Source organism: Sciurus vulgaris, assembly GCF_902686455.1.
Source record: "Sciurus vulgaris genome assembly, chromosome: 5".
In the NCBI taxonomy this organism is placed as follows: Eukaryota; Metazoa; Chordata; class Mammalia; order Rodentia; family Sciuridae; genus Sciurus; species Sciurus vulgaris.
In genome coordinates this window covers 44471104-44615282 of record NC_136465.1, presented here as the reverse complement: position 1 = coordinate 44615282, position 144179 = coordinate 44471104, and the positions used below count along the sequence as shown (strand labels likewise).

Sequence of the window (144179 nt, the reverse complement as noted above, 5' to 3'; positions counted from 1 at the left end):
TAAAATTACTTTTCTCCCATTGTTCTTTTCTGCAGATTATAATCAATGTACATCCTACCTACAATAAGAGGATTACTTTTTATTTAAGGAGCAAATTGACTTTGGAAAATGCTATATTTAGACTACTGCAGAGCCTGGATGTCATGTAAAGAACAAAACTATTCTGCTTGAGAAGATGAGAGCTATTTATTTGCTCATAGGAGTGAGGAGGGAGTATGAATGGAGTGAAGTTGGGCGAGGGAAGAGAGGGAGGGAGTCCAGAAATCTCTCAAGATTGCTCATGCTGCAGAACGAACCTCCTTAAACAAGTAAGAAGTTAGTAAAATCCTTGGTGAGTTTGTACTTATGTTGGAACAGGCAGTTTAGAGTCTTGCATCTAGACTGCCATGGGATGAAAGTGAAGCTGCATCTCAGGGCTCAGGAGCTCAGAATAGAGATGCCCATGAGAACAGAAGTATTAAGGGCCATCTCCAGGTAGATTAGAATCGCCCACATTCTGTTATTGTTGAAGTCACTCTCTTCTGATCTCAAAGTTGGAAGGGCCTCATCCATCACCTAGCCACGTAGAATTGGAAGAATCATTGCATCTTGGGTGGAGAAGATTAGCATGTGGTTTAGCAAACTAAGAAAGAACCACCCTGAACATGGGCAGCATCATTCAATTGGCTGGAAACACAGATGGAATAGAAGGAAGAATGCAGAAAATTCTATCCACCTCCCCTCTCTCATCTATCTATCTATGGCTCTTCTTTCTGGGGCAGGGATTTTTGCTGCTGTTGCTACCCTTGGTCATCACACTCCAGGTTCTTCAGTCTTTGGACTCAGGTACTTACACCAATCATCGGCCAAGGGTCTCTCCAGCCATGAGCCTCTCATAGGGCTTCCAACTGCCTGAATTGAGCCACCATGTCTTCCCTTGCTCTTCACCTTGCAGATGGCCATTGTGGAAATTTACAGCCTCTGTGACGGTGTGAGCTACTGCAATAAATCCCCTCCTGTGTAAATATATAGTCTCTTGGTTAAGTTACTCTGAAGAACCCGGACTAATACAGAGCTCTTCTAAGAAATGTGAACAAAAAGTACACATGCCTGGTTTGTATCAGATGAAATCTGCACACCAAGCTGCACAGGGTCCAACATTACTATCAAAAGGTTGAGAACATGGATTTAAGGGAATGGGAATAGTCCCATATGGGTCATTATGGTTTGGGCAATACTGTCTAAAGATGGGGGGATTTGTGGTAGTGGGCATGGCTTTAGGGACAGTTTGTCATAGATTACAAGAGTGACAAAAATCCATAAAATTTGTCCATGAAGAAGGAGGCAAAAAAGTATCACACATCAAAAGATGCATAATTATTTCTTTTAAAAAATGAGATTTCATTGGCAGAAGAAAGATCTAAGACTGATGTATAAGGCTCCCAAATGGTCCCTGGTCTGATTCAATGAATTAATCCCAGAAAATGGAGAGTTGTCATTGAGGTTTGGTTTATTCAGCATTCATTAAGGATTTTCTGTGTGAGAAACTAGAGACATTCACAGTAATGTTCCATGGAAGCTGGGAGAGAAAGATTTTGAGTAGAAAAGAATATATGACTGACCCTTCATATTCCTGAGTTCTGCAACTTCAGACTGAAAATTATTAAAAAAATCAAATTGTTTCTGTACCCAATATGCATACACATTTTTCCTTATTATTATTCCCTACATAATAATATCACTATTTTCATAACATTTACCTTGTATTAGGATTTTTGAGTAATATAGAGATGATATGAAGTATATGGGAATATGCATGTAGGTTGCACACAAATATGCCATTTTATATAAAAGACTTGAGCATCTATGGATTTTGATATCTGTAGAGTGGGGGGGCATCCTAGAAACAATCCCAAATGTATACTGAGGGACAACTAGACCACTAAAATGTCACAAGATGGTCAGGAATCAAAGGTGGAGAAGAAAAGATGGCTGATAGAAAACTTTTAGGAACTGTTTCTGAGGATTACAAGTGACCACAAATGAGTAACACTTGGCTCTTTCTGAGCAGAATATCTAACCCATGCTCTCACTGATATTAATAGTACAGAGAATCTAGGGAACTTTGAAATCTAAATTTTAACCACATTGTTTTTTACAGGTGGAGGAAAAGATCTGTACACATTAAACTTTTGCAATAAGAGGCATGTATATTCAATGTCAACATTCATAAAGCTACCTCGGGAGGCATAAGGAAGAGAAGCAGCATTAACTTCCATCTTGAAAAGACTTGGTGCAGAGTTGGGACTACAGGCTCCATTCAGCCTTAGGAGCTGGATGTGATGAGCACTTTCAGCCTCCTGAAGTTAAATGCACAAGAAACAAGAGCCCCAGGTAGCAGAAGCAAGGAGGATTCCACTTCCAGTCAGACAAATTCCTACAATATGCCCACAACTGGACTGAGACGATGCGCATGAATTTGCTTGTCACTTGGAGCACGTTTTAGGAAACAGGGATCGTAGGAAAAATGTGCACTCACACTCTAGCATCCAGCAGACTGCTGTCTTCAGGGGACAGGTGCAGAGAGAGCACACTACTACTGCAGGCTCTGGCCAGAGAGGAGGAGGTCCCTGTGGAGGCTGAAGGTGGTTTGGCGGGAAAGAGGCAGGAGCTCATGTTCCTGATACTCTGTTCACACATGGGGCTGGGCAATGGGGTCTTGAACCTTGTTTTGTGAATGAAGTTAAGTGTGTCAAAAGATTCTGAATAGGAATTTGTTGATTTTTAAAACTCTTTTTAATCTTAAAGCTTAATCTAAAGACTCTTCTGCTTGAACCAAATACATCTATACATTTCTCAGTCATTATCCTGTGTTGTGGAACAGGGAGCAGGGCTGCTTACTGATCTCCAGGAGGACCACTGTGGGCAAGTAGCAAATATTCTCATAAGAGGAAGAGAGTAAAACCACAGGGAAAATTCTGTAAACAATATTCTTCTGGAGCCTGAAAGGAGACTCCTGTCCAACTCTAGATCAGAAAGGAAAGAGGAAATCTGAGCTAAGTAAGTGACCCTGTGTCACTGGGCTTATTTCCTTTACTCACCTATGGTTCAGGTAGAGAATTAATAAAATAAATTTGCAGGGACCTATAACTGGTTTGCTCACGGGAGAATGTAATGAGGGAGAAAATTGAGTTCTCATGGCTGAACGGAAAAAGCGACTTAGAGAACAAGCTGCCTTTGTTTGGAAAATGCTTTGATTAGATCACTTGGGAAAATGAGTCTCCATGGGGCATAGATATAGCCTGGTTCAAGGGTATCAAAGATGGCAAGGTGCAGAGGAGGACTTTCACTATGTCATGTGATTTGATTCCTGGTCTCTCCCCAAATCTGTTGTAAAGTTACTAAGTTTGAAAAAATGCTTGGTAGAGGGTGTGTGTGTGCCTCTGTGTGTGTGTGTGTGTGTGTGTGTGTGTGTATGATCTGATCAACAGGAATAATCTCTATATAGAATCAATATGAGATAAAATAGAAAGTATATATATATATATATATATAAAATAAGATAGTAATTGAGAGAAATCACAGAAAAACAGTATTATAAATTATTGTATGTTTTTTGTGGGAATAGCATTTTAAGACTTTGCCATACTGTGTATAAAATTGAGGGACTGAAACAATCCTACCCAGATTTAACAAACTAAGAAAACCTCATATTATATCTAGTTTAAGCCTAAGTGCAAGTGAATATTTTTGAAAACTTTCTAGGAAAAAAAACTTTAAAAACCAGGGCTTAAAATAAGTTCCAGTTCTATTGGAAATTTTTTTTTAAACCCTGTTGTTTCATTCATTTATTCAACAAGTATTTATTGAGCATCTACTATGTGCTAGCACTATTCTAGGGATATAGCTGAGAATACAAGTGAATTAAAAACAGTTTGCAGGTTACAGATGTTTATTACACTTTAGTAGATAAGAAACTCAAAGACCAAATGTCATTGGTCACCCTGTTCTCTACTTCAGGAATAGTGAATAAAGGAGACTTAAGATTGTTGCACATTTGATACTGACTTCTGACATCAATTCTTTGATGTCAACTCAATGTCCTACAGTTCAGATCCATTCTGATACTACCTGAAACTAGGGTAGACAACACAAGCTTAAAGCACAGTCTTTGGAGAGACTGTCCCTACTGCTACTAAAATTCAAGATCAAATGGCCAGCCTCGTTAGTTGCTGAAAGCAGCCTCTTTGTAACCTATAGAGGTTACCTTCTTGCTGTGTGCTTACCTGTCAGAGAGGGAGAGAGGGAAATGGTGGGGGGGGAGGAGAGAGGGAGAGAGAGAAAGAGAGGGAGGGAGGGAGGGAGGGAGAGAGAGAGAGAGAGAGAGAGAGAGAGAGAGAGAGAGAGAGAGAGAGAGAACACACATGCACACAAGTTCTCTGGTGTCTCTCTTCTTATAAGAGCTCTAATTTCACCATGAGGGTCCAATCCTTATCACCTTATATGCATCTAATTATCTCCAAGGGCCTCACCTCAAAATACTGCCACATTTGGGGTTAGCACTTTGACCCATGAATTTTGGGGTGACATGATTTAGTCCACAGTACCAAGTTACCTATACTTCTGTCTGACTTGGCTAAAAAGTTTGGGGATTCTTCTGATACTTCCCTCTTTGGTTTCCATATTGGTTAGAAACACTCATACAACTCACTGAAAGAGCCATATTTAGGATTGTAGTTTTGTGAAATAATACAACTCAGGAACAGACAAATGGAAGAAACAGAGGGCGAGGTCTGGGGTGGTGGTAGACAGAGCGTCCATGCCCTCTCCTCATGGGATGCAACCATGGCACACTCCCTGAACATCAGCCTGAAACTCCACTGAGCCTCCATGTCTATGGATTTGTTCTAGGGCTTCATTATATACCATTAATTGATTAATTGATTGTTGGTGATTGAACTCAATGTCCATCCTTTTCCTCTTCTCTGGAGATTGGTCATTGGAGCTAAAAATTTCAACTCTGTAACAACATGGTTAGTTTTTCTGGGGACCATTTCCATCCTAAAGATATCCAGGGATCGACCATGAGTTCTATGGCATGTATGTGTGGTCCTCACTTGATCTCCTTGGAGCTATCTAGCTTTCCTTAGATTTGTTCTGCTATCTAAGTCCTCTTATGGCTTTAATAAAAGTTATGCATTTATAGGTTATCCTATGTGACTAATCTTTTAATTTGTAATTTACAGAAATTATTCGCACTCTTTTTTTTTTTCCAAATTTGATTACAACATTGATCCTGTAAGACCAGCAGAGTAGCCTTATCAGTAGACTTGTCCCCACTAATCTAAAGAGAATGCTCTTTCCAGTATTATATATTTCCAGTATTATATATTTCTCAAACATCCCGAAGGAGTTGTGTATGTTGCTGTTCTTCCTTTCCAGGTTTCTGATGGCCCAATGTTCATTAGTAAAAGATAAAAAAAGCTACTTGATAGAAACCCCAAGAAGGGATTTATAAGATGTTTTAATGCTCTGCAAATAAGGTATAAGGTATCTGACTTTTTTCCACCCCCAATACTAGAAATCATCTATTTTTATTTTAATTTTTTTGCAGTGCTGGGGATTGAACTCAGGACCTTGTACTTACAAGACAAGCACTCTACCAACTGAGCTATCTCCCCAGCCCCCAACCATTTTAATTTAAATAAGCCTTTACTCTATTAAAGTATTTAAAGTTCTTTAAATTTTAAGCTCCATAAGAAATACCCAAGGACCTAATAAACATGCAAATCTTAGAAACCATCTCCAGATTTTCAGATTCACTGGGGAGAGAGGAAACTATATGAGTATTAAGAAATATTTATGGAGGGAGTGATATTGGAGAGGAGGCCTGAAAAATGACTATGCTGACTATGCAAAAGGAGTGACATAAGAAAGAAGCATCTGGCAGAGAAAAACTGTGAGCCAAGGCATTTTAATGACATGATGATTAGGAAACTGACAGGTTCCTTTTAACTAGAATGCAGTGAGCAGAGGGGAAAGAATTGGGTGATATTAGGCATAGGGTTCAATGAAAACCTTAATCAACTGGAAAAGGTTGGAAAATTTCCACTGAGATCAGAAGTGAGACAAAAATACCTACTATTTTTACTTCTATTTAACATTGTATTAGAAATGTTAGTACAAAAAGCAACAAACACTTGAATTGGAAGGAAAGGAATAATATGGTAACTTCACAGAAAGAATGACAGAGTACATGAAATATTCGAATGGACATACAGAGACCATAAGAATACCTGAGTTTAACAAGGTAATAGAGTATAAGTCAATATAAAAAAGCAATTGTATTTCTGTATGCTGGAAAAAAAGAGATAAGGAAACTACAAAATAAAATAATTAGTGCTAACAAAAAATCAAATGCTTAGGAGTAACTCTAACAATTGGTGTACCAGAAATTTTTACTTAGCACTGCCAAACACTATTGAAAGCAAAGAATATATACTTAAGGGACTGTGATTGTGGCTCAGTGGGAAAGTGCTTGCCTAGCATGTGTGAGGCACTGGGTTTGATTTTCAGCACCACATATAAATAAATAAAATAAAGGTACTGTGTCCATCTACAACTAAAAATTTTAAAAAAGAATGTAGACATAAATAAATGAAGGAATATACTTTGTTCATGTGATATAATACTCAATATTACTTCTTCAAAAACTGCTTGATTCAATGCAGTCTCAATCAAAATTCCAGGGGTTTTTTCCCTAAGAAAATTGATGAAATGATTTTAAAATTTATATAGAAACGAAAAGCAGCAAAAAGCAGTTCAAGTAATCTTGAAGGAGAATTAATAGCTGTAGGACTTGTACCAAATATTAAGAATCTGACAAACTAGAAAGCATGACAATTGAGACAATGTAACATGAATCAAAGACAGGTAAGCCGGATATTGGAAAAGAAACAGATCCACATATGACTGGTGTTCTAATTTATAACAAGGGTAACATTTCAGCCTGCCAATGGAAAGGCTGTTTTTTTTTTTTTTTTAATGAATGTTAAATAATTTGATATCATTTAGAAAATAAATAACAAAATAAATAATGACAAACATAAAAATAAATCTTAGATAATTTGTAGATCTAGCTATAATAGGTAAAGTATCAAAGATATAGATGCAATAAGTAAAGTAAATAGAGGGGAAAAATGTGATTTGGGAGTAAGCCTATATTCTTTTAAATGACACGTAAAATACCATCAAAGGAAAAAAAGATAGATTAAACTATTAAAATTAAGAAATTGTGTTCCTAAAGAGTCACCATTAAGAAAGTGAAAGGCAACTCTTGGAATGGGAGCAGGTGTTTGCAATACTATGTCTGAGAACTCAGTCATATCTAAAGAACTCCTCCACCTCAGTAAGGAAAGCCAGTGGATGTAATTGAAAAACAGGAACTTCACGAAAGAAGATATTCAAATATCCTGCAGACATATTTAGCTTCATCGACTATCAGGGGAATCTGAACTGAAACCACCACAGACAGCTACAGATCCTTGTGAGCAATTAAAAGATTAAAAGAAGGCTGAGTATCAAGGAATGGAAAAAAGCTTAAAGCAACTGTAAGTTTCATTTACATGCTGTTGCTAGTGTAAATTAAACCTTGCTAGACTGTGAGTATATAGTAAAAGGAAGATATGCATTATCTAGCACACTTTTAGTTCTTATGTATTATGTAATAGCAAGGCACACATAACTCTCATCAAAAGATATTGACAGACATGCTTGTGGCACAATATTGCATAATAAACTTGACTTGAAAACTAACCAATGCCTGCTTTAAAAATGGGCATCAGTAAGTAGATATTCATACCTTAGTATATTCAACAATAAATATATATGTGTGTGTTTAAACACAATACTATACAACTGCATGTAACAACTTGGATTAGTTTTATAATCATAATGTCCAGCCAAATCAAGTCAGTTGACAAAGAATACATATTATATTGATACACTTATATAAACACAAAAACAGGCAAAATCAAGTCTGCCATGTGCCATCAATGTTCAGTTTCTTGACTGGAAGTAGTTACATAGATGTTTGCAGTTCGTAAATACTTATAAAGTGTTATGGTATTTGGAGTTTTGTACAATCATGATATACTTTAATAAAAAAGTTATAGTAAAAGTAAAATTCGCTTTAGCTGTCCATAAAGAATTTATTTGAGAGGAACAAAAGTAGCATTGGGGAAACCAGTTAGGAGGCTATCATGCTGATAAGAGTTAGTGATGGCCTAGGCAAGGAGGTATGAAGAAATTATAGAAAGTTTTTAATGGTCATAGCACGGAGCATGAAAATGAATTTATTAAAGAAATACAGTCAACTGTTTTAAAGAGAGAATTATTATACATTTATGGTTGTATCCATGCATGTTGTATAATTTTCTCTAGCTGTATTTAGTTATTCAGGTACCAACAGCCAAAAAGCATACAGCTAATGGTGTAAATAAAGAACGGACGGTCAGGCAACTTTAGAGTAGTGGAAACGAAGTACTTATATTTGTAAGTAATCATTTGATTTCTTGGTAGTGACAGTTGTATGGCACCATGAGAAACTCTGTGTTGCTATTCACCTTCCCAGGTTTCTGCCCTGATGTTTCAATCCAACCTTGAAGTTAGTCTAGACTATTCTTTTTCGCTTGCTTTTCACCTTTAATTCAGTATCTTGTGTTAATTTCTTGAAAGTCTCTCTACTTGTTCTTTTTACAGGAAAAGTATGATTGCACAAATAACTGGGTTTTAAAACCTAGGATTTTAACACTAGACTACACTACCTCTTCTTCCAAAACTGAGTTTATGGTTGCATTTTCTGAACTCAACATGTGGTGTAGCTATGTTATAGAACATAAAGAAACAGAATATAGCTCCTCAACGTTACAGTGAAGAATTTTTACACTGGATTTCAGCTTTGGGTTCTTAAAACTAATGAGATGGAGATATTTCAAGCTATAATATTCATAGAAACACTTCATTCAGAAGTCGTATGATAGAGGATATTTTTATATACATATTAATCTGGATGGTATATCTGAAATGGCATGAATTTGCATACTCCATGTCTGTGTAAAAGTTTTATCCTTCTGAAGTTCAGTTATGCTGAAAATGAAAATCAAATAACTTTTATTATGAACCTACTATGTTCAAAGCATTTTGGTAGGTATTTAGGAAAATTCAACAATTAATTATAGATGGTCTCAATTTTTAAGAGTTTTATGTATTTGAATTATGTATAAAATAGATGCACAATAAAGGTTTGGCTCTTTTTTTTCCCAATATACATCTACCAGGACCCTAGGATAGATACTATGAAGTTCATTGTAAACTGTGCATATGTATTTATAAGAAAGGGGTGGGATTTTAAAGCCTTTGTTCGGGATAAGATAGTGGGCTAATAGTGGCTAACTCCCACCCACAATCACAACCTCAGCCGGTAGTCCAGAAACAAGAGAATGGTTAATTTATCATAGAACCTCATATGTAAACCACAAGAAACTGCACTGTGATTTGCTAATGGTGATTGGGTCCTAATGTACATCCCCAAAATGACAATCTGAATAGAAAGGAATAGGTGTCAAATAGAGTCCTTTGGCGACATTTCTGATTGGGCCCTGGTCATTTACCCTGCCACCTCTATTTGGGGGTGATCAAGCAAAAGAGCAGTTCAGTACTCTGGACTGGCTGAGGTGGCATCAAGGAGGTGCTGCTGGTGAATGGATTATGGTGTTAAAAAAGTTTGACCACTGAATGTTCCTTCCCTATTTATCATCTGGATGAGTGTACCCACACTGTTCTTTGAAAAAAGTCTCTAGAACTGAGGTATTAAGATTTTCTGAAAGAGAACATCGGTTGATAGGAAGGAAGATGCCTTAATGAGGAGTTAGGACTATACAAATATCAGAAGTCCTCTGTTCTAAAACAAAATTCTTTATAGACTCTAAATAGGCAATCATGGACGAAGATAGGGCCTGGGCTTCCACCTCATCCCCCCAGCTCCACAAAATAGATTCTTCCAAGGGAATATGAGTTCAAGGGATTAACCATCTAAATATAAGGGAGGCATAACTACTGTGAAAGAAAGAAACAAACCAAATAATACATAAATAGTTTCAAAGCAAGAATAAATAGTGGAAAGACATAGTAACAACAAATTAAAGTTAAAATTCTGAACAATTTTGATATGGTTGAGGAGCATGTCAGTGAAGAGAACAGAAGTGTAAAAGGGTACATAAAAATATTACATTGAGAGAGGGGTTTGGGGAAATAGAGATTTTTTAAATCCTTAAAAAGCTGACAGAAGTAAATAAATGCAAATATGAATCTTACCAACTACAAAAAAGGGTAGAATTTTCAGACCATAATAAAGAAAGAAAAAAGTTGAACAAATAAAAATTCATCATAAGTATCCAAAAATATTCAGAACTACAATAAATGAAGATGTATTATTAATCTCACTAGCTAAAAGAGAGATGTCAAGGTTTTCTTGATAAAAGAAAATAGAGTGATAGCTATAAGATGAGGAATAACTTTTTATCGTCCTCTCCACAGAGTTTACCAATTATGACAGCCACCCATGGATAAGAATAAGGCTGGGGGGAGTACAGGCCTCCATTGGAGAAGTTTCAGCCCACATTGGGAGCAAGAAAATACAACATAGGTGCACTGAGAAGGTAGAGAACCACAGTTTCCCATGGCTAACCTGGTCCTCCTCCAAGGCACACAGCTCAGGGTCAAGAGAGACATATTGGCAGAGATTCTGCCCATTGGCCCATCAGGAAGTGAGAGCTGGTGAGCTGGTGGCTGGCTTCCCTTGCTGTGGGAGATGCTGCCCCCATGAGGTCCACCTTTTTCTTTAATAAAAGAAGATCCTGCCATCTGCCATAACACAGACCAACATTTTGCTAAGTGAAACATACCAGACACAAGAAGATAAAGATGCCATGATCTCATTTATATGTGAAATATAAGAACGTTGAAATCAGAAGTAGAGCAGAGTGCTGGATCCTAGGGGCTGGGAATGGAGGAAATGGGGAGATTTTGATCAAAGGGTACAAATGTCTAGTTATAAGTAGATAAAGTGCTGGAAATCTAATATACATCCCAGTGAATATAGTTAATAATATGGTTTTGTGTACCTGAAATTTGCTAAGACCATAGAGCTTTATTGTTCTCACTTAAAAAAAAAAAGTAACTATGTGAGGTGATAGGTTAATTACCATGATGGTGGTGAAAGAATGGACATTTTTTTAAGCTGTCTATTTTATCTCAACTCCCTAAGGTCTCCCTCCCAGTGCTGGGAACAAAGCCCTTAATGCTGTTCCAGGAAACAGCCCCAAACAGAGAGTAAAAGAGTAATTGGAGCAAGATAGTATTCAGGCAGTTAAGACACCAGAATCTACACCCTGTTGTAAAACATTGTGAAACATGTTGTATGTTATCAACAAACCCAGACCCCCTTTGAAATTTCCCGGCAGCTTTGTTCCCATTTTCTCTTTCATGTGCGACCCCTCCCGATGTGTGGTCTCTGCCTTTATAAACCTACAAGATTTTTTGCTTGGGACTCGACTCCTGAACTCCTGCGTGAGTCACGAGTTGGGTCCCAGCGCGCTGGAATAAACACCTCTTGCGGTTTGCATCAAGTGACGCCTCCTGCGGTTGATTGGGGTTGCTGTCGATCCATGGGACAGAGTTGGGATTTCCTTTTTGGGGGCCTTACATTTGGGGGCTCGTCCAGGATAAGATGGCCCCCCCTCATCCACAGAGTCAACCTTGGAGGTAAGAAGGGGTACCCCGAAGTTGTCTGCCTTTGTTTTGGGTTTTGTTAGTTGGTCTGGTTCTGTGAGCGCGCTTTTGGTTTCGGTTTGGCAACCGTTCAGTGACTCGTGAGAGTGGCCGAACAGTGGTGGGTAAATGTGCCTGGAGGGCCACAGGTTGCAGCCCTGGGGGACGCCCCAAGGGTGGAGGAGAGCCAGGGACGCCTGGTAGTCTCCATCGGTAAGGGAGCTGATCAGGTTAAGATAGCGCCCGTCTGATTATGTTGTGTGTTTGTGGCGGACAAGGTGGAGGAAGGGTTGGAACAACTGCGGGGTTCTCGGCCCGGGCTACTCTCAGGTAGACCCCAAAGTTTCCTTCTCCGGACTCCCCCTCCCGACAGCCCTGAAGGGTAACTTAGCAAAGTAGCTTCAGTCTCAAAAGTAATGAAAAATAAGGTCTCATAATTTTCTTTAACATCCAACCTGTCCTGATGAGATGGCTAAAATGCCTTAGACACAAAGTTTCTGTTAAAACCTGTTAGATCCTTCCAGATCTCAGTCAAGGCTTGCATTGAAATATAAATAAAAGAAGCCTAAAGGCCCAGTAGGAGACCGGTCTCAAACCCAGGGAAAGAAAAGGTAAAAAGAGTCTTTAAAACTCCAGCAAAGTAAATGCTATGGTACTTTACTAAAGTAATTAACGGCCGTATCATTTTTCCAGGACTCTTGTTTTTTTTAATTATATGTTTTTTTGAGCTCATGATTTTTTTGATCAGTTCTATTTTTTATTCAACTAGAGTTTTTGAACATCTGTTACATTGCAATGGAGATTCACCTATAAAGTTACAAGGCCTTTGATTTTGTGTTATTTGTATGCTGTGCTGTCTGATGTCATGTTTTGTCTGTATCAAAACTGAGCGCTCCTAAAATTAAGATTTAAAAATGGATTCAGATACTTTCAATTCATGTGATTTAAAAAGGTTCAAATTGGGTAAACTAATTTGGGTAAAATGTCTTTGAAAATAACTCAAAAGTCTCTAGCTGGTCAAGCTAATAAAATATTGATGTTAATAAAGTGTCTAATATCAATTGTTTCTAGGACTTTTCTTCAACAGGAAAGAGACAGCAAATACTGTTCAGGACACTTGTCTGATATCTTGGTTTTTACAGAATAAGTGAATTAGAGTTAACGTGTATGGGATTACTCAAATGTGTTTGTAGAGACATCTGATTAATTTACAAAGTTAAAATGCTAATTGTTAAGTAACATCGAGTACTTTTAACTCCTTAAATTCCATGGGGTATCATACTTAAACATTATTGGTGTTTTCATAGGTTGGTAAATAAAAGTGTCTAAAATTGCTTTGTGTCATTACTAAAAACTAGGTTATTAAGAGTTATGTCCTAACAGGTAAAACCCCAACCTGGAGGGTGAGCGTTCCATCTGCTAAGCTCCAAGGAGCTCTTAGAATTGGTTTTAATGTTACCATCTCCCCTCTCACAGTGTTTCAGTTAGAGTACTATAACAACAAAGTATTTTATCTTGCTAAAATGGAGTAATTTATCTAAATTCAAAATTTTCATGAGAGTTGTTTCAGCATGTAAACAAAAAGGTGTCAACAGAAAGGAAAAAAGAAAATAAAAGGTTCTGGGTATGGAAATATATTTAGTAAAAGGAAAAAGGAAATGTTTCTGGGTAAGAAAGTGCTTGTGTGATGAAATACATAAGGGTCTAAGTAAGTGCTAAGAAAGTCTGTGTAAGTAAAGGGCAAGTTTCAACAAGTTTGTGTGTAACTAAGTTGGTTATATGTATGTGAGACAGCTAAAACTATTGAAGGTTTTTCCTAAGGTGAAATACTAATGTTCTGATATAAACCAAAGTTTAATCTATATGGTAGAATGACATGGTAAAATGACAAGGATTTGAAACACTAATTTACTCTTAACTTTGTGTCTATTAAGTTTTATTCTTTAGAACAATTAGTCTTAAAAATTGGGGTGTATACAATTATGGTTAAACAACTGTTATAGAGTATTGTACTATGTTACAGAGTCTACATTTTTCTTTAAAAACTAAATTTGGTAAGATAAAAGTGTCAAGGTAATTATGAAATGGTCACTAGTTGTATATTAAATGTGTTCATATTTTTCAGGACCACAAGTTTTTAAAGCAAGGAATTTATTAAACTCTGCTATTCTCCAGATTAAACTTGTCTGTAATGGTAATCTTAAACTTATAAAGAGTAAATTTTAATTGGGGATTTATTTCTATCATTTAATGTTCTATTATAGGACCTGCTACCAATAGAATATGTGTAAAATTTGTCACTTTTTACACTGAGATAAAGAATTTCAAATGTAAATGTATTTCTAAACATTAGAGTCTGATTTGTTTAAAGGTTAATATTGTGAAACATGAAAGAAACATGAAAACATTTTGCCACTTAATCACACAAAAGGAAAGTTAAAAGCTCTCTCAGCCTTTGATTCATGTTTTAGATACTATATTAAATTGTGTTAATTATAAAGTTTATATAGACTCAGGAAACAGTATATGTAAACTACTTAATGATATTTAAGGAAGAAGCAAAGATCAACATCAGAATTAGAACACTTAAGATCTGTAAAGAGCCCTGCCTTACCTGAGATAAGGCTCTGCCTCCCACCTTACTGCATGTTAGAGTGACTCCAAAATAAGTCAGACTTAAGCTTATTTAAAGTTATAGTCAAAAAAATTGGTTCTTGTTGTAAAAGTACTGTGATCTCAAATAGGGGATAGAATGTAGTTCTCAATCAAAATTCAAGATAGCTATTTTACAAGCTGAATATATTTTTACTCTTGCTAATTTCATTTTGTAAAACTATTACCTGTTAATGTTTTGCAGAAGTAGCTGCTCCAAGAACACACAACCTAGCTAACTTGGGATAATAAGCCATCACCTATGGAACAGATAGTGGTAACTTCCAGTACTAATACAGACTCCAATTAGATAAAAGGGTAAATAACTGTAAAGTTATAGACATTGAAGTTAAAGCCCAGTACTCTTACTTTATGACTGGTGAGACTGGCTTGCTAGATGATTAAGATCAAACTTAGAGATTGGAGTTAAATACAGAGGTCAAGAAAAGTCCATATTTGGGTCTTGCCCTCAAAGTCAGCCTGAACCCAGGGAATAAGAGAACTTCTCTAAGGAGCTTTGCAACTCTGGGTCACACAACCTCCTGAACAAGGAGATTGTTGAGACTAGAGGATGAAAAATCACTCAGTGCATCTGCTGCAGAGGAGGGTCATGGAAAAAGGGAAACACCCCTTGATGCTTCCAAAGGAAGTCATCTCATCAAGAGACTCTGCCTAATCAAAGTCACTGGTGGAACTAGGAAGCCGCTCTTAAGTTCCCTATGAGTGAACCCTGTGGGAACTCAGCTGACTCTTTAACAAGACAGGAACCAGGTCAATTTGACCAGCTTGATCTTAGATACCCAGCAAAACAGTTAAAACCAAAATATAGCCATTCTTGGGCATTTAAAGGAAATAATAGTTAAATGTAACTTAAGATGTACACTTGTATTAGCCCACTAGAATAAAGACTGGAAGCTACAAATGAGAGAAAGATTCTTCGGCAAATGTGCCTGATAACTATCAAGAGAAACTGCCAGAGTCAGAAGTTTTTAGTCAGTTTAAGGCCTGCAGACCTTCCTAAGCTACACAAGTAGACTTAATCTATGTTTGCTAGTATGATTATCTATTCCTAAGTAACAGAAGTATAGAGATCTCTACTAAACACAGGTTATACCAATAAAGGGATATTTTACAAAATCCAATGACATTAAATAGCTTAACTATATTTTCTGGGGACATCTATGACATTAAGAGTTAAATGTTGTGTTTACATTCCTGATAACCTGGACAATGTTAAAGTCCCCAAATAAAGGCCTTGTCCTCTCCAGCCTTTGCTAGGCCTAGTTATGGGAACAATTTCTCAGTTCTTCCACCTCCTGGTGAGAGATTAACTTCTGTCACTTTCATGATACTCAGTGGCATGTTTCAGATGCTGCAACATTTACTTTGTACTAATCTCATTTCAGTACTCATGTCTTTTTGTTCTTCTATCATAGAAGCACCCACCCCCAGATGACTTTACAATCTGCTCTTCCCCAACCAGGCTTCTTCCTGGGACCCCTCGATTGACCCAATTTTTTTAAAAACAGGAACTCCAAACTGCTTGCCCCTCACTGCCCCCATTCAGCTTTGAAGCAGCCAGAACGACCGACGCCCCTTTTCATTTCCTTAACAAGCAGTTAGGGGTTCCTAAAGCTAAAGGGGGGAATGAAGCCAGAATTGGGAACAGGTAGTAGGTGTAGAAATAGGGGATCGGGTCAAATCGAGGAAGTAGAGGCCATAAAGTCATCTGCCTCTGCAAGTTGGAGACTGCCCCTGGAAGAATGGAATGTCAAGGATCTCCAGAGGCTATTGATTACCAAATTTACCTGCCTTTATCAAGGATTGTTTATCAAGGGCTGCAAACAAGGGGCTGCTAATTGGTGCCCCCTGGGCCCTTGCCTGCCTGAAAAGTCAATGGCATCACCGCCTGGATTCACACTTTGCATGTCAAGCCTGCACCACCACCAGACCCAACGTGGAAAGTGGAAAAATTGGACAACCCCCTCAAGTTCCACATCCACCGTGTTCCTGCTCCTGTTGATGCACCTCCCGCTGATAAGTAGTCCCAACCCTCATGCCCCCCAACAACTAACATGGCAGGTCCTCTCCCAGACTGGAGATATAATATGGAGCACCACCAGGGAGAAACCCCTTTGGGCTTGGTGGCCGTCCCTAACCCCAGACATCTGCACCTTAGTAGCTGGGTTAAATAATTGGGACATCCCTACCCTGACTTCTGAGGAGGCCCATAGACGTTGGCCAACATCACCCAGGCCTTTCGGGGGAACAGAATACCGCCTAGTTGAAGGGTACAACCCAGGATGTACCCATGCTCCCGTGACAATCTAAAACAGACCCCTTTCTATGTCTGCCCCTGGGATGGGAGGTCACGGAATATGGCAAGGACATGCGGAGGTATAGACCATTATTATTGCTCCACATGGGGGTATGAGAGTACTGGCAATCTCCTTCACGGAGTCACCTTCATCAGGGAGAGAGTAAGTGCTGTACAGGTACTAATGCTCAGGCAACAATACCAGTTCCTCCGCCAAGGAAATAGCTCTGGAGAAAAGTATATAGAGACAGAAGTTCCATGATTAGAACTTACCAAAAAAGAAAATGGGGAAATGAAAGAATGGACATTTTTTTAAGCTGTCTATTTTATCTCAACTCCCTAAGGTCTCCCTCCCAGTGACGAGAACAATGCCCTTAATGTTGTTCCAGGAAACAGCCCCAAACAGAGAGTAAAAGAGTAATTGGAGCAAGATAGTATTCAGGCAGTTAAGACACCAGAATCTACACCCTGTTGTAAAACATTGTGAAACATGTTGTATGTTATCAGCAAACCCAGACCCCCTTTGAAATTTCCCGGCAGCTTTGTTCCCCTTTTCTCTTTCATGTGCGACCCCTCCTGATGTGTGGTCTCTGCCTTTATAAACCTACAAGATTTTTTGCTTGGGACTCGACTCCTGAACTCCTGCGTGAGTCACGAGTTGGGTCCCAGCGCGCTGGAATAAACACCTCTTGCGGTTTGCATCAAGTGACGCCTCCTGCGGTTGATTGGGGTTGATGTCGATACATGGGACAGAGTTGGGGTTTCCTTTTTGGGGGCCTTACAGTGGTAATTATTTCACAGTGCACACACATATTAAATCATGTCATATATAGTATAAACAATTTTTATGATTTTTCTTTGTCACACATACATTTTGACTAATCAATTATGCTGCAGTGAGATTGGGGTGAAATGAGAATAATAGCCTCGCTGACCTTAGAGAAAATAATAACAAAACAAATAAATAAATTCAAAACCATTTATAGAAAAGAGAAAAGGTTACGGTAATGTGTTTTCTAAAAGAGACATGTTTGGAAACAAAATAAATGATACAATGGAATTAAGACTAAAAGGTGGAGAGGGGTGCTGATATTTTGGTGCACCATTATCACAATAAAGTTATTAACTTAATATGCTTCCATACCCCTTAGTAAATGTTGACTGTTCAGGGTATTAGAGTGCTCCATCTCCACCACCTGGCCACCCTGTTCTCACACTGGGTAGCTCCTGGACTCTGGCAGAGAGACAATGTCCAGGAATCTGTCCTGCTACCATGGTTGAGGTCTGTCTTGGTTTCTTAGGTTCCATACAAACATAAGTGAAAATTTATATGAAAAACAAATATAAACAAAAAATCTATAGTAGCTATTTTAATAGTCAATATTAATAACTAAGAGAATTAAGATGAAAATGGAAGGTTATATAGAGATAAAAATAATATTCAATCAAGGAAAAAAAAGTTGATTATTATTAACACTTGTGCCAGACATATATGGTCTTATAATGGGCAACACTTGACAAAATTTGAGAATCAAACAAATGAATCAAAACCATTTGAAGATTTTAACTTATAGTTTTCAGAAACTGGAAGAAAAAAAGTTACAGAAGAATTGAAAACAATGATTCATATGTTTAAATTATTATAGATATCTAACATTTTGTATTCGAGAATACACATTATTGTAGAAAACAAATGAAACATTCCTAAAAATTTAATGTTTTGGTCCAAACCATCACATTTAATAAAGGTCAATTAAAAAAAAATAAAGGCCCAAGAGTGGCTCAATATTCAGAAACTCTAAAAGAAAAATCTTGCTCAAGTGTAGAAATTTCTGCATAGCAAATGAATAAATGTAAAGTAAAAAAAGAGAAAATATTTTTAAACATTGCTCGTAAAATTGCAAAGTGATACAAATTTTGTGAGCAAAGACTAATACTGTCTATGAACCATGAAGATTACAGATGGAGTCATACGTTGACAAGGTAATCCCACTTTCTTGTGACTGTATATATGTAAAGATGAGGTTATTTTTTGTAAAATTACTAGTAATAGTAAAAGTAGGGAGGCAAAAAGGACTCCTTTCATAGGGACTGGTGGAAGGGATACATGTTTTTCAATGGAACATTATAAAATTGAAAAAATTTTGAAATGTTTATATATTGATAGTCACATCCTGATCAATACATATTGTTGAGTAAAAATGCAGAGGGACAGAAAGTGTATAGTATATGACTTGTATTGAAGAATATGGGAGAAATAAGATCAGATATACATATCTTTGTACTTGCTTGCACTGGAAGGGTAAATGAACAAAAGCAAAGATCTAACGGAACAGGGGGAGATGCTGAGAACAAAGCATAGAAATTAGAATTTTTTTGTCTATACTTTTTTATAGCTTGGACTTTGTTAATAGTCTAAACTAGGTATTAAAAAAAAAGAGAGAGAGAGAAAGAAAGTACAGAGCTTTCCAAGCTAACCAGCTATGATCCAATGGAAATAGATTCTGTGATTTGATGTTCTTGCCAGCACTAAGATCAATGCAGGAAGGCTCTGAGTCTGTGTCTATTTATGATCACCAATGCAGTAGGTGGAGACCTGTCAGAGACTATAGACAAGAAAAGAGATAGAGACCTCATTCAGGCTTAAGAGCAAGGCAGGAGTTACACCCAATAAGATCAGCATCAAGGCAGGGCACAGAAGTCACATATCCAAGAATCACCAAGGACTGGGAGCCCATTGCAGGGTGTGACTTCAGAGATCAGAGCACAGAGAAATAAAATATCTTCCTCAAAATTCTAAGAAATGGGTTCATCAGGCAATTTCTAACAGACCTATATACAAAGTAGAAGCTAAGGAGAATGCACCAAAGCTACTTTGCCAGAGTTTTAATATGGTTCCAATGAGGGGGGAATCAATCTGTCTTGACTGGCTGGCTTTATCAAGTAAAATGAGAGGACTTTGAAGAGAAGAACATATATAAATCATGATCCTGAATGAAAAGATGTCCAATTTTTTTTTCATTCTAATATTAATAGGTTTTAAAGAGCTTTCACATCTTTTATTTTATGGGAAGCTCAGACTAATGCTATTGAATAGCAGAACTCCAATATCTGTGATAACTTCTTAGATGAGAAACTGATATTCAAGTGGGTGAAATAGCATATTCACAAGACTAGTAAGAGGTTGTGCAAGCATAGACTATAATTCTCATTCCTACTCTCTGCTTCAGTCATTGGCCTATTCATTTATCACTCATAATCAAGTGCCTAATAAGTCAGGCACTAGGTATGTAAGTATTGTAAAAGACATTTCTCTCCTTGAGCAAGTCACTATACCAGGAAAGCCTCTTTCTGTCTAATGCTATATCCAGGAGGAATTCTCTTCTCAAACCTACAACTGTGCCCCTGGAGAAATGACACAAGCAATAAAAGTATTAATATCAACTCTAGGGGTTTGCAAGACCTCTGTGAGACATCAGAAAGCCCATTTATTTAGTCTAATTTGCTACAATTCTGAACTCGCCCACATCATGTTTATCCATCATTGAACAGTTGAAGTGCCATCAGGAGAGGAGAGGGAAATAGAAAAAGCTAGAATCCCAGTCCATCTCTTGGTAGGCCATGCATGAGAATGGTGAGGAGGCAGAGGAAATTATTGACAAAATGAAGATTGGAGACCATGAGGTTTGATAACCTCAAATTATTTTATTTGGCCTAGTGCCCCACCCTTTCTATCCTGTCACAGAAAAATAAGAGTTTTCACACAAGCACATGACAATTTGCCTTGGATCTATAGATTTTTCTATTATTTTATGTTAAAACTTATAAAGGTTTTCTTTAAATATATAAAGCAAATCTGTATTTGCTTGCTCATTTGTTTGCTTTGTTAACAGGCACAATGAATGGTACAAAGCAGAGATTTTGGAAATGATAGAACTATAATCAGTCTGAGGACTAAGATCTATTGACTCATATGTTGCTTTAAAATGGGAAAAGAACAAAGAAAATATTACCAGAATTGAATGAGTAAGGTTTTTTTTTTTTTTTAAATAGCATAAAGAACAAAAAGAATTGAATTAAAACTATTTCAAGTACACACTGTTTACAGCTGGATTCCAGTTGAAAGTCTGCAATATTGTTATGGGTTTGTTGCTAAAATAATTGATTCCAGGGAGAACTTGGAAGCATAGAACAAGATTTCATAATATAATTTTCATGGAACTATTAAGGAATTTCTGTCACAAAGAGTAGAAAATTGAATTTAGAGACATCCACAGAAGCTATATAAAAATATTTAAGGTAATTCATTGTTTGATCTTTGGAAATTCATCTGGAACCTGCCATTAATACACCACTAACAGTGATTCCAATGATAGTGATAAAGGATTACAATTTCCAGAACCAGTGGTTACCTATTGGCTTCTTTAAAAGAAGGTGGCTGTTTGAACATGTTAAAAAAAATATGATTCCCTCAAAATGCTTCTAAAAGGAAGTTTGCAATGACCAGGCAGAAAATGGCAGCAAGATATTTTATCAGTAATTTTCTCATATAATTGAGATTGCCCATCAAGCATTTATCTTTTTGTCCCAGCTGGCTTATTCTTTCCTGCTTTTAACTCCATCTGTGGAAAGACTGAAGAAAGAAAAGAACAATGGAAAAGAAATAGGAACATCACTTCTTTTTTATCTTTTTACCCTTCTTAAGTACAACTGCAGTGGAGCATAACGTCACTACACTTGGTGTAGGAGGTTGAGCATGACCAGACCCACTACAATGGACTGAACTAAGATGATCCATTATCACGAAAAGTTATAGATCTGCACATACTGGATGAACAAGCTCTATGAAGTATGTTGTCTTGATTGTGCAAATGCTGAGAAGGAAGCTTCAGTTTAGAGGGAAATTTCTAAATATAAATTCTGTTTAACAAAATTAATCTAAAGTTACCATGTGGTACTGATAGAGATATATTTCTTCTATTAATCTGACACAATATAACACTGAACCCAAATGCAGCTAAAATAAAAATTACCAGAATACAACATAAATTAAGGACCTATCACAGAAACTCAGATTGTTTCCATTTCATGAAAGGCAATCTTGTGGACATTTTTCTCGTACCTGATCTGGGCCAATACAGGTTTGATATATAAAGCATTTTAAATGGACTTGAAGATGTGGGCAAACTAGGGTAAAGTAACTTTGCCATTGCTTTCTCTCTTTCTCTTTCATACTGTATTGTTTCCATCATCAGTCATCTACTTTTGCCAGTAAATTCTAAAAGACACCTAGTTTAGAATAAATGTTATTATCTTTATTTGATGGTCAGAGATATAAGTCATTTCTCAAAAATGTTTATTGTAGGATCAGAAGTAGGTGTTTTCATCCTCGCCTCTAGGTGACCACAGCTGCCTGATTTCATTTTTGATTCTAATAAAAGGAGATCCATGTTGACAAAAGCTTAACTAAGTAATTCCTTTGACTTCAGGATTCAGGAGTGAAGTTCTAGAGTCACTCTCATATTTATTGACTAGGAGTTAACCTATTCTGATATTTTATAGGTATTTACTACTTTCTGTACTTCATAATTTAAAACATTTTTATTTTATGCACATGCTTGGAGACGTAATTTCTAATTATGCAATTTCTGCCTTTTTTCCTTCTCTCCCTCTCTCCTCCCTTTCTTTCTTCTTGCCCCTCCTCCCTTTTTTCTTTCCTCTCTTTATTCCATTTTCTATTTCTTCTCTCTTTTCCACCCCTCCTTCCTCTTTGTTTTTCTTGTTTCTTTCTAGGAGTATTTGACAAGTTTCTACCATGTGCCAGTCATTGATACTGTTTGTGGTGATAAAAGCATATTTCCTGCCATGACATCAAATTTAAAGTTTTACTGTGATGAGATGACAAAAGAATCCTATAAGTTGAAGGTACTGTTCAAAAAACCAGAGGAAGAAGCAGGCAGTTCTTGAAGAAGTCAAGGGTAGAATGGAATAATTGGGGAAGTTTTTAATTCTTACATTTTGCAGAGTAAATCAGAGAAGTGAGGAGAGGAGCTTTCCATTCCATGGAACTCCATTTTACCTTACGTATCTTACCTTGTAGGCAATGATCTCCTTCAAGAATTTTCAAAATAGTATAAGGAGTGTCTTATTCTTCCTTAAAAATATTTAAAAATAAGTTGATAATATGCGGTATGCGAAACTATACCTTATCAAGTAAACCATACCAAGGACAGTTGGACAGTTGCCATAGGGGCACTTGACAAAAAAACCTAATTTAGTGAGCACAACTATGCATTAGGTGCTTTACAAATATAGTATCTAATCATCATATCAATATCCAAAAGATGCATTTGTATCTCCATTTTACAGATGAGCAAACTGAACCTCGGGAGAATTAAACAACCTGATCAAGAACTTGCATTTCATTTTTTCTTTTCTTTTTTTTCCTTTTTTTTTAATTAAAAATCATAAATTTACATAGGGCAATGTTGTTTGATTCATTCTGTTATTTTTTTCCCTTCCCCCCGACCCTTCCCATCCCTCTTTTCCTCTATACAATCCTTCCTTCCTCCATTCTTACCACCCTCCTTATCCCTAACCCTAACGTTAAACCCTCCCAAACCCATTACATGTTCTCATCTGCTTATCAGCGAGATTATTCGTCCTTTAGTTTTTTGAGATTGGCTTATCTCACTTAGCATGATATTCGCCAATTAAATCCATTTGCCTTCAAATGCCATAATTTTATCATTCTTCATGGCGGAGTAATATTCCATTATAGATATATGCCACAGTTTCTTTATCCATTCATCAATTGATGGGCATCTAGGTTGGTCCCACAGTCTGGCTATTGTGAATTGAGCAGCTATGAACATTGATGTGGCTGTATCTCTGTAGTATGCTGATTTTAAGTCCTTTGGGTATAGACCAAGGAGTGGGACACCTGGGTCAAATGGTGGTTCCATTCCAAGTTTTCTGAGGAATCTCCATACTGCTTTCCAGAGTGGCTGCACTAATTTGCAAACCCACCAGCAGTGTATGAGTATACCTTTTTGCCCACATCCTCGCCAACACCTATTGTTGCTTGTGTTCTTTTTTTTTTTTTTATTGTAAACAAATGGGATACATGTTGTTTCTCTGTTTGTACATGGCACAAAGGCATACCATTTGTGTAATCATAAATTTACATAGAGTAATGTTGTTTGATTCATTCTGTTATTTTTTCCCTTCCCCCCACCCCTCCCACCCCTCTTTACCCTCTATACAGTACTTCCTTCCTCCATACTTGCCCCCCTCCCTAACCCTAACTCTAACCCTAACACTAACCCTTCCCTCCCCCCCATTATGTGTCATCCTCCACTTATTAGCGATATCATTCGTCCCTTGGCTTTTTGAGATTGGCTTATCTCACTTAGCATGATATTCTCCAATTTCATCCATTTGCCTGCAAATGCCATAATTTTATCATTCTTTATGGCTGAGTAATATTCCATTGTATATATATACCACAGTTTCTTTATCCACTCATCAATTGAAGGGCATCTAGGTTGGTTCCACAGTCTGGCTATTGTGAATTGAGCAGCTATGAACATTGATGTGGCTGTGTCTCTGTAGTATGCTGATTTTAAGTCCTTTGGGTATAGGCCAAGGAGTGGGATAGCTGGGTCAAATGGAGGGTCCATTCCGAGTTTTCTAAGGAATCTGCACACTGCTTTCCAGAGTGGCTGCACTAATTTGCAGCCCCATCAGCAATGTAAGAGTGTACCTTTCTCCCCACATCCTCGCCAACACCTGTTGTTGCTCGTATTCTTGATAATCACCATTCTAATTGGGGTGAGATGGAATCTTAGGGTAGTTTTGATTTGCATTTCTCTTATTACTAGAGATGTTGAACATTTTTCCATATGTTTGTTGATTGCCTGTAGATCTTCTTCTGTGAAGTGTCTATTCATTTCCTTAGCCCATTTGTTGATTGGGTTATTTGTATTCTTCGTGTAGAGTTTTTTGAGTTCTTTATAGATTCTGGAGATTAGTGCTCTATCTGAAGTATGATTGGCAAAGATATTCTCCCACTCTGTAGGCTCTTTCTTCGCATTGCTGATAGTTTCCTTTGCTGAGAGAAAGCTTTTTAGTTTGAATCTATCCCAGTGGTTGATTCTAGCTTTTATTTCTTGTGCTATGGGAGTCCTGTTAAGGAAGTCTGATCCTAGACCAACAAGGTGAAGATTTGGACCTACTTTTTCTTCTATAAGATGCAGGGTCTCTGGTCTGATTCCGAGGTCCTTAATCCATTTTGAGTTTAGTTTCGTGCATGGTGAGAGATATGGGTTTAGTTTCATTCTGTTGCATATGGATTTCCAATTCTCCCAGCACCATTTGTTGAAGAGGCTATCTTTTCTCCATTGCATATTTTTGGCACCTTTGTCTAGTATGAGAAAATTGTATTTATTTGGGTTTGTGTCCGTGTCCTCTATTCTGTACCATTGATCTACCTTTCTATTTTGGTACCAATACCATGCTGTTTTTGTTACTATTGCTTTGTAGTAGAGTTGAAGATCTGGTATTGCAATACCCCCTGTTTCACTCTTCCTGCTAAGGATTGCTTTAGCTATTCTGGGTTTCTTATTCTTCCAGATGAATTTCATGATTGCTTGCTCTATTTCTGTAAGGTACGTTATTGGGATTTTAATTGGAATTGCATTGAATTTGTATAGCACTTTAGGTAGTATGGCCATTTTGACAATATTAATTCTTCCTATCCAAGAACATGGAAGATCTTTCCATCTTCTAAGGTGTTCTTTAATTTCTTTCTTTAGTGTTGTATAGTTCTCATTGTAGAGGTCTTTCACCTCTTTTGTGAGATTGATTCCCAAGTATTTTATTTTTTTCGAGGCTATAGTGAATGGGGTAGTTTTCCTAATTTCTCTTTCTGAAGATTCATCACTTATGTATAAAAATGCGTTGGATTTATGGGCATTGATCTTGTAACCTGCTACTTTACTGAATTCACTTATGAGTTCTAAGAGTTTTCTGGTGGAATTTCCAGGTTCCTCTAAATATATAATCATGTCATCAGCGAACAGGGATAGTTTGAGTTCTTCTTTTCCAATTCGTATCCCTTTAATTTCTTTGGTTTGTCTAATTGCTCTGGCCAGAGTCTCAAGAACGATGTTGAATAGAAGTGGTGAAAGAGGGCATCCCTGCCTTGTTCCAGTTTTTAGGGGGAATGCTTTCAGTTTTTCACCATATAGAATTATATTAGCCATGGGCTTAGCATAAATGGCCTTTACAATGTTAAGGAATGTTCCCACTATCCCTATTTTTTCTAGTGTTTTGAGCATGAAGGGGTGCTGTATTTTATCAAATGCTTTTTTCTGCATCTATTGAAATAATCCTGTGATTCTTGACTTTAAGTCTATTAATATGGTGAATTATGTTTATTGATTTCCTGATGTTGAACCAACCTTGCATCCCTGGGATGAAACCCACTTGATCATGGTGCACTATCTTTTTAATATGTTTTTGTATGCGATTTGCTAAAATTTTGTTGAGAATTTTTGCGTCGATATTCATTAAGGATATTGGTCTGAAATTTTCTTTCCTTGATGAATCTCTGTCTGGTTTAGGTATCAGTGTGATATTGGATTCATAGAATGAGTTTGGGAGGGTTCCCTCCTCTTCTATTTTATGGAATACTTTGAGAAGTATTGGAATGAGCTCTTCTTTAAAGGTTTTGTAGAACTCGGCTGAGAACCCATCTGGTCCCGGACGTTTCTTTGTTGGAAGGCTTTTGATGACTTCTTCTATTTCAGTACTTGAAATTGGTCTATTTAAATTGTTTATGTCCTCCTCGTTCAGTTTAGGCAATTCATATGTCTCCAGAAACCTGTTGATGTCTTCGAAATTTTCTATTTTGTTGGAGTATAGATTTTCAAAATAGCTTCTAATTATGTTTTGTATTTCAATCCTGTCTGTTGTGATATTTCCTTGTTCATTCCGAATTTTAGTGATTTGGGTTTTCTCTCGTCTTCTCTTTGTTAGTGTGGCTAAAGGTTTATCAATTTTGTTTATTTTTTCGAAGAACCAACTATTTATTTTGTCAATTTTTTGTATTGTTTCTTTTGTTTCAATTTCATTGATTTCAGCTCTGAGTTTAACTATTTCCTGTCTTCTACTACTTTTGGTGTTGGTCTGTTCTTCTTTTTCTAGGGCTTTGAGCTGTAGCGTTAGGTCGTTTATTTGTTGAGTTTTACTTCTTTTATTGAATGCGCTCCATGAAATAAATTTCCCTCTAAGTACTACTTTCATAGTGTCCCAGAGATTTTGATATGATGTTTCTTTGTTCTCATTTACCTCTAAGAATTTTTTAATTTCCTTCCTAATATCTTCTGTTATCCATTCATCATATAATAGCATATTGTTTAATCTCCAGATGTTGGAATAGTTTCTGTGTTTTACTCTTTCATTTATTTCTAACTTCAATCCATTATGATCTGATAGAATACATGCTAGTGTCTCTATCTTCTTGTATTTGCTAACATTAGCTTTGTGGCATAATATATGGTCTATTTTAGAGAAGGATCCATGTGCTGCTGAGAAGAAAGTGTATTCGCTCTTGGTTGGATGGTATATTCTATAAATGTCCGTTAAGTCTAAATTATTGATTGTGTTATTGAGATCTATGGTTTCTTTGTTCAATTTTTGTCTGGAAGATCTGTCGAGTGGTGAGAGAGGCGTGTTAAAATCACCTAGTATTATTGTGTTATGGTCTATTTGGTTTCTGAAATTGAGAAGGATTTGTTTGACATACATGGATGAGCCACTGTTTGGGGCATAGATGTTTATGATTGTTATATCTTGCTGATTTATGCTTCCCTTAAGCAGTATGAAATGACCTTCTTTATCCCTTCTGACTAACTTTGGCTTGAAGTCCACACTATCGGAAATGAGGATGGATACTCCAGCTTTTTTGCTGAGTCCATGTGCATGGTATGTTTTTCCCTATCCTTTCACCTTTAGTCTATGGGTATCTTTTTCTATGAGGTGAGTCTCTTGCAGGCAACATATTGTTGGATCTTTCTTTTTAATCCAATCTGCCAGTCTATGTCTTTTGATTGATGAATTCAGGCCATTAACATTCAGGGTTATTATAGAGAAATGATTTGGTTTCCCGGTCATTTGGTTCATTTTTTAAATTTTATTTATTTATTTTTTGACACAACTTGTTTCCTCCTTTATTTGACAATTCCTTTAGGATAATTCCTCCCTTTGCTGATTTGCTGCTTTGTTTTTCATCTCTTCCTCATGGAATATTTTGCTGAGAATGTTTTGTAATGCTGGCTTTCTTTTTGTAAATTCTTTTAGCTTTTGTTTATCATGGAAGGATTTTATTTCATCGCCAAATTTGAAGGTAAGTTTTGCTGGGTATAAGATTCTTGGTTGGCATCCATTTTCTTTCAGGGCTTGAAAAATGTTGTTCCAGGCCCTTCTAGCTTTTAGGGTCTGGATTGAAAAGTCTGCTGATATGCATATTGGTTTCCCCCTGAATGTAATTTGGTTCTTTTCTCTCACAGCTTTTAAAATTCTGTCTTTATTTTGTATGTTAGGTATTTTCATTATAATGTGCCTTGGTGTGGGTCTGTTGTAATTTTGTGTATTTGGAGTCCTATAAGCCTCTTGAACTTGATTTTCCATTTCATTCTTCAGATTTGGGAAATTTTCTGATATTATTTCATTGAATAAATTGTTCATTCCTTTGGCTTGTTTCTCTAGGCCTTCCTCAATCCCAATAATTCTTAAATTTGGCCTTTTCATGATATCCCATAGTTCTTGTAGATTCTGTTCATGATTTCTTACCATCTTCTCTGTTTGTTCAACTTTGTTTTCAAGGTTAAATATTTTGTCTTCAATGTCTGAGGTTCTGTCTTCCAGGTGTTCTATCCTATTGGATATGCTTTCTATGGAGTTCTTAATTTGGTTTATTGTTTCTTTCATGTCAAGGATTTCTGTTTGGTTTTTTTTCAATATCTCTAACTCTTTATTGAAATGATCTTTTGCTTCCTGTATTTGCTCTTTTAACTGTCGATTGGTGCGATCATTCAATGCTTGCATTTGCTCTTTCATCTCATCGTTTGCTTCTCTGATCATTTTAATTATGTACATTCTGAACTCCTTTTCTGTCATTTCTTCTGCCATGCTGTCATTGGGTTTTATTGATGTAACATCTAGATTTGTTTGCAGCATTTTCTTTCCTTGTTTTCTCATATTGTTCAGGTATCAGTTGACCGCTGAGATATTGCAGATTTCCTCTATTGACTTACAATGTCCCTGAAGATTTCTATATATATCCCCCCTTAGCCTTCAGTAGGCTGAAGTCTTGGAGGAAGTTGATAATGCGGAGCTCCACAAGGAAGCTGCCTCTCTAGGAGTGGTGGCCTTCAGGAGGGGTATAATCCCTGCTAGTGGGCAGAGGTGCCTCCACTTGTTGACCAATGGTCATCCAAAGGGGACCTAGGCTGCGGGCTGAGGCAAGGCCTGTTTGGGCCTGAGTCTCTAGTTTTACTGTCCTTGTGGGGAAATCTCACCCGGCAGGGAAGACTCACCCGGTGGGGAGGTCTCGCTGGTCAGCACCCTCCTAGAGGTGCCCCTCAATTACAGCTACCGCCTGGGCTGGGCTGCCTTCCTCTGCAAAGTTCTCAGGGGCCCGGCCCTACCTCCTGGGCCTGGGAGCCTCACCCTTCGCAGATGAATCTCCTTAGGCTGCCCCTCCTCAGAGAATCTGCCAGCAGGCCTGGAACCTTCGCTCCGCCCTAAGCCTGTCTCTGTGCGGCTCTTCCACCCAGAAGCCTCCTAGATCCTGGGACCCTGCTCTGCCCCTAATTGCCTGGCTATGCGGCCCCTCCTCTGAGCAGCCACCTGGGGCCCCCGTACAATCTCTCTGAGTCCCAGAGACCCGCCACACGCCTCTTCCTCCAGACAGCTGCCCAGTATTCCAGTGCAGTCACTAGGAGTCCAAGAAACTCACTGCATGCCTCCGCCTCCCACCAACCACCCGTAGCCCGGGGCAATCAATCACTCCGAGTTGAAGTGACCCCTCCCCGTTCCTCCTCCTCCTCCAGATAACCCCCCGAGTGTTCAGGAGTGGTCGCTCTGAGTGGCTCTGAATCCACGTGACCTGCTGCCCGGGTCCTATGGGCAACCGCCCGGAGCTCTTGGTGCGGCCACTCAAGACCAAGCGACCCACCACGCTTCCTCTCCAGGCAGCCCCCCTGTGTTCAGGCGCTGTCCCTTTAAGTCCAAACAACTCACCACTCGCCTTCTCCTCTGAGCAGCCTCCTGGAGCGCTAATGCAGTCACTGCGAGTCCAAACGACCCGCCGCGCTTCTCCTCCTCTTCCGGGCAGGCCCCGGGGTTCAGAAGTGGTCTGAGTCCAAACAGCTCGCCACGCAGCCTCTCCTCTGGCAACCACCTGAAGCTCTGGTGTAGTCACCCCGAATCCAAGCGGCCGTGTTCCTCTTCCTCCTCCTCGTCCTCAGGGCAGGCCCCGGGGTTCAGAAGCGTCGTTCGGAGTCCAAACAGCTCGCCATGGAGCTTCTCTTCTGGCAACCGCCTGTAGCTCTGGTGCAGTCACTCCGAATCCAAGTGGCCACGCTCCTCCTCCTCCTCCTCAGGGCAGGCCCCGGTGTCCTGAGTCCACACAGCTCTCCTCGCCACTCCTCCCCTGGGCAGCCGCCGGAGCCCCAGTGTTTGCTCCGAGTCCCAGCGCTGTGCCGAGCAGCCTCCTTTTCGGCGCTCCTAGTTGTCCGAGTTCACTGCTCCAGCGGGGGGAGGGGCGTCTCGCCGGCAGCTCTACTTCACAAAGTTTCCTGCGTTCCGGGACCACTGTCCCATCCGGGACGCCTCCCCAATGGGAGAGACTCACCCGGCTGCTTTGAGTTGGTCCCAAGCATCTCAATATCTCCTCTTTTGAATCCTGAGTCCTGGAGCAACATGAAATGCAGCCACCCTCTAGGCCGCCATCTTGAAAACCGCTTGTGTTCTTGATAATCGCCATTCTAATTGGGGTGAGAGGAAATCTTAGGGTAGTTTTGATTTGCATTTCTCTTATTACTAAAGATGTTGAACATTTTTTCATATATCTGTTGATTGCTTGTACATCTTCTTCTGTGAAGTGTCTGTTCATTTCCTTAGCCCATTAGTTGATTGGATTATTTGTATTCTTGGTGGAGAGTTTTTTGAGTTTTTTATAGATTCTGGAAATTAGCGCTCTACCTGAAGTATGAGTGGCAAAGATATTCTCCCACTCTGTAGGCTCTCTCTTCACATTGCTGATAGTTTCCTTTGCTGAGAGAAAGCTATTTAGTTTGAATCTATCCCAGTGGTTGATTCTTGCTTTTATTTCCTGTGCTATGGGAGTCCTGTTAAGGAAGTCTGATCCTAAGCCAACAAGTTGAAGGTTTGGACCTACTTTTTCTTCTGTAAGATGCAGGGTCTGTGGTCTGATTCCGAGGTCCTTGATCCATTTTGAGTTGAGTTTTGTGCAGGGTGAGAGATAGGGGTTTAATTTCATTCTGTTTCATATGGTTTTCCAGTTTTCACAGCACCATTTGTTGCAGAGGCTATCTTTTCTCCATTGCATATTTTTGGCCCCTTTGTCTAGTATGAGAAAATTGTATTTATTTGGGTTTGTGTCGATGTCCTCTATTCTGTACCATTGATCTACCTGTCTATTTTGGTACCAATACCATGCCGTTCTTGTTACTATTGCTTTGTAATAGAGTTGAAGATCTGGTATTGCAATACCCCCTGCTTCGCTCTTTCTACTGAGGATTGCTTTAGCTATTCTGGGTTTCTTATTCTTCCAGATGAATTTCATAATTGCTTGCTCTATTTCTGTAAGGTACATCATTGAGATTTTAATTGGAATTGCATTGAATCTGTATAGCACTTTTGGTAGTATGGCCATTTTCACAATATTAATTCTTCCTATCCAAGAACATGGGAGATCTTTCCATCTTCTAAGGATTTCTTTAATTTCTTTCTTTAGTGTTCTGTAGTTCTCATTGTAGAGGTCTTTCACCTCTTTTGTGAGATTGATTCCCAAGTATTTTATTTTTTTCGAGGCTATTGTGAATGGGGTAGTTTTCCTAATTTCTCTTTCCAAAGATTCATCACTTATGTATAAAAATGCATTGGATTTATGAGCATTAATCTTGTATCCTGCTACTTTACTGAATTCACTTATGAGTTCTAAGAGTTGTCTGGTGGAATTTCCAGGTTCCTCTAAATATATAATCATGTCATCAGGGAACAGGGATAGTTTGAGTTCTTCCTTTCCAATTCTTAGTCCTTTAATTTCTTTGGTTTGTCTAATTGCTCTGACTAGAATCTCAAGAAGGATGTTGAATAGAAGTGGTGAAAGAGGGCATCCCTGCCTTGTTCCAGTTTTTAGGGGGAATGCTTTCAGTTTTTCACCATTTAGAATGATATTGGCCATGGGCTTAAAATAAATGGCCTTTACAATGTTAAGGAATGTTTCCACTACCCCAATTTTTTCTAGTGTTTTGAGCATGAAGGGATGCTGTATTTTATTGAATGCTTTTTCTGCATCTATTGAAATAATCATCTGATTATTAACTTTTAGTCTGTTGATATGGTGAATGACATTTATTGATTTCCAGATGTTGAACCAACCTTCCATCCCTGGGATAAAACCCACTTATCGTGGTGCACTATCTTTTTAATATAGTTTTGGATGCAATTTGCTAAAATTTTGTTGAGAATTTTTGCGTCGATGTTCATTAAGGATATTGGTCTGAAATTTTCTTTCCTCGATGTGTCTCCTTCTGGTTTAGGTATCAGGGTGATATTGGCTTCCTAGAATGAGTTTGGAAGGGTTCCCTCCTCTTCTATTTCATGAATACTTTGAGAAGTATTGGAATGAGTTCTTCTTTAAAGGTTTTGTAGAACTCGGCTGAGAACCCAACTGGTCCCGGACTTTTCTTTGTTGGTAGGCTTTGGATGACCTCTTCTATTTCATTGCTTGAAATTGATTTATTTAAGTTGTGTATGTCCTCCTCCTTCAGTTTAGGTAATTCATATGTCTCTAGAAACTTGTTGATGTCTTCCAGGTTTTCTGTTTTGTTGGAGTACAGATTTTCAAAATAGCTTCTAATTATGTTTTGTATTTTACTTGTGTCTGTTGTGATATTTCCTTGTTCATTCTGAATTTTAGTAATTTGAGTTTTCTCCCTCTTTCTATTTGTTAGTGTGGCTAAGGGTTTATCAATTTTGTTTATTTTTTCAAAGAACCAACTCTTTATTTTGTTAATTTTTCCGATTGTTTCTTCTGTTTCAATTTCGTTGATTTCGGCTCTGATTTTAACTATTTCCTGTCTTCTAAAACTTTTGGTGTTGGTCTGCTCTTCTTTTTCTAGGGCTTTGAGCTGTAGTGTTAAGTTGTTTATTTGTTGATTTCTACTTCTTTTGTTGAATGCGCCCCATGAAATAAATCTTCCTCTAAGTACTGCTTTCATAGTGTCCCAGAGATTTTGATTTGATGTGTCTTTGTTCTCGTTTACCTCTAAGAATTTTTTAATTTCCTTCCTGATGTCTTCTGTTTTCCATTCATCATATAATAGTGTATTATTTAATCTCCAGGTATTGGAGAAGTTTGTGTTTTTTATTCTGTCATTTATTTCTAATTTCAATCCATTATGATCTGGTAGAGTACAAGGTAGTATCTCTATCTTCTTCTATTTGCTAACAGTAGCTTTGTGGCATAAAACATGGTCTATTTTGGAGAAGGATTCATGTGCTGCTGAGAAGAAGGTGTATTTGTTCTTTGTTGGATGGTATATTCTACATAAGTCGGTTAAGTCTAAATAGTTGATTGTGTTTTTGAGATCTATGTTTTCTTTATTCAATTTTTGTTTGGAGGATCTATCCAGTGGTGAGAGAGGTGTGTTAAAATTGCCTAGTATTATTGTGTTGTAGTCTATTTGATTTTTGGAATTGAGAAGGATTTGTTTGACATACATGGATGAGCCAATGTTCAGGGCATAGATATTTATGATTGTTATGTCTTGCTGATTTATGCTTCCCTTAAGCAGTATGTAATGTCCTTCTTTATCCCTTCTGACTAGTTTTGGCTTGACATCCACATTATCTGAAATGAGGATCGATACTCCAGCTTTTCTTTTTTGTCCATGTGCATGGTATGTTTTTTCCCATCCTTTCACCTTTAGTCTATGGGTATCTCTTTCTATGAGATGAGTCTCTTGCAGGCAGCATATTGTTGGATTTTTCTTTTTAATCCAATCTGCCAGTCCATGTCTTTTGATTGATGAGTTCAGGCCATTAACATTCAGGGTTATTATTGTGATATGATTTGTATTCCCAGTCATTTGACTCATTTTTGGTTTTTGACATGATTTGGTTTCTCCTTTATTTGGCTATTCCTTTAGGCTAGTTCCTCCCGTTGCTGATTTGCATCGTTGTTTTTCATCTCTTCCTCATGAAATATTTTGCTGAGAATGTTCTGTAATGTCGACTTTCTTTTTGTAAATTCATTGAGCTTTTGTTTATCATGGAAGGATCTTATTTCGCCGTCAAATCTGAAAGTAAGTTTTGCTGTATAAGATTCTTGGTTGGCATCCATTTTCTTTCAGGGCTTGGTAAATGTTGTTCCAGGCCCTTCTAGCTTTTAAGGTCTGGATTGAAAAATCTGCTGATATTCTTATTCGTTTCCCCCTGAATGTAATTTGATTCTTTTCTCTCATGGCCTTTAAAATTCTGTCTTTATTTTGTATGTTAAGTATTTTCATAATAATGTGCCTTGGTGTGGGTGTGTTGTAATTTTGTATATTTGGAGTTCTATAAGCCTTTTGTACTTGGTTTTCCATTTCATTCTTCATATTTGGAAAATTTTCTGATATTATTTCATTGAATGGATTGTTCATTCCTTTGGTTTGTTTCTCTATGCCTTCCTCAATCCCAATAATTCTTAAATTTGGCCTTTTCATGATATCCCATAATTCTTGTAGATTCTGTTCATGATTTCTTACCATCTTCTCTGTTTGGTCAACTTTGTTTACAAGATTAAATATTTTATCTTCAATATCTGAGGTTCTGTCTTCCAGGTGTTCTATCCTATTGGATATGCTTTCTATGGAGTTTTTAACTTGGTTTATTGTTTCCTTCATTTCAAGGATTTCTGTTTGTTTGTTTTTTCAGTATCTCTAACTCTTTATTGAAATGATCTCTTGCTTCCCGTATTTGCTCTTTTAACTGTTGATTGGTGTGATCATTTAATGCCTGCATTTGCTCTTTCATCTCCTTCTTCAATGCCTGCATTTGCTCTTTCATCTCCTCGTTTGTTTCCCTGATTGTTTTAATTATGTACATTCTGAACTCCCTTTCTGACATTTCTTCTGCTGTGCTGTCATTGGGTTTTATTGATATAGTATCTAGGTTTGTTTGGAACATTTTCTTCCCTTGTTTTCTCATATTGGTCAGATGTCAGTGGGACTCTGTGATATTGCAGATTTCCTCTATTTGCTTATAGTGTCTCTGTAGATTTCCAGTTTATCACTTCCCAACCTTCAGTAGCCTGAAGTCTTGGAGGAAGTTGATAATGCAGTGCTTCCCAAGAAAGCTGCCCCTAGCCCGCTACTGGTTCCAGGGCTTGGAGCAGTCTCTGTGCAGAAAGGCTCTCATTGGGGGGCCTGCTCTGAGAAGCTTGCCGTGTGGGAGGAACCCACCGACATATTGCCCAGGGCTGCCTGGGGAAGACTCTAGCTGCCCTGCCCTACTCTAATAAGCTGCAGGAATCTGGGCCTGCCGCCGGGCCCACCTTCACCGGGTGGGGGAGTCTCACCCCGTGGCTCTATTTTAGTCTGAGTCTCTCAATGTCTCCCCTTCTTGAATCCTGGGTTCTGGAGCGACTAGAGGTGCAGTCACCCTCTAGTCCGCCACCATCTTGGATCGCCCCATGGAGAAAGCCTGCGGCCGGAGGGGGCAGGGCCACCTGGAGAGGTCTCAGGCTTCCCTGCCCTGGTCCCAGAGGCTGCCTGTGGGTCAGAGGTCTCCGGTGGTTTGGGGACTTGGGGCTGACTCTGTGTAGAAAGGCTCTCACTGGTCAGTCTACTTCGAGAAGCTAGCCTACAATGCCGCTTCCCGCCGGAGGGTGCCGGGCTGCTTGGGGAAGTCCCTGGCTGCCCTGTCCTAGTCTCTGAAGCAACCTGTGGGTGGGCCAGAGCTCGCTGTGTGCTGGCTCAGGGACTTGGAGCTGGTTCTGTGCAGAAAGGCTCTCACTGGGGGGCCTGCTCTGAGAAGCTGTAGAATCTGGCCCTTTGGGAGGAGTCCACCGCCGAGTGCTCAGGGCTGCCTGGGGGAGACTCTAGCTGCCCTGCCCTACTCTAATAAGCCACCCGAATCCAGGCCTGCTGCCCAGGTCCAGCTTCACCAGATGGGGGAGACTCACCCCTTGGCTCTATTTTAGTCCGAGTCTCTCAATGCCTCCCCTTCTTGAATCCCAGGTTCTGAAGTGACTGGAGATGCAGTCACCCTCTAGTCCTCCATCTTGGATCGCCTTGCATTTCATTTTGAGTTACTAAAAAATACATATATATATAAATAAATAAAAGAAGTTGATAAAAGACTTTCCAAGGAAACTTACAAACGTGCGCACGCACACACACACACACACACACATGCACTTCTATAATTTGATAAACAAATAGCTTGACAGTGTTCTAGGAGCATCTTCATCTGGAGAGCACTGAACATATTAATTATCAGGCTATGTGTGAAGCACTGCTTAAAGAGGACAGTCAATGCAGATTCAGCCACAGATGTTCCTGAGCCTCTAGGAGTTTCCCAAGGCTCATCTCTTCTCTTTGGTGTATATTCTGAGTGCATCCAATTTATGTTAACAGAATCTATAAAGGCAGAGGAGAGGGAATCCAAAATAATATCAGAAAAAAGGTACTCATTCAGTGCCTTCTTCTTTTCACTCAAAATGCCTAATGGCAGCTCATAGCTTCTTGAGAAAGATTTCAGTTATTTGTTGTGATTATGATCTATTTTTCCCTAGTGTGGGGGCAGCTCAAAATATTTGCTACCGAGTTTTAATCAACGCCATTGGAAAATTGTGGAACATCTCTCAAACAAAATTGCAGTGATCATCTCTGATAGCTTTAGCAGAAAAAGTGGAAGATTGTGGAAAATTGTTTAAAAAAATACAGTTAAAGTGGTGTCCAGTTACTGACAACCTCTCTCTCAAACCCTGCTATTTTTTCATTTATTTAATGTAATCTATGATTTTAGCTATTACCTTAGATTCCTCTTTCAATTTTCTTCCATATGTTAAGATTGTCTTGCCTCCTACATCTGGTATCCCAGCACAAGTATTTACTCATTCCTGATTACCAAGCACCTGGATATTTACATATTCAGGTCTCCAGCACCAAATGGTGATGAGCATTTATTAAAGGTGGCCACATATTTTGTAATTATTCTGTCTTCAATTAAGTTTCAAACATTTCAAACTTTTTGTAATGAATACATTAAACTTGCTTTTTAATTAACCGTGGATGTTTGGTTTCTCTCAATAAGTTAGTAGCTTCAAAACTTATATATAAAATGTACTGAACAATGAGAATTATTATTTAGCATAGAGGTTCAAACTCTTTGCTGCAAACATTTTGAACTCCCTTTAAAACAACCAAGGATGCTTGGTTTCTAATAATCAATAGCTGTAAGTTTAAAATTATATACAAAATGGGTTGAACAGTGAGCTTTATTATTTAGTAGAAAGGAATTTTAACTAATAATGCAGTAGGATTGAGGCACTGATCTTAGTAATAACACTCATTTTTCTTTTTGAGTTTAGAATCTTGAAGGTTTATTCCACTTGTCTCTTAATTAATTACAGCCTTTTATTACCTCTTATTTTCCTGAGCACTCGTTTGTTTTGTAGGTTTTCCCACCACAAGAAGATAGAAAACTCCAGAAATCTTGATATGCATGTCATCCTTTTCTATCTGCTGAACCCCCTGTTAGAACCCACATATACTATATGGCACATTCTATGTTTAAATATTCCATCATTGAATGTTTTGAAGAGGAACTAATGTCCACTTCTTCAATATGATTATAGATCAGGAAAGTGGATTTGCCTGATATTGCTTACAATCTTATCTATTTGCCTAAATTCCTTACTTTCTCCTGTAGTTCATGTTCTCATTTTGCTACGAGCTTTTATTCTTTATTTCAAATTGTTGCTTATCTCTACTCATATTTGTGGATCCCCAGAATCCTTAAATTCAGATCACTGTTATTTTGTAGAACTTCCCACTATGTGATAAAGGAACCAAATTATTCCTACCAACAATGGCCAAGTTGATTGGGAGGTAAATCATGTTTTCCAGTACAAGAAGGGTGATATTTAGCGCAAAAAAGTGACTACAACATGTATTTTAAAATAATTATAAATTATTTTAAAATAATTTAATTATTTTAAATTGTAATTGTATTACAGTACAATGCAATGTAGGAAATCAGGCAGAAACACAAGTACAGGAGCAAAGATATAGATACTAGAATCAAAAACTCAGCCAAAAAGGCTGAGAGAGAGAGAGAGAGACTAGGGGCAGAAATGTAAACAATTCATTTTGGCAAGAAATTTGAAAGAATTTAAGTTGGCTTTTATAGAAAAAAGTAAGTAGAGAAAAAATTTAAGTTGGTTTTATAGAAAAAAATTTAAGTTGGCTTTTATAGAAAAAAGTAAGTAGAGAAAAAAATATAAAAGTGAACTGTGATGGATAGAGAATAGAAGACAGTAAAAATGTCCTTTGTAGAGGAACTCATCATAGTAAGAAAAAAATCACCTCTTTAACCTTAGAACGAAAAACTACAACTTATAGGCTATAAATAAAATCTTACGAATCAGTCAAGGATACCAGAAAAACAAGGAAACCATACTTAGGCTTTAGAAAACAGGAAGATAAAAATTATTATATATCAAAAAGGGGCTGATATAACTTCTCTGAGAAAAATATATTTTTTTCTTTTTTAAACCCAGGGGCACTGAGTCCAAGTTTACTTTCTTTCTTTCTTTTTTTTTTTTTAACGTTTTATTTTGAGACAGTCTTATTTAGGTGCTTAAGACCTTGCTAAATTACTGAAACTGGCCTTGAACTTTCAATCTTTCTGCTTCAGCCTCCCAAGCAGTGTGTGCTACCATGCCTGACTTGTAAGAAAAATCTTAAAAAATCAAAATAAAACGAACAAAAGAAAACCAAGATTATTCTAAATAATGACATTATTTTTCAATTATAAAAGTAAAAGAAACACATTTTTCAACATATAGAAGAAGGAGGAAGGTGATTTAATATCACCTAAGCCAGATAGGTAAACATCAGTTATTTCAATAGCTACTTTGGAGAAAAGGGCGTTGTTCTCGAACTTCATAAAATTTGCAGAATATTACCCATTTTTATGGAGCTTATCCACTGCTAAAATACACAGTTGAAAGAAAATAAAGTTGTTCAAGATTAAAGTAGAGCTAGGGAAGCATAGGCTTTCAAAGTTTAAGAAACTGTTACCCAATTCTAACTCACAATTATATACTCACATAAAATGATATTAGGTGAAAAATTGAATTCCAGACGTAAGCCACACTCATACCTTTCAATTAATTGTAGAGCATTTAGTCATTCCCAAGTATATACCAATGTGCTAGTAAACAAAGATTTATAGGTTAGCAAGACTGCTTAGAAATCAAATATTGAACTCTGCCATCAATTTTTGCATGTGGGATAGCAGCCAATATTGTTACTAATTGACATATATCAGGGGACTTAGGCAGTGTGATACCTTAAAAAGATTTCATTGAAACTGTTTAGTTTAATACTCTTCATATGTAATGAGGAAACATTGTTTACATTGTCCTTAGAGTTGTCCACATAGAACCTGTTCAGCCTGGAGCTGTCAGGAGCTGGGGTAGGGGCTAGAGAGCTTCATAGCTTGATTCACTTAGATTTTGATCCTCCAACAGTACAGACACAAACATGAGAGAATCTTTGATATGGTAGAGCTCCCATGGAACTATTTGGCCAAAAGTGATCTCCCTTGTCATTGTGGGATGGAGCATATGATGGGGATGTCTATGTCATACCTACTTAGTATTGTTTCTTCCATCAAACTTATAAAGAGTATTTGTGGAACAGATTCATGCAGAATACCCAATCCTTTTTCCTAATTTATACCTACTTATATTCTCTTTTACTAATCTATGTTTATACTATGCTGAATGTAAGATAATATTCTCTTTAATAGTTAATTTGCATAAGTTCCAAAGAATGAAAGATTCCCCACCCAGTGTCACTAAGGGATATATATCTATACATTTTCCCCATCAAAAATACATGCTCATATTTATCTCTCTACCTGGGGCCAAAGCTTGATATATGAGATTAAATATCCTGATAGGTCTGTTATGAACATTCTTATCTAAGGTAGGGGTTGGAAGTCACAATAGCCGGGTGATATGTGGAAGATGGTTTAAATATTAATGAGTAAGTCAATAAATTTGCCCTGTACCATTCTAAATTAATATGGAGAATAGAAGGCAGAAAATGGTCTTTCCCTTTATGATCCCAGAGATAGCTTGCATATTCCTTGTTTCTTCATAATTTTGAATGGTTTTGCATTCTCAAGATCTTTTTTCTATGTTCACGTATGACAATAACTCAGAACATTCTGTGTCAAAGATTTAACATTGTTGTGAATACTGATAAACATATAAAAAATGTCAATACCTTTTTGAAAATGGTGGTTGCATACAGGAAGATGTTGAAAATTATCCCAAAGAAAGCAAAAGTGAAAGTGAGCAAATTAATTGCTGAGAGTTCAGTGTATAAGATGTAATTTCAAAATTATATGTATGCTTTGGAATATTTCAACATGTAGAAAGAATCTTTCACCTGTGCTCCTTTTTATAATTGGATACATTTACATTCAGTTCTGCACTGGAATAAAATGAAAAAACCCATGATTTTACAGCATATGAGTTTCACAAAATATTTTAAAAATACGCTTAATAGATAATTAATAATAATTTGAACAAATTATTTTTGTTTCTAGAAGAAAGGTATGCTGAAAGGAGGGTAAAAAACAGTACTTTTGAAAATATTTCAGCTGCATACTTCAACATTTTAATACCAAAAATAGAATTGAAATATATACATATTCCACCTAGCAGATTTTGCACCTGCAGATAGAATAATTTCTCAACTAAAAATATGATCTGTGGAGAAGAGCCCATTAAAAGCATCAATAATTTCAGTTTTTAACTACAAATTACATCTTGGAAGAAAGCTGCAAACATGGCACTTTTAAATAGTGTATATGTCTTTTCTGGCCCTAGAGCAGGGACTCTTAGCCATTTAACAAGAATTCTCTGTCCCACTCTTAGTAGAGTCAGCAAAGTTTACAATTCTCAAGTAGCCACTTTTGAGAAAGCTGCTTCACTTAGCTTTTTTCTGAGACGCATGAGCATATGGGAGGCCATGTTAGGGGGAACTACCCACCCATTCCTCAGATAGACTTCTGAAGAAGTAAGGGCTTTTCCTTACTATGCTTCACATGATAATTCTTCACATTTCAACATTTTTGGTAGTACATTCCGTAGGCTTTGTATACATTTATTTTTAAAAAACAAATTTAATTCTAGAACTCAGAAACCTTGACCTTTCTTTGGTTGACATTTGTAGCAACTTTGAGTGTTTGATGTATTAAATTTTCAGTCAAAAATAGATCATTTTGTATTCACGTTTTCCTAGCAATGATGCTAAAATACAGAGTCATTCTATATATCTATCATTCTTCTTCCTTTTCTTCCCACTAATTTTGACCTGGAGGGAAAAACAAAAGAAAAAGCTAAAGGTTAAGGGTGGAGGAAGAGAGGAAATGACTTTAGACTGCTGTTGGTTGACAAGAGATGTGCTCTAACATGGACTGTAAACTGGGCGTAAGCATTTTACTGAATTGTTGGTAGATGAAAGATGGTGTGAGGTCTCCTAAGGCAATATTGAGGAAGAAGTTGTCTGAGAGGCTGCTTTATCTTTGGGTGATCTGATTAAACTTCTGTTCATTCATTTAAAGGCAGCTATAACAAATGAAGTGATTGCTAGACACCTGGCCTGTCAGTCCCAGCTGCCTGACCATACTTGCCCCCAAATCTCTTGAAGGAGTATTTCTACTCATCTTCTCAGTAGTGTGAGCCCCATGTAATGACAAATAAAACTAACATAGTATTAAATACAATTTTGTCTCTAGTAAGTGTTTCATCCCTGTTGTTATCTGTAGTTATTTTATTACATCCCTTTCTTTACCATCATGTTAGACATTTTGCAGAGATGAACTGATATTATCTACGTATATAATTGTATCTGTTTAAACTTTTAAAATTTCCATTTTCAAAAATATATGCAACACTTATAAGGTTTGCAGAACCTCTTAACTGGAGGTAGAGACATTAGGAATGTTCTGTGTAGAAGGGAGGTAGCGGGTAGGAGTGGGAGCAAAGTTCCATAGAGCCTAAGGGTCACTCTCTGTTTTAGACAAATGGGAGAGATCTCTGGAAGAAGATAGATAAAAAGAACAGAATGTCTGAGCTGAGGTGAAAGGATAAGGGCATTTCAACCATTGTTTGACATAGTGGAATAGTGATTGAGAACTTGATTCTTCTCAGAGAAGGTGTGAAGACATTTGTGGACATCAGAATAATGTCAACAGAAGTAGGACAGGAAGCATTGATAGGTGTATACAATGGAACTTTCGCTTCTCTAATTTGGGCCTAGATAGGGCAAAATTGAATTTAACAGATTAGTAATGTGGGAAAGTCATAATAAAACAAGCGATAGAAAAATTAAGCTATTTTCTAAAAATCTGTAAAATATCTTCACCCTAACCTAGTTGTGATGAGATACCACTGTCATTAGAAATTGATGTCACCATAAATGGAAAAATACAGTGGGATCAAAGACAGTTAAGTAGTAAGAGAATGAATAGAAAGGTACAGATGGTTCCAAAAACCCAGACAAAAATTTCAGACAAAAGACATGAGTTAAACACAACAGATGGGACTAGTCAGCCTTCTACCATGACCAGTCACCTGAGGTAGGCAGTGAGAAATCCTGGGCTTTGTGAGTTGGCTCTGCAGCAATCCATACACCTACTTCCTAGACCTCAGTATAACCTATGTCATGAACTGACTCAATGATGCAATTATGCTTGCTCGATGCCAATGCTCTCCTTGTACCTTTAGCTCCAGGAAAATTCTACTGCAGATAAGGTAACTTGAAGTGCTTGGATTTAGAGAGATAAGAATCCCATGATCTATTATAGTTGCCTTCAACATAATCTCTGCATAATATTCTACTTATGCTTAATTTTGAGGATATAAGGAAACTCCATTTTGTAATAATAGTGCTAAATGGCTATAAAATTTTTAAAACACTGTGTGGTACAATACAGAAGGTTTTTAACTGATTCAGTCACCTAGGTTCACATTTTAGTTCTACCTTCAGTGTGACCTAAACACTTAGCCTTAATGTTTTTCTCTATAAAATAGGGATAATAGCATGGGTTCTTAACAAACTGTAGGATTGAAAAGTCTCAGGTGAGGTTGCAGATGGAGTTCAGTAGTAGAGCCCCCAACTAGCATGTGCAAGGCCTGAGTTGATTCCAGCACAGAAAAAAATTTAGTGTCAGACGAAATGTCTTACAGTGTTTATTAATTTGTTATTTGTCATGTAAATTTAAAATAACAAAATAAACAATTTATCTTGAAGATGAGGGGAAAAAATTCTGGAAACAAGCAAAAGAACCCTTTGTATTAACAAGAAATGATTTTATAGGTTTGTATCTCTCCCTCTCTCTCCACCACCATTGCTATAATATTTTTATTATCATCTAATATGTTCAACAAATTTATAATATACATGATGTTCAAAACATTTGTCATTTTTTTATAGTTCATTTATTATTTTTTAGTAATTATATCTCATACCTAATGGCCTGGCATTTTGACTTTAACTTCTAGATAATATGCAATGAATTTTCAGAATTTAGGAATCAGAAGTCCAGGAAAACTTTTCCTTATTTTTCTTGTACTTTTGCATGTGAGGGGATCTTCCTGGACTTTACTGCCTGGGGCCTAAATTCATTGACAAGTTTCAGAATGAGAACAGACAGGGAGACCTGCCTTGGAGTGAAATAGGAAGAGGCTGTGTGATCTTGGAGGCACAGTTTGGAGAAAGATGCAACCACCACTTTAAGTAGGCTGACAGTTCCCTATAACTGGAAGAATAACCAATTAGCACACATTTAGTCATTCAAATCAATACATATACAGACGGAAGTCTAACATGGGTCTCAGTAGGCCCGAATCAAGGTGTCAGTAGGGCTTCTTTCCTTTTAGGAAGCTCTAGAGGAAAATCTATGTCTTGCCTTTTCTGGACTCTACAGTTGCCTACATTCCCTGAATGGCGTGGCTTCCTCCACCCTCATGTCAACAATCACAGGTTGAGTCCTCTCTTGCCTTCCTCTTCTTCTCAGGCCCCTGTGATTGCATTGGCCCCTCAAGGATAATCCAGGAAGATCTTCCTATTTCAAGATCAGCTGATTAGCACTTTAATTCCAACTGCAACCTTAATTGCCCTTTGTCACATAACATACAGTTTCTGGGAATGAGGATTTGGACTTTTCACCATCTTTACTTCTGTCTGAACAATGCAAAATTCTTCTGCATTATTTTTCGGTTTTGTGTTTCATTTATGTTGCATTTTGGTGCCAGAGATCGAACCCAGGGTCACATGCATGCTTAGCACTCACTCTACCAATGAGCTATACAATCCCTGCCCCTTATTTTTAGATTCTGAGTCATCTGAGTAGGCATGAACACTTCCTTCTGGAATCCCTTTACACCCCATGGTTTCAGTAGGTATTTTATCATAAGCCTTGGTGTTCCTAATCACTGCACTTACCATACTGGATTTCGGCCAATGGATTTATGTTCCTAATCACTGCACTTACCATATTGTATTTCAGCTAACCTCGTGGATTTTCTAACAGGAAAATTTTGCTTTCTAAAATTCTTGAATATTAAACTCTTTCAGAAAGCTATTTTAGTGTAATTACATTTGACTCTTTTCATTTCTCTAACTCCAGTAGCTCAAACACTTATTTTTCTCTTTTATTTCTAATTTTCTGTTACTTAGTTCTTACATAACTATAAATGTAGATATATGAATTGAATTTCCTTATATTGGAGTTTATTCACAGGTGTTTCTATTCACCTTGGCTTACATATAGTTTTTAAGATTCTTTAGGACACAAGCAATTCTAAGGAGTTACCTCATGTCACTGTGTCACACATACTCACTACTTGTTAGGCACCAAGTACAAAGTAGTCATGGTCATGATGAGGTTACTATGATGGGGTTTTTAAGTAGAGGATATATGGGGTTCAACTCTGAATAGGACAAGGAAAAGTAAGCAGTTATTATCAAGGAGCAGGTTTGGATTGGGAGTGGAGTGTCAGTGGATACAAATTTATTAAGAGGAAACATCAGGGTTAAGGGAGGATTCTGCCAACCAGATTTGACAGGGTTCTTACTGAAGGCAAGCCAGGATGATCAAACTTCATCTGATGGGTTGGTGGAGGAAAATGAATGCAATTAGATATGGAAGGGCAGGATTCTAGCTAACTTGGTTTACTAGAATCGTTGCTAAAACTGGACAAGGCACACATAAACACAGAAGTTAAAATATCAGGAATTAGTTGAGAACAGTGTTCATAGGAGCCTGACTAAAATTCAGTCAAGGAGAGAATCTTCGTCACTACCCGTAATGGTTAATTTGAATTGTCAACTTGATTGGTTGAAGAGATGCCAAAGATTAAGAGGCTTCTGGGTGTGTCGATGAGGGTGCGTCTAGGCATGATTGGAATATGGAGAGAGCAAACTGAAATGGGACCCTCTGTAATTGGGTAGCACCGTCCAATAGATTGAAGGCTTGAATGGAATAAAAATCGAAAAAACAAGGAAGCAGCAGCTGATGCAAGCTTGATTCTTCTTGAACTCTCTCTTAATTGCTGCTGCAATATCCTACACTGGCTCTCCCTCCTTCATTTTTCCCAAGTGGACTCTGCCATGATTATCCAGGGAGTTTCCAGTATCAAACTTTGATAGTATTCCTCTTGTTCTGAGGCTTCGGCATCTTGGAATGCACAGCAACTGGTTCCTCCAGCTCTCTGACCTGCAGTCACTCTGGACTATTTAGCTTCTGCTTGTGTAAGCCAATCTAACAAATTCCTTTTTTATAATCATACCTCCTTTTGGTTCTATTCTTCTAGAGAACCCTAATACATTATCAATATAGTAAGAATTCTTGCTTCTTCAACAAAAAGAAGTGATATAACTATGGTGTTTTTCAACTGAATTTATTGAAAAACCAAAACTCAGACATCGAAGTAGGACCAGGTCTTCAGAAAAGAATTTGTTCTTAGAAGAGGATACTATTGAACCTTATTAGCAGAAAGACATCAATCGAAGCATGGTTAGAAAATTCAGAGAGGGTTGTAAAAAAGAAAGTGTGAACTGATGTTCTCTGAAGAAGCCACATCTATATTAAAGATCCTGCAGACTCTTTGATTAGAACATCATTATTATGGAGAGATGAAATTTTGGACATCTGTGGCGGGCGGAATGCGGGGCCCAGGGTCACGCCCGTGCATCTGAAGATGGCGACTGGCAGAGACCAAACGGCATTCTGAATATGCATGGAAAAAGGCAGAAAGCATTTACAATTGGCTGTATTATCAGTTCAGCTGCCTAGCACTTGGACAGATACACTTTACACATATGCTCCAGCGAATGACTGCTTGACCTTTAACCGGATTGGATGGACATATCTGGTTACAATTGCTTATGCATGAGACTGCTTATATATTGAGGGTATTATTGGAATAAAGGGGAAGCTGCTTCATGAACTTCTAAAGAGTACGTGTCTTCTGTCCTGCTGGTCGGGCTGTAAGTGCCAGGAGCAGCGGTTTTCTGCAAGCGGTTTTCGGTAAGCGAAAAGACAAAGAAGACAGCGGTTTCCCTAAGAGAAGCCGCGGGGCTAGCTGCTTGAAGCAGCCCTGTCGGCAAGCAGCCATGGTTTTCTGCAGACATCAAGACCCTAAATTATCTTTAGTTCCCTTAATAACAATTTTCTTTCAACCTCTATATCTGGTCTAACTTTCTAGTGACTATTAGGTAAAATCCTCGAAATGTATCACTAAGCTTAGCAGATGTTTAGCTTCTACCAAACACCAAAGATAAGAATACTACATAGGAACATCTGAAACCCATAGAAAAGATCTTCCCAATACGCTTTGGGGCCCCCATCAATGCATTTGGCAAATGCATTGATTTATGACTACCTTTTGTTCTATGATTATAACAACTCATATAAAACCTCTTCTGTGATGGAGCATTTTATTCACCTGACCTGAATCTGTGTTCCCAGGCCTTAGTAACACATATTTGGCTCAGAATAAACTATTTCTTATTTCCTTTGGAGCAAGAGCTGTTTTGCATTGACAAAAGCAATTAGCCTAAAACATAAGATCTTCTCAGAGAAATGAAATTCCATTCAGTTTGTTACTCTGCTGAAGGATATTTAATGTAGAGAACAATGCAATAGAAAAATTGAAAATGAAATTGAATGAGAAACAGAAAGAATAAAATGTGTAACTCAGGTTGACAGGTCCATGAGAGAACCTAAAATAAGGATTGCCAGGTAAAAAAACAGAAAACTCATTTAAAATTGGAGTTTATCATAAACAAGAAATTAAAATTTTAATATAAATATGTCCTAAATATTGGATGAACATATATATACTATAAAAATTATTTGTTGTTTAAGTTCAAAGTTAACTGGTCATCTTATGTTATTATTTGCTGAATCTGGCAACTCTATTAAGACTAGATCATTGACTTTATCTCATTTTAATGACTACTATTAAATTCTTTCCTCTCTTCTTTACATTTTAGTATGATGTTCTGAGTTAACCTCCATTCATGATAGTTTATTTCTGACTTCACTTGGTATACAGAATTTTCCGGACATTGTTGCCACAGGATTAACATTTTTGTAAGCATTTAGTTAAATACTTGAGCTTGGCTGCTTCCAGAAGTGAGCACATAGTTTTACAATGTGTTATACACAGATAATGAGTTTTTAATTGTGAGTGTATTTATTGAAGGCAAAGAAAGTATTAAATGTGTTCTCATGGGTCAGTAATTGCAAATTGAGGAATGTTTTTCCTAATCCTCACTTCTCATACTATTTTATTTCTCCTGTTTTTCTATTGTCTCTTCCTGATTTTTGAATCCATTCCCCTCGCCTTTCTTTTTACACCAATCACCTTGAACTGAGATGATAGCTGCAAACTCTCTCCCTTCTTCAATCATAGGTAAATTTGCCCCAAGGTACTTACCCTGTTGACCTTTGGTTTGCTTCTTCTCCTTCGTGTAAAGTCACCTAAGATCAAAGCAATCAAAGACTCTAAAAATGTGAAATGCCTAACTACAAGTACTTGCTGTGCTGTGGCTCCCTCTCAGTAGAGGAACTGATTACAATATTTTTGGTTTCAAGTGCTGCAAGAGTAAACACGGAGAAAAGTATCAATGATAAATCTTTGTGCTTGGTTTGCTTTTTGAACTGTGCCCCGGCGATCTTACAACAGAGTTTTCTTGGAGTAAATACACCTTTCTGAAATGTCTTCTATGCTATTGCTTCTTCCTCATAATTTTCAATCTCTTCTCAATGTCCATTCCTACTCAAACTACTGCCACCAAGAGAATGACAAGAATAGGACTGGGGTGTGGCTCATTATTGGAGTACTTGCCTATTGTATTAAGAGTCCCTGAGTTGGGTTCCTTAGTACAGTCCTGCCCTCCCAATACCACCAAAAAAAAAAGAAAAAAAGAAAAAAGAAAATGGCTATTGATATTGAGACTATGCTAGGTCCTGACATCCAGAAAACACACTTTCCTTCTTATGTTTGGCACTTCTGCAGAATTTGAAATCATTATCATTTCCTCTTTTTGCAAAAAAAAAAAAAAAAAAAAAAAAAAAAAAAAAAAAATCCCTTCAAATACCAAAGCCCTCATATAATTTTTCCTTTAAAAATTCTAAGGAAATCTTGCCTATAATCCCAGCAACTCAGGAGGCTTGACAGGAGGATTGTGAGTTTCAAGCCAACCTCAGCAAGGGTGAGGCACTAAGCAACTCAGTGAGACTGTGTCTCTAAATAAAATACAAAATAGGGCTGGGGAAGTGGCTCAGTGGTTGAGTGCTCCTGGGTTCAATCCCCAGTATCCACCCCCCAAAAATTCTAATGAAATAATTGAAACTACAGAAAAAATTGAATAATAATATAATAAACACCTGTGGGGTTACAACTTATCTGGAGAATTAAAACATACAAATACAGTTGAAACTTCATGTACATCTTCTTACTTTAATTCTCTCTCTCTTTAAATGCCTAGATTCTCAATTTGTTGTTGACAAGATCCATTGACAACAATGTATATTGTTTCTCTTTATTTTCTCAATTTTGATTGTGATTGTATGTATCCTAAAACAATCTGTACTATTTATTTGTATTTATTTAAGTTGTACATAAAGGGAGCTAAACTATGTGTCTATATCAGTTTTTGTTTTATTGTTATTATTTCCAAATCAGTATTGTATGAACTTCATTCAAACTGCTTGCTATATGCTATGATTTGAATGTTTTCTTCTCCAAAATTCAAGCTAAAATCAATTCCCCATTATGAGATATTAAGAAATGGGACCTTATGGGACCTCTAAGAAGGACTAGGGCTCTCCACTCATTAATGAGTTGATACATTCATGTGATTAATGGATCAATGGGTCATCTCCTGAGTGAGTCTGCTATAAAATCCAGTTTGTAAGGACTCACACAATTCCTGTCTCTTACAATGTGATACCCACAATGCATTGGGACCCTGCCAACAAGAAAGCCATCAACAGATCTGGGTCCTCAACCTGCGACCAGAATCATAAACCAAAATAAACTTCTTTTATTTTTATAATTTAGTCTGTGGTATTTGATTATTCAAACAACAACAATAACAACACAAATTAACTTAGTATCAATAGCTCTAGAACATTTCTTATTATAGTATATTTATTGTTTAAATAAATTTTCCACAAATTAAATACTGTTCTATCCTGGTGTAGTCTGCTTTACCTAGTTATCACATGCATTGCTGTCAGCTGCCTGTTCATATTTTTTGTTCACTTTTCTACTGAGTCATCTGTTTCTTTTCTGTATTGATTGTAGATGTTCTACACTCTTATGGAAGTAATCAGTTTGCTCCTTGTATATGTAGATTCCACAGCTCAGATTCACCCAACTGTGGGAAAAAAAATATTTTTTTAAAAAAATTCGTTTGGTCTATATTGAATCAGTGCTGACTTTTTCCTTCTTATCTAAGCAATACTGTCACATAATTATTTACGTAACATTTACATCATATTGGGTATTATAAGTAATTTAGAGATGAATTAAAGCATATAGAAAGGTGCACATAGGTTATATACAGATACGACAGTACTTTATCCAAAGGACTTTAACATTGGTAGATTTGTTGTCTGAAGGGCATCTTGGAAGTGATCTCTTAGAAGCATCAATGGATGACTACATTTTCTGGTTATACACACTACAAATATCCCAATTTGGGGCTTGTCTAGTCTTTCTCTGGTTTTTTTTTTTTTGTTGTTGTTGTTGTTTGTTTTTTTTGTTTGTTTGTTTATTTGTTTGTTTTTTGTTTTCTTTGATTCATTGTACACAGATGGGACACAACTATACTTTGGTTGCACATGAAGTAGAGTCACACCATTGGCATAATCATACGTGTACATAGGGTAATGATGTTAGTCTCATTCTATTATTTTTCCTCTCCTCCACCCCCTCCCCACCCCTCTTTTTCCTCTATATAATCCATCCTTCCTCCATTCTTGCCTCCCTCTGACCCCCTGTTATGTATCATCATCCACTTATCAGAGAAATCATTCACCTTTGGTTTTTTGGAATTGGTTTATTTCACTTAGCCTGATATTCTCCAACTCCATCCATTTACCTGCAAATGCCATAATTTTATTTTTCTTTATGGCTAAATAATATTCCATTTTTTATATATACCACAGTTTCTTTATCTATTCATCTATTGAAGGGCACCTAGGTTGGTTCAAATTTCTACAACTTTTTTAAATATAGTAAAATTTATTAATCTTTCCATTAAAGTTTATATATTTTTCTCATTCAAGAAATTTCCCACAAAGAAGTTATACAGATATCCTTCCACAATTTGATTTTCCTCCTATTTTTCTTGATTGAATTTAAACATTTAGGTCTTCAATTGACCAGGAATTGATTTGTCTGCATGCTTTAAGTCAGGAACTGAATCCATTTCTTTCCATATATGAATGACGAGTTATCACAGCATGATCATTGAGAATATTTTATCCAAATTTCTATCACACATCAAGTTTCGAATGTGTGCTCCATGCTCTATGTTCTATTGCATTGTTTTATTTTCTATTCCAAAACTGTTGCCATCCTCTTTAATTAGTATAATCTGTAATATTTTGACACTTTTTCCATGCAGTTCTTTCTTCATCAAGGGTATCTTGGATTTTTGTTTTTCCTCTTCCATGTAATTTTGGAGACAGCCTGGCAACATCTACTAAGAGAAATAAATGCATTTTAAAAATCCTTTTGGCATATTAATTGAAATTACACTGATTCTAGACTAATCTGGAAAAATCGAGACTTCATTATTGCTTTGTTTTGTTTGGTTGTAGTGAAATCCCATCTTTTTCATTTGCAAATGTGAGATACCTTGGTACTTGGTTATACCTTTCTTAAGGTTGTGATGATCATCAAAATGCACTTCCCTGATCTCCCATGGAGAGGACAGTTGATTGCTGAAGGCTCCAGTGCTTCATATCTGAATCTATCACCCTGTTGAACAGCTGACCTTGTATTTCCCCCAAGATACTCCCAGGCAGTGACTGAGCACAGTGGGGGCACTTATGTAGGCCCATTTCTGATTAGTTGAGGTCTCCTCTAATGAGCAACTTTGCCCCAAGGATTCCACATTGACCTGGCAGAAACTTTCTTAGACCTGCACTACACACTGACACTATTTCTACTCAACCCTCCCTTCTTTCCCTTTTCCTTCCATAGGTATTACACCTGCATCACAATCCCTCTCTCACTCTTCTCTCTTTTAAATTCAGACTATTCTCCTAATAAATCTATAGCACTTCTAGTTATATTTTCATGTCTACCTTTTGGAGCACACAAGCACACAATGTCTTTTAGAAGTTGTTTTCAGATTGTTATGAGATTTTTACATAAATACTTAAGGTTAAAATCATACTTCTTGATTACTATTGTGCTAGAGAGATTGAATATAGGAACCCATGAATAGCTTTAAGTGCTTCCTAACTTCTGCTATTACCTAATTAAAAGATGTGGAAAAGCTGTTGAAAAAGGGAGGATCATAACCATGTAGGTTAGACTCCCTGTGGATATATAAAACCACTATGGTTGTCTTCCACCATCCTTACATGACTAAGACTTGAATGCAGGGATAACAAAGGGAAAACAGTAGGATGCCTGACTCTAGCCTGCCGAGACACCAAGGAACAAATTCAGGAGAATCTTGCAGCAGGTCAACTCAAGGATGGCCTACCAACTTGACTGGAATCTGGAGCTAAACATATGGACCTCCAGTGTCAGTGTCTTGACTTCTCCACATATTGGCCTCCGTTTTTGAACTTTATTACAGTAAGGCAGATCGTGTGGATTACAATCTCTGTGATTTTGGAGGTAATGCTTCAGCAATACCCAGACACCTGAGAAACCACTGCAGGATTAAAAAAAAAAAAAAAAAAGAAAAACAGGAGAAATTGCCTAAAACATAACCCCTAAGTTACAAAGACAATTTTTAAGGGCTTGGCAGATTATTCAATGAGTTTATTCATAAATCTATAAGAGAAATTGGGAATGAATAATTCCCTTTTTTGGTTGAAAAACAGTGTTTAGTTTGAATAACAATCTAACTCTGAGGCAAGATATGCTGGAACCTTCAGGCAGCAGCAAAGAACACTCTCTAGATTCAGGGGTTGCCTCTGTTGGGTGAACTGGGACTCAGCAGCAGTGCCATCTCTTTGGCTTCTTTATGGTACTGTGTTCAACAACCTCCTTACTACAGAGTCCAGCAGCTCATCATGTCCCAGGGCTGAATGCTAGGACCCCAAATGTTCATCCCACTTGAAGTCTGCCCCAAATTTACAGCCTCCTAGATCCTCATCTCCTCCCTACTTCCCCTTTGATCCAGAAGTCTGATCCCATTATTTATAAGCAAATATCCCTGATGCTAATCCCTGATCTGTCCTTCCAAGGTCTGTATCAAAGTATAGTACATAACATTTAGTAAGGTTTCCAATGAGCAAGGGTATGCAATTACCATGATTCTCTACTATAACAATTATTACACTAATGCTACAGATGTGACCTGTGAGTCTAAGGAAGATTAAATAATTTGCCTAAGGTTATACAACTTGTAAACTGACAAAACACAGAGTCATGATTTGAACCCAGGTCTCCTGGCTTCAGATTCTGTATCCCTTCCACTGTGCTTTGCACAACCATGGTAAGTGCTTAGATCCCACATTTCTCTGTTTAACCCACAGCCTGGATGATCTTATTGCATCATGATAGATGTCTTAATGCAAAGTGTGTGACTACCCTTTAACAGATCTCTACCAACCACTCCCTTCACCATATGCTACTCTGCTCAATTTAGTGGTGAGGGATGGTATTCTCTATCCTCTATTACCACTCTGTCCTATTGATGAATCCTTGCATGAAACAAATGCTGGTAAAATTAATGGTTTCTCCCATTCTACCTTTCTTCTAATGGAGAGGTACTTTCTTCTACCTCTCATTGTATAAGAGCTACTGATTCTGAGATTCCACCATATTTATTTGAGAGAACATTTAGCTAAAAAAAAGTTTAATAACAAATTTAATATATTTTCAACCTGTCTGATATTTAAGTTTTAAATGTTTTACATTAACTTTTAATTTATTAAATTATGCTATGAAAAGTCAGAAAATGTTCAGGGAGCCCAGTTGATATTCCATGACACCAATAATCAGGGAAGGTTATGCCTCCTTGGCTAAGCAGATCCTTAAGCCATTTCAAGGCTTATTTTAAAGTTCAAAAATAAAATTATTGCTGCACAGAGACATCAACACAGTACTTAGATAAAGGGTATGGTAAGAAAGCAATGAGTGATACTTTATATGAACAAATACCTTTTTATGGTCTACTAACAATTCCATGCTTGAACTAGTAGTTATTCATATTATCTTTCAAATGGGGCATTGTTTAAAAGCACTGGACTATAAAATTATGTTTTACATTACCAATAGAATAAAGTGATAAAAGAGTTGAACTGCTTTCAAATGACAGCTGGAGAGATACTACAGGATGAATGAGATTGTGATTAGATGGCTTAGGGATTGGGTAAAGGGAGTTCTGTCTCTTCTAAATGGGCTACATAAAAAAGAATGAAATTTCAGTTGGGTCCATATAATAAGTGACAATGCCAAAAATCAGGATACAGAGTGCTGTCGATTTCCTGATCTCCATTGATATGAGCAGAGGCATAGTTAGGGTTTATTGGACCAAAAAGGAGAGGGTGTTGGCATGGATTAACTATAACCATAAGACCCCAGCAGGCTAGGGGGAGTCTCAAATCTTCTCCAGGCTAGTGAGGAACCTCTGGGCTAACTAGAAGTTATTGAAGATAAGACTGAAGCTCACATCCAGTAAGGTAGCCAGCTAATGCAATAGAGTAATGAGAAGTCAGCTTTAAAAGGCACAAAACATCCTGTGGCTCTCAGGAAATAGGATAGATACCAGAATGAGAGTCACATGAGTGATTTCAGATCACACCTGTTTGGTGGAGATTGTACTTCTAACACGTTTTCAGTCCTATTTTAAGAACTGGAAGACTGAGCCATTAATTATAAGTGCCTATTTCTTTGCTAGATCTTTCTGCAAAATCTGAATAATAAACTCAGGAGATCTAAAACCTTGCTGATGCTTCCTGTTCATCTCTTATTTACTGGTATATCATTCATTTTTGCACCATGCAGTACTTAGAAAAATGACTGCCTGTTTTTAGTTTTAGTAAATGTGTGGTGGCATTCTGTCTTTGAACATGATCTGTAGGATAGAGGAGAATATTGCTTTAGGAGCTCAAAACTGATCCTCTTAGACAGAATGATAACTGTAGTAAATACACTTCTGTTGGTAGATTTAGAGGAAGAAACTAAGACTATTCAGTCAGGAACATAGCTATAACATAAAACAAAATGAAGGTTTGTGATTATCTTAATCTACTTTGTGTTGCTACAACACAATACCTGAGATTGGGTAATATTGAAAGAATGGTAATATATTTCTCACAGCTCTGAGGACTTGGAAGTCTAAAATCAAGGAGTTTCATTTGGTAATTGCTCTCTTGCTGTGTTATAACATGGCACAAAGCAAGAGCATAGGAACTCAGGTCTTTTTGCTCTTCTTATAAAGTCACTAATGCTATCACAGAGGTACCATACTCCTGACCTCTTGTAACCTTAATTATCTCCAAGAGTCCCACATCCAAATATCATCAACATATTAATTTGAGGATTATGTTTTCAACACATGAACTTTTGGGGGACACATGCAAACCATAATAGTGGTAAATAAGCAATTAACTGGCATTTGGGTGCTAGGTGAGAGCCCAAGAAGAAAGAGGAGTAGAAGAAGTGGTAGCTGAGAAGAGAAAGTAAAATAGATGAATGAGATGTTCCCTATGGTAGGAAAGGAGATTCATCAGTTTAATATCAAAGGATATAACTTTGCAAGACATCATAGTTCCAAACCATAAGTAAAAGAGAAATTCTCTATACATATTACCTTCCCACTTTATAATTTATCATGAATTTATTAAAAATCTGGATCTGGACTGTAGGAATAGTTCATTGGGAGAGTGCTTGCCTAGCACACCCAGCAGGCTGAAGACTGGGTTCCAACCCCATCATTGGAAAGGTGAAATCTAGATCTTTAAGAATTTCTGATCACCATAAAAACACACTTATAATCATTCAAAATGATAAATTTCTTAAATAAGCATTCTACTTGAATACGTTTTTAAAGACTCGAGGAGTGGGAAATTAGTTTCAACATAGAAGACTAGAAATCAATATATAGAATTCCATTCATTCTTCCTATTACTAAAGCTTTTAATAAAATCTCAATCAGAATAGCCTTCTGCTGTCGAAAAATTCTTCTTTCTAAATGACTTCTTGCAGAACATGAAAAACTAGAAATTACACAAAATTGCTCTTACATTATTTTATTGATTTTAACAACAAGCTTGTAAGTACTTCTATTTCCCACACTGTGGGAAAGTTGATATTCATGGACTGAGTCTTTCGGAGTTTAAACTTGAATGTGGTGGCCCAGCATGAACCTTACATTTTCTGGTCATGAGCAAAGAACAAGAGGCATTATTTAACCAGCCATTAGCAATGTCATAACGTGAATTATACAATCTAGCAAGATAATCATGCTAAACTGATTCATCAGAACTACTAAGAAACTTATAATATTTTCATACATTAAAAATTCACCCCAAACAAATGTTAAACACACAGAATTATACCAAGTCAGATTCACTTCTTAACTGCAAAGTAGAAGCAAGTTTTCTCTGCCTCTCTCACCCTCTCTTCCTAGACAGCAGTCATAATAAAAGTAGTTCTCATTTAAACATTATTAGAATGCATGGTTTACACATTTTTAAATTTTCCTATCAGAATCTAATTTTTATCACCACAGTGGCACTGTGATGTTGAGCGTCAGGGTGTAAATAACTAGTTTTAAAGATGAAAACATCGTTAAAGCACAGAAAGTGGCCTCGGCTTGTATAACTTCACACTACTCATCAGGGTCACTGCGGAGGGTTCATCTGCATTTTGAGGCCAGCTTTCAGTGGCTCTGGGGCAACAGTGAGAAGTATCACTTTAGCTTAAACAAGATTTCAGCTTCGTCGAGCTGGTCTTACACCCACCCAGTATCCTGAGCCTGCAGATAATCGGTGTTTCTTCTAGTCAGGATCATCCTTAGATAGTAGTTCCCTTTCCAGGGACTTTTCAGTGGTTTCCAGATGCCACTTCCATCCAAGGAAAAATTCCTGAGTTGTAGTTTTTGCTCTGCTAGCAATTGGTTTGTTTTCTGCTCTTAGTGTTGCACGTGGCCCTTAAAGTTTTATCCTGTCCTGGCACTGCTTATAAAGACCTTTGTGCTAGGCCACATTATTCTTCTTTAGATCATCATAAGAACTCCAGAGTGAGGCCCAGATTTCCTCCTTTGCTCTTTCCTGTTGCCTACTTCTCTGTAAGTGCCCATAGCCTGGCTTAGATCAGGGTGTGCCAACTGACTTGCGGGGAAGGTGCTTCTGGTGATGCTCTTGTCAAGCATTCTCTAGGACCTGCCAGTTTTAGTTTAACAGTCTTTAAATTGAACCCCAGTCATGTTGTGGGCTGAGAAGGGAAAGAAAAGAAACAGTGCAGCATGAAGAAAACTGACATAAAGAGGAAGAACTAAAGGAACAGAAACTGTGGAAGGCAGGAGGAAGGGGATTCATCTGGGGAGTATTTCTGCCAATGCTTCTTGATCAGAGATTTCTGAGGGCTCCATTTAGGATCAGTCTTTGTGAAAATTCCTCTTTCTTTCTCTGAACCCTGTGGAGACTGAAAGTTGGTTGTCTACACTGTGCAAGTCAAGGAGGTTCAGGCAGCCTTACAAATGTCCCTCTGCTATATTTATGCTTTCGGTTGGCAAGACTCTTCCTTTACTAAATTAGACTACCCTGATTCACAGAGCATTTTTCCTTCCCTAAAGATCTGGGTAAATTAAAAGTTCTTGCTTTCTGTGCCTGCATCAACACCATCAAATGTGGGAGGGCTGGTAAATATTAGGGGCACATGAAAGTTATTAGCTTTTGTTCTGCTGGTAATTCATGTTCATCTCAGATTCTTACAATGACAGCTTGAATGAGTTAGGTCACATATAATCACTCCATTTTCCACACAAGGAGGCTGAGGCTTCCAGCCTAAATGACTTCCTAGAAAAGTACATCCAGTAAGAGGCAGAGTCAGAGCAAAAATACATATTGAGCTTCCCTAATCTGAAAACTGGAAGTCTAAATTGCTTCAAAATTTGAAACATTTTGAGCACCAACATGACATCACAAGAAAATTCCATGTCTGATCTCAGATGATGGGTCATAGTCAAAATGCAGGAGCACTGAATGTATAGATTACAATTATCTGCAGGCTATGTGTGTAGATACATATGACATGTAAATGAATTTTGTATTTAGACTTGGCTCCCATCCCTAAGCTATCTCATTATGTATATGCAAGTATTTCAAAATGCAAAGCAAATCAGGAATCATTTCTGGTCCCACACATTTCAGATAAGGGATACTCAAGCAACACAGCCCCCTGTCCTCCTTCCTGCTACACTTACCATATCACATGGATTTCTGACAAATATGCCAATCTTTTCTTGACACTATTTTCTTTGATCATGGACAAGTCAGTTAGCAAATAGTAATGGACTCTTTATTATTTTTTTCTCTGTTAAATAACATAATCCACATATTTAAAATGTTGTGCATTTGTGCTTTATCTTAATGTGATATAATTTTTCTCCATCTTGATGATTTATAGAAGAATTAATATCATTTTACTTTAAAAATCAGAAAATATAACACATAGAGTACTAGAATAGGAAATGCTTGTTTCTTTTGTCCATGCATGCAGGTCAAATTCTGGGGTGGCGATTTCCCCCAAATGTAATCTGAGAACTCAGACACTGAAAGAAAGTTGTTATGTAATAAATTTCTGACCTTCTTACGTTTCTTGACTTTTTTACTACCTTCAATGTGAAATAAGACTTTTTATTAAGTAGGAAATAAACTTTAGGATTTGAATATCATGATAAAAATAATTATCTAAAATTACTACAGTTTCAAAGGCCTTTACTTTCAAATAATTTTACCTTATTTATTCATCATAGGATTTTGAGAAATACCACAAACTTACTTATCCTTTATTCAAAAGCTTTAGCAAATAATGAAGAGATGATTAGCAAATTTGTCATTCTTTAGGGTTATCCTCTTTCTTTATTCCTTTCTCCCTTGCTCCCTCCTTTCTTTGATTCTTAACTTTACCAGTTTATGCTTTCTGCCCATCTAATCATTCTGGTAGCTAACTTGGATATATGATGTCGGTTGAGCGAGAACAGCAGGCCTTGACTTCCTTAATGAGCCTTTATTTAAAATAATATCTGTGTTCTCACTTTAACCTGCCACTGAAACTTTACAGTGGAATAAGTTTTTTTTTTTTTTTTTTGAAATTTTAAGAAAAAGAAGAAATGAACACTTTGTATCATTAGTTTTAGCAGTCTTTTAAAGGATATAATGTAAGCATGAAGCATCAAAGACATTTTTGTGAGAAAAATGAAAAGCTTTTTGGAGGGCTTGATTGAATTTATTTGGCCATAGGGAAGTCCTTAATGAATGATTAACAAGTAAATGTATTTTAGTCTTTTGTTTTTTTCCCCAAAAGTTGTTCTAGGCATGTAATTCTATTTTTTTTTTTTTTAATTCAGAGAACCCCAAAAGGGCTTTAAGGGTCATATTTAATTCCCTTTTATGTTTTTGTATTTAACTTTTTTGTAGAAAATTTTAAAAAAAGGTAGAGCAAAAAGTTTCATACTCTGCATAACTCTTTTTATAGCCAGATTTCTGTGTTTCAATCTGAGCATAGTGTTGCCTTCAGAAAGCAGTTTGGCTGTCAAAGTAATTAAAATATTGCATTTTAAACTCATATTCTTTATAAATGTGAAGAGACTAAATATTCACCCCAGAGCTGCAATTATTAAATGTCCTATATTCTATTGTCCATTTCTCTGTCTAAGGCTTAAAATCCAGAATAAGTCTTTCCATATTCCTAGCTCACATGGGGTTCTTTCCTCTTCTTTGGTCTCTTTCCATTCCTTTCTTAAGTCACTCAATTTTCCATCTGTCTTCTTCATGGAAAAACAAAATAGCAGTAGTCTTTCTCTTTTGTGGAATTGTAGTGGTTAGGGTTTGAGTAGAGAAGCAAATATATATGATACAGTGTATTGGTTAAGGAGATTCAATCTTACACAATTGTGGGGTTTAGTTGCTGATTGAGCAGTTTCTGTAACTCTGTGGTTTTAGGGCTGTGTTCTGGTTTGAAGTCAGCATGGTCAGCAATAAGAAAGATGAACATGATCTAGGGAAGAGCATGACAAAATGGAATCCACGAGAAAGACCTGGAACCTGCACTAGTTTCTCACTGCCTCCAACTTCCATGATCCAAGTGGGTTGCAGGGAAAAGTGATGAGTTCATCATAGGATTAAACACACACCTGGTCCAGAAGTGAGAGAAACTGAGAGGGGCTCCTGAGTAGCTTCAGGAGCTATATCAGGAAGGATAAGAGCTGCTGTCCCCCACAAGCCAGGTCAGCCAGCAGTTGCAATCTGTAGATGTTGTGTGAGTACCCTGTTGGTCCTGTGGTGACTTTCTAAGCTCAAAAAGAACATGGCCCAGATAAAGTAGAGTGAGTTACAAAGTGATATGCTGGAAATTGAAGTTCTGACTTAACTGCAATCATGAAATGTAAATCCACCAGTGTAGTGAAGGAGCCAGAGAAGATTTGGCCTAGCTATTAAAGAATTTTTTGTGTGTTTAACTTTTTTCCCCTTGTTTTTGGTAAGTTAGAGAAGAGGGAAGTTGAGTAAGAACACTGCAATATTTAATTTCTATGCCACTGGTTTGAATCTGCTTTATACTTTCTGTATGAACATTTTTAAAAAACTATACCATTCTTGTAAAGTAGCACAGAGTTGATTAATTTGTTTACACCTCCCTCCTATATGTAAAGCTGCTAATAACTGATCTGTGGAAGTGTGCTTAAGAAACAAAATATATAGAGAAAATTATTTGCCTATAAAAATCACTCTCGGTCCATTTTTGGCTGCTCTAAGGAATGACATAGACGAGGTAATTTATAAAGAACAAATACATTTCTTATAGTTCTGGAGGCTGGGAAGTCCAAGATGCCCTCTGCTGTAGGCTTCTGATAAGGATCTCCTTGCTCAATCATCCTGCATCAGAAGGTGGAAGGGCAAGAGAGCACAGGAGCACAAGGGAGGGCAAATTCCCACTTACACCAAACCCACTGCCCCAATGACAAATTCAATTCTGTTATACTGACGTTAATCCATTCGTGGAACACTTGTGAGGAAGATTGAGTTGTGTTGGGGGTTGAGTTTCTAACACATGGGCTTTAAAGCACATTTGAAACATAGCAAAGTTGTGGGAAAACCAATGCATCTGGCTTATCTGACAAAAGAATGACTTGTGAATTAGAAAACTTGGTGCTACTTCCCTCTAGTAGGTGAGTAATCTCATGTAAATATTTTATCTGTGCCAAAAATGTCCTCTTTGAAATCAAGAAGAACATTGGACTAGATTGTTTCTACTTTTTTTCTTTATTTTTCAAATTAGAAATGAATTTCATTGTATAAATAATACACATTTCTTACTGGAAATTCAGAGCTCCTATTATAAATCCCAGAACTTAGTAGACCTTCTTCTGGTGAAAAAGTCCCTGCTTCCAGACTTGCTGATATTCTTTTTTTTGTTTTGTTTTGTTTTTTTAATTAGTTGCTGATGAATCTTTATTTATTCATTTGTATGTGGTGCTGAGAATCAAACCCAGTGCCTCACACATGCTAGGCAAGCGCTCTACCACTAAACCACAATCCCAGCCCCTTGCTGATATTCTTAACAGATAAAAAACATGAAAAAAAACATGAAGTGTGTGGGGGATGTTCTCTGAGATCCTGCACTCCTCAAGATGCTGCAGCATGAAGAGCCCTCTCCTGACCCAGAATCTTACACGTTTTCTGGAAGCTTTAGTCTTTTTCATTGGGTGACGAATACCACTCAGACTGCCTCAAGAAGCATTCAGGAAAGAGAAATCTTATTGTTTTCTTGAAAGGTAAAAATCTTTGTGATTCAGTTGGAGAACATATAGAAGCAAGCATCTTTCTACTCTATTTCAAGCAACTGAGTTTACTCTATTTTTAATGTCATAGCATATGTAAAAGTCTCTCATAGTTTTAGTTATTAAAATTTTTAAATATACAGAAAATAATGGAGCAGGCACTCAGATATTATTGTTTTCTCATGTTTGCAAATATGCATATGGGCAGAAAAGTACATTTATAGTTATATTCATATCTGTCTATATTTACAAATTTGTCTAAAGCCCTCTTTGCCCATTCCAGTCCTCCCTATACCACAGAGGTAACCACTAGGCTGAGGTTATGGTACTATTAATGTGTATTTGCTCCACCTATTTGAATTCATAAAGAAATTGTGTTTGATAATTAAATATTAACATAAATATAATTATACCATCTATATCATTTTAGAACTTGCTTATTCTATTTTATAAAATCCACATATTGATATCTGATTCACTCATTGTATTTTTATATAGTGTTGTATAGAAGAAATTAAAAAATGTTTATGCATTTGCCACTGAGGAATGATTAGGCTATCTCTGTAAGCCAATGATGAGAAGTTTGTATTATTAGACTGTGGTTGGTTTTGGCATAAATGTTACTGCCACCCTGAACACAAATACATTATCATTAAGGCTCTAAAAGTTCTATTTTCCCCTTAATAAGCAAATATCACTATATGATTTGTAATAGGCATGTGCCTCAATTCAACACTTTATCTGAGAATAATATTTTGCCATGGTTTGTAAGTTTGGAAAAATTGAAGGTTTTGACTTGAAACTATTCAGATAATTGAAGTGAAATATGTTTAGTCTTTAAATGTCAACTGTTATTCTTTTCTATGTCCCTTTTCTCCTTCCTCTCCTCCTCTTCCTTTTCCTTCCTTCCTGCCTCCCTTCCTTTATTTTTAAATAAAAACTTTATGTTTATTTTGATGCTAGATGATGAGACAAATGCTTCTGGTCATTTGGTTCCTTTTCTAAAAATTAAAACTAAATCACAAATGTAGGCTTCTTGAAGGAGTTAACACAATTCACTGTTTCAAAATAAATTAAGTCCTCAAATTACATTGGCATTATTAAGTTCTTTTCTAGACTCGACTGAGCTTAGTAGGTTATCTCAATGACAGAAAAATAATTTTTGGATTGCTTAATAAAAATACAACTAGCTATATGTAAGTGGGATATCAGTATCCTTATATCCTATAGAAACATAATATTCACAGCCCATAGGCACTAATCTCAGACATGCCATGCAGGCTGGTGATGCAAAGATTCTTTTTAAAACCCACTTATTTACCTTGTGAATAAAATCCATAGACAGTGGAACTGATCACAGAGAATTTGTAACTAGGAAAATGTGGTAAGTTTGACACAGTCTAGATTCAGAATCCCTTTTGTTCACTACAAAATTACACTGATAGAGAAAACTGCCAGTAGTCAACAAGTGAAAGAATACAGCAAGATAAAGTGCATTTTCTGTAGGTTATTTCCAATGGTTGCAATTCCAGAATAACATTTTTGCCTCTTAGAAAGATGATTGGGTACTGAGTCTCAAGGATTAAAAATGCTTACACCTATACTTTTGCTTATTACAACAAAGAAAGAAGAGTAGAGCAATTCTCTAAAAAAATTATTATATAATCACATATTCATATGAGTTGAACATAGGATAGCTGAAAATTAAGTTTCTTTTAGGAATGAAATTAGATTCAGTTGAATTTCAATAACAACCACTGATCTTTCTTCCCTACATGTAGACAGCTACTTTAAAAAGTGGCTTTTCTATTCTGAGATATGGCTCTCGAGATGAGATGAGATGAGATGACTATTTCTGAGGGACTTCTTAGGAGCATGCCCAAGGCTATTGTCCCTTTAGGCCTGAAGATGCCTCCCCTCTCAGTCTCTTTTTCTATGGTTATAAATGTTGACTGACTTCATGAAAGATTCCAAAGACAGGTAGTTGAAACTTCTCTGTCTACTACACTCAAGGAATTTGCAATCTATGAGTTAAACTAGAATAATCACGCATACATTTTAAGCACAGTGTCCTAGAATTATAACAAGTTAGTCATTCAACTTAACCAAAAATTCATAAAAAGCTGAACTGACAAGTGACATTTTTGATCCACCAGTTGCCTGCACACATGCAGTGATAGGTACCCTGCTTCAACTAAGTTTATAGTTTACAACAGTCAGCACATGGCCATGAAAATAAGTTCCCTGGCCCATCATAGTCAAAACATCATTTAGCAATGCTATCTAACACTCAAATTATTACACACTCATAGATAAGATTCTGCCTTTAAAAAATGTATATAATGGAGATTTTGCCAGCTGGGCACATTTATTCAGAAAGTAATGAAAATCAACTAAATATGTTACAATGAAGATGAAAATGACAAAATAAAATCTTGTAGTGAAGATATCAAAAATTAGAGCCAATGATTGTTATGTGTTTCAACTATCATTGATGTTTGTGATCTAGGAGACTTAAAAGTCAAGGTATTCAATTTAACATGTCATTGCATTAGAAAATTCAAATTAAAAACCTAGAGAAGTTAAAATGTTTTAAATATAGAATAAGTATAAAAGTATTCATTGTTTATCCAATTATATAAAAGTGTTACTGGTCTTTGGATGATATTCTTAACTCCTTAAATTTTCATTAAGCTGATTTTAGTGGAAAAGGATAATACTCATTTTATAACAATGATTTCATAAATGTGAATGGAAATACATTATAAAGCACAAGTGACTCCAGCATCTTCAGAGTGTGAACAGACTCTCACACCCCATTGCCTGATATTACAATCTTCAATAGATGACTCTGACCCCAAACAAGATACTTCATTCAGCCATATTGGACCAGTACCTGCAATAATCAGATATAACTGCATTAGTAAGTATAGGTAAGTGGTCATGTTTGAGTGATTCAAAACCATTAACTCGAATACTAAATTAATTAAGCCTAATTAAGCCTAAAATATTGATCATTATCTATCTGCAAGTTCTGTGCTCTCTGTTAGGATTCAAAAATGAATCCCCTGATTCAGAGAACTTTAGCCAACATGTAAACTACTAAAGTACCAAGAAACAATAGCTATAACAAAGGTACCTACAAAGGTCTGTGAAAGCATGAAATAAAGAATAACTGATTTTTTTCCCCTAAGAATGTAAGGATTTTTTTATTATTAATATAAAAATAGGGAAGGGAATAAGCTCTAATAGCAATGGAGATATGTGATAACCTGATGATCTACATGTTAAACTGTGGCAACTGTGTGTTAAAATGTCTTGGGGCATGTTTGGAACATAAGAAATACTGTCAGGAGGACTTGATGGCAGCATCTTCATTATTCTTAGCTTCCAGTATATTTCAATGTGCATGTGTCTAGTTTACCAAAATACTATCTAATTTTAATTCAACTAGCACTGATTCAATCAGGAAAGGGTTTACAAACTGTACGGTAAGGAACTGTGGATTGAAAACATTACTAATTGCAAAAACAAGCAAACGACATGAAAATAGCAGGGTTAATACACATGCTCTTGTCTGAGCTTCTTCTCAGGCACATTGTAAGAAAAGCAATGACTATCAGCAGTAAGCTACCTGACAGACATTTAACTAAATGAATATACTTAACTGTTAATTCCCAAGTAAAGTCTCCATTTTAACAATAAACAAACAACTCTCTTTAAAAGGAACTCATGCTATGAAATGAAAAGGTAATTTTAAAAATAAACGTTTGGTTAGGTGCGATGGTTTATGCCTGTAATCCCAGTGATTCAGGAGGCTGAGGCAGGAGGCAAATTCAAAGCCAGCTTCAGCAACTTAGTGAGGCTCAAGACAACTTAGCAAGACCCTGTCTCAAAAAAAAAAAAAAAAAAAAAAAAAAAAAAAAAAAAAATATATATATATATATATATATATATATACATACACACACACACACACACACACACACACACATATACATATACATGGCACAGGGGATATGACTCAGTGGTTAAGCAACCCTGGGTTCAATCTTTGGTACTAAAGACAAAAAAAAAAAGGAAAATAATAACAGTTCTAAGACAATGCCAGTGCCAATATGGAAGGGAGTCAAAACACCAGGACCTTTATAAAGTGTATGCATCACATTTATGGACATTTATAAACCATATAAAAAGAAAGAAGGGAAACTTTTGGTGAAATCCATGACTCATACTTCTGGGAGCACAAGAATGGAGCGGCACCATGGCCTCTGTTACTGGGCTACTGTGAGGTTTTTTTCTGCTCTGTAGTTTATGAATCTAGTCACTGGATTAAGTGCAGAATTTTTGCAGTCCTAGAAAAGAGATTAAGCTGAAACTCTTCCCATGGGCTATAGCACTGTTCCAGCAGGGGAAGCATAGGGAAGAAATGACTTAGTCAGTTGATGAGCTGATGTGTGAGGGCACATTTTTAGAAGCTGTGGTTAATGAATTATGAATGTTAGAATAGCAAGGCTGTGGTGATAATAATGAAAATTTAAGTTTATTCTTTTAAGGAATTAGTATGTAGCAGGAAACATTCAATGTTCATTTGTTATATTGTCTCATTGAATCTTCCAATAACTGTAAAAAAATTATGCTGATATTATGCCATTTTACCATTGAAGAAACTCAGGAGGAATAAGCAACATTTCCCAAGGTCACAGGGCATTCCTACCCTGTTTCTGCCCAGAGTCGGTGCCCTTTATCAACAATGTACTGCACTCCTGCGTTTTGAGAAAACCATGACAGAAATCTGTTCTGAGTGCTACAGGAGTGAATAAGACCAAAGTCCTACTCCCTTGCCCTGACCTCATACTGGGCTTTATGTTCTAGGTGTGTGAACAACTACATGCACATGAGCAGTGGCAGAGTGATCTCTACATTTAGAATCTCTTAGTACTCCTCTTTTTCCACTGAGGATACATAGATGAATGTTTTTGGTAACTGTGTCTTTTGTCTTTTGCTATGTGGAAAAGATTCAGGCACACACCGTGAACATGTTTTGAGTGCATTTGTATAAGTCCATATACTGGGTATTTTCACATACTATTTTAAGTTTTTCTTCTTACACTAACCCTGCAAAATCATGGCAAATACTTCCATTTCATAGATAAACTGACACTCAGAAAGGGTGTATGACTTTCTCAAAACAGCAGAGACCATAGCCAAGCATATTAACACTTAAATCTTAGTAATATTCATTGGCTACATAGATGCTCAAATAGAGTTATAGAAATAACTTCCAAAGATTTATTGTTGTTGTTTTATTTTAACATATTTAAGACTATGGAGCCTAAGGGAAATTTTTATTTAATATATATTTCCTATCTCATTCCAAATTGTTTTCTGCATTAAAAAATTAATGCAAAGGTAGCATAAAATTCATAAAATTTTATACTCATGTAAACCTACAAGAAAAAAATGGTTTCTATTTTTTTAGATAATAACAGTTATTCAAGGACTTTTGTTGTTGTTGCCTTTTTTTTTTTGCTTCTGAAATATTTTTTCTATTCAGAGTAAACTTATGTAAAATGGATGTGTACATTTTAGATGTGATTTTGTTCTCTCATCCTGAATTTATCTATCCTATCTCTATATCTATCATCATCTATCACATCTATGTATCTGCCATCTATTTATATCATCTACCTATCTATATGTCTATTTCATCTACCTACCTAGGCATCTGTGAATCTATGGCTTTCTTTATATTTGAGGGCTGTAGGAAGGAAAAATGGACTTATTTTGCTTCTAACAACAGGAAACAATAAAACTGTTGTCTATGGCTTCTTTAGTTTTATGAGCTTGGTTTATGATGCCTGAGAGTATAGTGAACAGGTAATTCAATTTCCTCTTAACCTTTTGTGTGTGAATGCATGACTGAGTAAGTGTGTGGGTATGTGTGTGCACATGCATGTTGCTTAGGAAAAACCCAGGACCTCATGTGGGTAGCTCTACCACTGAGCTACATCCTTAGCCCTGTCTCTTGAGCTTTTTTTAAGTGATTTAAATATCTTTAATCTGATGTTCCGTTGGCCACCATTTCTATGGGGAAAAAAGGTAATTGGAGCTCATACACTCACCAGACACTCAGTAAAGGGATGAGATTTGTGATTAGCTGCTAAGTAGATAGAAGTGGAAGCAAAAATCACTAATGGTTAAAAGCATCTGGATATATTTACATTATATCTAGTCATAGATGGGTGACATAAATTTTACCTCTTTTATTTCAACAAGGAAGCATTTCAAGACGACTTTATCTTTTGAGGAAAAAAAACACTGTTTTGAATCAAAAGTTAGAAATGCCTTTGGGTGGGAATACAGCAGACCTAGTGGACATAGGCTATGGTATGGAGTCTTTGTGGTTCTGGAGAACCCACTTATTTTCCTTTAACTTTATCATGTGCAGAATAAAGAAGTGGAGCTAAAATAGTTCTGAGATTTCATTTACTTTTAACATTCCATGATTCTAAGATTCTAAAGAAGAAGGCTCCTTAAAAAATGAAATTCTTAAGGATAAAGAATTTAGAAGGATCTCTGTGTGGTGAAAAGAGTGTGGCATGAGTTCCAGGTTCAGACATGAAATTGACATACACTCCCCCCACAATGGCTTTGTAAATTTGGGCAAGTTTCATGACCTCTCCTAGCTATACTTATTTGCTCTATGAGAAATGAGGGCTATAATATCTATTTCTCATAAGCTCTGTGAGCACTAAAGGAGATTATATAGTTAGTCCTTGACAAATGATTCTATTCTATGAATGGCCTGTAGCATTTCCACAATACCCAGCATCCAAACATTTACATTTCACAACTTTCAATGGAGGGGAGAAGGACATAAAACTTGAATTCTGAACTATTGATTTTTATTTTAAATTTATTTTGGGATTATTTTACTTCCATTCATGAAAGGAAAGTTCAGAGGTGTGGGATTATAATTTTTTAGTTGCCTGATATTTATCCTTGCATAAAGAAATTCCACTTTAAAATTGATATGGAATGTGAAAGTGGTAATATGAAACAAAGAGTAAGGAGCTAAGAATAAGTAAAAGTTGGCACTTAATGTTTAGAATTTCTTTTTGCTTCTGTTTTCAAGATGGAGTTCAGCACTATAAACTTAAGATGAATTAGCTGCTCCCAGTCCAACTCTTACTTGCCTCAGAATCCACACAGGCTCAGACATACCTGAACGAATTCCCAGAGGTAGTACCATTGACCGATAAAACTCATCTGAGTTTGCTACAGGGAGCAAGAGGTGGGAAAGCCTGGATAGGAAGAAGTGACTCCCCTCCCTTCCTTGCTCTGTACAATGAGAAATACCAGATGGCTCTTAGTGCTTCCTTAATTTAACTGGTTTTGTCTACTCAGGAAATAGAAAGAACATTCCACTTTATGCAAAAGGTGCATCCAAATGAAAGAACCTATTTAAAGGAGCATGCTTTAAGCTTTATTCCAATAAATCATTTTGCTTGCAGCTGCAAAACTAATTGTTCTTAAAGCTAACAAGGATTATCTCTTGTAAACCAGGTTTGCTATTTTAAAACCAGGAAAAAATGGGAGGGGGGTCAGGGAGACTGTGTCCAGAAAATGATATTCTTTCTGTAATGGTGAAATTATACAAAAGGGATAAATTTAAAATTTTCTCTTTTTGTTTTAATTTTGGTAATTAAGTACAATATAATATTAATCTTATTCTTCTTATTTTCATAAGAGAATAAAATAATTAGAACTCACATGCATGTTTCTCTTTTACTCCCCTACACCTTCACTCATATTTCTAAGTTTCCTCTTCTGTCTCTGTTCTACCTTCAAAATTGCTTTTTTCCACTCTTCTGGGTAAAACTGTAAATTCAAAGTGGAGGAGTAGAAAAACAAGGGGGAGTCTAAATAGTTTTACATAAAAAGGTTGTTCACCATGTCTAATCCCAAAGCAGCTTATAATGTAAGCCTCTCTTAAAATATAATATCCAATGAAGCAGATCATGAAATTTACTTTTCAAACATTTTTTTCCCCTTCAGAACAAATAACCTCAGTTCTATTATTTCTTTGTCCCAGCTCATCTTGCTTTCTTATTTAAAACTCTCCTAATCATCCTTTAGTTGTTTGGTACTGAACTGCAGACAGACAGCTGAAACAAGAGATGGGCCACTATCAATTGGGAGATGATGAGAGCACCTTTCACACCTTTGTACAGTGGAAAATCTCATTTACATTTCAGACTCTTGGAACATCATCGATGTCACTATATCATATAACACTGACCTGACTCTTCTTTCAAAGAGAATAGCAAATGAATTTATAATTATACAGCATGCTAGCTGTGATCTCTTTTACTATCAAACAATACTATGGGTTTTTGTAGTGGTCACTTTCCATATGCTAGTGCATTTAAGATTCAAAGCAAATCTGCCAGATGGTTATTTTTCTTTCTTTTTTTTTTTATTAGAAAGGAAGTTGGAATTCTGTGGCATGAGTAGCAGAGCTAAGGTTTCAACTCTCGTATTCTCTAACAAAGCTCCTAATTTTTCCAATTTGCTTTAATAAGTGCTCAAAAATGCAAAAGGGAAACCAACATCCTGATACTATGGAGTAAACAATTTTACATGAGATTAAACCCTATTGTTTCATTCCTTATTGAAATAGAAAATATTAATTGCCAGTATTCAGTATTTCAGGATACTTATTTCTATCTTTTCTTACTAGTGCTTTAGACCCAAAATTGCTAGACGTGTAAGTAGGGATGAATAAAAAGCTTTGAGAAAAAAGCATATTTCTTTTGTGAGATTAGACATTAAAGTTAATGCAATCTAAACAACAGCCTCCATGGATGTGTCTTCCGCCTATGTTGGAACTCCACAGGAAGGGCAAAGGAAGTGCTTCATGCTCAGGGAAGTAAAGCTGGAATAGCATACACTGTGTTTTGCCAAACGGTTATTAGTTCTCCCTGAATTAAATTACATATACTACTATTGTTGTTCTCAAGTTGGTTTCCTCTGTAATAGATGAAACATTCACCTGAAGACATAAAGAGGTTAATAAACTGTACTCCTGGGTTTCTTAAAGAAACAAAGCTAAATGCAGAGTTGTCAACTCTCTGGACGATAAAAGCTACCTACCAAAGAATTCATTGATTAAAGGCATTTTAGAATATTTTTCTTTTTCAGATTAAGCTTATCCATATTGATTACATTATCTGAACAACTGGTAAATTCTGTATTTCATTTTGTAACAGAGTTATGTCTTGAGAAGCTAAACCATCATCACATTGTTATTTCTAACACAGGAGAATTTTTTGTCATCTGACAGGTGAATAAGACCCATGAAGGGGAACTCTATGTCCTCTGTTAGCACTGCAGATATCTACTTCACAGATGCTAATATTCAATTTAAATGTTTTATATAATTATGTATTTAAAATAAACAGTCTTTCATCATGTAGACCTTAGTTATTTTAGAAATGGATTTTCTCCCAATAAAATATTCTAGAAACACCAGCTGGCAGCTCAGACTTGCTAGGAGATTGGCTGCATCATTTGATCCTCTAGTGGCCAAGGGTTGGGGAATATTTTCTTGCTTTCTTTTCTGAAAAACAAATTGACCTTGAAAGCATATTTTTTGGGAAGGTAAATTTTGCAGGTGCAGAATGATTTTAAGACCATACTTTGGAACCTGAGAAACAAGTTCTGAAAGTGTGGGGATAGAAAATTTGGAAACTCCCAACATCTATCTGATTGTGGAAAATTATGTGTGTGTGTGTGTGTGTGTGTGTGTGTGTGTGTGTGTATAAAATTTTCCATTTATTTTTCTCTTCCATTCAAACTTCTAAGGCACAAGTGAAAATCTGGTGGCTAGGAGCTGAATCTAGATACACAAACACTGCACATTACCACTTTCTATTATCTGTCTAGCCTCTTCATTAAATTAAAATATCCTTCTGGCCTGTGAAGACCTCAGAACCTGAGATCCCTGCTTAAATCTCTCTTATATTTGATATAAGGATTCATTTACATAAAGGGATAAAGAATGCAGCTATGACCTATAATCAATATTATTCAGATAGTGCAATGTCTGGCATATACTCATTACTCATTAAATTGTAGCATAATGTCACTTAATATCTTCAGGCATTTAGAAAGGGTATTTCATCTTGTTCTAGTCCTCTGATGTGATGATTTGACATACTCTAGTGTTTTATAACTATAGATAAGGTTATCTGGAAATGCTGCTATTTCATCTTTATAATTTTACATATGATTTCCTCTCCATTTTGCCAGAGTGCCTACATCTATCTAGAATAATAACAGAAAATCAACAAGGTTATATCTTATTTTTTGTCACATCCATTTTAGAGAAAGTAACAGATTGAAGTAGGAAATATTGGTAAAAATGCTTGGGTGGGTGGCTATCTTTTCCAATTATCTATGTCATTTAGAATTGAAGCATCTGTGTATGTTTAATTATACATAAAGCTTAGCATAAGATGCCAATTTAGAAAAAATCGACAGTAGAAGTTTCATGGACATCCATTTAAACATTTCATATCCTGCTAATACATTCTAATACATTCATAGAGCAGTATACTGACTCATCTAGGTGAAATACACCAATGTGTATTCAGCCAAAGAATTATTCAATGTTTTATTAACCTCAAAACCAGGTTTCTCATCTCCCTTTTAAGGCCAGAAATAGTAGGAACAGAGAGTCTATGCAATTACTTCTCTCCCATGACTTCAGTTCCTGGGTGAATACAGGTACTTAAGCAGGGGTGAATAATATATCTCATTTCTGTGGGACCTTATGAGATGTACAACTGAGGCTGGTGTTTTCTAGTACCATGGAAGAAAGAACATTAATGAGCACATGTATTACACAGATGGGTGTCCCAGACCAAGATGTCACCCAGGATGTGTCATGCCTTGTCAGTAATTCACTGTCCTTTACTTTTCTTTATCTGCCTTATCAATAACTATCAACTTTTCCCCTTTATCAATATTCTCTTTATCAATATTCTCCACTAACCAATTGAATCAAAATGAAATTTAAACATTATGGGTTGCTGTAGTTTAAATTTTATAGCACATGACATTTATTTATAACATCCCTTTCTTTTATTTCTGTTTTCTAGGATTGACCATTTTGAAATCCTACATGAAATTCTTTTCTCCTATCCTATCTGCTCCTTTCCCTATTTGGTTGCATATTGTTAGAGAATGTCTACATTTCATTTTTTATTTAAACAAGATTTTCTTTAAGTTACCTCGTCCAAAATAAGCTTCCTTGTGCACGCTTTGAATGCCTCGGTATCCCAAACTCCTACAGATGACTTGTCCAATACTTAATTTCCAGTGATCGTCACAAACTGTGCCCCACTGACCGTTGTGGAAGATCTCAACCCTGCCTTGGTGAGGTCCGCTACCGCCCACCAGTCGAATTGTCTTAGACAGAGCTGTGAAGTAAATAAATAAACAACAGGATTATGTGAACATTTTTTCATAATACATTTTTCTTTTCAAAAGAGCACTTTGGCACTTTTTTTTCCCAATAAGTTCCTCTATTGGAATAAATATTAAACTTTCTAGCACCACCTATTGCTCAAGAGTTTAACTGCAAACATCAAGTTAAGCAAAATCCATTCTAGCATTTTTATGTTCTATGTATGAGAACACTTCAAAGACTACGGTCCTATGAGCTTAAAGTCAACAGCTACAGGTTTATTGAAGTTATAAAGATTTTTCACACTATTGGGAAAATGTATAACAAAATGATTCATTATTTTCCTGACACACTAACACACAATCTTGAACACACAATCCATCAATTTTCAATGATACAGGATGTCAAGGAGATCATTTTATAATACCATAAACAAAAACATAGTAAATTTCATATCTTTTGCTAAGAGAAACAAGGTAATGCTAGTTAGAACATTCATTTAGAAATGGCAAGGGAATTCCTTCTCGTTAGGTTTCTGGATGTTTTTTCCAAAGTTGGTGCTGTGTATGTGTGTGTGTACACTTGCATGCCTTTGGATAAAAGTTAATGAAATAATCAGAAAGTTTATGGGTATTTTGAAAAATGACTAGAAGAGTCAGTTTTACAAAAAAATAAACTATGTTTATAATTGTAAAAGTAATTTCTTCTGTAATATCTAACCAATGAAAGTTGCCATATGTATGATGTACTTCTAGACAATTTTGATCATGCTACAGAGAGATTTTTATGAATATAAAATATTTTTTCCTACTTAAAAACAAATATATACATTTTGAACCTAGAAACAGATAAATAAAAGGGTACAATTAACATTATAAAATAATTTAGTTTGAGTAATACATTTCTTTAAATTACTTATGCTATTCCAGTGAGTATTTGCATAAAATTCATCTATGTGAAGAATACAATGAAATTCAGCAAGAAAATATTTTTAAAAATGTAATTAATACTAAATACAACTAATAACACTCTTAATCATCATAAAAAGCCAATGAATAAATACAATTCTATTTATCTGAGGAACACTACATTATAAAAAAGCAATAATTAATTATTATGACAAAAATATCTTTCTAATGTGAAAATGGAGTTAGGGTGTGATTTTCAGAGGTCAATTAATTTAATTCAGCAACAATTCTCCCCCAATTTGAGTTAATTTTGTTGAACTAGTAAGTCAATGACATGTAGGGGAAATTAAAAATATCCCATAAAAAACTAACTGAGCCACTCAGAAATATAAAATGTGACCTGGTAATATACATTATTATAATTATTTTCTTGATTCTTCCAAGAATAATTCTGTGCTAAACACTGACAATATAATCATGCCAAAGTGCATAAGTCATTCCTCACTCAATAAGCATAAGACAAAAATATTTTTGAAGTAGAAATAACTTGTAATTAAGGTATTCAAACTTTCAATTACTGAGTATAGTACCTGGGTGACCCAATCATTCACTGTAATTGCTTAAGAAAATGAGAAAGAATAATCTAAGAATGAATAGGGTGAAGCTTTTCAAAATTACAGCCACTTTGTATTAATTTGTATCATGTCCAAATGCTTATTTTTATGTAAGTCAAATATATCCAAGCCTAACATATTTATCATACACACTATGAAAAAATGCATATTCAAACATTATGTGAACCTAATTGTCTTACTGCCCAAACAAGTGCAAGCATTCTTATTGTGCATTCTTTGCCTCTTACTTTTCCAAAAATGTCATTAATGAATCTTGCTTGTCCTGAAGCAGTTGTTTTCAAACTTTAGTATTCAGCAGAATCACAAATTGCTGGTCCCACAACCAGAATTTCTGATGTAGTGTCTTGAGCGGGTCCTGATAATTATAACTTTCAACAAGTTTTCAGGTGATATTGATGCTGTTGGTCCAGAGATGTCCCTTTGAGAAATCCTAACTAGAAGATCACACTACATATTTTTAGATATTTAAGAGAGGATGCATGTTATTTCAGAAATAACTAGTGATGCTTATAAACTCCTTTGGTTTAATTTATTGCAGAGAGGATGTCTGCTGTTTCTTCAAACTGCCAGTGCTCATAGGATTCTAAAAGGAGGAAGCTCCTCTCTTCAAATTCTTTAGGGCCAAAATGTTTGAATATGCCTATGCATATTTGTCACCTGAAATATTTTTCAATTATGAATCAACTATCAACAGGTGGTCATGCTTTGCTAATCCTTAATCATCTCTGAATTAATAAAGAGGGCAGAGGTAAGTCAATAGACTCAGTGGAGAATTGGCATCCCACCTCATTGCACTGCTCTGTTTTGATGGGGAAAAGTTCATTTTGTCTTCAGTGTCAATCTCAGCATTTCATACAACTTAAGTCACAGCATTTTATTCTGTTAGATTGCAGACCAGACTTTTTTTTCTGAATTTGACTAACTCAACATTATATGATATCTATACTGCTTTGGCATCAAGCTAACATATTTAGTCAAACAGATTTTTTTCACTTGAAAATTTTTGTCTTTATCCTAAAGAGTTCAGAAAAGATACACACACACACACACACACGTGTATTTGTATATATGTGTATAGAAGTGTGTGTGTGTGTCTGATAGTTGTCCTAATTCTCTTTTTAACTATATTAATATAGACTTATCCAGACTCAAATCAAATAAACATAGATAAACACTGACTATGTGCTTACTGAATAAGTCTCTGTATTAATTATAACTTTTTAATTGGTGAAAAAAGGGAAACAGACATCAAAGTAGCAAACTAAAAGGAAAATGATACTATAATTAAGGAACATGGGATGTTTCTTGAAACTGAGCAATGAGATCACAGTTAGAAATCTGGAATCAATGAACCAAGACAAATCTGCTCAGATCTCCCCTACTTTTATCCAGGTTTATGTCTGTAGGTTGCTTCATTCTAATCTTTTGTTGCAAGTTGGTATCTTTGCTCTCCACTTTGCATGGTGGAACTTTGCTAACAGCCCCTTAGTTTGTGTTTTGTGGTATCTTTCTTAGTGACACTTCTAATTATTCAGGCATGCTCTCTAGGACACTGTTTGGAACAGATGACCACCTTTGGACTAAATGGCTTAAACCAAACAGGTAAGGTCACTTGCAATAACATGGCTTTCCTGGAGTGAGGGTGGGGACTCATATCCCTGTCAAAGGAAGAATTTTGAGCAGACAAAAACCTAAGTCCATTCTATAAAAGATATTTTAATAATCTTGGTATATCCGTGCGATATTAATAATATCAAATATTTAGTGCTATAACTTTTTAGATCTAAAACTGTAGCGTATAACTGTCATTAAAAATTCAGGAGATTTTAATTTCCATTTAATAGTTATTCTTCCTGAAGAGGAGCTATCATCCAACTATGATGTACTTCTTCAGATGGATAAGATCTGCCATGTAGTTTTAGATATGAGATTAGTTAACCTTTATTATTTACAAACATAATTTTTACTTTTATGGAGGGACTCTTCTAGACCAGAGGTGAGTATCTATGGCCCACTAGCCAATTCCATCCTGCTATTCATTTTACATATAAAGTGTTATTGAAATACAACCACACCTACATGTTTATATATTGTCTATGGCTGTTTTTAGGTAGCAAGAGCATACTTGTGATAGAGAACATACAGAATGCAAAACAAATACCTGCTATCTGGCCTACAGAAACATTTGCTATATTGTGGTATAGTTATCAAGACAATAAACACGAATGATAGAAGGTTTAAATAGGGATACTTCTGCCAATTGACTCCTGGGGTAAATAAGGTCATGACTGATCTCTGCTCACCTCTCTAGTCCAACCCTTTGAAAAGTTCTCCACCTCTGCATCCTTGGTCTTTGTATGAAAGTTCTGTAACTACTCACATTTTCCAGATATATCTTACTCTGCTTAATTTCTTTCTTTTTTTTTTGAGACAGGATCTCACTAAGTTGATGAGGGCTTTGCTAAGTTGTTGAGGCTGACCTCAAACTTGCCATCTTCCTGACTCAGCCTCCAGAGTCACTGGGAGTACAGGCATGTGCCAAGGCCCTAAGTTTAACTGCTTGATTTCTGAGGCTTTGGACCCTGTCTGAAATGCTTTTTTCTTCTTTCTCAACTTTCCCTCTCATTTCTCCACCCTCAATCCCAGGTGTGGTAAATTGTCATTTTCCTATAGCACTACTGATCTGTACAAAAGCACCAAGAATGTGTTTATTTCCCCCAATACACTTTGAGATCATTATGGTTATCTGTTCAGTACCCAACAGTATATAGGTTGTCACTTGGTGGTCACTTAATGAAGAGTTCCAGTACCTGTGAATGAGGGATGGTAAGCTCCTCTTGATATGAATATGTGGACTGCATTACCTGAGTGGATTATATTGGCAAGTATTTAAAAGAGGAAATAATAGAAGAAACAAAATTTAGTGTTTTTCAAATCTCTAGAGGAGACATAGTTCTATGTGTAGGAATAGTGAGAGAAAACTTGAAGGAAATATTGATTTAACTGACATAGACATGAGTCTTAAAGGAAAAACCTACACGGCTAGCTACTGAGAACCTACCAGGCTGAGAGTTCTTGGTATGAAAGTCTGATCAGAAGCCTTACACATTACAAAAACCTGATTTTTGTCAACTTGTAAAGAGGAGCTATTGCTTAGTGACAGACTACTGTTAAACAGAATATTGGGACTAAATGTCAATTCGGTTACAATGAGTGATGTAATTTCTCAAAAACTAGAATATTTGAATCTGCATGATCAGCATAGTGTTTCTCCATAGGCAACTACATGAGAAGTCAAATAACAGCCAGTGAATTATTAGCTTACCTAATTTATAAATTTACAATGAGACATATCAGTGAGGTTTTTGCCTCTGGAAATGGCCAATGCTTGGTCTTTGTATGTGTTAATACATTCTATCAGGTCAGGAGATTTGACATATCTCTGCTCTGATTCACTGTATGCTCATTCTTCAGTTTAACTTTCTAAAGGCAACCTCACTGTTCTTATTTCTAGTTTTTGAGGGAAAAATATAATACTAACAATTTCTTCATACTTTCTAAAGTCCTTATATAAAATAAAAAATATATAAAATAGTTATCACACAGATAGTTAATTCATATTTCTATTACCATAAAACATAAAAAAAAACAAGTACTAGAGCTAAGTATACAAAAGAAGAAATAGTTTTGTAATCTAATTTGAGGTAGGACTCCAAAGTAATAAAAGTTAACAATTTCAGTAATTATTTTTGTTTGTAAATTTTATTATTTAAAGTTGGAGATAAAACAGAAATGTATCAAATATTTCAAAATAGAGGAATATAAATAATATTCTATAATTAATTATAGAATATAAAGAGATATACTCTCTACCCTCTTTTTTGTAAATTTTGAAACAGGGTATGAATAAATTGATGAGGCTGGCCTTAAATTGGAGATATTTCTACATGAGCCTCCTAAATAGCTGTGATTGCAGGGAAACAACTCCATTCCTGGGTTTAATGGATAGTTTTAGAGGAATTAAGCATTAGTCAAAATAAGCACATAAAAAATAGGGAGAAAAGATAATAATATAACAAAAGGTGACTATATTAAAAGTTTGATTTTTTCCATTTTGTATAATTATAATGCACTAATGAAAGAGGAAAATTAGAAACACTTCAATTTGCCATAAATAATAAATTATAATTATGCAAAAATAATTGCTACATAACAAGACTGAAAGGAAGTCCCCAAGCATATGGACAGTATTATTGCATATGTGACAGAAATTGAATACATAATCTGTTTTTCTATTTTCTTAATTATATTATTTTAAAAATTATGATAAATTTAGTAAAAATAAGTGTAGACTAAATATTTGTCAATGTTTTTACTGTTATGAAGTGTTGATAATTTCATAATGCTGAAAGTCACAAAATTGAGGGGAAAGAAACAAGTTCAGGGGAAGAGATACAGTATGTTGTTATTTATGTAAAATAACACATAACCATGTAGTGTTTATGCATGCATACATGTAGCAAATTCATAAAAGCATAAGTAAAAGAAAGCATGTTCACTCTAAGATAAAGGCTCACTCTGAAAATAAAGGGAGGTGGGCATAGGGGAACTCAATGATATTCGTAACATATTTTTTATAAAAACCAGTATGTGCTGCCAATACAGTAAAGGTCAACATCTTAAAAATCCAGTTGTTATGTACATGACTATTTATTAGCTATTTACTATAAATATTTTTTCTCCTTTTCTTTACATTATATGTTTTCTTTACATTTGAAATACATTTTACTTACAGAATCAACACATTCACAGCAATGTTAAGGAAGTCATACCTGGGCCCTAAGTACATTATGAAAGAGTTTTTTTATTTGTCTTTCCTTGAAAGATATTATAAATCTACCAATCTTAACTTGATAGACAAAACTGTAATCTGCAAAGAGAAGGGGAGGATGTGAACTCTGGAAACTTCACACGTGACCACCACTGCTGTTGAGTAGAAGTAAAAAAGTTACAAATGACTCCTTCATTTCAGTTACAGATGGTCCTCAACCTGTAATGGTTCAACTTAATGCGTTTTCAGTAGAAACTGAACCTTGAACTGTGAATTTTTGGTCCTTTCTTGGCCAGAGATACACTGTCCTATACCCTCTTGAGGTGCTGGGTAGTTGCAGGGGAACTGCAGGTCCCAAAGAGTCCCATCACCACATGGAGAAACAACTGAGATTCTACTGTGCTGTGTTGCTAAGTCACACTTGGTAGTTCAAGTGGATTAAGTGATTTTTGAACTTGATGTTTACTACTTATGATGGGCTTATAGTGATGTAATTTCATTGTAAATGGAGAAACTTATACAATGTTATTGTTAAATTGCTTATTTCAGGATCATGTTTTCTTTCTTTTGTGCCAATTATTGGAATTACATTTTAAAGTTAAAATTATTACAATGGTAGTTGTTATATTTGAATTCCAAATGTAATAAAGAAATCATAAATATATATATATGTGTGTATATATATTTATATATATATATATATATCTCCATTTATATGTATAATTGCAGTTTGACCTGAAAAATCTTCATAATATAGCAAAATTCTTCTGGAACAGAAAATGATTACTTAAGATAATTATCTGAGTAAGGCACTTAGCTATGGAATGCACAACCCAAATATCATTTATCCAGAGAAACAGTTAAATTTCTCTAGAAAACTGATGTAATATATTTTGACTTCAAAAGTCAAAAGAATACAATAATTTTGGAGATCTCAGGACAGAGTAAAGAGAAGAAAACTATAGGGAGGGAATTTCAATGGCAATAAAGCTTATAAAATTATTATGATCATTGAGGAGAGACTGGGGGAAATGATCAGTGAGAAAAGATCGGTGTCCACACCAGCTGGGGAATTTCAAGACAGTGCAGTTAAGATTCAATTTGAAGTTATAAATACTTCCGCTTATGCTTTCCAGTTATGCCCATGTCTTGGTAAGATTCTCTTAGATTTCCAAATGGAGGTAGGGCACTTCTTCAAATGAAGGGAGAGATGTGGTGCTCGTTGCTGGTATGCGTTGGTGTGGAGAAAAGTTTGCAGCCAAAGATGCCTACATGTATGAGTTTCATAGGGCTGCCATAGCAAATGATCACAAACTGGCTTGAAAGAACATTTTTCTCTCATAGTGTTGGAAGTCAGAAGCCTGAAACCAAGAAGTGAAGAGGGCCATCACCCTTCTGAAGGCTTTCTGTACAACCACAATTCAACTGCTGAATAATTAAAAATAAGATTGAGAACTCATCATCTGAAGATAAAATTGCACTAATATCAGATGATATTGTGTAAATCTAAATGATAAGAGTAAATTACTCCAACGAGTAAAAATATAAAAGAAGACTATCCAATCTCCTATAATTAGTCATTTTTAAAATTTTCAATTTTTAATTAAATCAGTAGATAAAAGTTAGAATGATCTTTCGAAAAATGGCAAATATTTAAGATGAGAGAAGAACTTGGAATTTGAAATTGTCAATTACAAAAGCACTTGTATCTCAAGAAGTATATTGTTATCTTTGAAGTATAGTGTTCATGTATTGGTATGTTTGCTGCCATTTTAGAGCAATCTTATTACTTAATGTTTCATTTCTAAGTAATTCTTAATTTCTAGAGTTACTCAGAAGAAGGACCTTAAAAACTTTTATAAAGGGGAATGTAATCTATTTGTGAATTTTTTAACATTTTGCTCTTCAGTTAAAACCCTTGTGATGTCAATATGTGGGCTCTTAGATCAAAGTAGCAAATGCTTTATTTCAAGAGAACTTCAGTTCTGACTCATCAGAATGGGGACAGACTTAGTATCTTGAAACAGTGTGCTTCTCTGGTCTGGAAGCCAAGAGACGACTCTAGACCCACATTTGCAGACATAACCATTCTGCCTGTTTGCATGTTAATTTCTGCATTCTTATGATATCTTTTGTAATGATCTTATAGGACTCTTGTGAGAATCAATCAATGCATTATGATAATTCACAATCTTATGTGTAGTATTATGTGATTCTCACATAAATGTATTATAATCACTAACAGCCCTAACACCTCATGGGAGAAATATCAGAGTGACAGATTTCTTGTGAGGGGTTAAGTAAAGGAGGTGCAGTATAGAAAATGATTCGCAGAATGCTGGCACAGAAGGATATTATAAGTGCTAATCATGTTAGTCAGCTTTGTGTCACTGTGACAAAAAGACCTAATAAAGGCAACTTAGAGGAGGAAATGTTACTTGAGCTCAGTTTCAGAGTTAAGTCCATGGTTGGCTGAATCCATTGTTCTGGGCCCAAGATGAGTTAGAACATTATGGCAGAAGGACATGGTGAAGAAGTGCTGCTCTATTCATGGTGGTAAAGAAGCAAATAGAGAGGGGAAGAGGATGTAGGGAAGATAAACCCTTCCAGGGCATAATTCTAGTGACCCACCTCCTCTAGATATGCCTAACCTGATTACCACCAAGTTAGCTCATTCCAACTAGGATGGAGCGGTTAGGTTGCAATTCTTATGATACAATCATTTCACCTCTGAATAGCTTAATAGCTCCTGCATTAACACAGGAGTTCTGGGGGAACACCTCATCTCCAAACTATAGCATGATTATTTCTTGAAAATTCCAATTTCTGGCCTAAAAATTAGAAATAGGTGATGGAAGCACAAAAGTATCACATATTATGAAAGTTTCTTAAGTATTTTGCAATTCAGATTCCAGAAAGAACTTTTATAAATCACCTCAGTCCACATCACAAACTCACTGAAATTTGAATCTATAGGACAAGTTCAATCATCTCTGTATGATAAAATCCTCAGAGGATATTCTGATATTCCACATAGACTAGGAATAACTTCTAGAACAATATGTACCAGAATTGGTATGGTTACTTAATTGTAAATCTTTCACACTATGGAATAACTGACTTGGTGCATTGCTTCCTAATAGACAAGCAGCAATAATATTTCTTATATTGTTAAACAACACAATGAGGTTGGTCCACTTTTTCTGTGTCTGGATTCTGCACTCTGGGATTCTGAGGGGGCTATCCTGTCTTACCAACTATTTAGTATTTGCTCCATCTGTTGGACAATGAATTTATGTCCTCTCTAGACACAGGAGTTAATCAAGGGGAAAGCTTAAAATCCAAGCAGGGATAGAAAAAGAAGGTGGCACTCTTTCTCAGACATTGCTAGATGTAAAGCTAATACAGCCCAGCAAAATCCTATCTGACAATGAATGTGACACAGAAAGAATAAGAGAGAAAACTGGGAGCAGAGGTAAAGGTTTCTAACTCCAACTACTCAGGAAATTGAAGCAAGAATACTGTTTGAGCCCAGGAATTTGAGTTCATCCTGAAAAATATAGCAAGAACCTTCTTTAAAGAAAAAAAAAAAAACAAAAACAAAGAGTAAGAGAGAAAGAGATAGACAGAGACTGAGTCCAAATGATTTAATTTGAACTCCTGGATCCTGCCATTCCTGAAGCAAAACCCATCCTCTGAAAAGCTTAATTATGTGAACCAACACATTTTAGTTCTTTATTGAGAAAATTTTCATTGCTTTCCACTTACCTATTCCTACACCGGTGGTGATAATTTGAGGAAAAATACAAATGATTTCCAAGGTCATTCTGTTTTTCATTAATATCATCAACATTGGACATTGTTTACTTAGGTTGTATCATGAAATGCCATAATGTAAAAGAATGTCACTGAACTGAGAAAACATAATATTGCTCAGAAACAAAGAGAAGCAAAATTGTTCTCATGATGCTAAAAAGCACCATAATACCTCAAAATTTGTTTATACTACAATTTAAACCCTCTTAAAGAATGAATTGATAGAAAAACAGGCAAAGAAAATGAAATTTGTTTTGAAATGTTTTCAGACTTGTGCTGAGAAAATTTAGACTGGAGATGGCCCACAGACACAGATCAATTTTGATACCTTCTTCTTAGAGGCTTAATTGTGTTCTTTCCAAATCCACATGTTGACATTTTAACTCTCAATGTGTATTTAGAGTTAGGGCCTTCACAGAGGCAAGTAAAGTCATATGAATTTATAAGGGTGGAGCCCAAGTTCAGTAGGACCTGTGTTCTAACAAAGAAACAGAGTGCAGAGCTCACACCACCAAATGTGGCCCCAGTGAGAAGGCAGCCATCTGCAAGCCAAGCAGAGATGCCTTGTGGAGAACAGCCCTGCCAGCAGCTGGGTCCTGGACTTCCAGTCTCCAGAACCTTGAGAAAATAAATTTCTGTTATTTAATCTACCAGCTTTGGTGTTCTGTTCTGGCAGTACAAAGCAGACTAACACAATTTCCTTTCCCTTTTTTCACTTATGTTTTGCATTTTGGAATATTTATAAGAAAGATGACCAAATAGAGAATCTCAGTGGGCATAAACTTGAAAATGCAAAGATTTCCTTTAATTCATATATGGTAATTAAGGCACCCAAATATGCTAGGATATGTTTTGAGCACATTGAAAACCTTGTTTTCCAAAACATAAATGAGTAGTTAAGAGTTTCATGGCAGGGTTGTGGATGTAACTTAGTGATAGAGCATTTTCCTAGCATTTGCAAAAGCCTTGGATTAGATTCCCAGCATTAAGAAGAAAGAAAGGAAGAAAGAAAGAAAGAAAGGAAGGAAGGAAGGAAGGAAGGAAGGAAGGAAGGAAGGAAGGAAGGAAGTAAGGAAGGAAGGAAGGAAGGAAGGAAGGAAGGAAAGGATCCTATTTAAAAATTGCGAAAGTACTTAATAAGAACCTTAACAACCTCAATAATACCTCAATATATTAATAATAATTTATTCAATTGTTTACTCTCCATGATTAATGTGTTTATGTTCTTTGGTGCCCAGCAATTATATCTCTGGGTACAGTTGAGGTACTGGTTATCAGAATTAAGAATGTATCAGGAGAGAGTTTTGAGTGGAGAATATTTCATAATAGGACAGCTAATCATTTTGCAAGGGGCAAAGGTATTATGCTGTAGGCCATGTGGAGTTTTTGTGAAAATATTGTGCACAGACACTGATGTTTATATTCAACTTTGCCTGTCAGCATTTCTAGGAAGTGAAAATTCAGATTTATAAAAACATTATTAGAAAGTAGGGTCATTTGCTGAAGAATTCACATTTGAATCTTGTAAATAGCTCCCTAAACTACCAGGGATTCAAGCATTTGACTTTGAAGTGCATCAGGCATTATGTGAGGATTTCAGTAAAGTAAGAAAAGAGAATAACGGTGGCACCAGGGAAAGATCAAGAGTCTGTTGATTAAGTCGTAATGGGGAGAATTTCCCGGACACTTCATGTGCAAGCAATCTATGTTCTTCTAGGGAATTTGGTCTTAAGATTCACACTATGAGAGCAGCACATTTCCAGAGATGACAGGTTATGAGGCCAAATAAAAGATTGTGAACTTCTGCTCAGAAGGCGCTTTATTTTAACAAAGTAAATGACCTTGTGTTAGTTTGAGTAAAGCTAAATTTCTTGCTGCTGAATAGGAGTCCAGGAGCCAGTTCTTTGGAGAGGGGCAAGAGAGTCATTTGGTTCTCAGAGGTTGTGGAAGCCTGGGAAGCAGGGTGTCAGATCTCTCTTCTCCATCTGCATTCCTGCACCTACTGGATGAATTTCACATTTGCTGGTATAAAAGTCCTGGATGAATAGGTATTGATTTTCTTCCCTTTTAATTGGCTCTGGTGAGAAGCAGGCTGCGAGGGTTATTTGGGGTAGGGACTAAACAGGACAAGTGCTGAATGCTTGATCCATTACTGATTTAAATCTCCATTTACATTTAAAGACCTATTAGGTATATATGCTATTAAGGAACACATCTGTTGTATTATTGAAATGCTGTATGTCTTTGGCAACAATGTGTGCAATCACAGTAAGCTTTAAACACCACATAACCGTCAAGAAGGAGTAGTATTAATCTAATTTTCCTAGAGTCATCACTCTCAGGTATAATCTGTTTTGCTAGCTCATAACTAGTGCGACTGAAGAAAGGACACTGTGGAATTAAAAAAGAAACACGATAAAAGAAGAAAGATATCAAAGCAGCCAAATGATACTGAACAATGTTAAAACTGAACCAGTTACTGAAATCAAGATAGGATATTAACAGGTAGCTCTTTCCCAGGTACACATAAGTAACTCTCATTAGTGATAATGGACACTCTATGAACATTCTAGGAGTCTATGCTTCTGAGGAATATTCTTGGGGGAGAGACTACAATGTCTGGAGTGGTTATGAAGGTAGAAACATAAGCAAATAAAGATTAATCAAAATGCTTTTTTTGAATTTGACCCAGTATAATACTTTTCATCTCCTTAGAGTCTTCAAATTATGAGGTTTGTTTTAGGAAATCAAACTGCTCATTACAAATCTTGTTCTCTCCTCTGCTTTCACAAACTCCCTACTAAATATTTGTAATATTTGTATGTCTGTATACACACACACATATACACACACAAGCACATACACACCCATACACACTTAAAACTAGTGTGAGATGTTGAATAAAGTCTTAAGGACTTTGGAGAATGATAGATTTGGCTTTGAGTTTCTGCTCTTTCACTTATTAGCAATAGGCCTCAGTTTTTAATCCATTAAATGGGGATTCTAATAGTACTTACCCTGATTACTCTACTGAATATTAGATATAATAATGTATCAAAAGTACATGGTGTTCAGCAAGTATCCTCTAAATGTTCATTATTAAACAGTGATCTGAATGATTTGAGAAATTCATTTGAGATTGAACTGAGTCCTCAATAGAAATTAAACCAAAGACAAATGGATTTTTCTTATTTTGTATGAGATTCAGAATAAGATACTCAAAATTCTTGTGGTCTCATTGGACCTAAGCAAAACATAGTAAAAGATACTAAAGTAATGTGACTGTTTAGGACAGACCTTCATAAAGTGCTTAATTGAATGGTAGGAATTCTTTTGCTTGACTGAAACACTTATTATTCTCTTTTAGGGTGAGAACATAGTGAACAATTCACTGAAACTAGCACTGGGGTTTGGTACAGATTTCTTTTCATTATATATTATCAAATTTGGTGCAATGGGTACATTCAAACTGGGCAGTTGGCATCTATTTCTGTCTCAAGAGAGAAGTGAAGATTTTCTTGCCTAATTTGAAAGTTCTGGTTAGTATTTCATACTTAACAATCTACATTTAGTTTGGGATATCAGATGACTTGTGAATTGAATCCCTGAAGCAGCCTCCCAAGATCTCTGGGGTCAGGGTCATTCTTTAGCCAATGTGGACCAAGGCCTGCTGGCAAGAGACCTCTCCCATACACTACCTGGCATCTAGTGCACAACGGGGTAGGAAGTCACACCAAATTAAACCATGGACAGAGGTCTAATTTATCTCTAGATGTTTGCATTAACTAGCTATTCAATGTTGCTGGTTTGCTGATACTGAGAATTCTGGAAAACTGGCTAATCCTCTCTTTCTTCCCTGGAGATTTTTGGGTAAATCAGTAATAGACACAAAACTAGTATCATTGAAACTCTAATTTATTTCAGACTTCTTGGTACTTTTTCAACAGAAGCATCCTGGACTCAGACTGTGTCTTTCAGAGTTTGGATGCTTGTTTTATTCTCCTGACATTTTCTTCTGACCTCCATTGACAGCTTCTGTCCTCTGGTATGCACTCTGTGTAGGCATTTCTTTTATTTATAACTAATGCTCTTTACACAAACTCATTGATTTGTGATCTGGTCACACTTGCATTGCTCTGTCTAATAAAAAATCTTGTCTTATTCTCTAGCATTTCTTTTTTTCATCCATGACATTTATTTGGCTCTTTGCATTTACATTTTGCTTTCTCTCTTATTACAACTGCAGATTTAAAATGTCTGTATTATACCAGAGAGCAGTTTTCATTCAGAGAGACCACTGTGAACCCTTCCTTATGAATTTAAAGCACTTTATGATTTTACAGAGCATCTTCACACACAGGATATCTCATTTGGTCCTCACAACAACCCTGTGAGGTAGGTGTTAACATGATCATTTAACAAGGGCAGGGAGAAGAAATGGAGAGAGATACATAGACATACTACATGGAATTCTATTAGAAACTTAATGGTGTGAACGTTGGGTCTGTGTGTTAAAACTCAAAGAAAAGGAGAGCTGCAAAAATGTGCTCACACATTGCTCAGTAGAGAGGCACTCAAAAATATCATGTGATCCCACATGTTCCCTATGTTTTCTGTTTTTAAGCTTCTTTCCCTTCTTCCCCTACACAAAATAACTCTAGTTCTTCTAAAATATTTATTTTTCTCCAGCATCTATACTTAAAGCATAAAATTCAAAGAGATTTGTTGGAATAAGTATTTTCAGCATTGTTTTATCATGCTCAAGAGATATTTTTGTTTGAAATAGGTAATTTCAGGAAATAAGTTTTGGTTTTGGTTCAAATGTGTTGAATAAATTATCCAAAGTTCCTTACTTTTTATGTTAACTTACTTTTCTTAAAACTTGAAAAACAATATGCTATAATCTGGAAATCAGAAAAGAAGATAAACTAAGCAAGCCAAATACATTTATTTTTTAAGATTCTAGGAAATTTTTGCCTCCTCTGAACACCTATAAAGCCCTGTTCTTTCTCCCATAGAACTCTGATATATTATGATCACATGCTTGTGTGTACCTCTCAGGTGCAATTAGCACTGTAAGGCCAAAGACAATATCTATCTCTCTAGTTCTTGCATCCTGTTTCAGGAGGTATACAGTGAACATAAGTTAAGTGAATGCATGAATGAATGAGTGAATAGATTTTCTTCTATGTCGCCCCTAACCCTGGTTGAGAATAATGTTTCTAACTTAAAGAACCACATATAATCAGTTCTCATATGATCATTTCTCCTTAGAATCTAATGGATTACAGAGAGTTCAACAAGACCAAGTGAGTGGACAGCAGAGGGCTACTGGTCTGGTATCTGAGAATGGACTAGGGCATCCCACCAGTCAGTGCATGGGAGAGTCAGGCAGAGGTGCAAAGGGGATATGGGTGATGGTAGAAGAGTGGGGAGTAGTATGAATGTAGCAGTGGAGACCTAAACAGCACCAAGGATCAGGAGAGGAAGCCAGTAGAAGCCAGGCGTAGCACAGGAACCAAGGTCATTTGGAGGAGTTCACAAAGGAATCTTGGAAGTCAGTTGTGTTGATGACTTGTCCAGAGGTGAAAGGCCTTTTATTTAGATGGTATCAGAGGGTGTCCTGCCCAACCCACCTGATCTTAAAAGGGTCCTCCCCTAATATGATCAGGGAGATGTACTGGTCCTGACACATATATAAAAGAGGAAATTAATGGTTACTTTTTATTACATTTAAATTGGGCTTAAAACATACAAAAATATGTATTAAAATAATTCAATATAATTTTAGTATGTTTATTCAGCATAAGTTGTTACAACCTTTATGAAACCATTTGTAATAATTAATCAATTGTAAAAATATGCATATAACCTTTGAACTATTGATTCTACTTTGAGTAAATCCTCTATTAAAATTATCCTCACAATATCATATATGAAAATGTTGAATATTAGCATTATTTATTAAAGCTAAGCAAAAGCAAACAGAGATCATTAAGTGTTCAAGACTAGGGACTGAATGGGTATGTTACGATAATTATGGAACAGTTGAATATTGGTGTAATGTGTGGTCATTCAGAGGAATGAGGTAGAACCCTATGTAATGAGAGAGACAGATGACTGACATATTATCTTAAACATGAAAAATTCAGAACATATTATATTAGATATGCATGTAAATGATTCTTTCGGAAATATTGTGAAATTGTTATATATACTTCTTGGGGCAGGCACAGAGAGGAATCTGGAGGCTGTGTACACATATATACATAAGTTGCTCTCTATGGCTTTCTCAAAGAAAGTATGCACATAAACTCCAAAATAACCCTGAAAATTCTGTAACTGACAACTTTTCTAAGCATAGTTGAAAAAAAGTTACAAGCATTTGATAACCCCAGGTAACAGGAGACAGTGTGACTGTTCAGTTTACAGAGGAAAAAATAAAGAAGTTTCTTAGTTTCCAAACTCAACTAGAGTCAGTGTTTAGCAGCTCAGAGAGAGAAAGCCTCAGGGAAAGAAAATAAAGAACAAAAGACAAAAAAACGTAAAGGTAGAGATAAAGATACACGTAAAACTGGGGAAGAGAGACTGACAAGAACTCAACAAATTAAATGGAGGGAAAGTTATGATAAAGGAGACTAAGGGGACTATTGTGTAAAAGTGACCACCTTAAAGGGAAAATGTACACAAAAGAGAACACAAAAGATATAGTAACATTCCCATTATCTTAATATAATCATAATAATTATTATAATGGTTACTAAGTAATACCAAACACTCTAAGAGACCCACAATACTCTGTGTTGTTCCACGTTGAAAGATCCTGGTTGTACTCCCTGCTGATATTCACAATCAAAACCCTACATTGTCTCAATGTGCCATCTATACCTGGTTTAGGTTAAATATTCATTTTTTTTGAAAGCAGAGAAATACTGGTACTGTATTTTTTAAAACAAGGGTTACAACTAAAAATTTAGTACATGAAAGGATTTGCTATACTCTGTCTAAAATGGACCCCCAAATAGACTATGACTCTGATCACATCAGCTATTTTCACACACACACAAACACACACACACACACACACACACATACAACATGTACTCCTAATAGGAAAGAATCTGAGTGGGGAATTCTTTGTTCCTCTTCATTACCCTTTTATAATATAAATGGAAATTTTGCCTAGACCCACAAGAAATTATGGCATGGTAAATTGATGACATCTCATTTAATAATGAGATGACCTTATTTTTTGAGGTCCATTTTATGGATTATGAATTCTCTCCATGATAACCCAGGGTCTGCATTTCACTGACAATGATCTCAGCTGCTAAATCTATTCTGTTGCAGGTCTCAAAGTCTGGGATAGGGAATGCGACTTTTTCAAGGTTTCAGTAAAACAAAACAAAACAAAACAACACCCCCCACCCCCCCACCACCACTGCCCAACACAGCCATCAGAGAATTAATCTGTCAGGGTTCTTAGGTTGTCTAAATTCTGACATATAAGGTGTCAGTTAGCTCCGTTAGTAGGTAAGAAGGCTGTAATTGTTTCTATTCATAAGCTTGATTTTCCTTCAGTGGATAGAAATTGACTTGAGAATTGAACAATTTTCTATGTGGAATTTTTAGAAAATAGTACTCATCACAAAAACAGAATACAAATGGGTAATGAGACTCAAAGAGTTGCACAATCTAATCTATTTGTTTTACTCCAATTAGCATGCTTTATTTGTAGAAAAGTGTGGCAGGCTTCCACAGAATCTCTATGGATCAATGCTGAATTTCTCAACATTTGTCTCAAGCCCAGACCACCAATATTAAAATCGTATTTATTACAAAAATGCATACAGATAACAAGAAACTATAAACTTACTGAGTGTGCTTCCGGTTCCCTTTTCTCCCTTTTGTCCTTTTTGTCCAGGATTTCCTTTAAAAAACATTAACAAAAAAAATTGTTTTTTGGTAATAAACACAGACTCTATAGTGAGCTCCATCTCCAGCCCCAACAATGCAGCTTTAAATGGAGATGGGGCATCACCAGTTATTCTAAAATGTCAACTTATAGCATCCCATAGATATTGCAAAATAATAATAATGCTGATGTTAATAATAATAATAGCTATCACTTTTGTAAACCTATTGCAAACCTGGTATACTATCTCAAACTATTACAAGGGTGATACATGTTCCATTTTTGTAAAACAATTGGAGCTGAAGGGTAAGTAGTTTGTTTTGTATTTTTTCATCCTTATTTTTTCTCTTCATCTAACTGTGCCTCCCTACCATCCCAGGGAAGCCCAGTATCTTCCACCTTATCCTAAACCTTATTCTCCTTTTTCCTATTATAATTCACCTATCTCTTTTTCCATTCGTTTTGGGAATTGCATCCAAAACACTAGGCTGTGAATGAATTTCTGGGAGTGCTGATATAACCTGGTTCTTGAAGGAAGGCGAAATGGTCCACGTGACATCTAAACTTCTAGACTGGTCACTTTTGACTTTAAAAACTGCCTTCCATTTACAGAAAGGTGTGGTACAAATATTGTCATTGTGTAGGGGTCAGGGACTCAAATAGATGTGGAAATGTTGTCACACCTTGGTCTTTGCTGATGGTTTGCTACTTCACCACGGTCCCGTTTTTTAAAGGGGTATCCAGGAGAATTTTCATTAGTACTCAAAAGTGATTTTAAAGGTGAAAATTTCACAAGAGTGGTGCTATTCTTGATTATTAGTCCTTTTATCAAAAGGCATCAAATATCTATTTTCTAAGTAATTACCTTCTTCACATAAACATAGGACTGATTCTAATACTTTCTGGCTCAAGGTCAAAATTTTTCTTTGTTTTTGATTTCCCCCTAAAAAACCAAGAATTTCCATCATTCCATCCAAAATACACTAGGGGATGTGGACACTAGGGGATGTAGTTTAAAAGTCACAGAGTTTTTGAATAATCCTAATGGTTTAAAGATCTCTGTCTTGACTTACTCTGCTCTGTCACTTAACAGAAATGTGGCTGAAGACAGTCTTCAAACTTTTAGAGCTAAAGTTTATTCTTCTGTGAAATTAAAAAAAAAAAAAAACAAAAAAAACTTCCACTGGAGAGTTGCCTTGAAAATGAGTAACAATGTTCATAAAGCACTTGTTCATAAGAGATGGTAACTCCTATATTATTATTATTTTTTATCTCCCATAACTTAGCTAGAATCTGATATCTGTAGTTTTATCCTCAGTGAATGAAAGATAAAGAACTTCACATCTCAGTTCAATTTTTGTGGTAAAATTGTTGTTTTTAATTTTATTTAAATTTGTAATATTACTTTATTGATTAACTTTTGAGTTCTCTATTTTGTCTACATCTGTGCTTTGTTTTGGACATTCGTACTCATACCTCTTAAAGAAGACTTCTTCTGACCTCTAATATGCCAATTTTTAAAAAATGTAATATGTAATGAGACTCAAAGCACTTAAAATGTACAAATTATTTACAACAGAAAATTTATTTTGAAGAAATAATGAAAGGTGAACTATTCTTTTCAGAGTAATATAAAGAGAATTTCTAATTTTTAATTAATCTACTTGTTATTATATTCTATATCATTAAAATCATAATTTTGATTGAACAATTTCAAGTAGTATTAAATTGGTAAAAAAATGAAGTAACATGAAGTCCACAAAACCTTTCTTATCTCTTTGACCTAAATTTGGCATAGCACCAAATTTTCAGATTGTTCAAGAGGAAATGTCTAAAAAATTAAAGAAAAAATTGGTCTAGGGAGTTAAAACAAGATGCAACTAATCAAGATTATTCATTACAGAGAAGATAAAATAATATATGGCTTAATTTCATTATTTCAGTATTAATTTCACAATTAGGAAAGAGAGAGACTGTGCATCATTCTTAGAAGTGTTTTTGAACTATATCTTGGATATTTGATTTAATGTTAATTTGTAGCTTTATAAAACTAGGAAAGTACAAAAAAATTCCAAAACAAAGTTTTACTTTGATTTTTCTAGGAAAGCTAAAAGACCATTACTATTTCAGATAGATCATAGACAAATAGATTCATCCTTACTTTAAGCTTACAGTACAGTTGAAATATTTTTTATTTCACAAGATTATTTTGAATTATCTTGTAACTATAAGTAGCTTTGAAATTGCATCAAATTTAAGCTTCTAAATATATTTGTCTATTGAATTCAAATTGCTCATATTGGAAATTTGGAGATCCCTGACTGACATATATAATTTTAAACAAATTAACGAACACTCACTTCTTCCCATATTGCCCAAAGAGCCTGATTAAAGGTAGATGATTTAGAGGTAGCTGGTACATAAACACACCACTCATTTCAGGTAATCACATCTCTAGTGGAGACTAATTACAGGTTGCTTATTTGTGGCTGTCATATATACTGATGTTATCAGCAGTACTGCAACATATTTATTATAGCTGCTGAAATCCAAAGCATTGACAATACCTAATGTCAGTGAACATGTGGTGCAACAGAAATTCTTATTCATTGGTGGGAATGCAAAATAGAAGAGACACTTTAGAAAGGCAGTTTAGCAGTTCCTTTCAAAGCTAAATATGTTTTGCCATGCAATCCAGTAATTACACTCCTAGGTAGACTTGGGTCCTTATGAATACATGCTCATCAAAGTTTATAGTGGTTTTATTAAGCGTTGCTGAAACTTAGAAGAAACCAAGATTTCTTTTTTTCAGTGAAAGGATAAACAAATTGTGATAAATTCACAAAGTGTGTTATCATTGAATAATAAAGAGAAATGGACAATCAGGTAATGAAAAGATAGAAACCTTAAATACATCTGCTATGTGGAGGAAGCTTGTCTGAAAAGACAATGTACTGCATGATCCCAGTTGTATGACACTGGAAAAGGCAAAGCTATGGAAATAATGAAAAGATCAAAGGTTTCTAAGGGTTTTGAAACTCCATGGCAGGAGGTAGTGATTAGTGGATGGAGCACAGAGGATTTTTAGGGCAGTGAAACTATACTGTATGATGGACATACAGCAATGATGGATACATGATGTTATACACTTGCCAAAACCCATACAATACAGAATACAAAGAGTGAACCCTAAAGTAAGACTAGTTGATAATAATGTATCATTACTAGTTTATTAATTGTTGCACATCTGCCATACTGATGCAAGATGTTAAAATGGGGGAAAGTGTATGGGTAGGTGGTACATTGGAGTTCTACTTTCTGTGTGATTTTCCTATAAACCTAAACTGCTCTAAAAAGTAAAATCTGTTAAAAATTACCTCAACAATAGGGACCTTATTCTCTTGGTAATAATTTACTTTGAAATTACAAAAAAAAAAAAAAAAAATTAGGGTTACTTCCTTCTAAAATCCTGTGCAGAATACACAGTCCAAGCTTAGGCTATTAGCCTCATTAGTGGAAATATCATTGTCATGTGTGTAAATGTTAAAGAGTTGAAACATGTTGATTATCAAGCATTAATAAATAATAGCAGGAAGTTTATTGAACATAAAATAGAATTTTAGTATTTTGCCAACTGTGTCTTAACAGAGTTTGGCCAGTTGTGGTTACAGGGGTATTTATATTTTGCTAGTTTGTTTTTCTTTGCCAGTCTTTCCACTCTGTTTGCTCTAAGATAGATACCATTCTTCATGGTGACTTACGATTGTATAGAGTGTATAAATCCTTTGTGTGTGTATGTGTTTTTAAACTATTTTCCTTCAGGACACAGAAGCTTTTCTTAGGTGGACAGAAATCAGTTTCAAAATCTTTCAGACCACAAAATAAACAGCATGTGTGTGCTACTACTCCTATTATGATGAGCAAATTTTTTGTTATCCAATAATTTTTCAAAAATGATGATCTGGTGTTTATTTGCATATTCTATAGCAGAATGCACAGTATTGAAGTACCTGTCCTCCCCATCTTTCCTGCAAATCCTGGAAGTCCTCTTGGGCCGGGAAAGCCAGTTGTCCCCCGATCACCTTTAAGACCTGGAGGACCTGCATGGTTAATGAAAAAGAAAGTGGTTAACAATTCATACTTCACACAGTTTTGAGGGTATTACAAATAAATATGAAATAAGTGAATCTCCAAATGAGGATAATTTCTTTTCTGAAATTTCATGTGTGCCATTCAAGATAACTTAAGAGTAAATGTTAGTGCATTTAGTACATTGTTGATGTTCAACAAATAACAATGTTAGTACCAGTAAAAGCACATGAGAAAAAATCTTGGAGTTTTAATAAGAAGGTTTATGTAATTGATCAGGAATCTTTATATGGCACATTTTGCCCTAACTGAAATAACTTGCTGAAAACTGAATTTTTAAGATTTGTCTTAGAAAAATCCAACTCAAGCAATGAAAAGTATCAAAGAGAATTTACTTAAATTTGGGGTCCTAGTTCTTGAGTTAACTGCTTCATGTCTCTTGGACATGTTCTAACATATTCCATTATAATCCCATATAATGTAAACACACACATATACACACACCACAGACTTATTTATAGAGTATATACACCTATAAGGCAAAACTTTTATATACTTAAATAAAAATTGAAAATGACAACTTTTTTTACCCCATATCTGTGGTGACCATGAAGACTGTATAAAAGCAAATGTTATATTCCTATGGAGTAAAATATTTCGTCCTAGAGTTTAGTGATTTGAAACAAGCTAAAATAGTTTCTGTCTTATTTTTTTAATTTTAAACATACTTATCAGTTCATAGAGATCCCATTAATTCACTTTTTAGTTGAATCTTTTAGGGAGGCACATTATAAGTAGCTGATTATACTTACTTACTCCAGTATCAACCTTTTGGAATATTGCCTTTATTTCATAAGATTCAGGAGGCAGAATTTATGCATATTTATTGTATTTTAAAAATCATTTCTTGAGATTCATTCACATAGGCACCTAAAATTGGGCTGTCTTATAAGAAATGCTCAGTTTAAGTATATTATTATGAAAAGTTAAGAAAAAATATTCAACTCAGTATAAAACTTTGATTTCATCAGAAATTAAGCATATATTTAAAAAATGATAAAAAATGTGATAATGTCATTAGAAATAATAGGAAAGTCAGAACATTTAACTCAATTTAATTACTCAATTATACTACTTTGGTTATATACTATGCTATATATATCATATATCCTATATATTTTGTAGTATATATTGGCTGAATTTTTTATCATACAGTCTAAAAAAGTCTAACATATACTCTCAGGGCAACCTGATATATATTTATAACTTCCTTCACTATAGTCATACGTCTGAATTAGCAATTATTATCTGCTACCCAAATTTAAAACTAACCAGTTCCCAAAAAACAAAGACCAAATGTTTTGTCTGATAAGTGATGCTGTCTCATAATAAGGGAGCAGGAGAGGAGTGAAGTTTAATTAGATTGGACAGGAGGGACTGTGGTAAGGGGGAATGGAAATGGGAAAGAAAGCAGAATGACTCAGACATACGTTTCCTATGTTCACATATGAATGCATGACCAATATAACTCCACATCATGTACAACCACAAGAATGGGAAGTCATACTCCACATATATATGTTATGTCAAAATATACTCTTCCTGTCACGTATAACTAAAAGTAGCAAATTTTTAAATCTTTGAAAAATAAAAATAAAAGAAACACTGACACTAAATTCTCTCATTTAAAAACAATTAAATATTTTCTCAATCTTAGAGTTCACCACTCACAAGTAACTCCCGTTTCTGTTTTCTCCATTAAGTGGACAAATATCTACTGAGCACACATAACAGTACCAGTCTCTGCATATTCTTAGTTTAAAATATCCTTATCCAAAAAAATCTTCCAGTGTGGTGACACAGCAGGGAGAGACAGATGGTGGGAAAAGTACCAAACAAATAAAGAAGGTGCATTTGGGAAAACCTAGGCAATATCATCCAGAATGCCTTGGGATCTCCTTCAGAGAAGGGGAGCAGGGATCACTCTGAGGATGGCTCATTGAGTGTATCACAGTGACACTCAGAATGTAGCTGTGGAACTTGGGTTTATGGCACATTTTCAACAAGTGAACAAATAAACCCACAATGAAGCTCATGGAATATTTTCATATAAATCAGTCAATCAGGTTGCAATTGTGGCTCAGTGGTAGAGCACTTGCCTAGCATTCGTGAGGCACTGAGTTTGATCCCCAGCACCATGTAAAAATAAATAAAATAAAGGCATCGTGTCCACCTACAACTAAAATTAAAAAAAAAAAAAAAAAAAAAGAAATCAGTCAATCACTAGACCATTATGGAAAAAAATTGGAGCACATTCTATATGGTCTATAGAGTTACGTGAAGTTGGTTTAATGATGTTTGAAATATAGCCCCTAGCCATAAGCTCCACTGTTGAATTTTATTCCAGAAGACTGGATTCTCTGAGCCTTTCTGGTAGCATTCAGCTAATTTTCTTTAAGAATCTGTGCCTGCTTCTAACTCACAGGCAACATAAGTGCAATAACACAGAACCTCAGCAATCAAGTCACTTGCATAAAGTTGGCCTGATAATTATTCAGGTATCCTAGATTCTCAGCTCTCCATTCAGACTTCTTTCTGCCATTGTGCCCATTAGGATTCAAATACTATTTCTGGCATTTATCAGCTGCTGATTGACCTTGAGTGAGTCATTTAGCCTCTCTGTCCTTCTGTAAAATAGGGTTATTATTTGTCCACCACCAGTTTGATATGATGGTTATAGGCAATAAATGTAAAACACTTAGAAAAGTGTCTAACAAGTAACGAACACTTCAAGTTGGTCTTCCTTCTTCTACTTCTCCTCCTCCTCCTCCTTCTCTCCATTCTTTCTCTATTCCCTTACCACAATCATTATTTTCACCAGTCTTTTGTGAAGGCTGCTAATTTAGTTTTATCTAATAATAAGTACACAGTTATTAGTGGCATTTTTTGATACATTGGCACTATTTTTGACTTCCATAAGAAATCTGCTTTCATTACTCAGCACAGAGCAACAGCAGCTGGCAGTGTTCCCTACTCAACATATGGCTAGGAATTCTGTCCTCGTTGAAGTTGGAGGGAAAGCCCTTTCTGGAGTGCAATTGGGAAGAAGGATTGGGGTGAAGGTAAAGAAATACATGAATATAAATATTAATGAAATATTATTCCTATCTCCCAACATCCACAATCAAGGTAGACTTTATTTTCTACTCCAGGAGCTTGCTTTCCATGGTGGGAAACTTATTCTATGCAAGAAAAATACATAAGCACTGGTGGACAATGAAAACTTTGTGATTAATGGAGACTTAAGTTCTCTCTCAAAACATAATATGGAGGGGGTCCCTTCTGTTTCTATAGGTCAGGTTACCTTGCTATTTTTCCACTGGTTGTAAAGAATCCATACATGGCCTACAAATTTTCTTTTGGAAACTAAGGAGGTGATCGTTCTTTGAGCATTGCTGTCATGAGAGAATAACCCTAAATATGGTTCTCAAAAGGATCTCAGATAAGATCAGAATCCTTGATCATCTCCCTTATAAAATTACTCATATTGTAAGCTCTGTGAAGGCAGGGACAGTATCTATTTCCTAAACAATGTACTGAAGAACCCCAGGTGTGGTAAAGGTGCTCAGTATAAATTTGGGGGGTTGAAAGGAGAGAGATAGCAATTCTTATTGTGCTTCCAAAGAATTAGCAATTTAAAATGAATTTCTAGTATATTATTTTGAGATAAAGCATATTTTATCAAAATATCCACACTAGTGAATGATTAATCATTATAATATACTTAACATATTGGTTATTTAAGACGTCTATAATGATCACTTAAATTTCTCAGATATTCATATCATGGTTTGAGTATAAATGTTGACTTTGTCTTGCTAAGTTTAGTGGGTTCAAATGGATGTATAGATGGGGGATTTTATGCACTTGTTCAACTCAGAGAGTAGAACTTTTGTGACTGTTCACCATGCATTTACTTCCTGATCTCAGTGTCAGATTTGAGGCAATTAGATAATTCAAGAGAATTATCTAAGGAGAATACAGCAATTAATTTTGGAAGAATCCATTAGGAGGGATGTTTCATAATTTGAAAATTTTGTTGCCATTCACCAAACAATATGACAATCTAATAACCTAAAACAGCTGATTTATCACACCAACAACTAGGTCTAACTTAATGAAAGGACTGGACAACACCTGTTTGTGAAAATAAGCCGTACCAGCTAAAACAAACTGAACCCTGTCTAACAGAACCAAGAAGCTTTGCAATGTTGGCTATTTGCGGCATTAACAAAAGTGGAAACTTAAATCCCTCTTGCTCTTTTTATACAACCACAGAAAGAGCTGCAAAAGATGCTCCCCAAGATGAAATTTTAAGCAGCAAGTTGTAGTCCAGACTGAAGTTTTATGGTTGATTTATAAAACTTTGACCACTGCAATTTGTAATAGAGGAACTGACATCTCCTTGACAACAGTAGCTCTGGCAGCTACTAGAAAGCTGGTAACTTCCCATGCTTATGACATTGATGCACCATTGTTAAGATCTGCTGAGCACTAGTCAGGTAGAAGAATCCTTCTGAGTAAAAATTCTTACCTGAGGCTGTGGATATAGCTCAGTTGGTAGAGTGCTTACCTTGCAAGCACACGGTCCTGGTTCAATCCCCAGCACCACAAAATAAATAAATGAGTAAATAAAATTTAAAAACATCTTACCTGGTATCACTTTCAAAGGCACATGAACACCAACCCATTGGTGCACACACACACACACACACACACACAGACACTCACACACTTACAATAAAAACATGACAAGAGAGTCTTTACAAATGTTTTAAATTTTTTTAAAAATATAAACCTTATATATTGATTTTTAAGCATAATGGTAAAGGTGAGTTAAGTCTCAAATTTTTAAAAAAATGTTTTTCTTAAGTAACCAGGTTTAATCGATATATTTATCTGTCAAAACACAGAGAAATAAGATGAACTACAAGGTATTTTTGATAATGTTGGCAGCACAAACCTTCTAGTTATAATTAGGCCATGCAATACATTCCTTACTTTCAAATAGCATGCAGGGTGTTTGATTTCTAGCCAAGTGTAGCCAGGACAATCATGCTATTGTTATTTTCTTTTTTCATTTTTTAAGAGCAAAGAAAGTTCATGCTCTTTCTCCTTTTCTGTGTCTTCTATTATCTTCTTTCAAAATATTGCTTTCAAGATTACAAGATAGAAATGATTTAAAATGATTTTTCTCTAAGTAAAATACAGAGTGTGACTGAAAGTAAAGGTAAAATCCATCTGCATTCAAACCAATATTTGCTTTTAGATTTTGTGAGTTTAAGCAGATATAGTCTGGTCAAAGATTACATAAGAAAGACACTCCAATTTTCCTTGACTTATATTAAGGCATTTTTGTATCTTAAAAACAAGATTGTGCAAATGTAGGAAATGCGAAGATGATTTTTTAAAAAAATTCTTCAAATGTGACCTGAAATTAACTCTGCAGTATCCTATTTGCTATCCATGACTGATGACACCCCTTGGACTCATGAACAACTCCAATACTGACTCTGGCTAAAACACTTCATTTTCATTTGTAAAATCAAGTCACCTCTTGCCATTCAATGTAAGATATGATTGTAGATATATGATTATTTTGAGTAGAACGCATAATATCTCCTTCAACATATTCACAAAAACTACAGTAAACAAAATAATTATTTCACATGCACACATGCATAGATGTACATACTGAGTCTTACGTTACATGATTGAGTAGTTACCATGACCATACCTATTGGACCTTGTATGCCCTGCAGACCACTTTCTCCAATTGGACCTCTGTCTCCTTTCTCACCCGGGGGTCCAGGGGGACCTTAAAAAAATGTACAATTACTGACCATAGTTTATAAAGAATAAGTAGAATAGATTTGTCATTTGTCAAGACAGTTATGTAAGGAAATCCAAAGTCACTAGTTTGTTGTACAATATTATGAAATGAATAAGACTGAACTTCCTGAATTGAGAATTATTCTGCTATTGAGGACAGTAATGCTCTCTACTGATAGAGATGACATAGCCCCCAAATTAAATCTCCAAAATATGTATTAAATATTTATGTGTGGCTAACACTTGCCTAGGTTCTTAAAACCTGGGAACACAGTAAAGCAACTGCAATGGCACAAAACTGCAGTACACTGGCACATATGAGGCAAATTTCATTATATTGAGTCAGATGCTGTGTTTTCATTTTTTAAAAAAAATGTTTTTGTGTTGTAAGCTGGATAGTCAATAAATTGATGCACTATAAATTTTAATGTGTAAGTAAGAACTAAAAGACATTTGTGATACCCTCAGGGAACAAAAATCTGTGCAGAGTCGTCAACCAAAAAAACATTGTTGGAACTGACCATAAATTCAGATGATGTCAGAGAGATGGAGATTAACGTGAGTGACAATGGATGAAAGTGACTTTATTAAAGGAGTGAGTGTAATTTGAGGGGTGCTTTGAAGAATGAATGGAATAAGAAGGAAAAGAATTCTGGAGATGTAGGAGATACGGGGAAAAGCAGTAAGATGAAAATCAGAGGAATGCTTCTCCAAGTAAAATATTAAGTAGAATCTCCAGATCAATATACATATTACAAAGTAAGGTGGAGAGACTGCACAGAAAATTTCAGCTTCTTGGCTTCACCATTTCCCAGGTAACTTCTGAGGGTTGAGTTTGAACATTGATTCAGTCATTCATATTTTCTGTGTCCAGCAAAACAGATATCTCATGATCACCACTTGAGAATTGTTGTACTGAATATGTCTTTAGAAAGTAAAGGTAATCCTTCCAGCATCCCTCTTCCAGCTGGAATGTACAGGACAAGTAATCCTTCTTCACTGAAAGCACTCACTTTATTTTATTTTCAACTCCAAAGAAAAGAAACAAACTTAGACGTACCATTGAATAATGAAAGAGTGATGTTTTAAAAGAGGCATTTTCAGTTGCTATAGTTTGGCCAAATGTAGAACCCAAGGACAATACACAACTGTATTTAGTATCTCCACTTAGGGCTTGTCACAAATTTTAGACAGTTGGGGAGACATAATACCTACACAATTCCACAGGGATGCATATAAATAAAGATTGATTCTTGAATAAATATATTCTACTTATATTTTTTGCTTCTTTTAGCATCCTTGTCCCTTGCCGGTTTATCTGACCTGTTCCATTTTTGAAGGGTCACCTCTGGTTTTAGAAGCTCAGGATATTATTTCTCTTTTCAATAGCATATTCCTTTCTTTTCACAGTCATCATTGTACAGTAATATTTAATCACGCTTCATTGTAAAAAGCAACTTTACTTACAGAATATATAAAAGTCTAGAAAATTTTTGAGGAATGAAATAATTCACAATTCTACCATTTTAAGAGGATAACCATTAACATTTCTTTCATGCACATGTACATGTGTTCGAATATATTTTTTACTTAATCATCATGCAGACTATACAGTACTTGTCATTAAGCAAATAACTCGTGAATTATAAGATGCAGCTTAAATACTGAGATATGTATGTGTGCGTGTGTGTTGCACAAGAAACATTACAATTCTACATCAGTGAGAATCAGTGAGAATCTGCACACATCTCCTAGTCTGTGTAGAAGAATGCAGCTCTTCTGAAGAAAGGGGTTTAATAGCCACTACAAGAACACAGCTGCAGTCCATTCATCACTACACAGTGTCAAATTAGGGGACAAGCAGGACAGAAAGACTCAATTTGCAACCAGAATTTTGGTGAGCAAATTGAAAGGAAATAAACCCACAGCACACGAGGTTAGCATTTTGAAAAGGACTACACAAGCAAAGACTTTCAATTAGTAATTAGGGATCTAAAGCAAGACACAGACATTCCAGAAACAAGTAGAATGTATTTGAAAAGAAACAAGGCAATACGGATCAGATCCAAGATCTTAGCCTGAAATGAAGGTTTTAGTCTTGTTTTGTTTGTGCAGTACTGGAAATTGAACCCAGGGTGCTCCATCATCACCAAATATACCCAAGGTCCCTTTTTATTAATTTATTTAAAGATGGGATTTCTCTAAGTGCAGAGGCTGACCTTTCTTTTGAGATCCCCTTCAAGTCACTGGCATTACAGAATTTCACCACCATGTGTGGCTGAAATTAAGTTTTCACTCTCTTTTTGGTAAAAAATGAAACTCTTTCATAATTACTATCTTTTCAAATATTTTACATGCAGTTAAGTGAACTGTATATCAGCTCTCATCCTGTAATATTAGCTTGATCACAACAAATAAATCTGTATTATTTTATAAAATTTGGAGTACAAGATCCTTCTCTGTATGTTTGTATATAAAAATATTGATATCTGGTAACTGATTTCCAAAATTAGAAATCCAGGCAAAGATTTTTCTTAAATAGTTCTAACTTGGTGTTCTGCATGTTACATTTGCCATTGTATTCTTCTCATAACCTAAACCACCAATTATAAATTTTGTTTCCATACATTGTTATATCTTTTCCCACTGCCTTCAGGAATATGCAAGAAGGATTTAAATCTCTTTCTGGTATTAGGGAGAATGGAACTGAAAAAGTTACTTTCCACTTTACTCCTAGCTTCTTAGGTGGAACTTTTGAGAACATTATCAACAGAGGCTTTCCTGTGACCTTTTGAATCTGCTTTCCTCTCCATCCCTAATGTAGCTCACATCCTCCTCACCCTACAGATGAATTAGCGCTAGAGGGTCCCATCGAGGCTAAGTAGACTATGTCTATTTCAGCCTTGTATTTCTTCAGTTTTAGACTTTTATAAAAAAAAAAAAGAAATCTGTTTTGGAAATTATCCACTGTAAAGAAATGTAATTTATTCTACTGTGTTTTGGAAAAAAAGACTGAAAAACATTTAGTCAAGAGACTTGGAGTCTATTGTAGTCACCTTCTTTGTTCTTAGTTATTTAGCCTCTTCAAAATTCTGTCCCATAATTACCTCAAAAACAACCTCTGTGCCTCAATAAATGGGTATAATGTTACCTACCAGCTCCCTTGCTGATGTGTCAAAGGAATCAAGATTAATATGAGTCAAAATGTATGACTTAATAAAGAAGCTATACAAATTCACACTTTTTCTTCATCTTTAACAGTTACCTCTTTAAAATATAAACACAAAAATCTTACTATGTACCCCCATGAATACTTTTAAAGAAAGAAAAACTAAGCTACAAGAAATATATCAATAGGATATTTCACAATCATAAATATCACAGATCAAAATTACCTAACTTACTGAAAATCCAAACCCAGGCATATGATACCATTTAAAATTCTCAGAGGATAATGTATTGCTAATACTATCTGCCTAAATTTCCAGAGTGATGAATCTCCATGTTCTATTCATTATCATCAGCAATTTTCAACTTCATCCTCAATCTTGCCTCATATTCAGATCATCATAAAAATCTACCAGATCTTCTTGGCTATTGTTGCTTACACCGATCCATCTGTCTCTGTTTTTCATGTTCACTAAGTTAGATATGTCTAGTCTGGAACAGGTCTGAAAGTTTGCTTAATTACACATATTTACAGAGGTCTCAGTGAGTGAAATGTCCAAGTTCTTAGACCTAACTGGGTAAATTCAGAACATGAGCACTTCCTTTCTAATATCTTATGTAACAACATTCTAAAACTAATAGGCTTCATTTTTTTGCATCCATTTTTTCCATTATTTTTGAGCTGCCCTTTTCCTTGTTATAATGGTGAGAAACAATTCATTGTTTTGAAAACCCAGTAATTATTAGTTGAGCAAAACTCCAAATTAAAATCTCATCAATTGCTCTTTCCTCTTCTCTGACATGAATATAAATGTATCTTTTTGGGTGCTTTTAGATTTTAAAAAGTAAATATATCTAAATTTTTTTTCCTAATAAGCATCATGTTATTTGTCACCACTGAGCTATTTCATATTTTATTTCTGTAAACTTGCTTCCTTGAATGATTCTTCTTTTTGTTTCTTTAAATTATGATATCATCACCACCTACAATAAAGTCTACTGCACCATTGCAACATTAAAATCCTGTCTTTATACTCTAATTATTACAATTACTTGAGAAAAGCATTAAAAAATATTTGGGTCTACAGTGTAGCTTAATGGTAGAGCACATGTTCAGCATGCACCAAGAACAAAACAAGACAACCACAAACGTTGTGTATTTAATCTTTATGATTATTTAGCAATTATTAATATAAAAGAAGGGAAGCAAAAACAATGAATGGTGATCTTTACCAACCTACGATAAAGCATTCATTGATGTATATAATTGTTCTCTTCAGTAATAGTTTAATAAATATATATTTAATATTTATTTTATGGTTAGGTGCCATGTGGATTTTAGTTAATTCCTAATTAATTCCTAATTTTAAGGTGCTTTTATCCAAGAAAAGCTAACATTTTTCTAGAAGGTAGTTTGAGATAATTTCAGATGTGACTATCATATTAGAAATTCAATATTTAATGGTATGATATTAAGCAAGATGTAAATGTCAGTTGGGTATTATGACTGGAGGAACAAGATAGCTTCATACAAGAGGTCACATCTCAGATGTACATTGAGAAATAGTAGGTATTTTTAGATACAGACAGGGAATATATTATTTCAGATAAAGTACAAGGCATGAGCCTAATATACTGGTTATTAGGATCATGGTCAAATTGATTGAAATATTTGATATACAAAAGAGACAAAGGCAGAAATGAGGCACAAATAGTACTTGAAAGACACACTATAGAATAACTTGAGCATAGCAGGCAGATGTTTGCCTAATGAGGAGGTGACAGAATTCTTGCAATAGAGGGTTTCCCTTTATGAAGGCTGTGCTCTCATAAGAGTGTGAAAAGGATTGTAGTCTGGAAGCTTTTGGCAAGGAATGACTATAATAGTCCAATAGTCTAGCAGAGTGGTCTTAAAAATAGTTTATATGAAAAATAAAGAAGGGACAAGGGAATAGAGAATACAGAACATAATAACTAATGGTGGTCTTGGGACATGTAATAAAAATAACTGAAGTAAAATGACACAGCTATTACAAAGTGTAGCTTAACCAAAAGGAGGTGCTAACTTCACTTATTTCTTCAGTATACCCAATTTATAACTGGTCATCCACAGTAATAGAGATAGTTAGGAGTTGTCTTTGAAATATTATGTGCAAAAAGAGTCAAGATGACTCACAGATGAATTGTACAGGGCATGAGTGCAAGACAGAAGGCAAAGATATTCTAGGATCTCGAAGTGAACAGCAGCTGGACAGTGACAAGAGCCCTCTAACAGGTTTGGGTGTGCAGTGATGGACAAGACAGGACCTAACCAAGAAAGCTCAGATTCTAGTGGAGAAGACATAACAAACACATCCGAAAGCATGTGTATGAAATAATTCCATACAGTGGTAATTGCTATGAAAAGTCAAAGCAAATAATGGCATAGAGAGTTGGAGGTGGCAATGTAAATTGGGAAAGAAGACAGGGATATTGTCTGTACAAAGTTGATGTTGAGTGGAGCCATGAAAGAGGGGAGATACACAAGAAGAATATTTTGATAGGAAGAGAAGGATTCTAGTGTTCATTGTGGATGGCAAGCAGTTAAACTAACACTTCCTCCTTATTAATTGTTCAAAGCACTGTCATTCTTCCCCATTCCTAAGCTAAACAGAGGGATGCTGGAGGAAAGATTAGAAAGTGTGGCAGAGGAGTAGATGGGATTCAGACCAAGTAGGGTTTATATCTATTCCAAGTCCAAAGGGAAGAAACCAGGGCGGGGGTGATTCTCAAGGATGAGAAGGAAAAGGTCAAATAATGTATGTGGGTTATTTAAAAATAGTACTATTTGTTTTATGTAGAATGGGTAAAAAGTGGACTAGGAAACCAACTGGGAGACTGATATAGCGTACCAGGTTGGAATATCATTGTTTGAATTATGGTAGTAATAGAATAGTATAGCAATTACTATAGTTGTTAGGAATTTTGTTTGAATCATCAGATGTAAGAAGAGTTAAGTGGATTCACAGATGGATTATATAGTGGATGAGAACAAGAGAGAAGGCAAAAATAATTTTCTAGCTTCTTGAAAATGATATATTAGTTGGAAAATGATATATTTGACAAAAAGACTGGAAAAGCAATGGAGTTGAGAAGGTGAATGAAGGTGAATTGGTCATGTCAAGGGTTTGATCTTGAATTTGAAAGTTTTGGATATTTACTTGAAATCCGAAGTGGAGGTATCAAATTATAAGCTGATAAATTAAAAATTTCCTTTACCACCTGTTTTCATATAATATTTATATATAATATGTATTCTATGTAAGATACAAAGTGCAGTAATAAAGATGATATACTGGCAAAGTCCTGATACAATAAGTATCTACTTAAGAGTCCTCTCATTTCATTCATCTAATTTCTTTCCAGAGATAAACATTAACCTGAATTTGAAGTTTCCTTTTTGTTCTCATTTTAAAAATACCCATTTTTGTTACACATGTATGTGTCTGTAAATATATATTATTTACTTTTTGTAAGCATTAGCAACAAAATTTATTCTATATTCATCTGGAACTTTTTTAAATTTTTTTTTCTTGTCAATGCTTGGATTATTAGACTTCTTAATTTTCCTAAACTAGTGTATGTACAATGAAATATCATGGAGTTCCTCATTTCTATTCCTCCAATTACTAATGAGAAGATTAAAGTCATGAAATAGAACTTTACACACATTAGAGATAGAGTAAGAAGATCTGATATAATGTTAATTGGAGAGACAGAAAAGGACAGAGAAAAATGTGAAGCAGCAATAGTCAAATGGGTTGAAGGTGATAATGTTACCAAGTTAATGACAGACTTTAATCCCCAAATAGAGGAAATATAATGAATGTTAAATAAATAAATTCTCAAACAACAGTTCCCAAATCTAGAAAATATAACAGAAGTCAAATGAATAAGTTTCAAACAAAAACACCAATTAATATGGTTGCAGGTATTAAAGACAAAGAAGGGCAAACAGTCATTTTAAGAGAAACAAGGAAAACCAGAAGCTAAGGAAACGATTTCTTCAAAATGCAATTAGTCCCCCTGAACCTCCAGGTTCTGTATATGTGGTTATAACCAACTGACTGCCAAAAAAGAAAATTGCATCTGTATTGATCATATAAAGACTTTTTCTTGACATTATTTCCTAAACAATTCAGTATGAGAACATTTATGTAGCATTTATGTTGTATTAGGTATTATAAGTAATCTAGAAGTGATTCAAAGTATACAAGAGAATGAACATATGTGCAAATACTATGCCACTTTATATAATCAGTTGAGCATCCACAGGTTTTGCTTTCCAGAAAGAACCAATACCTCATGGATACTGAAGGACAATTGTAACATAGAAATTACTAAAATAACTGTCAACCCAAAAACCCTTTATATAGAGAGACAATCTTAAATATCAACAATAAAATAGAGAAAATGAAAACAAAACCTCTAACCATCAATGAACTTTCATTAAATGAGCTTCTAAAAGATAGACAGAAGGAAAATGACATCAGAAGGGAAGGCTGAGATTGAGAAGTTTGAATAATTAGTAAACTCATGGGCAAATGTAAATAAATATTTTCTGCACAAAGTAAGAAAAACAGTGACTAAATTTCTAATGAAAAATGTAAAAAATAAAAAAAATAAACTACATTCAAAAACATCAGGAAACCAAAAATGGATCATCGAATGAAGCATTTCTGTTTCCTCATCTATTAAGATGTTGATTGACTTTAGACTTCATTAGAATAACTTTTCAGGCAACAATCATGAAAACAAAAATACACTATGAATTTTTCAAAAAACACATCAACCCAAAAGAAGATAGGAAAGGAAAAGAAAAGAAACACAAAACAAACTGGGGGGGAAAAAGCACAAATATAAGATGTTATCCCTGTCTTGTTCCAGTTTTTAGAGGGAACGCTTTCAATTATTCTCCATTTAGAATGATGTTGGCCTTGGGTTTGTAGTATATAGCTTTTAATGTTGATGTATGTTCCTACCTAGTTTTTCTAGTGTTGTAAACATGAATGAATGCTGAACTTTGTCAAATACTTTTTCTGCATCTAATAAGATAATCATGTGATTCTTGGCTTTAAGTCTATTGATGTGGTGAATTATGTTCTCACCCCGCAAAATACTCAACTCAAAGTGGATCAAGGTCCTAGGCATTAGACCAGAGACCCTGAGCTTACTAGAAGAAAAAGTAGGCCCAACCCTACATCATGGAACCAACTTCCTCACTCCTAAAGTGCAAGAAGTAAAAAATCAAGAATCAAAAAATGGAATGTATTCAAATTAAAAAACTTCTTCACTGCAAAGTAAACAATCAAGAATGTGAACAAAGAGCCTACAGAATGGGAGAATATCTTTACCACCTGCACCTCAGATAAAGCATTAATCTCCAGGTTGTACAAAGAACTCAAAAAACTTAAAACAAACAAACAAAGAAATAAACCAATCAATAAATGGGCAAAGGAACTGAAAAGGCACTTCACGGAAGAAAAAATATGAAAAAATGTTCAACATTTCTAGCAATTAGAGAAATATAAATTAAAACTACACTCCAGTCAAAATGGCAATTATAAAGAAGAGTAACAATAAATGTTGGTGAGGATGTGGGGAGAAATGTACTCTCATATGTTACTGATGGGACTGCAAATTGGTGCAACCACTCTGGAAAGCAGTATGAAGATTCCTTAGAAAACTTGGAATGGAACCATCATTTGATCCATTTATTCCACTCCTTGGTCTATACCCAAAGGATTTAAAATCAGCATACCACAGTGATGTGACCACATAGATGTTTATAGCAGCTCAATTCACAATAGCCAACATATGTGATGAATATGAGATAATCATGTAATAGATGAATAAAGAAAATGTGACACACACACACACACACACACACACACACACACACACACTGAATATTGCAAAGCCATAAGGAAAAATGAAATTATGGCATTTGCTGGTGAATGGATGGAACTGGAGAATATCATGCTAAGTGAAATAAATCAATACACAAAAAAACCAAAGGCTGAATGTTCTCTCTGACATATAGGTGCTAACCCCTTGTAACAAGGGAGGGTAGGGAGGTGAAGAATAGAAGTCTATTGGATAATAAAAGAGACAAGAACAGAAGGGAGGGGTAGGGGGACGGGAATACGAAGGACAGTAGAATTAATTGGACATAACTTTCCTAGCCTTTCATTTGAATACAAAACCAGAGTAATTCTGCATCATGTACAACCACAAGAATAGAATCCTAATTAGAATAAGTTATACTCCGTATATGTATAATATGCCAAAATAAAATCTACTGTCAGGTATAACTAAGAAGAACAAATAAAATTTAAAAAATAAGATGATAGGCATAAATACAATGAAAAGAGATTATCACATTGTATTAAACAAAAAAAAACAAAAAAGATGAAAAAAATGTTGTTTACAAAAACAAACCTAGGACAAAGGGTATCAAAAGTTGAAGCAAAATATGGACTAATACCTATGCTGTAAAAAGAACTAAAAGCTAGTATAAAATTAAAGTGATTTACATTTATTAAAAAGTCAGTATGATTCAATTCTCCTTGCTTTAATGAAAACTAAAGAAGAAATTGACATATTATCAGTATTTTGGAGAGCTCAAACAAAGTTTCTAATTAGGATCCAGTTATTCCACTGCTCGGTCTATGCCCAAAGGATTTAAAATCAGTAAGTTAAGAGGTAAGAAGAATCTGGAAATTTTGAAAATCAGAATTAACAAGTTTGGATTATGAACATGTAGGGAACTTTGTACTAATAGAAAAACTCACATTGTTCTTCAGTACATATGGGGTCTTTTCAACAGTGCAAGACTTGTTGGATCTTAGGAGATAATTCATTTATTTACCCCTTTATCAAGGATACCAGGCTACTGATGCTACTGATTGTCTTACCATATCTTGATCTGATCTTAAGATTCTTTCTGCTGTATATATGTAGGAAATATATGCTTGAAAACTGTATATTTTAAATAACAGCATTTTAAATATTAAATCTCTCATGTTCAGAGCATTTTAAGGTATCATTGGAGAACTCACAAGACAGTTTACCTTGAATTAAAGTGATATTTCTCAATGTCTGAGAATGTTCCCAATCTTTCAGTCTGAGATCATTAGTGATGTTATTCAATACTTTCACTTCTCTTTTTATTTCCTGTTGCACATGAACTTGTTCTTCTTTTAGGGACTTAATTTCTGCTGATGTATTGTGCATCCGCTCTTCTAATTTATTGATTTCCTGTAAGACATAGCATACACAACTTTTGTTACACACAAAATTATAAAGTATGTAGGTTCAAGAAATTTTGGAATTTCAGGGTTTTATAGACCGTATTATAGGACTCTTATGGAATAAGAACACAAAACTTAAAAATATTGTTTTTAAAAATAGTAATTCTTAGGTTGTGAAGCATTTCTTCTTTTGACTAAAAGCTAAATTTTCACATGCCCAGCCTAAAATAGCAACAAAAAAAAATCAATTCATATATATCTAAGGCAAGCTTTTATTTCCAGATATATAGGTATCGAAATGTGAAAGATAATATCTTAAGGTTTTTAACTTATCTAAAGTGAAATTTCTTTAGTGTGTACTTAGAATGGTAACATTCCTACTTTATGGCTTTGCTAGATTCACATATGAAAATTGTTTTGTAGTGGTAACAAAAGTTTACTGTTTCAATTGTCAGGGGTAATGAACATTGAGGACAGATTTTTACATTCAATGAGTAGCATATTGACATTTTATTCTTCACTTTTTATGCCTCTGTTATTGAGACTTCATTCTTATTTTATATTATCAAATACATACATATTTTGTGTGTATTTATGTACATGCGTGCATATACATGTAGAGAATGTGTGAAAAAGGTAAAAAAGAGAGAAGAGAATATTATGCTCTTGAATGTTTTTATCTTTGCTCAGTGATATACTATGAAAATTTACCTATTAAATATTTTTAAACTGACATTTTCAATAATTTGGTGGAAGCATGCTGTCTGTATTTTTCAAAATTTAATTAAGATCCTTATTGGTTGTTTTGAGCTGTGCCCTTTTTTACAACTTTAAACAATGCTGTAATTAACATCATTTTATATACATTTGCGTTTTCATACATGTTCTATAGAACACCTTTCTGGAAGTGGATTTGACCAAAGGGACTGAACACTGAAATTTGTATTCAATATTGCAACACTGCCCTCCAAATGTATGTTACCATTTTAATTCTCTTCCTAACATTTTTGTATCAGTACCTACTTTTTACATCCAAATATTAGGCACCATCAGTATATTTAAGTTAGGTGAGTAAGAGCAGATACATAATTAATCACTGTGACTTAGCTGTGACTTAATTTGCTTTTCAAACTATAATGAAATTACAGTATCCAATTATCAAGTTCCTGACAATTAATGCTTTTCTTTATTACTTTTCCTTTCAGATTCTGTTTTAATTTTCTTTTCAGGCATTAGACTCTATTTTTGTTGCACTAAGTCCTCAAATGTGTTAGGGTAATATTTTCTTTCTCTCTGTTCTGCTCTTATCCTATCCTGTCTTCATGGTATGCTGTATACTTTTATAAGTATTTCCATGTTCAACTGTTGATAGATTATTATTTTCCCTCTGCACATGCATTAAGATAAAATTACACTTTCTTGGACTGGACTGGACTAACGGAGGTGAGAAGATCAAGACAGTGAGGACATAAAACATTTGGAAAAGAAATGAAGATATCCAGATTTCCCTCTTCCATGGCACTGTTCTTAAGAAGAAGAGCATATCTGTTTTCACTGTTGTGTCTTTCCCCACCTGAAACCTTGCTGTACATTAGAATATCTCTACCCTCCCACTCCTCCTTCCTGTATCATTTGGCATTTTTCATACAAAATAGTATATTCAATAAAGGTAGAGTAATGAGATGTCTGTTGGATATAGCAACATGATAAAATAAGCTCAAAAGTATTAAGTGGCTAAAAATTGATGGAAATATATCAGGTAATTCCAAAGATCCACAGAGCAGAGACCAGAGAACTAGCACGTGATTTTACTGCCTGCATACTTGGAATCAATTGTTTTTCATATCTAATGCTAAAGCTACCTTTTTAATTCACTTTTAAAAATCTACACATGAAACTTACATTTGACAAGTCTCATTTTTATTCAAAAGAAGGAAAGTGCATTTGATTTTTTAAAAATTCTTTACAGTATCCATGCATATGCTCCACACCCTATTAACAGTAACCCTGATAAAAATAGATGTTTAATTTTTCCTTCTCACAGTCATTTCTATGAAAAATGGAGATGATAAATTCCACCCCTCTCTTCCATATGGTACCAATGCTCTTTCTTTTTCTTTCAAATCAGTGTTTGGCCATCTTTGGTTTAAGTAGTGTGATGACATTACCAATTAGCATTTTCAACAAACAGCATTTGCTATTTTGGCCATTCATTTGATTGTCTATTCTCTCTTTGGGCTACAGATTCAAACTCAGCAATGGGGGTGTAGCTCAGTGGTAGAATGTCTACCAAGTATGGTGAGGCAGTGGGTTCCAATCCCAGCACCACAGGGAAAAAAAGATCAAGATTCAAAGATCAATAAAATTACTCAAGCAACAGGGATCTCAGTGTCAAGGTTGTTTTCACAGCACACATATGTGCACATGCAAACACTTTCAGTGGCACCAACTCACCAACCTAGCGTCTAAAATGGTGGAAGTGACTACTGCCTTTAAAACTGTAAGTAGCTTTGGGAGTTTGAGGGTATTTACTTGTACCCCCTTTTGTAATGCTGAAACTTCCTCCAAAACATAAAAGCAATATATCCAAATGAAGGAACACTCATTGATCATTAGGCTTTGATGCTAGTGATTATCACTTCAAACATGTACAGAATGTCTACTTCTTTCAACAAGTTTCCAATTTGTTCCAAATACCTCACTAACGTGGGCTCAAAGGCATTCTATCATCTCTGCTGGACTTAGCACATTACCAAATTCAGTGTCTTTGTTCTTTCATCTTGTCTAGCTTCTCTCCTCCTACTTCACCTCCGTGAACCTCTAACCCTGTTTCTACATAAGATAGAAGTTCTTTTCCTTCCAACTTGAAGTCGACTCCTATAACTGACATGTCATCCTCTCATCTCCTGCATCCCTCAACTCTATGGAAGGTTTCTTCTTTGTGTCTTCACCCCTTAACCTGAATCTTTGATATCCCAGTCTGTCTTGATGTGCTTAGATTTTCATTAATGGTGAAGGAAACACAGTAGAGCTGGAAAGGAGAGACATGAAAGACAAGCGGGACATCAAGATTGGTGCTAAAATGAGACTTGCCCACAGAGTCCCCATATTTAAATGTCATTGTCTTGTGATATTTTAAGGGAAAGAAAAATTTTTAAAAAAATATTTGAATGATTGAATTTTACAAATTATAAATGTGCAGAATATTATTTCTTAACTTGTTTAGTTTATTCTCAGTCAGTAGTTTAGTTGATTTTCATCCAAAGTGTTAACTTTAGAGGCTTAACTTTGCTGGACTAGTGATGATCATTTTCTAAAATAAGTAGTTGTAATGTTTTACAGAAAACAACCTTTTAAATCAAGAATGGATCTATTCAGTTAGGCACAATGGTGCATGCCTGTAATCCCAGGGGCTTGGGAGGCTAAGGCAGGGGGATCACAAGTTTAAAGTCAGCCTCAGCAACTTAGTGAGGTCCTAAGCAACTCAGTGAGACCCTATCTCTAAATAAAATATAAAAAGGGCTGGAGATGTGACTCAGTGGTTAAGTGCCTCTGAGTTTAAATCCCCAGAACCAAAAACAAACAACAAAAAAAACAAAAAATAATGAATCTATTCAAATAAAATCCACTCTAATGGTACTGGCATTTTTTAAATAATGATATAAATACAGGCTTCATATTATGAGTCAAGGTCTCAGATATTTTATAATATGAAGATTATTTTTTCAAGTGAGGAGTGAAGTTTAAGTCAAATATTTATTGTTCCTGAAAAGAAAAAAAAATGTAATTACTCAATAAAAATAAAATTTTAGAATAAATGACTTGTTTCTTAATTTCTTTTTCAAGAGTACAAAGTAATCCAGATCTTTGACAGAACTGACCACAGAACAGTCTGGGACTGAGGTCAGAAAATTATAGTCCATGGGCCAAGTCTAAGCCACAGACTATTTTTGTAAATAAATATTAATCATATCACAACTTTTGCTAATTTCTCTACATGTTGACTGTGGTTGCTTTCTTACAACAATGGCAACATCAACTAGTTGAGACAGAGACTGTGTGGTTCCCACAAGCTACAATATTGCCACCTGATCTTTGAAATTTTGAGAATAACTGTTCTGGACTATGTCTTGTAATCTTACAGGTACTATCTTATCATTCTCCAGCCCCATTAGGCTAGTGCTTTTTCTTGTTCTTTTCCCCAATGATTAGTGAATATTATAGAATAGAAATAGAAAACTTGGTGTATTCAATCCTATAAGAAGAAGAATAATAAGTATACATTACTATGTATTATGATCATATGAGGATAATATCGTATACATTATTCAAAATTTAGTTTTCTTTGTCATCTGTATGCATAAGAACTTGTGTGTACCTCTTAGGAATGGCAAAATAAATTATTTTGAAACTTGATTTAAAAAATCCATTTAGATAAGATTTCCATTTCTATGATGATAAAATATTAGGTCTAAATAGAATTACAAATATAGGGTGCCCTACCTCTCCAGATCTACTAAGATAATCTAAACCTACTATTGCTTTAGACAATCTAACAAGACACTATGATAGTATTTATAAAGTGAAAATACTTTAAATATTACATCTAACAGAAAATAATTGTCCCCTTTGCTGGGAGTGTGGAGAAGGCACTAGATAAATCCACTTGAAATCTTTTGATAAGATTGCCAGAGGTGGCAAGGTAAAGGGGATGATGTTGAAACAGGTCTTGCAACTCTCACTATCCTGGACTGCCTGAAAAAACAGGATTTGGATGGATTTAGTTCCAGAAAATGGTCTTCCAATACAACAATTCTTACCTCTTGTTGTTTCAAAGTAGTCTCTTGAACTTTGCCCTTCAAAGTTTCTATATTGAGCTGCAAATCAAGCAAGGTGCTATTCAGATTTATTAAGGACTTGGAGATTTGACCTATTGCATTCTCATATTCCCGGACTGAGGAAACAAAGTTACTTAGCTGGAGAAGAGCATCATTAAATCTTTGATCAGTTGTCACACTGAAATTCTGGAAGTGTTCTGAATCTATGAGATTGGCTTCTGAATCTGAAATATACTGGATTCTCTTCTCCATGTTGATCATGCTTTCCATGATAAATTCTTGAAATTTCATTTTATCTTCACTGGCATTTCTTTGTCCCAGACTTTGAGATATATCATTTTCATTAATTGGACCAACTGTGCAATTCTTCATTTCCCACTTCAGGAGTTGAGCTGCATGTTTAAGTGAAAATTAACCAAGTCAAGACCTGTGTTCTAAAATGTTACATTATTTCCATTCCATAATGCTCCATTTAATTCCTTTCATTTTTTTGTCCATTACATGTCCATTACTAGCATAAACCCTATATTTATTTTAAACACACTACATGTGAATAACATTATACAACTGAGAAACACACAGCCTTTCTTCCCCTCTTTACATAAGAATTTATTACAGGATTATGTCATTATTTCTGAATTTTTGCTCATATGAATCTTCCTGGCCATTGAATTTGACTTTTCCAGTAAGAAAATTCTATAAATTATAAAATCTATTATAGCTGCTCCACAGACTAATGTTAGGATAAAATGAGATAATGCTGAACTTATTTTCTGAGGTAAGCAGGTTGGACAAGTTAGCAAGAATGGTGATGATGTTGACCAAAACAATATGTAGTAAAAGGAGTAGCAGAAGCATCCTGTGTGGATAAATTGTTCATCTTCCCCATCCTGTAACTTGGCTGACAAAGAATTGTGATTTTAGTTTTCATAGGTTTAACTCACAGTGGGTGGAGTAGGAAACTGGGCAAATGACTTTCTTATATTTTAAAAATATATTGTTTTCATCAAACTTTTCTTTCCATGTTATAAAGTATATATTCATAGCAGAAAATTTTGAAAACATGGATGATAAGAGAAAGTAATTTGCCATTCATCTTATTATTCTAACTTAAACCCCTTACATCTTGGTGTATAACTATCAAATCTGGTTCTCTGTCTCTACTATCATATTACTTTGATGAAATAAAATATTTTATATAAATTTGAAGTTACTTTTAATTTAATACAATATCATAAATATTTCTTCATATTATTTAGTTATTTTACAAAATAACTTGTTAACTACATTGTATTCTATGAATGGACATTTCAGATTTATTTAATAGCACACCTACATGTAGTTAGCTTCTGTTTCCAGTAATATATTTGGTGTTTTGATGAACAGTCATGTGATGCATTATTTTATGAAGAAAAAAAGTGCTATTAAATGACATTTGGGGTATATACTGAGTTGCTGATACATATTTCAAAATGGGCATATGTTCTCTAAATAAGATAATTATCATTCCAAAAAGATATAGAGCAATATGCTCTTTTGTTTAAAAGAAAAGGAGAAAAAGAAATCACAAGCATTAGCTCTGCAGATAAAAATAATACATAATTATACACAATGAAGAAAATGTTAAATGTCATTTTATATTTTATTTGCAATAGTTCTTATTTTTCCAAATTTCTTTATATCTCTATATATTTATACTTTTCATGTACATATATATTAGTCCCATTATTATTAGTTTGAATGCATCAGATTGTTCACATATGACAGCAGGGAATAATAAAAAGAGTAACTTCATTTGGTTGACAAATATATCTGTATATACAGTTCATTTGAACTTGTCATTTTCTTTATTAAAAAGATATGTTAGTACAACCAAATTTATAGATTTGTGAGAACTAAGTGAGATAACACTAGAAAAGTTTTAGGTTCTATCCCTAACTCAGACTACGCAGTTACATATATTTACACCAGTCCAAGCTTCCTGATTCTGGAATACAGCTTCACATCTCACTTAGCTGGATTATTCTGGGCAAGTTACTTAGCCTATCCTTGCTTAGAGTTCCACAGAGATGTAAAAGTGATACTTTAGTTGTGGTGTTGAGTCTGGTGAAATAAAGCATATAAATCCCATAGCAGCAAATTGGATCATATTTCAACTGTATTCAATTACAAAATGCCTTCTACATGACAGGTACTGTCATAGAGTTTATTGTTATCACTACCTTTAGTTAAAATCCTATATGATGATGGTTGCTATTATTTTATTGAGAAGTGCTATATTTTATATGCAATCAATTCCAAATTATAGAAATGTGTTATGTTTTTCCTGATTACAGTCCTTTACTATCAACTTATTTGAATTAATAAACTGCAAGTGACAATGTTTTAATATAATCTACAATAAAGACTGTATTAAATGTGTGTTATGTGTTATTCTGTACTTATTTATCAATAAATTGGACATAAAATGTATTTCTTTGTCACATCTCATCACATTTATTAAATTCAATATGAGTGAGAAGTTTTGGATTGTCTCTTAGAAAGTTTCTTTTTAAATTTCTTATTATGATAATTATTGCTTCTTAGGTAGCATCTAAGACTCTAGATTAAGTAGCAGAACTGCTAGCAGTAGCAATTCTGACTCTGCCCTTTATAAGCTGTGACATGGGACAAGCATTGGATAAGTTGTTTAATCTGTCAGTGCTTCTATTTTGCCCTCTGTTTAAATGGAATATTAATAGTCAGTGATCATATAAATAAAATATATTTAAAGTGTTTAGATCACTTCCTGGCACATAATAAGCATTGGATAAGTTTCAGGATTTTTGTCCTTATTATTTTGAATTCAACATTTGTGATCCAAGCATCTATGTAACTCAAACTGATTAACTTTAGGAAATTAATTTTGTGTAATACAAAAATTTTTCTTGGATTAGATGGTCTCATGAATATAGTAGTGTCTGTGCTTTATTTTGCTAGGCACATTACTCTAATTGCTCACCATATAATTTTGCTTTCACTGAAAAAAAAAATTGTTTCATGCAGGTAAAGTTAGTCTTTTTGACTGTATGGAAAAAGAAGACCTAACTTTAGAAAGGCCAACAATTTGGCAACAAGTCGAAGAAGAGTTGACAGCAAAGGCTTAGTTTTTGCTTATAGATTTAAAAACACAACATTGCTCGTTTCCTTAACCCAAAATGAAACTAGCTTAAACTTTCCTTTCTTTAAAAGTTTTAACTCTGTTATATAGTAAGGTAAAGACGGTCAGAGTTCATTCTTTTCAGAAGTTCATTTCTTTCATTTTTGTTGGAGAGCTGGCATTTTGTGACTTTCCTATTTCACATATGAAAGGAGACAAACTTTTATGGCCTATGCGAACATCTAGGGAGAGGGTTATATTTGATTCTACAGATCATGTTTACTCTTTCATGTTAGTAATATCTTTTCCTATCCAAAATTTATATTGTTTTGAATAAAGAATTTTTAGTATTTCAGGAGCAATTTATATGCATCAATTCTAGGTTGTATTTTGTTGTTATGGGAAAACATTATGTGTTATACTCTGACATTGATTTGGCAGCTTCTTTAAGGACAGGAAGCACATGGAGTAAACTGTATAGGTAAGAAAACATTTTTAAATATGCAAGATATTTTAAACTTCAATAGAGTTTTTATGTGCAACATTGTTTGGGTCATTATTTCATATTTTCCAAAAGGGAGAACCTTTTATTATTTTAGGGATATATTCTGTCTACATTTGTATTTTTTTAATGTCAAGTCAAGATATGTACTATATTTTAGTTGCTTTATAAAAATATTCTGATCTACAACTCTAAGTTATAAATGGATTCTCATTTTTTTATTATGAATGCATGACAGATACAGTGAGTTCTGTTTCAAATTCTAGTGAATTTGGTACTGATGTGAAGCAATAAGATTGGAATATATTAGTTTCTTGTCAATCTTAGTAGATGCCTATTGTGGTTTTAGGAAACAAGCTACTTCAGATCAATCATTATAAACTCTAGAACAAATATGTTGACTTTTGTAGTACTTTCTAATAGTTCAGGGATTTGGGCCTTGATTAGAATCCCTGAATTCTTTTCAGATTCCTGTCTGCCTTCTGCAGACTCCTGTCTGACCTGTCAGAAGCTTCAGTCTCAGGTTGGCTTGTAGGCTGTGGTTTGTATTAAAAAATGAAATGTATGCAATTTCTGGTGTGTAGCTAATAATCCCAACCAATAATGCATCTTTCAGTTATGCATTTCACAGTACAGATAAGCAGATGCATGAACAGCATACAGATAACTCTGTCTCATCAGGAAGTTGATTGTGTAATGCTAGATACATCTGATCCTTTTATTTAGATGGCTATAGTGTATTTGCTTGTTGGTTTGGTTATTATGCTTGAATTTCTGTTTTCCTTTTTATTTTAATGGCTAAAAATAGTAGATAATTTTTTCCTGGGGAAACTATTTTCTTCACTAAAATTATCACAACTCCATTGTGTTGCTATTGTTATATTTGTCTTTACTGGCCAGTCAAATTTGTTATTAAAACCAAGAGAAAGAGTAGACTATAGAGGCTGAGATTCAGAAGTCGTAAACAGGAACTCCAACTCCAATACTGCTTAGAGCATAAGGCAATTTGTGGAAAGTTAAGCCTAGTGACTGAATATAGTAAATGTTAAAAAATGATAGGTGCTCTTACAATTGTTGTTGTTCCCTTGTTATACTTTTTTTGTATGGAATTTTGGCTTTTTTTGTAATACTCACTTAGGTTATCTCTTAATAAAAGAAGTTTGGACTTGTATTTAGGGGTATTTTCTTATTAAACTCATTATTATGAACATAAAAATGTTTCTTTTCCCAAAAATATTCTCAATAGAACACATGGACAAACGTTTTCCCACCATAAAGGAGAGGAGTGAAACAAGGCATATAAATTCAAAAGCACTTAAAATCAGCATACTACAGAGATACAGCCACATCAATGTTCATAGCTGCTCAATTCACCATAGCCAGAGTGTGGAACCAACCTAGATGCCCTTCAGTTGATGAATGGATAAAGAAACTGTGGCATATATATATATATACAATGGAATATTACTCCACCATGAAGAATGATAAAATTATGGCATTTGCGGGCAAATGGATGAAATTGGAGGATATCATGCTAAGTGAGATAAGCCAATCTCAAAAAACAAAAGGACGAAAGATCTCGCTGATAAGCGGATGAGGACATATAATGGGGGGATAGGAGGGGTTAGCGTTAGGGTTAGGGTAAGGGTTAGGTTTAGGGTTAGGGATAAGGAGCGTGGTAAGAATGGAGGAAGGAAGGACTGTATAGAGGGAAAAGAGGGGTGGGAGTGGTGGGGGGGAAGGGAAACAAATAACAGAATGAATCAAACAACATTACCCTATGTAAATTTATGATTTTTAATAAAAAAATGGGGGAAAAAAAAGAATAAAAAAAAAGCATCAAATCCATTAAAAATGTTATTTAGGAGAAAAACATTTACATGTATATATGAAGTACATGCAAGCCATTTGCCATTGTCAAAAAAAAAAAAAGTCCTCAAATCTATCCACGATTCAAATCAGACTCCCCAAAGAAATATATACTTGAGCTCAGTGTGAAAGAATGCCATAGTGTTATTTTAAGTAATTGTTCATGAAGCATGAGGTCATTTTAATTTTAAGAACTGCACCTAAAGAGGTGTAAGGCACTGGCTTACAGTGGGAATATTTCTTTCTGCTCTTAGTACTAGACATAGAAGATCTCTGAACAAGTCTTATTTTAATAGTAAATGCATTGTTAGTGTAAATGATCATGTTTGTTTTCACATTGGCAACTAGAATACTTAGCACAAAATTTATGGTCCATCACTACACAGATATAGGACTTTAGAGTATAATGGATTTTTGAAAATCTTCCCATCTTGCTTCACATGTCTATGTTTTATTCTTTTCTATTCTATTATTTCTAATTTGAAAATATCTATTTTTTCCACTTAACATTTAATAATTATTAAATTATTTTAACTTAACAAATTTGAGGAAATAATTGTACATGAAGTTTTTATGAATCTATCATATTAAAAAAATGCTGCATTTTTTTTACATTTAATAACGCCTAAGATGAATTGCTAATTTTCGATATTCTAGAATTCCATACCTGCCACTATTCCAATGATAGGTATGAGAACTGCAAACACAAGGAGATAAAGGGCAATTAGTGCAGCTTTGAAGGACTTCAGTTTCTCTTGAAGGGCAGGGCCATTTTTAGGATCTACAAAAAACAAAAGCCCAAACTATAGTTAGAAAACTTGGTGTTCTCATGTGATTAAAATTTTGTAATCTGTAGTTATATAATTAGGACCAAGCCTATTGTAAGAAAACAAGGGGGAAAATAGATTATTAGTTACCCTGTAGGAAGCAAAGGGAGAGTCATAGGAAAAGCTGATTTAGGAGTGACTACAGACATTTGATTCACTTATCCATTTACTGAATGTCCAAGAGAAAGTTACTACCCTCTATAAGTTATGCTTATCTCATTTTAGGGGGTTATTGTTAAGTTTTAATATTGATACTGACATATTTGGGCATAAATATTATTCTTCTGTGTATTTCACATGGGAATATATTCTGGGTCAAATAAAATTTCTCAAGTAACTATATAATTCTGAATTTTTCATATTTTGAAATCAGACAAGAAGAGAAATATTTACTTTCAATAACCATTGAGCAAAATATTTTTTTATGGCTCCATATCAACAATTCTATATTTGCGTACCTTTTACAATTTGGATATAATATAAAAATTATTTTTAAAATGAAATAAAAGAATTTACATGCTGACTAAACTTTGAAATGAACCAGTGAAGTTCATCTTCTGGTTATTTCAGACATATTAACAATAACTTTGTAGCCTGATGCATTTATATGAAAGAGTGAAAGATAATTGTGATAGAAACACATTAACATAAAGGGGAAGCTTGGTAGTTTGGAAAGACTATTCTCTAATTAGGTGAATACAACATTCACTAAAATTGTCTTTTCTATGACCATTTCTATTATTGTTCAATAAAAACAAGTAACTTCCTTTCTGTTTGCAAATTCCTAATTTAAAAACAAAATTTGAGATTTTGTTCGATGTTTTATGAAGGATCAAGGGGAAAAGAATTTTTTTAAAAAAAGGAAAGAGTAATGAAAAAAGAAAAAGAATAACCCATAACAGAAGCAAGATGGGATATTCCATGGTTCAGGTTGCTAAACCCACTGTCTCATGTGTAATTGATTATCACAAGTTCTGAGTATTTTATCTTTTAAATAACTCAAATTTTTCTCTTATTTTTTCTGCTCCCAATGCCTTTGTCCTCCTTCCTCAATCTGTAGCATCTTTGTCTGTAGCTGCTTTTACTATTATCTTTTAATGTGCATGTCACTGGTGCCACCTTCTCCCATCAATCATTTGCGCAGCACACAAGCCGGGGTTGAGATCTATATTCCAGGTTTGCCTTAGTAAGAACTCACACATGAGACCTTGGCTTTGTGTGTGCTACTTCAATCTCTGTGCTCCTCCCTCTCCATTCATCCCCTTGGATATGGGGATTCATCCTTTAAGGCTTAGTGGAATTCTAAACAATTCTGTCCTGCCCCTTTCGGCCTATCCAGACACAGCTGAATAGCGCTTCTTTTGAGCTCTTGTCATAACCTGTATAAACATTTCATCTGTCAATAACTTTTCATGTGCCCCCAAAAGATATGTTGCAGTCCTAACCCCAGATACCTGATAAAGTGATCTCAATAGGAAATGGTGTCTTTGCAAGTGTACTCACATTTAAATGAGGTCATACTGGACTAGGGTGGCTCTAACCTAATGACTGGGGTCTTTATAAGAATATAAAAGAGCAGAATTACACAGGGAAAAATGATATGTGAAGAAGGAGGCAGAGATTGATGGAGCTACAAGTTTAAGAAATACCAAGAATTGCCAGGGCCCAAGAGAAGCTGGGAAGAGGCCTGGGAGGATTCTTCCCTCAGCCCTTGGAAGGATACAAAAACCTCCAGGGACCTTGAATTAACACTCTGGAATTCAAATCTGTGAAAGAAAAATTTCCATTGAGGAAATGTTAAGCGACCCAATTTGTGGCAGTTACTTAGCACAGCCCTCAAAAACTAAACAAGCACCTGCTGCCCATGGGCACCCTGTCCCCTTCTACTTACTGGGAAGAAGCAGTGCTGTCATTGAGCGAGCATCAAATTTCACAGATTCTGAATAGCTATCAGTGTCCTCCTGGTGATCAGGAAAGCTATCCAGTTGCTCCATACTTCTATCAAACACATGGAAAAATATATTAATTCCACATGAATTGGCTAGGGTCTTTTGCTTAATGTTTCAAAATGAAATTTATAATTAATATCCAATTATTAGTAAAAGAATATACATGTCATGTATAGCAATGTATGAAACATAAATTTTAACTTTCACATAAAAAGATTTTTGTGGAAATTACATATCTGTCAATGCACAAATGTGTACCTGAGTTTGTAGATGGTGTGTCTTTGAGTTTGAGAAGAAGTGGGTTTTTCAGATTAAAAAAAGTTTTCCCATGTGAAAGAAAACTGTTTAGCCAAAAAGAATAATATAATTTCCCTTAGAACGAATAGGTATGCATATTTAAAACAAATATTTCCTATGATCTCTTATCAGAGATTCTGGATTGAATTTATTAAACACATTCTTGTAAGTAGGTATTTCTTTGCTAAGGTGTTTATTTATCAGTTTAGAAAGATAAAACAAAGTGTAGTCACAGATTAAGTACCACAGGACCACAGGAAAAACAAATAGCTTTTCTTCTATTTCTTTCTCTCCCCTCTTACCATTCTCATTAGACACTAGTGGCAGCACAAATGTTTTCTAATATCTTTTTAAGCACAATCAATATTCTATTACACAATCAATGCCTTTATCTCCTTTAACAAGTATCAGAATCATTTGAAAGTCTTGATAAAAAAAAAAAAAGATCAGTCTCACCCCCAAGTTTCTAATATTTGCAGTGAGGGGTCAAGAATTTGCAAGTCTAGATCAAGGGGTAGTAATGTACAGTTAGATTTGAGCAAGAAGTTCTGCTGTGTCATTGCACATAGTATGACTATACATAACAATAAGGTACTATACATTTCATAAAGCTATAAATAGATGATGAATGTTTGAAGAGATGGATGTTTTAACCTGATTTTAACTTTACACAATACCTACAAGGATTGAAATAGTACATGGTACCCCGTTAATATGTATAATTTTTATATTTTATCTATCAATTTAAAAATAAATTTTATCAGGTTTAGGGATGTAGCTCAGTGAGCGAGACCTTTCCTAGCATGCACGAGGCCCTGGGTTTGATTCACAAAATTACAAAAATAAATAAAATTAATTGTAAGTCACAAACTTAATTTAGAAAGCAAACGTCTTTTCTTCTTTTCTGGGGACTGAGAGCAGGTTTTGTGCATGCAATGCACACAATCTACCATTGAGCTATATCTCCAGTTTCTAAAATTCTACTTGCAAAATTATTTAATTAATTAAACTGAATGAAAAAGAAAGAAGAATTTGCAATTTTCTCAAGTTCTCAAGAGTCTGTGTTACTGCTGGTCTGAGAACCATATTTTGAGAATATTTTGCATGAAAAGAAATTGACATTTTGTTGGACACAGTTCAGCTCACTTGATTGATACATTTAACATAAAGCCAATGTCTTGTCATCATTTCCTATTTCCTCTAATGCTGAGTTATGCATATAGCTCTGCACAGTTTTAATTGTGTTCACTGGCAACTTCAGGACAAACTCAAATCCAGGGCAGGAAATGAATGGCAATCATTCATATGCAAAGGTTTATCCTACTTTGGAAATAGGCATTGACAAGAAAGGATGTGATTCTACTCTTGTCAATATATACTTTTTTTAAAGTATTACTAGGAGATTCTTTATTTGGCTATTTGCAATAGCAACCTTTGTAAACACATCATTTCTGAAACTAGTTTCCATAAATCCAGTGTTAATCTGTACAATGACTGTGTTCTTTTAGGGACTTGAATACTGCGGGAGAAGGACATGGAATGAGATAGCTATAGGACCTAAATCCTCATTTTTTTCAGGAAGAGACAAAGTAAAATAAACAAGCAAGCCAGGTATGGTGTTGTGCAACTACAATCCCAACTACTTGGGAGGCTGAGAGGCAGGAGGATCACTTGATCCCAGAAGTTCAAGACCAACCGAGGTGACACAGTGAGAGCCCAGCTCTAAATAAATAAATAAACAAACAGATAAACAAATAAAATGATTGGAAAAATGACTATTGTAAAAAGGCAAATAGATTATTCAGATCCAATTTCTCTATTTTCTCCTTTTTTAATTTATGAGCTGTAGAAAACAGTTTTACCCACCAAACAAAACAAAGGAACAAACAAACAAGTATTTGAAAATCGAGGTAACAACAAGGCTTAGCTAAATTAATTTTAAAACTATTGTTCAAAGCAATTGGGACTATGTGATAAAGTTTTTTAATTCTGAACTTGATTTGTGAAGGATGAGTTCACCAAACTGGTGTTCAGACACAACTGTTGTATGGCCAGAAATCTTTTCCTTTTGGGCTGCCCCTTCTCCATATGTTTGACCATGAATTTCATCCTCATATTTGAGATGTTTTGACTCAATTTTCACATAAATGTAAGGAAAACACATCAGATTATCCACTCTATTGTCCAGGTAGGAATAATCATGCAAAAAGGTGAAATCTTTTGAATGTGAAAAATATCTCTAGACTGAACTACATAAGAACAGAGATTAAGTCTGCTTTTGTTCAAATGCGTAAAACAACCTGGAGCATAGAATATACTTCAAAAACATTTATTGAGTGAATGATTTGGTTTATGTAGGGCATTAGTTTTATATATTAGTTTTACTTTATTGTGTGTGAGCTAAGATGGATATTTGGAAAATACAAGGACATGAAGAGGTATGTTTCTTCTGATAGATTCTTGGCAAATAGTTTTTCCGTGTTTCAGACTTTTTTTTTTCTAATTTGCATTCTTACTCTCATGATAGCTTCCTTGGAACTGAATTGTACTCTTGATACACTACCTCTTTCCTGTTCCTAATCTGCTTTTGTTTGCCTTTGTACCAATTAGCCACTGGTTTTGACCCCATTCCATTTGCAATTCTCTCAAGGAAGCATTACTTGTCTTTTGGTTAGGACATTTTATTTTTATTAGGGATCAACTTAGTTGTGGAGAATATTTAGCAACTCTCGTTGTCACCCTCTAACTGTCAATGATAGCTCTTAAATTATTATATCACCAATCCTCTTGCAAAAAGTTTACCCACCCCAAACCTCATCTCCATGCATTTGCAAACTTATGCCCTCTTTGAGAACCACTGTTGTACATGCATCCTGAATAACATTCTTTTCATGGAAAAAAAAATCTTCATGAGCTTCAGCAACAACACAGATTAATCAAATTTTAGGTGGCAATATCTCTCAAATCACATGTGTGCAGGTGCACACGTGTGTCAGAGCCCTTAAAGCTCATATGAATGCTTCTTATATAACAAAACTTAAACATGTTACATGTTAAAGAAAACAGAAATGACAATTTCCAGGAAGATGGCACAATGATCATTGATAAAGCAGCATAAATATTATTTTTATCCACAAACTTTGTCATTATGTCAGGCCATTTAAGAAGTCATTATAACAAGTTCTGTGCAAGTGAGAAGGAGGAGGTCAAGATCAATGAGTGTGGAATAATATCAATCTCCCAAAGATCTTATTCATGCCCTAATTAGGAAGACTAAATTCTTTATCAATAATCACCTGACATTGTGATATACATGTATAATATAATATATCATGTATCACATGTGTATATATTCTCTATATTATATATTATATAAAATTTTATGTATACATATATGATTATATTTAATTAACATATATATGCATATGTATATATTATTTTAACAGAGAAGACACAGGAATAATACCAAAAGGAGTCATTTACTCTTTGGGAAAACTGGGTAATTGTGGTAAAAACACAGGAAAAAAAGATATTTGGGGGGCACTTTAAATATGAGAAAAAATTGGTGGTGAAATTATTGCAGAATAGTTAATGTTTAAAAGCATGAAGGCATGAACAACCTGGAGACTTCAAGCTGACCAGCATCATCAAGACAAAGTTCAGGGCATAGAGCTAAGCAAGAGACCACAGCAGCTTGTATCTGTCAGCATGCTATTCATTGACTTCTCTCATTTTTCTGATTGCATAAATCAATCTGTCTTTCCAAAATATTGAAGTCACTATACAAATTAGTAAAATATTATTCTTTGCTTTGACTGCAGTAATCTGAATTAATGTTAGTAGTGATAATAGATACTGTCTATGAAACATTTTACTTTTTTCTTTTTTGCCTTGAAATAGAAATTAAACTCAGTTTTGCTTTTCTTTAAGCCTTTAAGCTTTGATCTTTTTTTAGCTTTCAGTAATGATATATTTTTTCAGTTAATAAGGAATTAATAATTTTAATTTTATAATTTTTACTTAATTTAGTTTTATGATTAAATTATATAGTTTTATTATATTAAAATGTATATTAATATATTACTATAAAAATTTAATTTCATAATTCTATAAGAAATAAGTTTACAGGTGGCTATATTTTTAAACTGAGGTTTCTTTAGAAAGACATTAAAATTTTCAGAAAGAAAATTTTCTAGTTAGTGTCTGTATGAATTTTAGCCTGTATGACTATATTTGTTTATGTAACACCTCAGATAGGAATAGGGGCTGTAAGGGAGATGAACACCAAAATCTACTGAGTGGATGGATGAATAAAAAATATTCCCCTTGACAACTCTGGTGTATGATAGTTCTTTTTTTATTTCTTTCTGGACAATGTAGTGCAGTTCACCATGACCAATGTAATATATTGATGTATATTTCTTTCCAGAAAAGGAATTAGGCATTGACCCAGCATTAACATTGCTGTCTTGGTATTGCTGGTATTTTTTATTGTTACTTTTTTTTCTTGCCTTCTGCATAATCTTCCTGGGATTTCATCTACTTTGATGTCTTGACTACTTCCTGTATGCGAAAACATATCCAGCTTGAACGTATCTCATGTTTTAGAATCAGATTTTTTTAAAAAATAACACAACTGGAGATAATGGTACATTATCTTTTCTTTTTCCAGTATTTTCAATGTTGGCATATTATCCATTTATATAATTTATTATTATAACCATACATCATCATCATTATTATATTTTGTTGTGGAAAAACATGATACAGTCATACAAATGGCAAGATAGAAGGAAGAGTTGGAAAAACAGTTACTCAGATCAGAAGCCAGGGCTCTAGTCCAGACCACACTCACCTTCACAACCTATGTCCACAACTCCTGACTTCCTTGAATCCATTCCTTATGCTCTATCTTACTTTTTGGATTTTTAGCTCATTTTGTCTACCCCAGTCAGGCATCTTGAGTGGTAACAATGGGACAGGATCAAGGGAAAAATCTAAGAGCTTTCAGAATGAGGAAAAAATTAAAATTGACTAACAGAACAACATTTTTAACAAAGGAGAATCAAATCATAAAGTAAAAAAAAAAAAAAAAAAAAAAAAATACATTTTCAGGACAAAAACCCAAGAGTGCGAAGTGGGTGACTGAAGGAAGATCCAGCTAAAGACAAAGGAGAACATTTGATACCACAAGAGAACAGCAGAAAGTTGTCAGGGCCACGAAGGAGGAAAAAAGATAGAATTTAAAGACATACAAGGACATCCATGACCCGCTATGTGGGATTTGAGCTATTTCATTTGTGGGACAGAAGCAGATGCAGACTCAGGAGATCAGCAGGCAGACAAAGGGTAATGAAGGAAAAGGGGCAGGGGGACAGAATAGGAAAGAAAGTAGAATGAATGGTATAACTTTCCTATGTGCATACATCACAGTGAATCTCCACATCATGTTCAACCACAAGACTGGGATCCTAATTAGAATAAGTTATGCCCCACTTTTGTATAAATATGTCAAAGTACACTCTATTGTTGTACACAATTAAAAACAATTTTTAAAAGCCACAAAAATAAATAAATAAAATGACATGAAAGGACTTGTGTGTTTACCAGAAAGCTGGTAATGTACATGGTTCCTGTCAAGAAGAAATTTGCTGATGGTACTCTGGGACAGCACACTGAGGGGAGTTCTGTTGTTTCCTAGGTATTCCCCCTCATCTTGCCGCCTTTTAACACCACAGTGTGCCAGAGCATTGTTCTTGTGCCTTCTTCTCTCCATCTTCACTCCTTTGGTGATATGACTAGGTTCATTGCTTTAAATGCAGCCTACATGGCTGAGGACACTCCCATTTTTCTCTCTTGCCCAGACCACTCAACTCTAAACCCTGTTATGCAACAGCCTAACATGTTTACTTAGGTTTCTAACTTACCCTATATTAGAGGTCTTCTTTCTCTCTCACCTCTCATCCTCCACATGCAATTCCTCATCAGATCCTGTTGTTTTGTTTTTAAACCCAATGTGGAAGCTGACTGGTACTCTACCTCTCTTCCATTCACCCAGTCCAAATCTTACCCTCTGTCTTCTGCTCACTATTTTATTAGGTCTCTAATCTGCCACTTGGGTCTTACACTCCCTACTTCCTTCTCCACAGTCTCCCAAGTGATTCTCTCCAATAGATATATCATGTCATTCCCCTGCTCATCACCCCTGAATGGCTTTCCATCTCACTCTGGTCCTGACTAAAATCTCACCTACAAAAAAGGAGGTTTTTTTTTTTGTTGTTGTTGTTTTATTTTTTTTTTTTTTCTAAACATCAGAATTATAACTTACTCAAAATGTTTTGCTTTGGAAACATGCAGAAGGCCAGTTCACTACTTCCATTCAAGACTCAAATTCTCCTATGACATTCACAACACAGATCACTTCTGTGACCTCACAGGTGTGGGGATTTTGCCTCACCAGTAAGGAAGCAAACAATTCTGCAGCAGCTCACACTAGATGATTGTTCTCTAATCCATTTTAGTTCTGACAAAATCTACCCAGATATAGCATCAGATCCCACAGGTGGAGGGCTCAGTCCCCAAGACAGTCCCCACCCAGCCTTGGCTTTAGATGCCGGTCCCACCTCCCATCTATACACCTTCTCTGTACTTCTGACTGACCAAATAAAAATTGGGATTTCCATAGCCTCCTCCTCAGGTCTAATTAATGCACCTGAGCAGCTCACAGAAAACACAAGTTTACCAGTTTATTGAAAATGATATTATAAAGGATACCAATAAGCAGCCAGATAAAGACAAGCATGGGGTGAGGTCTGGGAGAAGGGGCTCATAGCTTCTATGCCCTCTCCAGGTGCTCCACCCTCCATGAACCTATGTTCAGCTATCTGGAAGTTCTCAAAAAGCTGTCCTTCACCGCACCACATGGGCATGATGGCAGATAGACTGCGTGGGGAAACCCAGCAAGGCCGATCTACTCAGATTCTTCTTAGCCTCTCAGTGTAACAGCCCTTTCACCAGGGTGTTGGACAGGACCCCTCAAAACTGAGAAGGGTCTTATGACCCACTATTAAAGGTAGACTAGAGTTCCCAGGGTGTGCATTCAGGAGAGAAGTATGTACCAGAAACAATGATGGAAAACCAGAAAATAAATATCATACTATCACATCTCTTTTTTCCCTTCCTGTCTTGATTTTTCCCTTCCAAAAAAGCATCATCATCATCATTTTACAAATAAAATTCCCTTATTTATCTTGTCTGTTGTCTGTCTTTTCTTACCCAAATTAGATCCATGATATGGGTTGTCATTATTTTAGTTAGTAACCAGAGAGTTTCTGACAGTTATGAGGCATCCATTATATACATAATATATTATTTTAAAAATTACATAGATAAATAAAAGTATTTTGCAAGATGAATGGATTTCGTACCTTGATGTATGCCTCAAGAAAAGTTCACATTTCATTAAAATGAAAAATTTAAAAATTCTATTACATATTAGAAGAGAATTTTTTTTATTATAAATTACTTGTAACTTGTAAACTGAAATTAAAATTATATCACCTTCAATGACCTCACTTTGCCTCAAGAGTTATTTATTATTAGAATTACAAGATATTTTCAATTCTATTCTGATTATTATAATTTTAATTTTAAAAATAATGCTAAAGCACATACACAAGGGAGGCCTCGCTAGCAGAAATGAAACAATACACACTATTCCAGTGTGCTTTTCAAAGTTAAATAAAAGAGCAACAGAAGTTTGCTTTTCCAACCAACTGTCAATGCACCTATAAAGGATTGTGAAATCTTGTGGGTTTGTACAAATTATTGAAAGTATGTTCTCATGAGAAGTGAAACACATCTCTGCAATATCAGCTTTTATAAAACGGGTGAAAAGTTTATGGAGGCAAAAACAGGAAAACCATAATGAAAGCATTTCAAGGTTAATGTATTTGGAAATCATACCCTTTATTTTCTTGGATTTTTTAAAGGAGAATATTATAACAATGTTAAAGGAAAAGTAAAAACAAAATTTCTGTCATTCCATTATCATAGCACTGATATGAAATTTATCATATGAAACTTGAGTTTTGAATCTATGTATCCATGTTACATAGGTGATGTCACAAGTTCAAATCATTTGTTATCATGCATTTCCCTGAAAATCATCTCAGCATTTTTATACTTCAAATGATTTTTTCATATTTAAAATGAGTTATTAATAATTCATGAATTATATATACATATTTATATAACCATTTTCTTATAATGAAATTTTTTTCTTTTTTAATTTTCCCTTTTTTTCAAAGGGCAACTTTTTGCTAATATAATTATGATGTAAATATTTTCATAACTTGTCCTAATTCTTTTCAGACACTTTGATACTTTGCCATCTATATGTTCATACCAGTCAAAGGAAAACTATCTTGAACTTCTTGGGATTTACTGCCAGTTATTTTAAAATTTATAAATGTTTATGTCATATTGAGCATGGAAGTTTTAAACAAAATTCAGCACCATTGGTTAGTGATGTTTATATTTTAGAATCATTTACATTTTTAGATGAGTTATAATGATAATTCAAGGTAGTTTTTACTTTCATTTTTTCTTTTTACAGAAGAGATATTCCATGTAAGTATTTGTTATTTATCTTACTTCTTGAGTTTCTGTCAATTCATATTCACTGCTAGACATTCTCAGGGTAGCTTTCGTGTGTGTGTGTGTGTAATACGTTTTCTATACGTAGTATATAGTTATCATTTGTCTTTTCAAATTTGGTGTATATTCTTCTAAGATTATACCCTATTTAGATGTGTCAGCACATTCTGAACATCAATTTCACCTTAAAAGATTTAGGATAGTTATTTTGTAATCTTCCTTATTTAAAAATAAAAGCCTTGGTTTTGTTAGAATAGTTGAAAGTGTAGATAAGCTTTTTAATCAATATATCTGTGAAACTAACAACTCTACCCTCAAGGAATATGTCTATGAGAAGGATTCTAGTAAAGAAACATCCATAATGTGACAGACACCAGTGATATTCATTCTAGGGAGTAAAGGAAAAAAGTATTGATTTTTGAATGTGAAATCTAGATTTGAATATTGGCTATAACTTTATCTAGCTGTGTGATCTTAGGAAAATATTTTAATTTTGAATCACTGTTTCTTTATATATGTAAAATGATTATAATATCAATTTTTAAATTACTATGAAGCTGAAAAATATTTTTTTTATAAATTGCCTGGTACAGTGTATTTTCTACAAAGAGGAGGGTCACTGGATACAGAAATATCCCTGATACTTCCAGAAGAAACCACATATGGTCAGCAGGACCCTCACTCATCATGGCAGATGTCACCACAGTAAAGAAAAGCTAAAGGAGTCAAGAGGCTATGCACATGTCCCAAGAGAGATCTCTGAGGAATCTCAGGGCACCCTTAAGAGTAGATAGGAACAATGTCGGTTTTGATCAACTGGGTCTTAAACACCTTGCAGAAGAGTATAGCCTAAGCACAGTCCTACATGGACATTTAAAAGGAAAACAATGGTTTTTAAAATGTAACTTAAGATTTACACTTGTGTCAGCCCAATAAAAGTAAGTAAAGCAGGAGGAATAATTATATGACAAAAAATTGCTAGTTCAAACTGCAAAGTATTTAGTGTATTTTACACAAATTTTTCCATACACACATCTATTTTTTTCACTTATGGAAACCTGAACAGAAATCTCTTATTTTTTTTTAACCATTCAAAACAACAAAACCAAATTATTAGTGACAGAATAAAACATTGTATTACAAATTATTGATCATATGTAATATCACTATTATCACTCACCCCCTCACTCACACATAACACATACACACACACAAACACACTCTAGTCTCATGCAATCAATAAAAGCAATTTTGGGGAAAAAACAAATATCTTTTACCATCGATTGTGAAGAAGGCAGCTCTGATTTGTCCACTTCCCTCTCTTTACAATTGAAACTCAAAATCTTTATCTCATAGTATTTCAGCATCTGGTCTATGAAGAAAGGAAATGACACATTCGTGTGTTGAAAATTTTCTCAGCAATGTGTTTCAGTAGAACTCTCATCAATGCACTGGTTGCAAAATCTGAATTTGTCAGATCACTCATTCTTTTTCCCATATAAGATCTTAAAAAGAAGAGAGAGAGAGAGAGAGAGAGAGAGAGAGAACTAAAAATGAAAAGGAACAAAGGTATTGGAACAGGGTGCATGCTTTATAGCAGATTGACCTTTATTTCCCTTTTAATAAGTTATCCATGTGCCCTGTTCTTCATCCTTTCTCCTGTAGCTTTTATTCTTAAACTAAAACAAAAACACAAGAGGAAAGGATATGATGCTTAGTAAATAAAAATAATGATCAAATAATAATTATCAAATTTGACTCTCTGTGTACTGAATTTAACATCATCTATCTTTTGAGCACCTAACAAATTATGGCTGCAGTTGTAATAGGGTCTGAATCATGGAGTCAGGGGAGAGGAAAGTCCTTTACTTTCTGCCCTTTCAAAGTTGCATACATTTTACCTCATTTAATTATTTACCTTCAACAAGTTCAAATGTGACACACATAAAAAGCATTCAACATGACATTTATTAGCTATCTTTCACAAATAGTTCTGAGAGCATGTGTCTAGTTTGTATTCCACAGGTCTCTAAACAGGAGGGATCACATTTCCTAACAAACGATGGCCCAAACTGTCAAGCCCATAGACATCACGTCTCAGAAGACAGTATGCCTGCTAGGAAGAATTCAAGGTGCATAGCATTTGAGAGACAGGAACCAATAGTATTGCTGAGTCACTAAAAGGCTACTAGTGGCAGGAGACTGTTCAGGTAGAGCTCTTATCCAACATATGTGGAGCCCAGGGATCTATCCCCAGCTCCATAGAAAAAAATAAAGATAAATTAATAAATAAAAGTTAATAGTAAGAGAGACAAGAGAGCAAGTCACATGATTTTTAGTCAGGCAACTTTAGACAGGAATTAGTATCACAAATTAATTCAGACAGACTGGCCTGAAGGCTGTTAGGCTATTCCTTTGTTATAGCAGTTTATCAAGAAATTTCTGGTGAAGACAACCAAGAAACTAACATTAACATTTATATTTCCTTTACAATCATTTGTATATACATCTTTTTTGAGAATATGATCCTTTGTGGGGTCTTCAGAATCTGGAGTTTAAGAACTTTGTATTACTGAATTTGGATGCCTTGTCACCAGTACAGGATTAGAAAAGTCAGACTCTGAGAAAAACAAGCTGAGACACCAACTTTCCAAAATTCTATCCTACTGAGGACATTTTTAGGTCAGAGTGGGCTGTATTTCTAGTATGCCTCTGTACTATGGTTATGTCTAAGATGTACTTCCACATGCTAACCACTTCCCTAATTTGATTACTTCCACATCCTTTCACCAATCTAATTGTTCGTTACAAAAATGTCTCACCCTCTCCACGTATATAAACATGGACTATCTATCTGCATTCATTTTCTTATAGTTGTGTTTATATATAGATAATGTAATATATTATTCCACATGATATTATGTAGTAGGTCTTACTGATACAAAACACCTTACCAGGACACCAGACAGAAAATGTTCAGTGCAAGATAAGAATTAATTGAAAGAACAGAGGAACTCTTTAAGGGATTGGAATTTGTTTTACTAAATTTCCTAGTGACTTTTCAAGTTCATAAGAGCTATGAGTCATCAGAGCTGGTATTCAAACACATGTTGACTTTGAAACCTGGCAAAATATATTTTTGTCTTAATCTGGGATCAGTATAAGTACTGTCTGGGGTTTACTGTCAGAAATGTTATCAGAAAACGAACCAGAAAAAGACAGATTCCAGAAGATATATATAGTCACCTTGTTATTAGAGTGATTAGAGTGATAGGATCTTAGTCATCTTGTTTTGTTGTTTTGGGACATGTGACCAGAGTAAGAGCTATGTAAGATTTTGCCTGGTATTCGAAAAAAGGTTCATAATCAAATAGAGATATGAATCAGAAGAACGGCTCATTGTGGTAGAACTCAAAGGAAGATTTAATATCTTATATGTATTAACATATAAATATATGTCTAAAATTGCAACAAGTCATTAGTCATATGAGATAATATATGACACTTATGTGATAAATTTGTGAAAATAATATTTTTCATGTTCTAAATTTAAAGCAAAAATTAGATACTGATTTAAATATAGGCTTAACAATGCTTTAATGAATACATATCTCCATACAAATATAATGCATTTATAGAGTTATCAAAACATACTTTACCAAGATTGATATTGAAAAACTACATCCCAGCAGAGCTTTTTATTTGATTATCATAAGTAGGAAAACATGATAATGTAATGTTTTAGAGAGTCACATGTAAACAAGTTTCCTGTATTATTAAAGTCAAAATATAAAAACAGATTGAATCTAGTACCATAACTAAACAGTTTCTTCCTCCTATTCAACTATAACAACATTTTGGTTTCACCACACCATCTGACATGTATACCATTAATATTTTACTATTTTATGAAATTTATAAATCTAATTTATATATGCATTTCTAATTTATATATGAATTAAATTTCAAAAGTTTTAAACTGTAGGCTTAAAGAACTCAGGTGTAAATTTGTTTCTATATTTTAATATAAAATTATAATAAAATAATACATCGACACTCTTTGGAGTGGAGGGACCAACATATTTATTTTTCTTTGAGAAACACTAGACTACAGCACATTGCTTTTAAAAGAAAGTGTATAGAAGATCTCGAGTTCTCGTTTGGACTCCTAAAAAGCTTAGAAGTTGTGACTAACATTGCCATACCAAGAAAAAAGCAAAACGAATTGAAAAATCAATGAGTGTTCTTGGGCCCATTGAAGAATTGAGGTTCAGGGAAAAATCACCATTTTGACATCTGGAGAGATGGGCAGATACAGAGAATCACAACAGTTTTCTGCTGCAAAAAGTTATTGAGGTAACATCCAGTAGGAAAACTTAATAGGAAATTCTGGCAAACTCTAGAAAGCAAAGTGTGGACCAGCATTAGAACAAAAGACTTGTAGGGGCAGCAGTCTCAGGGCACCCCCCAGACATTCATGGGCTTTACCTCCAGGAATCCCATCAGGCTTTCAGAGTTCAGAGCTAAAAAAAAATCACTCAATGTCTTTGGCAGAGGTAGGGGAAATGTAATCATTTAAAAATATGCCCTGAATATTTTTCAATAGTGAAAACCTACATCTCCATTGAAAAGACTTTACAGTGTCTTTACCTAAACAGCTGAAGGGCAGTTACTCAATTCTAGTTCCTGATGGCCTGTCAGTCCAACCTGATAGGAGGATAGAAAAATAATAATGATATATTTTTAAAAACTTAGAAAGCCAAGAAACACCTGTGAAGGACAAGGACTCACTATAAGACTAGGATTTAATCCTAAAGGTTATGGACTGCTTCTCCTCCCCCAAACTTCACCACTTCCTCACAGCTCCAGTATTACACCAACGGATTGCAACTGAAAGAGCCTCCAGGGTCCTTTCTAAGGGAAATTTGAAGGGAAATCCAAAGACAATAGAAGAGACAGAAACAAGACCACTGGGGGAAATTTTAGCCCCTGACAGCGGTATCTACAGCAACCAACTCTTGGCCAGATTAATATGAGACCTCACACTGAAAGGCAAGCAAGTATATCTCCACCCTAAAGTCACATACTGCTTTAGGCAATTAGGGAAGTTGAATGAGTAAAATATAGGCAAAGTAAGTGCTAGTGACTAATTTCCTTGCAAGCTCAGCTGTCTACCAGAAGCCAAGTTCACAACCACCCTTTCCTCGTGATCCTGTCTTACTAAAACGACAAAAATATAAGAAAAAAAGTGAATGTGAGCCTATTTCTTGTGCTATTTTAAAAACACTGATGCTCATGCATTAAGTTTAGAGAAGTGAGGCTTCAAAATTATGAAAGACTCAGGAAGTTTAAATATGTTTAAATGTTGGAAAAGTGCCTTTTAACTTAAACTTCAGTAAAATCCATCAAGCAAATTCTTATCCAGAAGTCTCTGAAATTGTTATAGGATGTCAGCCTAGGAGCTCAAAAAGAGAATGGGACTTATCCCATAGCCAAGTGGACTGAAGCAGTGTGGATATCATTTGTTTACAACAATTTCACATGTTTCATATCCTTTTATTCTCAAGGCCAAACCTCTTTATTTTGAAATGAGAGAACTGAAAATCCCTTCATTGAATTATCTAGGGTCACTGGACTGGTGACAGAGCACACATGTACTAGAATATTTGTTCCATGAAGTTCTTTCCACTAAGCCACATGGGTCACTTGAACATACATGATTGCATATTCTAGACATCTCCATTCCTTCCATTATATCTCCAGAAGTAACTGCTGATAATTTACAGGAGTGTCTCTAAAGCTCAAATCTTCCATTGTTCTTTGATCTGCCTAAAATCAGAGCTGAAAAGTCCCTTTGTCTTTTTTCACCCAGATCTCTTGAGAGGACCACTCACTGGCAAATTCCAACCAAGAACTGTGATGTGAATTGTGATGTGAACTGTATAAACACTTAATTGCCAGGCACACTCCACTCAAAATCCTGCACTAGGAGAGTTCAACAAACTTTGACATGGCCTCTAGCGCTTAAGGACACCCCCGCCCCTCCAATGAAACACAGTCCCTCCCTGATTTCCTGTCTGGGAAAGTTCAGTTATCAACAGAATTTACTGTTTATTCCACCTGAACTTTCTTTCTTAGAACATTTGCTAAAAAGGGTTTATAATTTCAAAACCTCTCTTTCTTCCTTTGTATACATATCTCCTATAACTCAGGAGAGTCTTTCTCAAGGACCTGAATACTATTCCTTTGAAATATATTCATCAGGAAGGAAAGCCCTGTGCCTCCTGGTCTCTGTCAAAGGATAGAAATCTCTCACTTATTATTCAGGATCCACTCTCCTCCTTTCTGCACCTCTCTGTTTTCCCTAGGAGGTCCCCTTAACCTCTAGCTACTGACTGGGTTTGGCAAAAGGACAATTGAGCAGATTTGTGGAAGGAAGGAGAGTTAATCTTCCACATTAATTATCCAAAAATGAAGTAAATGTTTATGATTTAGGAATTGGGTGGCCTCTTAGGGAACTATTTGATCTATGTAAGTAGAAAATTTCTAGGTCTGGTGAGTAGAAATCTGACTGTCCTTATTGTGGGGATTCACAATAGTTCCTGAATTGTGCCAGTTCAAAACCTACCAGTTCTTAAGTGATGGGCTCTTTAAGGAACTCTCCAACAACCTTGCAAGAGGAATTGTGGTAAGCAGAATAATGCCTTCCCACAAAGATGTCTACATCCTAATTCTCAGAATAGTGTTACACTACGGGTAAGAGGAATTAAGGTTGCATGTGAAATTTTGGTTACATTGGACTCATTCAAATGGCATTAAAATAGGGAGATTATTTTGGATTATCTGAGTGAGTCCATTATAACTAGGCAGATCTTTAAAGGTTGAAGAGGCATACAGAAGAGAGTTCAAGAAAAGGATGCAGTGAGGGAAGAATAGCTGGAGAGATGCAAGATTGTTGGGATTTGATGATGGAGAATGCAGGCCACTTGCCAAAAAATGTGGTTGTTCTGTAGAAACTGAGAAAGTCAATGAAATCGATTTTTCGCATAGAGCATCCAAACTAATACAACCATAACGACAACTTGATTTTAGCTCAGTAAGATCCATTTTCAACATCCAACCTATAGAACTGTAAGATAATATATTTTTATCCCCTTAGGTCACTAAGTTTGTGCTAACATCATAGCAGAAAAAGAAAATTAATACAGTATTATTCTAGTGTGCTTAGGTGCCATGGTACTGCACACTGAGTGGCTTAATAAACAGAAGTCTATGCTTCACAGATTTGGAGGCCAGAGTCCAAAAGCAAGAAGTTGGCACATATGATTTCTCCCAATGCCTCCCTCATTCACTTGCAGATAACTGCCTTCTTTCTGTCTCTTAACATGGTCACTATGCCTGGGTTGTTTGGTGCTTTACACATGTCCTAATTTTCTCTTCTTATAAGGACATTCTTAGATTGGACTAAGATCTATGTTAATGGCCTCATTTGGACTTAATAACCTCTCTAAAATTCCTATCTTCAAATATACTCACATTCTGACACACTAGGGGTTAGGATCTTAACCTATAAATTTGAGGGAGACAAAATTCAGTTCATAACAAGGAATACATTATAAATCTTCCTTGAAACCATCTCTAGAAGGATCTGAGGAAATATAGCAAGTGAGTTCCTGGAGCTTGTGAAAAGAAGACACAGCATTCCTGCCATTTTGAGTGCTGTCTTGACTTAAATCTACCTTTTTGGGAATTGTAGACTTATTCTGTGTTCAGAAATATGTGCTAAGAAGACATAAAATTGACAATTGGAAGAATTCATAGTGATTTTTTTTTTTTTTTTTAGCCGTGGAATGAAAACTCTTGAGGTAGAAGCCTCTGAACTCCCCCTCTCCTTTAGTATAGTAATCCATAAACAATACCCTACCTCTTGGAGGACTAGTGAAATAAGGGCCACAATCAAATATTCATGTTGCAAGGTTGTGACTCTGAGGAATGATTTGTACATTCTCAAAATGCACCAGAGTGCATTAAAAAATTTTTTAAAAAAACAAAAAAAATTTTTAAAACATATGGACCAGAGTGTACAAATATTTATTTCCCCTAAAAATGCCCACTACAGGGCCCTCAAACAATAATCTGGCTGACAAGATGGCCCATCTGGTGAATCAGTTAACTTCTTTCCTCAGTCACAACGTTTACAAAGCAGTTATGATGCAGAGATTGGAAGTGATACATGGGTTGGGCAAGGCCTTTCTTTCAACAAGGCTGATATGCACCCTGCAGTATGTTAACAGCCAAGGCAAACATTGCTACTTCCTGATACGGCCCAGCCTATCATGTGGTGGCACTTTGATCATACTTGGCTTCTTCCAGGGAAAAACCAGGTGTATAAGACTGACTGGGGAAAAGCAAAAACAAACAAAAAGTACTTGAAGATGGGAACTTGCCTTTCTTTCTTACAGAGCTTCTTCTACACAGAATCGCTTATTCAATAATGATGCGTATTAGAGAATATTGTTTCTGATCAAGGAGCACAATTTATAGATGACTCCACATCTAAAGGCTTCAGAAATGAGCTCTGACTGGTTAAGTTTGGTGAGGGGTTCATCTCCAGACCAACCACTGTCCTCCAGATGTGGGTTTTGCAAGAATGTCAACCCCCTCACAAAAAGTGAATGACTAGACAGGGAGAAGGAACATGTCTCAGAAAAGAAGTAGCCAAGGAATGCCTCAAAATTAATTTTGTGTTGTCCTGAATTTCATATTTATTGTAGCATTGTTTTATTTTTAATCTTTGACCTAAGTTTAAAGAGAATGATAAATAACAGCATGCATATTCTTATATTTTTAAAGTAAAATGTTGATAATGACACCTCACATTTATATATTTCTTAGTGCACAATTATTACTATTACCATATATTAAACATATGGTAGGCCTTTAAGATATTTATATAATATTTATTTATATATTTATTTATTTATTTATTTATTTATATGTAATATGTATAATATATATAATTTTGGCCCTAGAATTGAACCAGGGTCTTCAGACATGCTGAGGATGTGCTCTACCACTGAGCTGTGGAATGATCTCTCTGATAAGCGGATGATGACACATAATGGGGAGTGGGAGGGGTTAGTGTTGGGTTAGGGTTAGGGTTCGGGTTAGGGAGTAGGGCAAGAATGGAGGAAGGAAGGACTGTATAGAGGGACAAGAGGGGTGGGAGGGGTGAGGGGGAAGGGAAAAAATAACAGAAAGAATCAAACAACATTACCCTATGTAAAATTATGGTTACACAAATGGTATGCCTTTACTCCATGTACAAACAGAGAAACAACATGTATCCCATTTGTTTACAATAATTAAAAAAAAAAAAAGAATTAAAAAAAATCTTAGACAAATTTTCTCAGTTCTTTTCAATGACCTTATACTTTAGCAGAATAACATTATCCCAATTTAAAACAGAGAAAACCAATTTTTGGAGCAGACAACTTACTCAGCCAAGATTATACGAATGCCAAAGAACTGAGCTTGAATTAAAATCCAAGTTGTTTGTCCATTGATCATTCTCTCCAACACTTTATGATCTTTGGATATGATAATGATGATTGAAGTGGGCCAATGTATTTTGACTAAAAATAATATTAGTAGTGACCCTTTCAAATTTTGGTAAATCTTCAGAGAAGACAGAGTCCATGTTCCCACAACAAGGCTGAAAGTTTCAGGAGCTTATTACCTCCCTGCCGCTTGGTAACTGCAGTGCAGACTGTGGCCTAGGCCAAGCCAATGACTTAATCCTGCTTGGATTTTTGAGTCTTGAAAAAATAATGCAAAGATATTGTGATAGATATGAGAGAAATCATAGCAATAGCTGGAATGGAAGTCCAGCAGAGGATTCATTATCAAGCAGCTGGTGTCAGAGGTGCTGTTAGTGGCATCCTTCACCGCAGGAGCCTCTGGGCTTATGAGCTTAGT

General features: G+C 35.3%; 1 protein-coding gene across 3 annotated transcripts; it reads right to left on the bottom strand.

The window, feature by feature from the left end:
- Positions 1–63870: 63870 nt before the first annotated feature.
- Positions 63871–135637, bottom strand: MSR1 (macrophage scavenger receptor 1). 3 transcript variants are annotated; one of them, XM_079140504.1, is made up of 10 exons: positions 135479–135637; positions 125189–125295; positions 123138–123251; positions 116943–117352; positions 111943–112129; positions 101568–101648; positions 95692–95781; positions 91643–91696; positions 73401–73589; positions 63871–64996 (listed from the first exon to the last, which is right to left on the bottom strand). In XM_079140504.1, the coding sequence occupies exons 2-10, from the start codon at positions 125289–125291 to the stop codon at positions 64863–64865; spliced, it is 1362 nt and encodes a 453-aa protein (XP_078996630.1). In that variant the 5' UTR covers positions 125292–125295; positions 135479–135637; the 3' UTR covers positions 63871–64862. The 3 variants fall into 3 exon arrangements, with proteins under 3 accessions (XP_078996630.1, XP_078996632.1, XP_078996631.1); XM_079140506.1 differs by lacking the exons at positions 63871–64996; positions 73401–73589 and adding an exon at positions 80767–81311; XM_079140505.1 differs by lacking the exons at positions 63871–64996; positions 73401–73589 and adding an exon at positions 87019–89452.
- Between the last annotated feature and the right edge of the window lie 8542 nt (positions 135638–144179).

Excerpts from the sequence above, each read along its gene's own strand:
- MSR1 (XM_079140504.1), bottom strand. The coding sequence starts at position 125,291 with ATGGAGCAACTGGATAGCTTTCCTGATCACCAGGAGGACACTGATAGC. Across the intron at positions 101,649-111,942 it reads AAATATCACTTTAATTCAAG|GTCCCCCTGGACCCCCGGGT; the intron begins GTAAACTGTCTT and ends CATTTTTTTAAG. Across the intron at positions 91,697-95,691 it reads AGGAAAGATGGGGAGGACAG|GAAATCCTGGACAAAAAGGA; the intron begins GTACTTCAATAC and ends TGTTTTTTAAAG.